The sequence below is a fragment of the Hylobates moloch genome, unplaced genomic scaffold (assembly GCF_009828535.3).
Source record: "Hylobates moloch isolate HMO894 unplaced genomic scaffold, HMol_V3 SCAFFOLD_4, whole genome shotgun sequence".
Taxonomy (NCBI): domain Eukaryota; kingdom Metazoa; phylum Chordata; class Mammalia; order Primates; family Hylobatidae; genus Hylobates; species Hylobates moloch.
Window position 1 is genome coordinate 62,532,331 of NW_026652279.1, and position 144,179 is coordinate 62,676,509.

The 144,179-nt window shown below is 36.8% G+C and overlaps 1 long non-coding RNA gene across 1 annotated transcript; it reads left to right on the forward strand.

The window, feature by feature from the left end:
• The first annotated feature begins 52,425 nt into the window (after positions 1-52,425).
• On the forward strand, positions 52,426-103,488 carry LOC131383254 (uncharacterized). The gene is made up of 4 exons (XR_009213147.1): positions 52,426-52,534; positions 65,428-65,554; positions 76,933-77,026; positions 103,364-103,488. It is a non-coding gene; the product is annotated as an uncharacterized LOC131383254 (long non-coding RNA).
• Positions 103,489-144,179: the final 40,691 nt, after the last annotated feature.

Below are 144,179 nucleotides of genomic sequence, written 5' to 3' on the forward strand. Positions count from 1 at the left end.
TGTCAGCCAGAGGCCATCCTTACCACTTAGAGTTCTCTTTAGGCTTACATGTGGGCTCTGCATCTTAGAAGCAGCAATACTTCTCACACTTGGCATCTCTCAGTGGTCATATAATAAGAATTGTACTAAAAATCATATAATCATCTCAATAGATGAAGAAAAAGCATTTGAAAACATTCAGCACCATTTCATGATAAAAACTCTTCACAGATTAGGTACAGAGGAAAGTATTTCAATGCAATAAAGTCCATATGTAACAATCCCATAGATAAAATTATTCTCAATGTGGAATGAACAGTTGAAAGCTTTTCTTGTAAGATTAGAAACAGGACAAGAATGCTCATTTTCATCACTTACTTTCAACATAGTACATCCGTAAGCCTTAACCAGAGCAATTGGAAAAAAGAATGAAATAAAAGGCATCCTATTAAGAAAGGAAGAAACAAAACTGTCTCTGTTTATTAACAACATGACCTTATACATAGAAAATCTTAAACTCCACCAAAAAACTGTTAGAACTGATAAACAAATTCAGTAAAGTTGCAGAATACAAAATCAACATACAATAATTATTAGTGATTGATTCTAGGTACTAATAACAAATTATCCTACAAAGGAAAGTAAGAAAACAATCCCATTCATAACAATAACAAAAAATATTAAATATTTAGGTGTAAATTTTACAAAGGAGGTAAAAGACCTATGCACTCTAAACTATAAAACACTGATGAATGAAACTGAAGGAAACACAAATTTGGAAAGATATCCCAGATCCATGAATTAGAAGAATTAATATTTTGAAAAGTCCATATTACCCAAATTGATCTACAGATTTAATGCAATCTCTGTCAAAATTCCAATGCCATTTTTTTACAGAAATAGAGAAAAACAATTCATGAATTTGTATGGAACCACAAAAGACCCAGAAGAACCAAAATAATCTTGAACAAAAAGAACAAAGCTGAGTGCATCACCCTCTGATTTCAAAACATATTATAAAGCAATTGTAATCATAAAACATGGTACTAGCATAAAAACAGACACTTAGACAAATGGAACAGGATAGAAAGCCCAGAAATAAACCCATGTGTTTATGGTCCATTGATTTTTGATAAAGGTGCCAACAACACACAATGCGGGATGGACAGTCTCTTGAATATAAATGGTGTTAGAAAAACTGGATATCCAGATGCAGGAGAATGAAATTAGACCCTCATATCACACCATAAACACAAATCAACTCAAAATGGATTAAAGGCTTAAATATAAGACCTGAAACTGTAAAACTACCAGATGAAAACTAGGGGGAGAGGGCTGACATTGGTCTGGGTAACAATTTTTTATATGACCCCAAAAGCAAAGGCAACAAAAGCAAAAATAGACAAATGTGATGGCAACAAACTAAAAACCTTATGCATAGCAAAGGAAACAAGAAAGTGAAGAGGCAACCTACAGGTTTGTAGAAAATATTTGAAAACCATGCATCTGATAAGGGATTAATATCCAAAATATACAAGGAACTTGAACAACTCAATAACAAGAGAACAAATCATCCAAATAAAAATGGGCATAAAAGCTGAACAATTATTTCTCAAAACAAGATGTACAAATAGCCAATAGGTACATGAAAAAATTTATCAGCATCTTTAATCTTTAGGAAAATTCAAATTAAAACCACAATGAAATATCACCTCACATCTGTTAGAATGGCTTTTATAGAAAAGGTGAAAGATAAGTGTTGGCAAGTATGTAGAGGAAAGGTAACTCTAATACATTGTGGATGGAAATGTGAATTAGTACAGCCATTATGGAAAATGATCCAGGTTCTTAAAAAAAACTAAAACCAGAACTACCCTATGATTCAGTAATCCCACTTCTGGGTACATATGCAAAGGAACTAAAATTAATTTGTTGAAGAAATAGTTGCATTTCCATGCCCAGTGAAGCCTTATTCTCAATAGCCAAGATGTGGAATTCATCTAAGTGTCTGTTGATGGATGAATGGATAAAGAAAATGTGGTATACGTTCACAGTGGAATACTCTTCTGCCTTAAAAAAGAGGGAGAATCCTGTCATTTGTGATAACATGGATGAATCTGTAAAACATTCTGCTAAGTGAAATAATCCAGGCACAGAAAGACAAAACCACATGATCTCACATATGTGGAGACTAAAAAAGTTAATCTCATAGAAGTAAAGAGTGGAACAATCGTTACCAGATGTGGGGGTTGGGGGTGGGAATGGGGTGTTGTTGATCAAAGTGTATAAAGTTTCAGACAGACAGAAGGAATTGGCTTTGAGATCTATTGCACAGCAGGGTGACTATAGTAAATAATAATGTATTGCATGTTTCAAAATAGCTAAGGAAATTTTAAATGTCTCAGCACAAAAAATTATAGATAAGTGAGGTGATGATATGTTAATTAGCTTTATTTAGTCATTCCACATTATATACATATATCAAAACCTCATTTTGTACTCCAAAAATGTGTACAATTATGATCTGCTAATTAAAATAATGATAAATAATAAATAAAAACAAAATTAATCTATAAATTCAGCACAATTCTTTTTAAAATCCAATAAAATTTATTGTATCTTGAAAAATTAGTAACTAAAATTCCTAATGAAAGTGCTATCAGCAAACGAGTCAAAAGGGTTTAAGAAGAAAGAAATGGTGTGGAAAATCACCCTACCAGATACCAAGATAAAGAAAAATACTATAGTAATACAGTAATAAAGGCAGTGTTGTATTGATGCATGAATAGAAAATCAAGTAATGGGACAGAAAAAAAAGTGCAGAAGTGGACTCACATAAATATTGAGATTGAGATTTAGTAGACAACTAAGTTATGTTTACATATCCTTGAGTATAAATTGGGCAACTCAAAAAATGTTGCTTAAACAATTGACTAAAAGGAAAAATAAAAATTTATTCCTAGTCTATACTATTCTAAAAGAATGTATATGATTAAAGACCTACTATATTCATGTAATCCCTGAATCCAAAATTTAAAAAAAAAAAAAATAAGAAGCCCTAATGTAAAAATTAACACTGAATTTTCTAGAACAAAATACTTGTCTTCATTATATCAGAGAACAAAGTATTTTTTTAAAAAAACTCAAAATTCACAAATTATAAAAGCCTGTTAAATTTGATTACAGCAACATGAAAACATGACAAATGATCTGATAAATTAATTTAAATGACACATTACAAAGTGACAACACAATGCAATGTTTAGCTGACAAGGGATTTGTATCTAAAATCTACAAATAAACCAATAAGGAAAACACAATTACATAGAATATGGGTAAAATATATGAATGGAATCTTCACAGAAAAGAGAACCTAACTGGCAAATAAATACAGATGTTCAACCTTGCTAAAATGAGAAATAGTTGGAATGGTTGGAAGAATAGGAAACAATGATGGGAAAGATCTAATACAAAGTAGATATTTCAGGGGCAAATAGCGGAAGTCAAAGGTTCCAGGAGGAGGCAAGAAAGCCTGGATGCCAGACGGAAGACATGCTTTAGGTAGGATACGCACCTGTTGTAGTTTAACAGAGGGAAGAGAAGAAGGTGCATGCAAATCCAGGTAGATTTGTGAGTTGGACAGTCAGCAATTTAGTTGATTCTTTCACATACTTTATTTTTCTCTGTGAAGTTAATGGCAAAATTATCAGCTAAAAATAGTCATACTATGAGATTGGGAAAGAAGTTGCAGTTGAGGACTTTGTTTAGACTATTATAACGAAAATGCCATAAACTGGGTAGCTTATAAACAATAGAAGTTTATTTCTCATAGTCCTTGAGTTTATGACATCTCAGATCAAGGTGCCAGCAGATGTGGGTTCTGGTAAGGGTTCACTTCTCATAAATGGTGCCTTTTAGCTATGTCCTCACATGGCTGGAAGGGCAAACAAGCTTCCTTGAGCCTCTTTTATGTAGGCACTAATCCCATTCCTGTGGGCTCCACCTTCCTGATCTAATCATCTCCCAAAGTCTCCATCTCCTAATAGCATTATTTTGGGGGACAGGTTTTAACATATGAATATGGGGAAGGGTTTATTCAGACCATAACAAGGATGGAAAAAAAAAGTTTGAAATAATCTTTGAAGAAAGTAAGAGGGCAATGTAACCAGAGAAATAGATAAGGGTTGTTATTACAAATTTATAATTGGGCCTATTTTTCAAAGCAGATAATTGAATTATCCCCCTAAACTCTAAATGGGATTAGACTATTCTGACAAAAAGAGACAAGAAAAGTTATGGTTTTATCAAATTAATTCCTGGATTGTGTAATAATACCTGAAAAGAGGACAAAGGCAGTAAAAAAGGCCAGAGGAAAATGGAAGAGTTAATGAACTGGAAAGCCTCAAAGGACACAATGATGTCCATGAATGTCAACTAGAAAGCCTAGTGATGGCAGTGAGGAACTTGAATTAGTGATGTTCAGAGTTGGAGCAATTGTGTGGTGCCATGTTCCAGGTTGTGACAGATGGAGAAAGTCACTGATTAGAAATGAAAAAATAAAGGAACTAGATAATCCAATTTGGATAACTTGTCCACATAAATACTCAATAAGTTAGGAAAGAGAACCATAAACCCAGCATCACAATATCAAAGAATACGGGGAAATGAATAGGAGATAAGTAGAATGCAGTGACAAGTAACTAGAGAGGGCTACACAAAATCTAGAATACATTCTCCTAAAATAGAGAATTGTGATATATACATGAAGGAGTCACTTCAGTGGGTCTTTGGAGTACAAATATGATCGCAAACTATATTCTGAAATATAGCCATATGTTACAAACAGTAAAACCAACAGAGCATTTAAAGTAAAATATAAAAATTCCACACAGGCATGGCTTATAAGAATGTGGCATCAGCACTATAAGGAATGAGAACAAGAATCTAATATGTTCTTCTTTTAGTTATTAAAATTACTTGACGGGTCCAATATCCGGCTGGAGCCTTCTACTGGCTTGAAGCAAGCAAGACTTCTGAATGTTTTTTGTTCAGAAGAACTTGGCTTGAGATAATTTTTGGCTGTACTTGAAGTTGAGTAACTGGGACATGAAAGTAGGGCTGCTCAAAAGAGAGCCAAAGAACCCAGCCTGCTGCCTGAGGCAATGTGTGTCCTAGTCAGAGTCCTACTCAAGAATTCATGTCATCAGAAGTAAGTGGTTTTTTCTTATTGAAGAAGACGTTGCTCCCAAAGACATGTCAAATAGTGTCTGAAGAAATGAATCAGGGTATAAAACCTGGGCGGTCTTTAGAGTTGATTTTGCATACAGGACAAAAGAAGCATTTGTGAGATGGCATGGTATCTGTGAAGGGAATTCTTTCTGCAGACTTGGGGCCACTTTGGCATAGGCAAAGAGATCATTCAGCAGTGCTAGGACTTGTGTGGCCATATTATTTTTTTGCCAGGAAATACTTACCCCATAGTCTAATACTGTGTGCTCCTCAATTAGGACAGGCAGTTACCAATTGCCATATTCCATGGTATTAAATAGACTTCTTTTGAGGAATACATGTTCTGGAGATGTACTGTAGCAGCTCGCCACTGAGCATGCTCCCCAAGGAGATAATATGGTTAGAAAACTGAGCTTGGACCTGTGAGAGTCACAGAAAGCTGGACTCCAAATTCAATCCCACCTCAAAATTGTGTCACAGATTAGCATTAGTAGCCACTCTCCCATCCCAGCTCTGGAGCCATCTTTTAGCCCCAAAAGACTGGGTGGGGTGGTTTTAAGTAAAAATCAGGCATTATGAGGGTTGTATGTGTGTGTGCGTGCAGAAATTTCTTTGATGTGATCACCATTCTTAAGCAGATGTATTTTATCAAACTACCCATTTTTTTAGCGATGAAAATACTATACTGTGCATAAAAGCCATCAGATATAAAATCTTATGGTTAAAACAAACCTACAGATGCTTTGATTCCAAGTACTCACTCTTGAGATGAAAGAATAGAGATCTGGTAACATTCAGGAATCTTCCCAGTGTCATGGAGCTAGATAGTGATAGAGCCAAAGTGAAAACCCAGGTCTCTTCATTTTCAGTCTAAAGCTTTTTCAACAACACCAACTAATCTGGGCTTTCCTCCGTGTTTTCCTCTTCTCAGCTTTTGCTCCTGGCATGGGATGCCTTCATTCAGCTCAATATCCTTACCCTAAAACCTACAGATTCTTATCGTAAAATACTTTAAAAATACAAAATGTATAGATAAGATTTTAAGGAAAATATATGTTCCTATCTAGCTTTAACAAATGTGAACATTATGCCTTGCTTGTGTGTCTTTTTCTTTTCCTCCCTGGCCTTACTTCCCAGATAGTCCATATGCCATATCTATTATGTCAGCGCAAGTTGTTATATTCTGTATCTATCTATGTATCTGTCTATCTGCCTACTAACACACACACACAATTATATAATTCTGTATCTTTATTTTGTTCAATATTATGTTTTTAAGATTTATCTCAACTCTATGCAGTTGATATAGTTTGCTGTGTCCCCACCCAAATCTCATCTTGAATTGTAGCTCCCATAATTCCCACATGTTGTGGGAGGGACCCAGTGGGAGGTAACTGAATCGCAGGGGTAGTTTCCCCCATGCTATTCTCTTGGTAGTGAATAAGTCTCATGAGATCTGATGGTTTTACAAGGAGTTTCCCTCTTTGCTTGGCTCTTATTCTCTCTTGCCTGCTGCCATGAAAAACAGGCATCTTCAGCTTGCAGAGAGTCTGTTGTGGGACGTGGTGATCATGTGAGTTAATACTACTTAATAAACTCATATGTATAATATATATCTTACTCATAAAATAACAATTCCTATTTCCTCCACCCTGGGCAACCACAATTCTGCTTTCTGTTTCCATGAATTTGAATCATTTAGACACTTCATCATCATTATTGTTGATTGCTCCATATTTATTAAATGCTTCAGATAGTGGCAGTGGAAAAAGTACATTAAAAGATATATGCTTTATGTTGGACACATGCAAATTTCACTTTCACTGCTCCCATCCCCCTTCCAAAACATACATGCATGAGAGAAACAGAGGTAAAAATTTATTGTAGAAAGCTGCAACCTAATTTAAAGCTGAAAGCAATCTTTCCTTGGGTAACAACAACAACAAAAAAGGTAACTTTCTCTTTGAAACGTAAATCACTCCTGAAAGGACCATGTGGGAATTCCTAGACTTCCTCTCTTTCTATTTTTGACTCTTTTGGAGAAGAGGTTGAAAACAGAAGCATGACTGGAATATTAGGAGCCTTTTTCTCTTAGTAATCACTAAAAAAGGAAAGCCTGAAAGAAACTTCAAATTTCCCCTATAGCTGAGTAAAGGCCAATTAAATATAAATTGTTTTGTTCTCTCTCTTGATTGTTACATTTATATTTCTTGAGGTCAAAGTGACTTTCCATAGTCATAAACAGATTCTACTTTGTAACCCCACTTTAACTATCAAAGTACTCGAAAAAGCAGCAAACTATGCATTAAGACAATATCCAGGTGGCCCAGAGAAACCATAAAAGGATTTAGGCTAGGAGTCAAAATATTATCCTTTGGGAGCCCTACATGAGACCTAGAAATAATATCCTGTTTGTTTGGGCCAAACTTTTCAAAGAATTTTAATCCTTCTAAAAATCCACATGTATTACCTTAGGATGCAACTTCAGCCATGTACGTAAAAACATAGGTGTGAAGTGTCTGTAGGGCCTTACACCTCTGGGCCCATAGTTGAAAACAACCTTCTCTAGTTTTTCCTTTATTTTTGTCATTTCTGTCTTAAATAGATTCCACGTTTTTTTTTCTTATTTACTTATTTAACATGTATTTACTAAGTGCCTTCTATGGTCGTTACCTCTATTAGGTAAGGTTGCAGCACTGTGAATTCAAAATTGAACAAGATGCACAATGTCCCTGCCTTCATGAAGCTTTGGTCAGCCTATTATTTGATCACCATAAGACTTAGGAACTTAAACATATAAGATTGAATGGGATCCTTAGAAATTATGTAGTCAATTATTTCGCTACCTAAAGAGGTAGTTCACTCAGATTTGGTTGTTATACCTGAAGAATTTCAGTCATGAAATTTCTCCAGCTTTCACATTGGAGTTGATGTTCTTGTATGTAATAAAAATACATACGTGGAATATTTCTCATGCAAGCCAAGATAGAGAGGTGATCCGTGAGAGTAGAGTTGCTAAACATAATAAAGGATGCCTAGTTATATTAAAATTTTTATATAAGTATGTCAAAATATTGCATGGGATACACTTATACTAAAATATTATTTGTCAGTTTTCTGAAATTCAAATTTGATTGCAAATCCTTTAATTTTTTTTTGTTTTGTTTTTATTTTTTGCTAAATGAGGCAATTCTATGCAGTAGGGAAAGAAGGAAGGACAGGCAAATCTCATTTGAAGTATTAGATTAATTAATTAATTACATAACAAAATAATTAAATGGAGATCTAATGCTAATGATTTTGGATTATGGTACCATTAGCAATACACGTTGGAACTTCCTCCTAGCCAATTCTCTTTGTATAGGGATGGCATTGGAATAAGCTGTGCATTGTTGGGCTTACAACACAATTTGTATTGTAGATTCTTAGATAAAAACAAATGATTTGTGCTGCTTACTTTCAGAAAAGCCATATGTTTTAAATTGGGGATGGGGATGGGGGCTTTTGGGAATCCTTATATTTCCATGGCCTCTCCTCTAAGCTGTGAGACAACATGAGAGTATAATTTATTCTACATTGTGATGACTATAATTTTTATTGTGCTGTTTCATAAGCTCTTTTGGAGTAAGATGAAACAGAGAAATTTTCCTAATATCTCTGTAGTTTATGTTGTATGTGTTAGAGTTTTTAGAGAATAGAAATAATTGTGCAGTAAACTTCACTGCAGCCGAGTCCAGGCCTATGTTTCTTACCAACCTCAACCAAGTATGCAGCACAGTGCTCTCTAAATATTGTATGATGGTATGAAAAGAATTATCTCCCAAATGCCTTATGCTCTTCATCCCAGCTAAAAAGTACAAATTCTAAGATTTTCGTAAAGGCTCCTCATAACTTCTATGTATATAAAGGAAAAGTCTGGAAAAAATATATATATAATACACATTGCTTATCTTGAGATCTTTCATTATTTCAAAGTAAGAAAATTAGGAATATTTTAAATAAATTTCCCAGAGAAATAAATATATCAAGTATTTGTTTTGCATTATCTCTCTAGATAAAAAGTATACATTTGGTTGAAAGTAATTTACTTGTTGGGTTACAGTACTTCTTGTGATAACACAAAATCCAAACTGATCATTTAATATTGTGCTTCTCAATTTAAAAATGCTTAATATTCATTATGAGGTCTATTATATTTAAAAAGGTAACTTGGTGCTATTGATCCTAAATGGATTCAATGAATATTCTACATAGAAAGTTCTAGATCCTATATACAACACTGTTACTTTTTTCAGTGAAGAAACGAGCACCCAGAGAGGTTAAGTAGCTTGTCCCAGATCACATCACTAGAATTAAAGCTTTAACCTGATTATCTTCATTCCGAGTCCTCTGCTCTGTTTATTACCTCTCCATGTTTTTCTCTCAAATTCAAGAATTTGGCTTAAATATGAAAATATGTAAATATGCCCAGAAAGGACAAAGCATATAGGTTTTTATACTAGCATTTAAACAAGCGGCTGAAAAGTTTACATTCTTTATTTGGCTTAAATATGAAAATATGTAAATATACCCAGAAAGGACAAAGCATATAGGTTTTCATACTAGCATTTAAACAAGCGGCTGAAAAGTTTACATTCTTTATTTTTTTCTTTTTAGCAGTTCACATAATGAATTTCAAGGAAGCATTTACTTTCTTACAAAGTAGAAATAGTTCCCTCATTCCTTTAAACTGTCTTGGACATTGCCTAAATGGCTTTCATGAGGTGAGAACAATGTAGTTTCTCAATTTGACATGCTGGTAGGGTTACCATCTGAGTTTCCTCTGGAAAGTCTGAGAATAAAACGTCTAGACTGATTTTCAGTGCAGAAGCTCAAACTTCAAGAAACTTGGGGCAGTCACAGCAGCCTGAGGAGATGGAATAAGCCCAGCTGGGGCATGCATAGTCACACTGTTTCCATCAGATTAAACACCAATTCCAGCTTTTTCTCTCTCCTGCCAGAAGAAGAATCAACTCACTCTTCCCATGCTACCTCCTCAGCAAGACCTCTTTCTTTTTTCAGTTTCTTTCTGGTCCTGTCATGGTTCTGCTTTCAACCAGATTTCTTCCCTTCTTCTCTCGCTGAATTTTTGGCTAAATTTTGGAATATATTCTTTTTTTTAAACCTCATTTGCTTTTTAACTCTGAATGGGTAAGCAGAGTGGATACTTATTTTTGACTTATTTATTTATTTATGCCATAAATGCTAAATACTCATTGCACATAATACATAAATCAAAAGAGGGATGAAGGTCACTCTATTGCACAACCTCAGTTAGTATCACCCACATAGTGGCCCTACTGGAAGCCGCTGGAAGAGCTTAGACATCCTGACAGGCTCCGTAGCCTAGATGTTAGGGTTGGCTTTCCTATCCCTGTTCTCTGAGTACTAATCAGGGAGCCCTGTCATATCGTAGAAGAATGGAGCATTTTTTATTTGGTGGGACTGAACTCATGATTGTACCCATTTTTTTCTCCAAATGATAGTGTTTCCTGGAGTTAAGGCATAAAACATAGCATCTTTAAGTAATCTTGGTGGTCAGGTGGCCAAGGTGGAGCATTTAAATTTTATGAGGCTAACCCTGTCTAGACAAACGCCTGCTATGGATGTGGATATTACCCCTGGTTATTACTCATCATGCCCAGGCTGACTCAATAATAAAGAGCTGGCTGGGCACGGTGGCTCACGCCTGCAATCCCAGCATTTTGGGAGGCCGAGGTGGGTGGATCACCTGAGGTCAGGAGTTTGAGACCAGCCTGGCCAACATGGTGAAACCCTGTCTCTACTAAAAATACAAAAATTTGCTGGGCATGGTGGCGGGTGCCTGTCATCCTAGCTACTCAGGAGGCTGAGGCAGGAGAATCGCTTGAACCCAGGAAGTAGAGGTTGCAGTGAGCCGACATCATGCCACTGCACTCCAGCCTGGGCGACAAGAGCGAGACTCTGTCTCAAAAAATAAATAAATAAATAAATAAATAAATAAATAAATAAATAAGATAATAATAATAAAGAGCTAAGAAAACAGCCCACAACAGGGACTATAATGCATAAACCTATTACAAAGGCAGATACATCTAGTAAGGCTGAGATCCAACCATGAGACTGAGGGGTTCCTCTGGTGGAGTCTGGGGGAACCAAGGAATATTTCTTGACCTGGGAGACGTGAATGCGTACAAAGATGGACATATGCAGCTACCAGAGGGTTCAAAGGTGATTCCCAAATATCTCCTTATTTCGTCTACTTATATTTTTACCAGTTCTGCAAGAGGCCAGGCACCATGCTCTGGACTCCAGCAGTAGAATTCTAACTGGTCTCTCTTCTCTACTTCCACTCTGTTCTCCACCTTGCAGCCAAAGTGATTCTTTAAAAAACAAAGAGCATACAAGTTTGATCATGTAATACGTATTTTTCATCATTCTTAAATGTTTTTCCATTTTAAGCTAGGGCAAACTTCCTAAGGGGTCTTCCATGGAGGGACTCTTAATTCTACATTTCAGCCTCACTTCTCACGGACTTTTCCATGTTTTAGCTAGTCTTACCACCAAACTGATCTTCTTTCAGGCCCTACCACTTACCAGACTTCCTCCTGACACAGAATATTTATATATCTGTTCCTTTTGGCTAGAATGCTCTTCCCTATATCCCTGACTGGTCAACTGCAACTCAACCACTAGCTTCAGCTCAGGTTTATCTTCCCTGGGAAAGCTTTTTCCTAATTTCTGATTAGGTCAAATCCCAATGTAGAAGTTTTCTTGCACCTCTGCTTGACAGCATTTACCACAATTATAATTTTTCTCCTCTTTATGTGATTATTTAATAAACGTCTGTCACTCCTACCAGACTACAAAGTCCATGAAGGCAGTTAGTGGCATCTTTTTCATACAAAGGGGAACATTTTGTATACCAAGCACCCAGCACAGAGCTCAAATTGGTCACTTTCCATATATCTGTTGAATGAGTAAGTGGGACTCTTAAGAAGTGGAACCCATCTGTTTCTAGCTGTTTCTTTTAATAGACATTTATTGGGCTGTTAATACTTAGCAGTCAGAAGTTCTAGGATCTTCAGGTGTCTGGGTGAGGAGTCAAGCCAAATAAGGTGAGAACTATAAATTGGAGGGCTCTGCACACTTGATGATGGTGACCTCAAACTGATGACAGAAGTAGCCAATGTTCCCACCACCATAGTTTCTTCCACAGGCTTCAGATTTGAAACAATTTCTGTGTTCCACCAAGATCACCACATATATTAAGTAAAAATTAAATTGCTGTTTTTTTCAAAATTACAAATAGTAGCCAGTTGAAGCTGTTCTTCAGCATAAGATTACTGTGTTACCGTACTATATTGATATTCTTGCAACTAAATGAAGGATGTGAATATAACTGATTAATGTGAGACTTCAAAATTTATTAGAATTAACTATTGGTGTTTATATATTTTTGCACATATGATGCTTTTTTAACTAATTGGTTGATTTCATCTTTTAATTGCCAAATAAAAATCATATATATTTGTGGTGTACATCACAGCATTTTCATACATGTATACATTGTGGAATAGCTAGATAAAAGTAATGAACATATCTGGATTTTTATTTTTGCCTTTGAGAACTGCTAGAAATTTAGGCTTCTCCACTTGGAAACCACTTCTCCAGTTGGAAACCTATGACAAAGGCAGATACATCTGAGATCCAACCATGAGACGGAGGGGTTCCTCTGTCTGTCTTTAAATCCCCAAAAAATAGGGCAATAGAATTGGGGTGTGGGGGTGACCTTCATCTCCTCTCTGCAATTTCTGTCTTCCTCTGATAAGATTGTAACCTGGAATATTTGGTCCTACAGGCTACAGTTAGTCATATTATTAGTGTAAGGCTGTAGCCTGACAGTGCTTTAGGCAAAAGCACCCAGTTGAAGTTGAAGTAGATAGTGGTCCATGCCTTCACTCAGAAGACATTTTTCAAAATCGCAATATTGCCAATTTTACCCTTTTTTTTAAAGTTGTAAACTGGTATTGCAATCTGAGGGCTACATTTAGTAATAATTCCAGACACACATGGCTGGTTTCCTAAAGCCAAATAAGTATTTAGATAATAGAAAGTACAAAAGGTCAAGTGCAGTCCTGCCAAAGCTTGATGGCAATGCATGTATTCAGAAAAAGAAACTGATTTTTTAAATTTTACTTTGAGACAGTATCTTTGAAATCTTCACTTGCAATAAAGTAATAGCATATCATCTTCATGGAATGCAAAGAATAATTAAAACCTGACCTTGACTTACATTACAGGAGTTGGGTGAAGATAAATGAAATTTTATATATAAAAGTGCTTTGAACTTTTAGGAGGAAGGCTGTATACAAAAATCTAAGGAATACTTATCCTAGGTGTTCCTATAAGTAAAAAATTATATTTAAATCACATGTAATACTTCTGTCATAAAATCTGAACTAATTCTGCCTGGAAATTGATCAGATTCAACCCAGTCAGGGAAACACTGCCATTGGTACCCTCTAAAATGCTGGTGTGACAGGTAGGCATAAAAATCTTGTGCTGACTACAGCGAAAACTGAGACAGTGGCTGAGCGGTTCACTTAAGGTGAGTCAACAGTAGAATTCCTCTGCTCAGATGCCTTTTGAATTAAGTGAAAAATAGCACAATTATACTTGTCTCCAGAACAACCTCTAATACCATTCTCCTGCATCATTCAAGCTACACCCACCATTAAATTGCTCTTTAAAACCACTAAACTGCAGTCCTGTCTGAAGGTTAATGATGCAAACCTATAACATAATATTCATAAACTGTTTCAGAAAGAGGAAGTTAAGTTTTAACTGGCAAGCAGAAATAATATTCGCAATACGGTTGTAAGTGCGTGGAGCACAAGCAACAAAGGATATCCATTCATTTTTTAGTAAGACCAGTTGATGCAAAGCTATGCTATGATTCAGGACTGGCTTTTCCTTTAATCTGATATTTAGACATTAGTGACAGTAACAGCACTTTTTATGATCAGGTTTTGTCTGCCTATAGCTTTGGATGAAGTGTACAGAAATAGCCCTTCCTGAATCTTTGAGAAGTGGAAATGGAGATGGTGAGAGGAATAAGAAACCTTCTCCCTTCAGACCACCTGGACTCCCAATACAGCATCCAATGCAGGATCTACTTCTGGCCAATGGGTTGGTGAGCCAGTAGAAAATGAGAAGCCCAAGGGAGGCCACAGCTCTGAGACCTGTGCCAACTCTCTCTGACCACAGTGTTTCCGGTGGTTAAGGGGCACCTAGACGCTGTTGCTCTGGAATGTAAAATGAGGACTTACCAGTCTACTTGCAGATCTGTGGAAATATTTTTGGTTGGATTTTCTGAATATTGATGACAGAAAAAAATCAGCTGGAGGTCCCTTATTAAAGCATGAGCCATTTTCCAAACGTGAAGTTTTAATGGCCAAAATAAAACATATTTTTCTTCTTCGTCCCTACCTAGCAAAAAGAAAGATCTCTGAGGTTCATGGGCAAGAGGCTAGGTGAACCCCTGTTTCTCCTAATTTGTATAGAAGCTCCTTATTCTGTAAGGGTGAGGATGGAAGGGAACTAAAAAATGGCAAGGTGACTTTCCTGACCATTTCATGAGAAGTCGAAACATACTCTAATAAATAAAAATGATTAGAAAAAAAGCAAAGAAAAAATGTGGTTATATTTATGATCACCTAGAATATATTTCCCAGGGCTTAAGCAGTGGTTCCTGCCCACATTTGACCTTTTAGGGTGTGTACATAAGCAGGGGTTAGTTTAGGAAGGAAACAGAAGCTTACCTGTTCCCTAGTGATTTACATGAATGAATAAACCAAAACAAACTTGCAATTTAAAAAAATAGCCAAAAGCTACATTCACATTTGTCTGGGAATTCATGTTGGGGAATGACTTTTTTGGAATTGTAACAATGAAATGGTAACATTTTGATCATTTTAATCATCATTCATAAATCTCGCACAGTTTTGCCAAAGCAAATATACTTGCTTTGAGTCAAAATGTACCAAATTTGTACTTTGAAATACTGTTTTCCTTTTTTCAAGAAGCCAGATAATCAACACTCAGGAATCTGAACACAACAAAGTGTACCCTGAGCTTCAGCTCTAAAACTATTTTATGTTTAAAAATGATGGATTTCATTTGCCTCCCAGAGTTAACAAATGTTAGCATATTGCTATATTTGCTTCTTTATTAAAATAAATAAAATGTGTAGCTGTTGCTGATGCATCTCTCCACATCTTATTCCCTTTCCTCTCTCCCTAAAGAAAACCAGAAGGCCACTGAGTCAAACACAATGCTAAGAGAGACAAGCTGTGCACTGTAGACCCCAATTCTTCAATGGGGCAGCCCAATAGCCACTATATAAAGTGTCTGCCTTTGGTTTTGACCACTCATTATGTGTATTTGTATCTTTACACAATATCATTATTGTTTTCAGTGCTTTAAAAATGTCTACAAGGACAAAAAACTGTAAATGTTCTTCTATATCTTGTATTATTTTTATTCCAGGTTAAACTAGAGTTGGTGGCTGTCTGCCCATTAACTATTTGCTCTCCATTCCTTGTTAACAGAGCTCCAATTTTCTTGAGATACAATAGGTACATCTTTTCAGGGATGAGAGCCTATTTCCATGTCAAGGGTAAATTCTAATTTGTCTAAGCAACCATGGTAATCTTACTCATTTCCTGTGAGTGAATTATGCAGGGCATGCAACATAATTATAGTCAATGAAACAGGCAGAATCTTACTGGTAGGCTTCTGAGAAAGATTTCTTATTCTTGAAAGCACACAAATAAACGGCTTCATTTTCTGCTGGATGCTGTCATATTTGAATATGAGACCTAGAATTGTGCAGCTGTCTTGCTGCATTGAGAAAATTGGCCTGAAGATAAGTCCACATAATATGGATGGCAGAGCAGAAATACAGGCAAAACAGGGAGAGGCTATCTTAACCAATCTTCAAGCCATAGCACCTCAGCCTTCTTTTTAGATGAGTTCATGCATTTCTTTTTTTGTTACTTTCAGCGAAAAAGCATCTATGGAGTTTTGTTGTTGTTGTTGTTGTTTTGATGTTGGGAAATACAGTTTTCTTTAATCACTTTAGTCACTGTAAATATTTATCCATCTTCATGCTAATGGACATCTCGATTATTTTGTTTTTTATGTTACTAACAATGTTACATCAGATATCCTAGCTCATGTCTCCTTATAAGTATTATAAAACTAGAATTGTTGTGTTGTGTTGTATATGTGAGATATACACATCTTTGCCTTACTAGATATTTCAAAATTGGTCTTCAAAGAATCTCAAGCAATTTACACTAAAAAGAACTTGAAACAATTTTTATTGCAGCAGTATACACGAGTATCTCTTTCCCAACATTGTTGCCAATATTTGGTATTTTCAGACTTACATTTTGCCTTCATGATGAAATGGTGTCTTCTTCTTGCTTTCATTTACATTTCTATATTTGCAAGTAAAATTGAGAAACTTTAAATATATTTATTAGCCATTGAGGTTTCCTTTTTAATTAATTATTTCTCTAAGTCATTCATTAGACTTAGAAACTGTTTGTTTTCTTGTTAGCTTTTAGAATTATTTAATATTCTGGATTTTAATGGTTTCTCAGTTGTATGTACTATAATGTCTTCTCCTAGTGTATTACTTACCTTTTATTTATGGTATCTTTTGTGACACAGGCATTTTATATTGAATGTAGTCAAATTTACCAGTTGTTTCACTGATAACTTGTGCTTATTTCCTCTTTAAAAATTTTTTCTTAATTCTTTCCCATGAGTATATAATAATATGAACCTAAGTTTTCTTCAAAATTATAAAGTTTTGCTTTCATATTGCATTTAGTTTTTTATATATTTAGTCATCTTTGTTTTGCTCCTGTCATTAATGAAGTGGGGACTTCATCTTTGTTTTGCTCCTGTCATTAATGAAGTGGGGACTTCTAAGACTTTTTATTGTAGAAATAAGTTGCATCAGTTAAGGTCCAGTCAGAAAAGAGATATCATGTTAGGTATTCCAGGGAAGAAATTTAACATAAAGAATTGGTTTCACAGGCATTGAAGAAGTGAAAGACAAAAGAAGAAATTTTTTTTAACCCAGAGATAATAATTTAAGGAAGTAGACACTAGCCTGAGTCTGAGAGAAAAGAAGGGAAGATTCTAAAGTTACCAGAGTCTAAAAACTCAGAGGAATCCCTTGCAGAGTTAGTGCTCAGATCTTTAAGAAAGGAGCATTGCCAGGTTCCTGCTGGGACCTGTGATGGGTAAGATGAGGCTGGCTCTGGAAGCACTGAAAGAACCCAAAAGCTGGAGTAAACTGTGGCTTCTGGGCTGAACTGCTGCTGCTCATATGAATTGTTATTGTTAAGTCAATGCTAATAAACAATCAAGAAAAAACTACAAAGTTCTCTCCTCTCTGCTTTCCAATCTACCTTTGCAATAGTGCCTCATATTGGCAGAACTCAAGAGGAAGCCAGCTAGAAAGGAATCTGGCAAATATAAATTGCAATTTCCTAACCACAGCTTTACTGAGCATAGTAAAAAGGGTGGATTTGTATCCAAGAGACAATATAGATAAATAACCAGCATAGGAATGCAAAAGGACATGCAACCTGATCCACATGGGTGAGTAAGAACATAGTAGATGTCTATTGTTTTTTAAAGAAAGAAAAAATATTCAACTTTGCTAATATTTAAAAAGATTAATTTAGAGTTTTTATACTAGTGCCCTCACTCAACCAGTATAGTGTTGAGTTTAAAGTGTTGTTGAGTTTAAAGATAAGCTAAACACTTTTGCCAAAATACACATTCTGAACTTGACCTTAGATATGAGTTAACAGTTACTGTCAACAGTATGCTACCTAGTAGATATATTTTATAATAAACACAATTAACTTGACCCTTTGCAATTAATTTGGCTCTTCCAGATAAGGCTGACATTTTAGCAGTAAGTGAGAAAGAATCAACTTTCCAACAGTAACCACTTTTATGAGGAGGATGGGGGTGGAAAGAGAAGAGGAACATTCCATTATGTGACTTTGCTAACAAAAGTAATATACACATTAAGAATATCAACTGTATACATAATAATCTTGAAATTAAAGTATTCTAGTCTGAACATTTTCCAAATGAAACATTCAGTGTATTTTGAACTTTTCATTTGGAAAATGTTTAATCTAGAATATTTTAATATAAAGATTATTATTTTTAAAAAATATAAAAATAGATCACTTTTTTTTTGGTGCCAGCCGAATTTTTTTTTTTTTTTTTTACTATAAGTTTTAGGGTACATGTTCACAACTTATATCTCCTAATGCTATTCCTCCCTGCTCATTCTACCCCACAACAGGCCCCAGTGTGTGATGTTCCCCTTCCTGTGTCCAAGTGTTCTCATTGTTCAATTCCCACCTATGAGTGAGAACATGCGGTGTTTGGTTTTTTTGTCCTTGTGTTAGTTTGCTGAGAATGATGGTTTCCAGCTTCATCCATGTCCCTACAAAAGACATGAACTCATCATTTTTTATGGCTGCATAGTATTCCATGGTGTATATGTGCCACATTTTCTTAATCCAGTCTATCATTGATGGACATTTGGATTGGTTCCAAGTCTTTTCTATTGTGAATAGTGCTGCAATAAACATACGTGTGCATGTGTCTTTATAGCAGCATGACTTATAATCCTTTGGGTATATACACAGTAATGGGATGGCTGGATCAAATGGTATTTCTAGTTCTAGGAATTGCCACACTGTCATCCACAATGGTTGAATTAGTTTACCCTCCCACCAACAATGTAAAAGTGTTCCTATTTCTCCACATCCCCCTAGCACCTGTTGTTTCCTGACTTTTGAATGATGGCCATTCTAACTGGTGTGAGATGGTATCTCATTGTGGTTTTGATTTGCATTTCTCTGATGGCCAGTGATGATGAGCATTTTTTCATGTGTCTGTTGGCTGCATAAATGTCTTCTTTTGAGAAGTGTCTGTTCACATCCTTCACCTACTTTTTGATGGGGTTGTTTGTTTTTTTTCTTGTAAATTTGTTTGAGCTCTTTGTAGATTCTGGATATTAACCCTTTGTCAGATGAGTAGGTTGCAAAAATTTTTTCCCATTCTGTAGGTTGCCTGTTCACTCTGATGGTAGTTTCTTTTGCTGTGCAGAAGCTCTTTAGTTTAATTAGATCCCATTTGTCAATTTTGGCTTTTGTTGCCATTGCTTTTGGTGTTTTAGACATGAAGTCCTTGCCCATGCCTATGTCCTGAATGGTATTGCCTAGGTTTTCTTCTAGGGTTTTTATGGTTTTAGGTCTAACGTTTAAGTCTTTAATCCATCTTGAATTAATTTTTGTATAAGGTGTAAGGAAGGGATCCAGTTTCAGCTTTCTACATATGGCTAGCTAGTTTTCCCAGCACCATTTATTAAATAGGGAATCCTTTCCTCATTTCTTGTTTTTGTCAGGTTTGTCAAAGATCAGGTAGTTGTAGATGTGTGGTATTATTTCTGAGGCCTATGTTCTGTCCCATTGGTCTATATCTCTGTTTTGGTACCAGTACCACGCTGTTTTGGTTACTGTAGCCTTGTAGCATAGTTTGAAGTCAGGTAGTGTGATGCCTCCAGCTTTGTTCTTTTGGCTTAGGATGGACTTGGCAATGCAGGCTCTTTTTTGGTTCCATATGAACTTTAAAGTAGTTTTTTCCAATTCTGTGAAGAAAGTCATTGGTAGCTTGATGGGGATGGCATTGAATCTATAAATTACCTTGGGCAGTATGGCCATTTTCACGATATTGATTCTTCCAACCCATGTGCATGGAATGTTCTTGCATTTGTTTGCGTCCTCTTTTATTTCGTTGACCAGTGGTTTGTAGTTCTCCTTGAAGAGGTCCTTCACATCCCTTGTAAGTCGGATTCCTAGGTATTTTATTCTCTTTGAAGCAATTGTGAATGGGATTTCACTCATGATTTAAACAAAGAAAAATACATCACTTTCTAATCACTTTTCAGAAACAACAGATTGACATTAGAGAAGATGAAACTTTACTCACTGAATTTTGGCAAAAATTATTCACAATTGGTGGATGACAGTAAAAAATGGATCTCAAGATATAATGGCAACCAAAGATATTCTTGTTTTCATTTGAGATCTACAGGCTGTTAGTAATCTTTTTAAAATTAAAGCAGCTATTAGTACTAAATATAAAATAAGCTGAACTAAAACCAGGTTTTGAATCACTATAACATAAACTGTAAAACTAAGATTTATTTTTACAATGAGGAATATTTACTTTCAACAAAATTTAAGTAAAAACAAAATAATTTTACATTGTTACTAATTAATATAAAATACGCATTTTAATTTGTCTTATTTTAATATTTCTTAGGTATATTTTAAATTTTTTATAGTTACATATTAGGTCAGTAGTATGTAGATGTAATTTGTGAACAAAAATTAATATAGTGGGTCTGTGTGAACAAATCTGGTTATTTTTAATCTAATGAAGTATATAGTAGGGTGTACAATCAAAAGTATCTTCATCTTTTACCTCCGTGTTAACCTTCCTAGCCTCTGGTAATCACTAATCTACTGTATCTTCACAAAATCCATTTTTTTAGCTCCCACTTATGTTTGAGAATATGCAATATTTGTTTGTCATTCTGTGTTTGGCTTATTTTACTTAACATAATGATGTCTAGCTCCACTGATGTTGCTGCAAATTATAAAATTTAATTTTTTATGGCTGATAATATTCCATTGTGTACGTATAACACATTTTTTAAATCCATTCATTTGCTGATGGACTAAGATTCCATATCTTAGCTATTGTGAATAGTGCTGCAATAAACATAGATGTGCAGATATCTCTTCAATATATTGATTTCCTTTCTTTTGGATATATACCCAGTAGTGGAACTGCTGCAGCACGTGGTAGTTCTATTTTTCGTTTTTTGAGGAACCTCTATACTGTTTTCCATTCTGTACTAGTTTATATTCTCACCAACAGTGTACAGGGGTTCCCCTTTCTCCACAAGGTTGCCAGCATTCTTTATTCTCTATCTTTTTAATAAAAGCCATTTTAACTGGGGTGAGATGATAAGAGAATATGTAACACTCTAAAATTAAACTCTAATTTATTAGCAGAGTATGGGTTAAAGTTCGTATATTTTCATGAGTTTTCTACTTTACTGCATGTTTGTTCTTAAGTGAGCAAGTCAGTCTACTTATTTAGGTGCTGAGGCTTAGGAAATGTTAGCCGAAAGTACCTTGAAGGAGATTGAGGGGGTCAAAGAATCGGGAAGGTCACTTTGACTCTCTCCTGGTTTTTGTGTGAGAGTTGACCATAAAGAAAGTTTCTGACTTATCTTGTCTGAAAGTCGATCATTCCAGAGGGATCCTGCCTCATACTCAGGAGGAAGGAATGCTACATGGACAGACCAAGAAGAATCTGAACAAACAGGCCTTGCTAAGTTACTTCCAGTTTATTACCATTAGATCATATCCCTTTTATTCAGTCATCCTTTTACATGACTATCCATTCTTTACTGAACCTAAGCATAAAAATACACAGTTTTCTTTCAGTCTTTGGGTCTTTATTTCTGAAGCCTCCTGTGGTCATGTAAAATGTTGTCAAATAAATTTGGTATGCTTTTATCTTGTTAACTTGTCTTTAATTACAGGAGTGTCCACCATGACCCTTGTGATGAGTGAGGAAAAGAAATTACCTTTTCTCCCCTACGTAGATATCAACATCCTCATTTATGCTAACCTATTTGTGGCATTTATGCCAACCCGTTTGTAGCATAAATGATATCAAAGGACCCCTTCAAACCTCAAATTTTGTATTACATAGAAAATTATTCTAAAATTAGGCATTTCAAACTCTTTCATTAAATTTTAGAGTTCCAGTGAGCTGACTTTCAGAGTTTGGTGACTGGCAGAATTCTCAGGCCTGTGATAGACATGTAGGTTTTCTCCTGGTGCAGTTGAAATGACCCTCCAAAGCAAGACTCCACCACTGCTGTGAATTCCTGGGGCCTAGAAGAGGAACTTACAGGCTAACCCCTAAGCTTTTTTTGTTGTTGTTGTTTGTGTTTTGGTAGGTCTGAGGCCTCACTATGTTACCCAGGCTGGTCTTAAACTCCTGGCCTCAAATGGTACTCCTGCCTTGGCCTCTTAAAGTGTTGGGATTACAGGTGTAAGACAGCACACCCATCATCCTGAGTTTTAATGAATCATTTCAGAGTACCCTAGAATTGCCATCTGGGGCAGGCAGCATTTAGACCTGCTCTTCATATTACAGTGTGTGCTTTCTCCCACCTACTTCATGTACAGACCACTTTGTTAGTCAGCTTCCCTCTTTCCTCCACCATCCTTGGATTATCTCTTTGGCATTAAGGTTTGCACGCTTGAAAGATATAAATGTGGTCTTCCTTCCTTCTGGCTCCTCAGACTAACTATCCCCCAAGGGTTTCTTGAAAGAATAATAATATGCCCATTTGGGTATGTTTGTTTTGTGTCTGCTCCTCCAGCAGCGAACTCTGCCCCAATCCTGCAATGAGGATTTGGAGTCTAAGATATGAAAAGCAACCCATAAGAATTTTAGAGACTCATAAAGTTTGTAAACTAATGATCTTGGCCTTTCATTTTCTTTGGAAAGGTGGCAAACCAAAGGTGCATAGAGTCAGAAGGAATTTTTAAGACACAAGAAAATGCCTTTATTTAGGCTTTCATTCCTTGAAATGCTAGACAACTTGTCATTCTCCAGTAAAAAAAAAAATCAAAAATGAAAAGGACTTCTGCATGTTGGATGAAATGACCTTCAGAGGGGCAAAAACAAGATAATCTGATCCATGATAGAGGAAGAATGATATGGCCAGGAGGCAATGGCAGACAGCAACTGCTATGAAGGGAGACAGGATTGACTGGGGACAGATCCAAGAAGACAAAAGAGAAACAATTCACCAGGGAGTGGTTAAAAGTTCTTTCCTGTGCAATGCAGTGGAAAAAGCCAGAGGCACGAATTGCTCAGAAGTCTATAAAAGAAATAAAGAAGAGCCAAGCAGAGCCAAACTCTGGGGCAGCCTGGGTGACAAATGATAGCTTGTTCCTAAATATCTCACCCTGTCAATTTAGTACTTGAAATGTCTACTATTAGTCATTTATTTGGGTGATGTTATCTCTAGAGTCAAATATCAGAAATTATATTAATTAAAGGGGAGACAGGAGGGGAAGTCATTGACAAGGAAACATTAATTATTATTTCAGATTAGTTGATACTTTGGAAATCCAAGAGTGGAGTCCTAGGAGAACCTAGTACAGGAAGGCATATCCATAGTCATTTACCGAAATACAAACTTACTTAGTTCTCCTTGTATCACTTATCACTCCGTGATAGTTTTTCTTTTCACCTTTTTATTCTTTCTCTTCCATTCTTTGACTTTTTCCACTAGTATCCACGAGCACAGAAACATACGTCTTGCTTACAGCTGCATGCCCAGTGACTGGCATGTAGTCGAGCACGTGGTAAGCTCTCAAGAAATATGTGTTAAGTGACTAGTGAATGGTTGAATGAATAAGTAAATGAATGAATAAATGAGGTAGTGGAAAAATGGTGTAGGAAAAAAATCCAGAGATGGGTTTGTGTATGTGTGCAAAAGACAGGTGTAAGTAAGGAGGTATGGTGCTGGGAACATGGCCAAGAAGAGAAAAGTGAGGAGTTTTGACAATTGGATACCTAAAGTTAGAAAATAAAGAGGATTATAAAAAATAAATTTTTCACTTTTACTCAACATTGGCCCTGGAAGTAAACATACTTACTATGCGCTAATCTAAAGGGGTAAAACAACAACCAAAAGCTGTTACTATATTTCAGAACTATTAAGAGACCTTTGGAATGACACATCAGCAACACTACTTCTGTATTTGCTTGGGCTTTGATGAAAATATCCCATTTACTTTGTAAGAAATGTTACAGAACTGGGTGCTCTGAAATGCCTGTTTTTAATTTACAGAAATAACAAGCATTTTGCTTAACTCTATGGTGGTCCTCATTAAGCAAGTTCAGACACTGAATTCCAGTGAAACCTTGTCTATGAGCTTTGGTGGTGTATTTCATGACTGACTCCAAAGTTCATGTATAGAAAATAGGCAAAAAGAACCCTTGATAAATTTAAATTTTAGTAGCTTCATTATTATTTTACTCCTTTAAGAAATGAGAACTGTTCAACATCACCAATCATCAGGGAAATGAAAATCAAAACCACAGTGAGACATCACCTCACTTCGATTAGAATGGCTATTATCAAAAAGGCAAAAGATAACAAGTGTTTCCAAGAACATGGAGAAAAGGGATCCTTTACATACTATTGGTGAAAATGTAAATTAATACAGTCATTACAGAAAACAGTATGAAGGTTCCTCAAAACACTAAAAATAGAACTACCATATGATCCAGCCATGCACCGGATGGATATATATCCAAAGGAAATTAAATCATATGTTGGAGAGATGTCTGCACTTCCACGTTTATTGCAGCACTATTCATAATAGCCAATATACGGAACCAAACTAAGTGTCCATCAGTGGATGAATGGATAAAGAAAATGTGGTATATACATACACAATGAAATACTATTAAGCCATAAAAAATTAAATTCTGTCATTTGCAAAAACAAGATTGAATTTGAGGGATATTATGTTAAATGAAATAAAGCAGACACAGAAAGACAAATACTGCATGATCTCACCCATATGTGGAATCTAAAACAGCTGATTACATAGAATCAGAGTATATAATGGCTAAGGAGAGTGGGGGGGTGGGGAGGATGGAAAGCTTTTGGTCAATGGGTATAAAGTTACAGTTAGATAGGAGAGAAATAAGTTTTGGTGGTCTGTTGCACAATAGGGTAACTGTAGTTGAAAACAATGCATTATATATTTCAAAATAGCTAGAAGAAGGAATTTTGAATATTCCCATTACAAAGAAATAATCAATTTATGAGGTGATTGATAGACTCTAGTTACCCAGATTTGACTATTTTACAATGAAGTATACATGTATAAGAGTATAGGAACATCACTGTAATCCCAGCACTTTGGGAGGCTGAGGTGAGCGGATCACCTGAGGTCAGGAGTTTGAGACCAGCCTGGCCATTATGGTGAAACACTGTCTCTACTAAAAATACAAAAATTAGCCAGGTGTAGTGGTGGGTGCCTGTAATTCTAGCTACTTGGGAGGCTGAGGCAGGAGAATCACTTGAACCTGGGAGGCAGAGGTTGCAATGAGCCAAGGTGGTGCCACTGTACTCCAGCCTGGGCGACAGAGTAAGACTCCATCTCAAAATAAATAAATAAAAAAGGAGCATCACATTGTACCCGATAAAACTGTACAGTTATTATGTGTGTCAATTAAAAATAAAATAAAACTTACAAAAAGGAAATGAGTGAAAAAAAAAAAAACTAGCTTGGGAATAATTTGACTTGCCTATTTTACCTCCACAGAAATCAAATCAAGTCAAAGGGTTAGATAGTGTAAATGGCCTTAAATGTTCCCCATCTTCTATAGCTATAAATTTGTTTGGTTCATTGCTGTGTTTTCTTGCCTTTTATTTTTCCTCTCCTCTCTTCCCTTTTTAGTTTAGTTTAGTTTAGTTTAGTTTAGTTTAGTTTAGCTTAGCTTAGCTTAGTTTAGTTCAGTTTAGTTTTGCATACTGGAAGTAAGAAAGCTGTGATTACTCAAAGGCACAATGAAGACCCTATACACAGCCTACCTGGCTGATCAACATTATTTTGAAGGGGAATTCTGTGTGCTCCCACCCATACTATTTCATCTTCAGAATTTCATTTGTGTTATTTCAGTGTTTCAAGGCTAATCAGTCACCATCGAATTGCAAGTGCCATCATCATCCAGGGCTACTGCCTAAAATCTTGTGAAAAAGTTAAGAAAGGGTAAAATAGTATTCACGTATTTGTGAAGGCAAGGTGAAGAAACCAAGGAAGACATGGTTGGCCATTGTATTTTCTACTGTAAATAAAAATGTTCGAGTGACAACTCAAAGCTAAGGGCCTACTTACAGGGCCAAATCCTCTCTTTTTTGTGTATTGTCATCACATTTACCAAGGTTATTGGAAGTGTGTTGTAATTACTACACTTTGAAAAGGCCCACATTATGTGTATGTGTATTTTACCCTATGTGAGGGAGATGTTCATTTTTAGGAATTGAGATTAGTCTTCCTTTATGGAGAGTTCACAACTGGTTTCAGTATTTCAAAAGGCACTTCACCAAAACAAGTCTTGGAAAGTAAAATGGAAAAAATTGTGTTTCTGTTTATTCATAATTCCAATTATTTATGTATACAGATGGCCCCTAACTTATGATAGTGTGACTTCTGCTTTTTTGACTTTAAGATAATGCTAAAGCTATAAGCACTCAGTACAGTATTCAATAAATGATAGGAGATATTCAACACTTTATTATAAAATAGGCTTTTTAAAGATAATTTTGTCCAACTATAGGCTAATGTAAGTGTTCTGAGAATGTTTAAGTTAGTCTAGGCTAAGTTATGATGTTCAGTAGGTTAAATGTATTAAATAAATTTCAAACTTTTGATGAATGTATCAGGATATATTTCCATTATAAATTGAGGAGCATTTATAATTAAAAGAAATATGTTTTAGTTATGCTGTGGTTTGATGTGTTCCCCAAAGTTCATGTGTTGGAAATTTAATCACAAATGCAACAATGTTGAAAGGTAGGGCCTAATAAAAGGTGATTAGATCATGAGAGTTCTGCCTTCATGAATGAATTAATATCATTACTGTGGGAGCTGGTCAGTTATTATGAGAATGAGCTCCTGATAAAATGTATGAGTTCGACATCTCTCGTACTGGGTTTGTCACAGAGTGTCTGAGTGATATTTTAAAAATCTAAGTCAAATCATGTTTTCCTTTATTCAAACCACACTAATAGCTTCCAGTCTCAGCATGAAATTCAATCACTCCTCAAGACCAGGACCATTTACAACAACAGGATCTGACTCTCTGCTATCTCTCTCTCAACTCCAATCACATCCTCTTCCCATCTTGTCTCTCCCTATCGGCACTCAAATCCTTCTCCCTCTGCTCCAAGCAGACTTGCTTCCTTGCTACTTATTTCTGGAACATATCAAGGTGATTCCACACTAAGGCATTTGTACTTGGAGTTTCCTGCAATGGAATGCTCTTCTACCAGATTTTCACATGGCTTCCTGTTTCCTTTCCTCCAAATCTCTTTTCAAATGTCACCTTATCAGAGAGGTAGTCCTTTTCACCCTAGTGAGAAGTAGCTCAAATATCCCCTATTTCTTTCATTATCTACCTCCCTTAGTTTGCTTCATTTGCTTCATTTTTTTCATTGAATTTATCATCATTTGTGCATAGATTTTTTTCTATTTGTGTTTTTTTTGTCTCCCCTCACCAGGAGACAAAAAGCCAGTACTCTAACACCATGAAATCAGGAATGATTTTCTTTGTTTTAATTGCTTTAATTTCAATGTTAAAATACAATGTGGCATATTCCTGGCACATCCCTAAAACTAAAAAAAAAATTACAATTGAGACATGAAAAGCCATTCAAAATATCAATGAATTCAGAAGTTGGTTTTTTTTGAAATATTGAAAATATTAATAAAATGGATAGGCCGCTAATTAGACTATTAAAGAAGAAAAGAGAAAAGATCCCAATAAACACAATTAGAAATGATGAAAGGAATGTTACTACTAACCCCACAGAAATAAAAACAACCATCAGAAACTATTACAAACACCTCTACACACACAAACTAGAAAACCTAGAAGAGATGAATAAATTCCTGGACACATACATCATTCCAAGACTGAGTGAGAAAGAAATTAATTCCCTGAACAGACCAAAAACCAGTTCTGAAACTGAATCAGTAATAAATAGCACACTAACCAAAAAACCCCAGGACCTGATGGATGCACAGCCAAATTCTACTAGATATACAAAGAAGAGCTGGTACCATTCCTACAGAACTATTACAAAAAATTGAGAAGGAGGGACTCATCCCTAACTCATTTTATGAGGACAGTATTATATTGATACCAAAACCTGGCAGACACACACACAAAAAGAAAACTTCAGGCCAATATCCTTGATGAACATCGATGCAATGGGTAAAAGACTCCCTATTTAATAAATAGTGCTAGGATTACTGGCTAGCCATATGCAGAAGACTGAAGCTGGACCCCTGCCTTACACCACATACAAAAATCAACTCAAGATGGATTAAACCCTTAAGTGTAAAACCCAATACTATAAAAACTCTGGAAGACAACCTAGGCAATACCATCCTGGACATAGGAACCAGCAATGATTTCATAACTAAGACACCAAAAGCAATCACAACAAAAGCAAAAATTGATAAGTTGGATCTAATTAAACTTAAGAGTGACCACACAGCAAAAGAAACTCTCAACAGAGTAAACAGATGACCTAGAGAATGGGAGAAAATATTTGCAAACTATGCATCCAAGAAAGGTCTAGTATCCAGGATCTGTAAGAAACTTAAACAAATTCACAAGAGAAAAACAAATAACCCCATTAAAAAGTGGGCAAAGGACATAGACGCTTCTTAAAAGAAGGCATACATGTGGCCAACAGGCATATGAAAAAAAGCTCAATATCAGTGATCATTAGAGAAATGCAAATCAAAACCACAATGAGATACTGTCTCACACAAGTCAGAATGACTATTATTAAAAAGTCAGAAAATAACAGATGCTGGGGGGTTGTGGAGAAAAGAGAATCCTTATACACTGTTGGTGGGAGTGTGAAATAGTTCAACCATCGTCGGAAGCAGTATGGCAATTCCTCAAAGGGCTAAAAGCAGAATTATTCAATTCAGCAATCTCATTACTGTACATACCCAGAGAAATATAAATTATTCTACCATAAAGACACATGCACGCAAATGTTCATTGCAGCACTATTCAAAGTAGCAAAGACATGGAATCAACCAAAATGCTCAACAATGACATATTGGATAAAGAAAATGTGGTACATATACATCATAGAATACTATGCAGCCATAAAAGAGAATGAGATTGTGTCTTTTGTGGGAACACGGATGGAGTTGGAGGCTCTTATCCTTAGCAAATCAACACAGAAACAACAAAAAAAAAACCAAATACTGCATGTTCTTACTTATAAGTGGGAGGAAAATGATAAAATCTTATGAACACAAAGAAGGAAACAGCAGACACAGGTCTATTTGAGGGTGGAGGGTGGGAGGAGGGAGAGGAGCAGAAAAGGTAACTATTGAGTACTGGGCTTCATATCTGTGTGATAAAATAATATGTGCAACAAACCTCCATGACATATGTTTACCTGTGCAACAAATCTTCACGTGTACCCTTAAACCTAAAATAAAAGTGAGAAAATTAAAATAAGAAATATGGCAAAGAAAAGTGTTCGGAAGTGGAAAAATATTTGATAAATTAAACTTCATGGATTATATAAGATGTATGCTTATTGTAGAGATTTCAAGTTTTAAAGAAACAGGAATTTTAAAATTCTAAGTTTATAATTAATCAAACACTGCTGGTGGTTAATAATTTATACATCAAATAGCATATGACTTCAAAGCAAGAAAGATACTAACACCCATTTTCAGCATGAAATGAACAGAGTTCAAATTTTGATTCTACATTTTATTAGCTAGTTAATACTTTTGGCAAGTTGGTTATTTTCTTAGAGCCTCACTTTTCTAATATGTTAAAACAGATGAGAATACCAACTGCGTGTTGTGAAGATTAATCACATTCATTTAAAATTGACACAGATTAAATGGTTTTAGCAACAGTAGAAGCAGCAGTGGTAGCAATTGTTTCTCCCTATGTCTCAGAATAGCAAGTGCTTCTCCTCTGGAAATAAAGTGTTATAAGATTTTCAGCAAGCCATTTAAATGGGTGTCCCCAGAATCCCTCCCTGGGCTAAGATCTGAAACAGAGGTGGTGAGAATAGCATGGTGTTGAGACCACTGAGATCACAGCCATCCTGGTACTCTCTGCAGGCATAAGTCTCCTCCAGGGTGGCCTCTATACTACTGTATACTACTCCGACTCTATACTACTATTCAGAGACTACTCAGGAGACAAGATCATTTCCACGATGATGCCAGAATTGACTAATATTAATTTGGAAGCCTTCTATTACAGAGAGAATCTAAATTTTAGGGGGAACAGGAACTGACTCAGTCCTCTATTGCTTTTCAGGAGCCTGGATTACACTCGGTGAACATTACTGACTGATCAAGCAAATGGAACATAGCACGTACAAATGTGAAATTGTTGCTTTGCCATGTATACTCAAAGTAGTCATGAAATGCATTCTTCCAGTAAATATATAATAAAAAGAGATGAGTGATTCTTCTTAAAGCTAATGCTTACTCCTTTGAGTTTATTGTCATTGCTTCCTATCTTGATCCCTGTTTCTCTTCTGTTAATTTCCCATTCCACCAACAAAGAGCAGAAGGCTACAGCTTGGTGCATGGTCAATGTGCATCTTTTAGAATGTGTGCTCTTCCTCTGTTGGATGGACATGTTGGAAGGTACTATGTCTTTAGTAAAGAAAGACAGATACCCTTAGCCGTTAGTCAAAAAGAAAATGATCGTCAATTTCTTGACCTTTTCTCTGGAAGAAAGTACCAGCCTTAGTCAGCAGTGTTGATCTGTTCTAAGGGAAAGGGCAGAGGAGTTCCAAGGTAACCTTATAAAACTCCAGCTGTTCAGGAAAAGAGGGCAGAGATGTAGGTGTGTGTGGTTTGATTCGATTTTAGATGGGGCTTGGGTGTATAAGTGGGGAACCAGTCATTGGGCACAGCTCAAAGTACCATTTCATCTAACATAAATAACTCTGGTGAGGGGCACGAGAGCTCCCTGGAAGGGCTTACCACTGCTGCTTGCCACTCCAAAGCCAAATCCTTTTTATAAATTAAAAAAAAATACACAACTCTGATTATAGAGTTATGACTTACACAGCAAGACTTCATCCAGTCATTTTACTTTCCTGAGCCAAAAATGTTCCAACTCCAAGGTAATGTGTAATACTGCTTTAGGCTTCACAGGACTGCCCAGCATCACCCTTGTACAGGAGCCAGTCCAAACTTCACCTGGCCAGAATCTCACAAGAATTAATGGTTTTAAAGAGAAGGTCACTGGCAGGACCTTAGGAAATGAGATCCCAAGACGTGGAACTAATTGTCTAACAGAAAAGATTTCACACAGGGAAAGAGGTACTTCCTTGTCTGGCTAGTAGGATATGTGGAGGGAACAGAGCCCAGGAATGCTCAAATGTTTTTGAAAGTCATTTATGTGGTTTGAGTTAGGTAAAAGAGTTTTTTGTCTCCCATCACTTAGAATTAAATAAATTTCTATAAGTTTTATTTCTTTTTTTTTCTTCAAAGAGGTTTTGTATGTTTACTAGAACTTCATACGAAGAGAAATTGAAAGAAGCACATATGGAAAATTCTCTGCAATTTTTTGGTTAACAAAAGATAACAGGGGCCTTTTTTGCTAATGGCAACATAAGTGTTTGTTTGCTTGATCATAGTACAGATATGACAAATAAAAGCCTCATTTTTAAATTAAGATATCAATATTTCTAACTAGATGGCAACCTCTTTGAAGGGAAGGCACTCACCTTTTGGTTTTCTGTAACTCTCACATTGCCTATCACAACGTGGGACATGCTAGACACTTAGTATGTCTCCCATGGAATGGAATGCCTAGTAGGTAGATTAAGCCAATGTATACAAAATCAGCATTCCCAGGGTAATGTGAACTGTTGATGTATGTAGTAGTTTGAAGAGGAGACTGGTCTCACCATCACATCATCTGTGGAAAAAAAAATGGAATTTGAATAGGGAGTAATTTTCTCATTGCTTATTTTTGTCAGCTTTGTCAAAGATCAGATCATTGTAAGTGTACATCATTATTTTTGGGCTCTCTATTCTGTTCCATTGGTCTATATGTCTGTTTTTGTATCAGTACCATGCTGTTTTGTTTACTGTGGTCCATAGAATAGTTCCTTTTGGCAGGATGGCCATTTTAACAATATTCTTCCTATCCATGAGCATGGAATATTTTTCCATTTGTTTCTGTCATCCGTGATTTCTTTGAGCAGTGTTTTGTAATGCTCCCTGTAGGAATCTTTTATGTCCCTGGTTAGCTGTATTCCTAGATATTTTATTCTTTTTGTGGCAATTGTGAGTAGGATTGCATTCTTGATTTGGCTCTTGGCTTGGATCTTTTTGTTGTATAGGAATGCTAGTGACTTTTGTATATTGATTTTGTATCCCTCAACTTTGCTGAAGTTGTATTTCGGATCAAAGAGCTCTTGGGCTAAGACTATGGCGTTTTCTAGATATAGAATAACATTGTCTGAAAACAGGGATAGTTTGACTTTTTCTCTTCCTATTTGTATGCCTTTTATTTCTTTCTCATGACTGATTGCTTTCACCAGGACTTCTATGGTGCTGGGATAACTGGCTAGCCATATGCAAAAGATTGAAATTTGACCCCTTTTTACACCATATACAAAAATCAACTCAAGATGGATTAAAAACTTAAATGTAAATTAAAACTATAAAAACCCTGGAAGGTAACCCAGGTAATATCATCCCACACATGTAACCTGGCAAATATTTCATAACAAAGATGCCAAAAGCAATTGCAACAAAACAAAAATTGACAAATAAGACCTAATTAAACTAAGGAACTTCTACACAGCAAAAGAAACTATCAATACAGTAAACAAATGACCTATAGAATGTGAAAAAAACATTTGCAAACTATGCATACAACAAAGGTCTAATATCCAGAATCAATAAAGAACTTCAACAAATTTATAAGTGAAAAACAAACAACCCTATTAAAAGGTGGGCAAAGGACACGAACAGACACTTCTCAAGAGAAAACATACATGCAGCCAATAATCATATGAAAAAAACCTCCCTATCAGTGATCATTAGAAAAATGCAAATCAAAACCACAGTGAGATGCCGTCTCACACCAGTGAGAATGGCTATCATGAAAAAGTCAAAAAATAACAGATGCTGGCAAGGTTACAGAGAAAAGAGAATGCTTATACACTGCTGGCAGGAGTGTAAATTAGCTCAGCTATTGTGACAAACAGTGTGGGGATTCTTCAAAGAACTTAAAACAGAATTACCATGTGATCCAGCAATCACAGTATTGGGTATATACCCAAAGGAACATAAATCATACCATCATAAAAACACATGACATGTGTGTTCATTCCAGCACCATTCACAATAGCAAAGACATGGAATCAACTTAAATGTCCATCAATGGTAGACTGGATAAAGAAAATGTGGTACATATACACCATGGAATCCTACACCACCATAAAAAGAGCAAGACCAGGTTCTTTGCAGCAACACAGATGGAGCTGGAGGCCATTATCCTACTCAAACTAACACTGGAACAGAAGACCAAACACCATATGTTCTCACTTATAAATGGGAGCTAAACAACAAGAACACATGGACACAAAGAAGGTAACAGCAGACACAGGGGTGTACTTGAGGACAGAGGGTGGTAGGAGGGAGGACATAAGAAAAATATACCTATTGGGTACTATGTTTATTGCCTGGGTGGCAATAAAATAATCTGTACATTTAACTTCCATGACACAAAGTTTACCTATGTAACAAACCTGCACATGTACTCCTGAATCTAAAATAACAGTTAAAAAATTGAACTTTTCAAGTTAAATTCATGTATTCACACACTCACCTACAGACACAAATAAGTTTCACTTCTAAATGTGAATACAAAGAAGTAAAGAAGTTCCAGATATTTCCCATACCATTTCCTAAAATGCCTGATTAGACAATTAAATGAACATCTGAAGGATTTGCTCCATAATGAAAAAGAAAGTTCATTTTTCACAGTTCTTGGCCTCTCTGTGTTTATATCTGGAACCTAAACACTAAGCAATTTCAAGTCGTTACCTCTAATTTCATCTTAATAAACATAGACAGAAATGAGAAGGAAGAATCTATTTTCTCAGTTTTATTATATTTCCTTCTTCATGTCCTTTCCATTACTCCTCCCTGTCTGCTGGTCCATTCACCTCAATAGAGTTCAAAGAAATTGAGATTCTATTGTTCCATTTGAGGCAGTTTTATGAAAATGACCTTGCTTTCTGAATAAGATTGCTTCCCATGGTAACAATGATTTTATTAATAAGTAATGAATTCCTCAGTGATAACTTGATACCTGTGAAGTTTCAACTTTTAAACTCTCACCATAAGCATTGCACTGAAAGTAATCCTTTAACAATAGTAAAAGATACTTTCTCACCTGCTTTTAACTCAAACATAGTTTAACACATGTGCGTCTTTTTTTCCAAAAGAAACACAATTTTGGATACAACCCAGATATACACAATTTCTGCCAAAAGGATAGCTTTCTAAAATATTTCTTACAAATTAAAATGGGGTCTGAATGATCTTGAATAAATTGTAAGTAGTCTGCATTTCCATTTACTTAAATTCCAAACTCTTAAGTTTTGCCTGCATGCTGGACATAGTCAGTGGATATTCCACAGTTTTCTCAAATTCAAGATATTCAAAATTGAACTCATCTTTATTTCCCAAAAAAAATCCACTCATAGAGCTGTATGGATCACTAGCAATTATTTAATAATTTCAACTCTATTAATTTGCAGAAGTTTAAGAGACCTAGAGGACTTAGATGACTTATCCAAAGCATCTAGAGTTAGAGACCAGTATTTCCTTTCTCCTGGTCCTTCCTTATTTTGATTCCTCTGTTTTTACTAATGGCATTATTAAAGCCCCCACTCACTGAACATGAGATCTTAAGCAGCTGTTTATGTTTTCTTGGTTTTGGTTTTACCATCAACTGGCCAATATTCTCCTCCTACATTTAACAATTAATTTCTAAGAATTTTCTCAGAGTTGTCAACGAACAGGGCAACTCTTCCTGTGTCCTGGCTTGACCTTGACCCTGCCACCCTATTTAGTGTTTCAAAGGAGTAGTTAGGTCTGTTCCACTTAATCTAATTGTCTCTTCTTACCCACCCTTAGCACAAATAGGAAGTAACAAATCACCAGTGTTTGAATCTCTTATATTTTCTCTTCAATACACAAAGAATCATTTCTTTCATTATTTTTATTTCCAAAGCCTCTAATAAACTTCTGAAGGTGAAACAATAGAAGCTGTCACATACGTATTTTTTAAGATAAAAAAGATTTTAAATATTCTTGTTGGAGGCCAAGAATTATATCTTGTCAATAGCATTTTATGGGAAGATCATCCAGCCAAGCCACAGGGAAGTCTTCTCCCATAGGTTTCACCTCATTACATCTGGATTTATTCAAAGTAGAATAAATGAAAATAAATAAACTGTCCAAAAATATCACATGAGCCTGGAAGAAGGAAAGAAAAGGCATCTACAATTAGCACCGTCTTTACTTGTGTTTTGGTGGTATGTTATATTGTTGGTCACCCTGCAGTGCTAAATATTGTGTTTGTCTTGAACTATAAGCTGAAGAATATCCTACAATGATTAGTTGCATTGTAAATACATAGCTAACTTCAGCTAGGCCTTCAACAGTGTTCAACTCCCTTTATTTTTGAGTTACCATTGTATTGAATACCTACATATAACAACTGATCCAAATGTTTTATATGCTGTCATACAACGGGCCCCACATAGTCCTCACCTCCTATACTAACAGCAAATTATCTCACCATTTATTCTTATGTGAGGCTCAAGGATATTTCATATCAATACTCTTAACTGTAACCTTAATAGAAAAATACTCCTAACTACATCCTTAATGGAAAAATACTCAAATTTTCTTTGTAAATTATTACCGTTGACAAATATTCAGTTCCCTCTCCTGCTCACGGTGGGAGTGCAATTTCCTGCCCCTTTGAAGTGAGGCATGGCTGTGAGTTGCTTTGGCCACTGAAATATGAATGTGTCACTTCCAGATGGAAGATTGAAGAGTCAGTAGATAGTCTGCCACATTCTCTTTCCATCAGCCATAGCTTTTGGCATTGTTCCAAGTTGTGACTGTTCTGTTATGCTAAGTCCTGAAGTAGCAGTAGAAATGGAGCAGAGCCTCCAGCTTACCCACTATGGTTATGAATCATTCATGGGCAAGTAAACCTTTGCAGTGTTGGTCCACTGAAATGTGGGGGTTGTTTGTTACCTTAACAAAAACCTAATCAAGAAGTGGCATCAAGGGAAAATGGTGGAGGAGAGAACTGCAAAACTTATCTCTCCACAGAAGTAGTGAATAACCTGGTAAGGATGGTCAGAATCAACTTAATCTGAACTCTGCATACTAATCAAGTATATAGCAACCAGCTATAATCAACCACGCTGAATCAAGAGAAAAACATGAGTCTCAGGAAGAAAACTTTGCGGCATTTTAACTTACTCTCATCCCATTTGCCACTCCCCAGCTCAGAGACAGCAGTGAAGACAACAGGCTACATTCCTGTTGTCTGGTTTTTAGTACCAGAGTTTGCAGAACAAAACTTATTCTCGAAGAATTGTGGTTGTTTGTTTTGACCTGTCTGGTGGTTGACTGAGGAACAAAAGGCTTGCCTTCACTTTTCCTTATTCAGAAAATTTCACGGCTGAGGTGGCCACCCAGAAGGCATTTGTCAAAACCGTTTAAAGGCAAATGCACTAGCAGCTCCTGCCCAGGAGAAGGGATAATAGGGAAAATAATAAGCAAACTGAAAAGCTTGATAGAAAAGCATAGGGAATGAGAAAACATATGGAATAAATAAATACATTCTAAATAAATGGAAAGACATTCGTGTTCATGAATGGAAAGATAATACTGTTAAGATAGCAATACTCTCAAATTGATCTACAGATTTCATGCAATCTCTATCAAAATTCTGATTTTTAAAATTTTGCTGAAATGGACAAGCTGACTGTGAAATTCATATTTTATAATTCATATGACATTGCAAGAAATCTCAAATAGCCAAAACTATCTTGAATAAGAACAAACTTTGGAGGACTCATGCTTTCTGATTTCAAAATGTATTACAGAGCTCAATAATCAAAAGTAGGGTATGGGTACAATGACAGGCAAATAGACCAATGGAATAAAGTTGAGAGTCCATAAAAAGTCTCATACATCTCTGGTAAATTAATATTTGACAACAGTGCCAAGACCATTAAACGGGAAAAAGAATAGTCATTTTGATAAACAGTGCCAGAGAAATGAGTAAGCACATGCAAAACAATAATCTTGGACCATGACATTGGATTTGACAATGGATTCTTAGATATGACACCAAAAGTACAAATGACAAAATAAAAAATAAATAAATTATATTTCATCAAAATTAAAAGTTTGTGCATCAAAGGACACTATCATGAAGTGAAAAGACAATCCACAGAAGGAAAATATTTGCAAATCATATATCTGATAAGGGTCTAGTATCCAATATTTATAAAGCACTCCTACAACTCAACAACAAAAAGACAAACAATCCAATTAAAAGTGGGTAAAAGACTTAAATAACTATTTCTCCAAAGACATGCATAAATGACTAGAAGTGCACATGAAAAGATGTTCAACGTTTTTGATCATCAAGAAAACATAAATCAAAACTGTAACTTTGCACCGACTGGGAAGGTAGTAGTAGTAATAATAATAAAATGAAAAATGACAAGTGTTGGTGAGAATGTCAAGAAATAGGAACCCTGGTGCATTTCTGGTGGGAATGTAAAATGATTCAGCCACTGTGGAAAACAGTTTAGCAGTTCTTCAACAAGCTAAACAGAGAATTTCCATATGAACCAGTAATTCCACATGTGTGGAATCTGAGAGAACCGAAAACAGGTGTTCAAACAAAAACATGAAATTTCATAGCAGAATTATTTATAATAGTTTCAAAGTGGAAACATTCTAAACGGCCATCAATTGACAAATGGTATATTGATAGATGGAATATTATTCAACCATAAAAAGAAATGAAGTACTGATACATGCTTCATGGATGAAACTAGAAAACACTATGTTAAGTGAAAGAAGCCATATGCAAAGGCCACATATTATGACCTTATTTGTATGAAATGTCCAGAATAGACAAACCCATAAAGACAGAAAGCAGATTAATAGTTTCCAGGAGCTAAAGAAGAGGGGGTTTGAGGAGTGACTGAATAATGGCCATAGGTTTTCTTTATAGGATGATGAAAATGTACCAGAATTAGACAATGATGATGCTTTTACAACATGTGGATCCTCTAAAAACCACTGGGTTGTACATTTTAAAATAGTTAAAAATGAATTTTATGCTATATAAATTTTTCTCAGTAAAAAATGTTACAAAGAATACTAGTCTATTCTGACGTATACCGTGCCCCTCTATTCTTCTTATCCTCCTGTGTCAGAAAAAATAAATTATATTTCTTTCTTTGCAAGGCTACTGTCTGTGCCAGTGCCTTTGTATCATTCCTAGCTGTCTCTCCTCTGCTCTTGTGCCATCACTCATTCCTTATTTCCAAACTCTTTTTTCAGTTATTTCCCCTAGACCTATAAGCATATCCAAATCTCCTTTAATCTAAAAATAATACAAGTCAAAACAATCCCTCTGCTTTACTTTTCTGTCATGCTATTCTTCCATTTTCTTTCTTCCCTGTACTACCAAAAATTTAAAGTTTAAGGCTACATTTTCTCTCTACTTTGTTGCCTTTTGGTTAGTCCTGAACACTTACCTAGGCCCTGATCCTTTCATTAATTTAATAAAACATTTCTAATACATTGGGAGAAGCATCCTTCTTACTTTGCATTCTCTGTTGATATAACTGCGATGTTGGACTCTACATCCTCTCCTTTTCTATATTTTCTTTTCTTAGCCTTTGCTACACTGTACTTATTTGTTTCTTGTCTCTCTTAACTGTTCTTAATCTCCCCTGCTGATCTCTGTTTCTCAACCTTTTTTATTTTTATTCCAATAGCTTTTGGGGGGTACAGGTGGTTTTTAGTTACATGGATAAGTTCTTTAGTGGTGATTTCTGAGATTTTGGTGCACCTGTCACCCAAGCGGTGCACACTATACCCAATATGTATTATTTTATCCCCCACCCCACTTCTACCTAACGTTCTTTTAAATGAAACATTCAGCCAGCTTCTGGCCTCAGCCAGGCTCATGGTCCCCAACTCCCTCTGTCAAGGTCATAACATTCTTTAAGGATTTCATCAAAATTTACCTTCTCAATGTGGTCTTTCCAAATCTCCTAAATAAGAATTAATAAATTTTGCACTTTTACGTAGTACTTTTCATGACATGTCTTGCATTATGATCATTTTTATAGATGTAATAGACCCCAGTACGCTCTGAAATTTTATTTTTAAATTTTTAATGTTTATGGGTACGTAGTAGGTGTATGTATTTATGGGGTAACTGTGATGGTTTATTGTAGGCATACAATGTGTAATAATATCAGAGTAATTGGGGTATCAATTCATGTATTTATCTTTTCTTTGTCTTAGGAACATTTTAATTTTACTCTTTTAGTTATTTTGAAATAAGCAATACATTATTGTTGACTGTAATCACCCTGTTGTATTAAACACCATATCTTGTTCACTTTTTCTAACTATATTTTTGCACATATTGAAAATCCCCACTTCCCTACCTTGTCCTCCCGCCCAACCCACTAGCCCCAGCTGCCCTTACCAGACTGTGATAAGCATTATTCTACTCCTTATCGCCATAAGTTCAATTGTATTTAATTGTTAGCTCTCACAAATGTGTGAGAATGTTCAAAATTTGTCTTCCTGCGCCTCGCTTGTTTCACTTAACAATGTCCTCCAGCTCCATTTATGTTGTTGCAAATAACAGGATTTAATTCTTGCTGTGGCTGAATTATATTCTGCTATGTATATGTGCAACATTTTCTTTATCCATTCATCTGTAGATGGATCCTGTTTAGGTTGGTTCCAAATCTTGGCTGCTGTAAATAGTGCTGTGATAAACATGGGCATTCAGATGTCTCATCAATTGAATGATTTTCTTTCTTTGGGGTATATAACTAGCAGTTGGATTGCTGTATCATATGGTAGTTATATTTTTAGTTTTTTGAGGAACTTACATACTGCTCTCCATAGTGGTTGTACTAATTTACATTCCCACCTACAGTGTATAGGGTTTCCTCTTTCTCCACATCTTTGCCACCATACATTATTGCCTGTCTTTTGGACATATGCCATTTTAACCGGGGTGACATGATAGCTCATTGAAGTTTCGCTTTGCATTTCTCTGATAATTAATGATGTTGAACTTTTTTTATATATCTTTTGATCATTTATATGTCTTCTTTTAAGAAATGTCTATTCAGATCTTTTGCCCATTTTTAAATTAGATTGATCTAATTTTCCTGTGGAGTTCTTTGAGCTCCTTATATATTCTGGTTATTAACCTCTTGTCAGATGAATAGTTTGCAAATATTTTCTCCCATTCTGTGAGTTGTCTCTTCACTTTGTTGATTGCTTCCTTTGCTGTGCAGGAGCTATTTAACTTGATGTGATCTGAGGTGTTCATTTTTGCCTTGATTGCCTGTGCTTTCAGTGTATTACTCAAGAAATTGTTGCCCAGACCAATGTCCTGGAGAGTTCCCCCAAAGTTTTCTTTAGCAGTTTTATAGTTTGAGGTCTTAGATTTAAGTCTTTAATCCATTTTGATTTGATTTTTGTACATGGTGAGAGACAGGGATCTAGTTTTATTCTTCTGATATCCAGTTTTCCCAGAATGATTTATGTCCTTTCTCCAATGTATGTTCTTGACATCTTTTCAAAGATGAGTAGAAGTATGGGCTTACTTCTGGATTTTCTATTCTGCTTCATTGGTCTGTGTGTCTGTTTTTATGCCACTACCATGTCGTTTGTAATATACTACAGCTCTGTAATATAATTTTAATTAAGGTAATGTGAGTCCTCCAGTTTTGTTTTGCTCAGGATGGATTTGGCTTTTCTGGAATTTTCATGGTTCCATATACATTTTAGAATTTTTTTCTATTATTTTGTGAAGAAAATCATTGGTATTTTAATAGGGATGCACTGAATCTGCAGATTGCTTTAGGCAATATGGACACTTTAACAATATATTTTCCAATCCGTGAACATGGAATATCTTTCCAGGTTTTTGTGCCCTCTTTAATTACTTTCATTAATGTGTTATACTCTTTATTGTAGAGATCTTTCACTACTTTGGTTAAGTTTATTCCTAGGTATTTTATTCGTAGCTATTGTAAATACATTTACTTTCTTGATTTCTCTTCCAAATTGCTTGTTGTTAGTTTATAGAAATGCTACTGAATTTTGTATGTTGATTTTCTATCCTGCAATCGAATGTATCAGTTCTAATTTTTTTTTTCATGGAGTCTTTAGGTTTTGCTATGTATAAGATTAACTTGTCTGCAAACAAGGATAGTTTGACTTCTATTTCAATTTAGATGGTCTTTATTTCTTTCTCTGGTCTAATTGCCATAGCTAGGACATCCAGTAGTGTGCTGGACACTTCTTTCCTGTTCCAGATCTTAGAGGAAAGGCTTTCTGTTTTTCCCCATTCAGAACAAACTATCTGTGGGTCTGCCATATGTAACTTTTATTGTGTTGAAGTATGTTTCTTCTCTACCCAGTTTCTTGAGTGTTTTTTTTACCATGAAGGGATTTTGAATTTTACCAAATGCTGTTTCAGCATCAATTGAAATGATTACATGATTTTTGTCCTTCATTCTGTTGATATTATGTGTCTCTTTGATTTGCATATGTTGAGTCATCCTTGCATTCCCTGGATAAATCACATGTGATCATGATTAATGATCTTTTTAATGTGTTGTTGAATTCAGTTTGCTAGTATTTTGTTGAAGACTTTTGCATCAATATTCATGAAGGATATTGACCTATAGTTTTCTTTTTTCTTTGCCTGGTTTTGGTGTTAGGGTAACACTGGTCTCATAGAAAGAGTTTGGAAGTATTCTGCCCGCCTCTACTTTTTGGAATAGCTTGACTACGATTCATATTGTTTCTTTAAATGTTTGGTAGAATTCAACAGTGAAACAATCAGGTCCCAGGGTTTTCTTGATGGAAGACTTATTATTATGGCTTCAATATTGTTGGTTGTTATTGGTCTATTCAGGTTTTGGATTTCTTTATGTTTTAATCTTGAAGGGCTGTGTCTAGGAATTTATCAGTTTCTTTCTAGATTTTCCAATTTATTGGCACATAGTTGTGCACAGTAGTCTCGAATGACCCTTTGTATTTCTGTGGTATCACTTGTAATGCCTCCTTTCATCTAATTTTATTTATTTGGGTCTTCTCTTTTTTGTTCTAATTAGTCTTGGTAGAGCTTTGTCAATTTTGTTTATTTTGTATTTTTGTCTCAAGTTTATTTCTGCTGTTATCTTTATTATTTCTTTTCTTCTGTTAATTTTGTGGTTTGCTCTTGCTCTGGGGTTCTTTAAGATACATAATCCGGTTGCTTATTTAAAGTTTTTCTAAATTTTTTTGAGGTAGCTTATTGCTCTAAGTTTTCCTTTTAGTACTGCTTTTTCTATATTCCATAGATTTTGGCATGTTGCATTTTCATTTGTTTCAAGAAACTTTTCAGTTTACTTCTTAATTTCTGTATTTGCCCACTGGTCATTCAGGAAGATATTGTTTAATTTACATGCATTTGTATAGTTTTCAAAGTTCCTCTTGTTATTGTTTTCTAGTTTCATTCCATTGTGGTCAGAGAAGATACTTGATATTATTACAACTTTTTGATTTTTTTAAAAATTATTTTGAGTCCTAACATGTGCTGTATCACTGAGAATAATGTATGTGCTGAGAAGAAAAGTGTGTATTCTGCAGCCACTGGAGAAAATGTTCTGTAACGATTTATTAGGTCCATTGGTCCTATAGTGCAGATTAAGTGTGGTGTTTATCAGTTGATTTTTTTGTCTGGATGACCTGTCTAAAGCTGAAAGTGAGTGTAGAAGTCTGCAGCTTTTATTATATTGGGGTCTACATTTTTATTTTGCTCTAGTAATATTTGATGTAAGTATTTGGGTGCTCCAGTGTTGGGTTCATATGAATTTATATTTGTTATATCCTCTTGCTTAACTGACACTTTTATCATTATATAGTAACCATCTTTGTCTTTTTTTGTAGCTTTTGTCTTGAAATCTATTTTTTCTAAGTATAGCTACTTCTGCACCTTTTTGGTTTTCTTTGCATGAAATATATTTTTCCATCTATTTTCAGCCTGTGTGTGTCTTTATATATGAAATAAATTTCTTGTAAACAGCTTATAGGTGGGTCTTATTTTTTTAATTCATTCGGCCACTGTATGTCTTTTGATTGGAAAGTTTAGTCTATTTACATTCCATGTTATTATTGAACAGTAAGGACTTACTATGTCATCTTATTCCTTGCTTTTTAAAATTATTTTGTGGTTTTTCTTTCTTTTCATTCTTCTTTCTTGTCTTCCTTCTTTTCTTTCTTCTTGTCTGCCTTCCTTTCTTCCTTCTTGCCTCTTGCCTTCCTGCTTGTTTTTCTTTGTGTAGAAGGGATGTTCTATGGTGGTATGTTTTGATTTCTTGCCTTTTATTTTATGTGGATCTCTTGTAGATGTTTTGATTTGAAGTTACTGTGAGACTTGTAAATAACATCTTATAATCAATTATTTTAAGCTTTTGCTAAATTAACTCTGATTGAAAAAAAACTACCAAAAAATAAGCAAAGAGAAAAGAAATAAAAACTCTACAATCTAACTGCATCTCTCCCATTTTTTAACTTTTTGTTGTTTCTATTTATATCTTTTTAGACTATTTCTTAAAAAGGTTTTGTAGCTATTATTTTTGATAGGCTTGTTTTTAGTCTTTCTACTCAAGGTACGAGTGGTTTACACACCGAAATTACAGTGATATTGTGTATTTGTCTCTATACTTACTGTTACTAGTGAGTGTATACCTTCAGATAATTTCTTACTGCTTATTAACATCCTCTTCTTTCAGATTGAAGAACTCTTTTTAGCATTTCTTGTAGGACAGGTCTTGTGGTGATGAAATCCCCCAGCTTTTGTCTGGGAAAGTCTTTATTTTTCCTTTACATTTCAAAGATATTTTCTCTGGATGTACTATTCTAGGATAAAAGTTTATTTCTTTCAGCACTTTATGTCATTCCACTTTCTCCTGGCTTATAAGTTTTTCATTGAGAAGTCTGCTGCCAGACATAGTGGAGTTGCCTTATATGTTATTTATGTATTTTCTCTTGCTGCTTTTAGGATTTTTGTTTTATCCTTGACCTTTTGGAATTTTACTATTAAATGTATGAAGATAGTCTTATTTAGGCAAAATTGGCTTGGTGTTCTATGACTCTCTTGTACTTGAATACTTATACCTTTCTCTAGGTTTAAAAATTTCTCTGTTATTATACCTTTGAATAAAATTTCTACCACAATATTTCCCTCTCCCTTCTTTTTCAGGCCAAATAATTCTTAGATTTGCTTTTTTGAGGCTATTTTCTTGATCTTGTAGGCATGCTTTATTCTTTTTTATTCTTTTTTCCTTTTGTTCCCTCTGACTGTGTATTTTCATATGTGCTGTCTTCACTCTCACTGTCTTTCTTCTGTTTGATGAATTCTGCTTTTGATAGACTCTGATGTATTTTTCAGTTTTTCAATTGAATTTTCAGCTCCAGAATTTCTGCTTAATTACAAAAGATTATTTCAATTTACTTGTTAAATTTATCTGATAGGATTCTGAATTTCCTCTCTTTGTTATCTTGAATTCAATTGTGCTATCTCAAAGCAGCTCTTTTGAATTTTGTGTCTGAAAGGCCACATATCTCTTTGAATCTATGATTGGTCCCTGGTGCCTTATTTAGTTTGTTTGGTGAGGTCATGCTTTCCTGGATGATCTTGGTGCTTGTGGATGTTTTTCAATGTCTTGGCATTGATGAGCTAGATGGTTATTTTAACCTTCATAGTCTGGGCTTGTTTGTACCCATCTTTCTTGAGAAGGCTTTTTGGATATTCAAAAGGAATCAGGTGTTATTATCTAATTCTTTGTTCACTGCAGCCATCTTTCACTAGTGGGCACTGCAGGCCCAGTAACACTGCAAGTCTTGCAGACTTGTAGAGTTATCACCTTGGTGGGCTTGGGTAAGATCCAGGAGTATTCCCTAGATTATCAGGCAGAGACTCTGATATTTTAGATGGTAAAACTTGGTACGAAGTACTACTACCTATCGTAGTGCCTAGAACATAATAGTGTTAGATAAATTAATTTTTTATTTCCTTCAACTGTCAGGAATGAACAAACATGTTAAAGCAATATCAGACTTTTAAGCAATAAAGCATATTCAATATGTGTAAAGTTAAATTTAAGTGATTTCTATTCACTCTTCCTCAAGATACCTTCACAGATTTCTGGACACGTGGTCATTGCCAGCACATGTGATTTAGTATCTGATTGATTAAACATAAATTCTATTCCAACACTGCTCTTTGAAGATAGGCTTATAAACATAATTAAACGTGTCACAAAATATTCACATCCTCTAAATACTTTAAAATCATGAGTACAGGAGACAAGAAAATATTACTCAGATACATCTCATACAGAGATCTAAACTTGAACACTGGGCCAACTTTTTAGCATTCAAGATTATCCATGATCCATGCTTTCAATCAACATTATTAAGCACATAATATATGCCTGGCATTGCCCCAGGCTTAGCTCTGGCCGAACCTATATTTTAGTGGGGAGAGGATTTGGAGAAAAAAATATGTGAGCAACATAATTTTGGAAAGTGACTATTGCTGTGAAAAACATAAAGTTGGGTAAAGAAATAAAGGGGTGGAATAAGAAATGCATTTTCTAATATATTAAGAAAAGTTCTGTGGATACGGCATTTAAACTGAGACTGTAAAACCTGGAAGAAGCCAGCCATGGAAAGACCTAAAACTACAGTCGTCTTGGCAGAAGAAGCAGCAAATGTGAATCCTATGGCAGAAAAACTGGGCTTGTTCTCTGCCAGGACAGGAGGCCTTGTAGCTGGAGCATAGTAGGGGTGTGGCATGGGATGAGGTAGAACTACTAGGCAGGAACAGGACTATAGGAGGTATTGTATGTTATTGTATGCCATCGGGCTTTTATTCTCTGGACAAGAGGAAGCCACTGGAGGGACTTAAAGGGTGACAAATATGATCTGATTTACCTTTTTAAAAAATCATCTTGGCTGCTATATAAAGGTGTAAAGAAAACATGAAGAAGGCAGTCAAGACAGTATTATATGGCAGGCAAGAGATGGTGGTACTGTAGATAGGCTTAGATGTAATCATGAGGATTTAGTTACTTATAACAAATCTAAGCATATTTTCTGATCCCCCTTTCATCCACTTCCCCTTTCACTTCTTTCTTGTGCTTGTCTTTCACTAGGCTAAGAAAATATAAGCTTTTGCCCTTAACAAAGGGACTGGGAGTTCATTAAACACAAATACCTAAGAAATTTAAACAAAAAGAAAGTAAGTAACAAGGGGATATTCAAAGTATTAAATTTTCTTAAGATCTGAATTCTCTGGTTTCTTTAGACACTGAGAACATGGACCAGGGTTCATTTTCATGACTGGATTATAGCCTCAAAAAATAAAGGCACACCTATGTATACAATAACTTTTATTAGCAATTACATCTTGTTTATAGCTTACAATTAAAGCCTATTCTTTAATTGTACTGTGATTATTTGACACTTAAAGCAGAAAAAGACATGAAACAACAATAAACATCAATTTGTTTCAACAGATTTGCTATTTGGCAGACTTCTAAAATCCACATATGCTAATGTTTGTGTTAATTGCTTAATACCAGAATGCTTGTCAGAATCAAATATTTTTGTCATTAATTATTTAAAACCCATCAAGCACTAAGGCATGAGTTGTTTGAGGACTTTTCTGTAAAATTATTCTCAGTTTTAAATCAGTATGCTTTTAATAATAATTAATTTGGAAAGAAAAACTAATGACACATTGAGATAGCCAACTAATGTATAAAATATTATTCACTACGACAAAGTTTAATTTACTGGTAAATTAACAAATACATTTTAAGCATTTGCCATGTATCCAAGACATTTTAATATAATTGGATGTGGGTGGGGGTAGACACAACAAATACACACAAGCCGGTTAGCTCTAAAGTGTGTAATACTTATTATTTGCAAAATAATATCTTTTCAATGTAACAACTCAGTGTTTGCTTGAAATATTTCAAAATTATAATGATTAAAATTTAATCTGAGATTCTCATGCTTTCTGCCCAGGTTCTTTTCACCCAATGCAGTAACCATTTCACATAGATCAAATAGAGAATGAGATCTCTGCACTCAGTATTAACAACATCTTTGACACTGGCAAACATGATTTTTCTGGATATGAACCCCCTCTGCCCCTGTATATGAGCTTCTCTTCATGTCATACATGTCCCTCTTGACTAAGGTAATGAAGGTGAACCTCTTCCTGCCAGGATTTTCATGTGGAAGTCTGTCAGCTTGTGATCACCCAAATACAGATACAGGAAACATGTTTTCCTCTTTTGTTGATGTCAAAGATACTATGGGCCAGTGGGAAGCATCATGGGTAATAACACTAAAAGCAAGAGGTATATCATTTCCCTGAAGTACCCTCATTGATGACATCATTATCAACTAGGGTGGCATAGAGAAAACCTGGCATCTACCTTCTACTATGCATGTTAGTGAGGTCCCCCTAAACTCCATGGCCAATACAATAGAGATGCTTCAGGTTATGTGTGAGACCTTTGTTGCTATACAGGCAGCCCTGTTACTGAATACCTTTTGTCACACCACTCTGTCGTAATGGACTCTGGTAACCGTATCACTGACAGTGTGGATTTATGGGGTTTATGCCCTACCACATGTCTGGACTTGGAAGGTTGTTACAGACTTCCTTAAGCAGAACGTGGCTATAGCTTCACTGCCACAGCTGAGAAGGAAAACAAACATAACAAAAAGAAGCTGTGTTAGATTGTTGTGGACTTTGAGCATGAGATAGCTACTGTTACTTCCTCCTTATTTAAGAAGAGTTACAGACTACCCAATGATCAGATGATCACTATCGGTAGTAAAAAGCTGGAAGCTTCCAAAGGCTTTCTGACAACTATTCTTTCTAGGTATGAGTACTGCAACATTCATGAGCCACTTTAAACTTGACCATGAAATGTGATGTTGATAAGAAACAGACTTATAGGTCAACACGGAGTTGTCTGGTGATACTGCTGTGTGTCTTGGCATTGCTTATAACACTAAAAGCAAGAGGTGTATCTTTACCCTGAAGATACACAAGAAAAAAACAGAAAAAAAATCACAGCCTTGGTACCAAACACTAAGAAAATTAAAATGATTTTCTTAATTTCTTAAAAAATTTGAAATAATTTTTTAAATTAAGAAAATTGATATCTATCTTTTTAAATTAAAAAATTGATTTAAATTTTTAATTAAAATATTAGATTAAATTAAATAAATAGCATATTAAACTAAATAATAAGTAAGCTACATAAATAAATGTTTTAAGAGGGGGATTTAAATGCATTGATAAAGAAAGAGGATCAAGATATGGTAACAGAAACAAAGCATAAAAGCATATAACATGATGCTATTTTTATAAAATCTTTATGAATACATGTATGTTTCATAAGCACAGAAAAAGCCTGTCAGAACTGGGTAAAAAGATTCACAATATACTTTCACTTTTTGCTTTATCTATACTTTAATTTTATGAATGCTTTCTCAGTATTTATTATGTGGCAATTGAATCCACAAAACATGGAGAGGATAGATTCTTATAAGGAGAAGAGGCAGAAAACTTAGATAGTCCCCTTGCAGGATGATACTTTATTCTTCCTAAGCAATCTACATATGATACACATCTCTTCTCTGAGTATAAGCATCACAAAAGAGAAAAAAAATCCTTTCACTCTATCCTAGGAAATTGATATTTGTTGATAATGTTTATTAAGTAAAGAGTACATCAATAAATAAATGAATGCATGAAATAGAATCAAGAAACTACAGGAAATAAGACCATAGTCTTTGTATTCAATTGGCTATTTATAACTTATTCCAAATTGAAAGTTAGTATAACTCACAATTTTTACTTCCTGACAAAGGTAGGAATGTTGTGTTTATCTTTATCCACGCACTACTATGGAAGAATCCTTCTGGATACAACCAGTTTCTCCTCCCTTCTCAAAACTTCCCTAGAAGGAAGTTTGAAGTCTATAAAGTTAGGCTGTCACATTTCATCTAGGTATGCTACTTTTGTAAAAGGTATAATTCCCTGAAATCCAGAAGGGCTGTATTCATAGCTATTCATAGAAAAAAATTGCTTGTAGAAATAACAGCAGAATATTTTTTTTTCAAAGCCACAAATTTGGAAATGTAACAAACAGTTGTCCAAGTATCTATTGTAAGGTCAGTTATTTCTCCAGTAGTTTTAAGACAGGTGGTATCATTTGAAGACAATAAAGTTGTTGGAACTGGTGCACCTATTATTGGTTGGTAATTTGTTCATGATCATAAACAAGTGACAACCAATTAAACTATTATACAAAATCTGAAAGTTCTTTTACACCAGAATGTTGTTTTTCATGACCCATTAAAATATTTGTGCGCTGCTTCTTTGCCTAAAAGGAATGTTTATTAAAATTCACAACCTATGAATTTGGAGGACTTGGCAAGACACTGTCTTGCTATAGTGCCCCAAATAGAAGGGCATCGTGTTAGCATGCTCTTGAATGCAGTATTACTCAAAGCACACATGACTGATTATTCCAGTTCATTTGTTGTTATATTTGACTGTTAAAATTTGCTTGTGCTTTTAAATATATACCATTGATAATGTATTTAAGCAATCAGAAGTGTAAAATGAAAATGTATTGTTTAGGATGACTAAAGCAAGGGTCAGTGTGGACTTTGGAATTGAAAAGAACTGGATTCATATCCCAGCTCAACCACTAACTAGTGTGAAACTCGGAACATCAGCTTCTCATCTGTAAACTGGAGGAAACAATGCTTGCTCCCTGGAGTGGTAAAAGAGTAAATGCAATTGTGTTTATAAATGCCTGGCATATACTAGGCACTCTGAGTATAGTAGTAATTATTATTCTGTGTCTTGCCAACTTTGCCTTTCTTTATGCTTTGCCAATATGTACAAAGACTTTGCCAGATTTTCCCATACACCCTCTTTTTTAAACCAACCCTCACTCTTCTAGGAGAAACCCAAGAAGCAAAATGAGTGAAATCAATTTGTTTGACATGTATTGAGATTTGACACCTGCAACTGCTTGTGACAGCAGTCCTGATGTTCAAAGAATACTGACTGCTGGACTGAGAAGGAGCCACTTCAGGCATGGTCAAAAGCGAAGGAAAGTAAGTTTCAGAGGTGGAGCTGGGAGGCTGTCTTCTTTTCCAGCTGGCTAGCCACGAGTAATTCTTACCTACTGGACTGCTAAATAGGGGAAAAGGTAAAATATTTAAGGTCAGCAGGGCTCAATTCCAAGGCAAAAGAGAAAGGCTAGTTTCTTTTTTAATTATTATTCTAAGAGGAAATGTAAAATACAGCTTTGTTTCTGCTTTACTGAATGCAGGCTAATGTACTGCCTGGCTCCAGCTCTGTGATGTTTTGTTTTGTTCATAGGAGCTCAGAGGGAAAGTAGGACTTATTTTCCTCCATGGGTACACCTTTCGACTAAAGGCAAAACAACTAATAATTGTGAAATAAATCAACTGTGAAATCAATTTAGGTTCAATCTATATAACTAAATTCAGCGGCTTTTTTGAGTATGTGCAATGTGTTTGTATGGGTGTGTATGTGCATTTTTGTGTTTCACATTATTTCAAATAAGTTAAAAATGAAAATGTAATTTTTCTATACTTACTCTTTTTTAGTAGTGTCTACAGAAAGACCCAATTTAGCTATTTCATTGCATAAAAAGTGTACTATGTAAGGATTATTATTAAAAGCTCTTTCTGCTAAAACTCAGAGAATATTTTTAACAAATATATAGTATAAAAAATTAACTCTAGAAAAAATACTTACAATAAATGCAAATCCTGATTTATCAAGACTTGACACCTACAACAGAGGCAAAAGTGTAAAATGTTAGTGACTAAAGGTTTTCTTTCAGAGTTGACATGGCCGTGAATCCTGGTCTAAATCACTCAGAAACCTCAGGATAGGACTGTCCTTAGCTCTGGGAAGATCTAATGAAAAAGAGGAAAGGTGAAGTTGTGATTTATCACAATTACATTCTAAGAGAAGAAAATCATATGTATCTCAGCAGCCTCAGGAAAGAAAACAAAATTCAGTATTTGTTCTTGATAAAAACTTAGCAAACTAGGTATGGACGAAAACATTCTTGACTAACACAGAACATCTGCAAAATGCTTTCTGTCAATACCACAAGTGAAAAGTTGAGAGTATGTCCTAATTCTAGGATAAACCAAGAATATCTATTGTCACCACTTCTTTCAATATTATACTGGAGATCCTTACCCATACAGTAAAATCAGTCAAAGATAAAATGCATGAAGATTCAAAAATAAAAAAAAAATCTTTATTTGCAGAGACTGTGGCTGTATTCATAGAAAGCCTCAAAGAGTCTATTAATAAATTAATATAATTAATTAGACAGTTTTTCAAAATGATGAATAAAAAATAAATATATGAAAGTGAAACAAATGACTACACACCAACGACCAAGCACTGGGACAATATGTTTATAGTTTTTTAAAGATACAATACCAAACACTATGTATTACTTATTTTGTGTTAATGATTGATGTATATACTTTATATATGTAATAGTTCCAATACTTTTAAATGTCATTAATTCATTGACATTCTTCCCCTTGCATTCACTTTTCCTCAAATGTGGGCAGACTGAATGATTCATTCTATTGAGTAGAATGGGGTAGGAGTGATGCTATGTGATTCTGAGACTAGGTCATAAAGAGGATAGCTTCTTCCTCTCTCAGATCATCTGCTCTGGAGGAAGGCTGCCACTATGTTGTAAGGACACTTAGGTATCTTTCGCAGAGATCCACAAAAAGAGGAACTGATGTCTCATGTCAATACCCAGCACCAACTTGCCAGCCAATAAGTAAGCCAGTACAGCTCCAAATTCTTGATTGCTACACCATCAGAGACCTTAAAGAGTCGGAACTTCAAGCTAAACATCTTTCATCTTCTTGACCAACAGAAACGTGAGAAATAATAAATGTTCATCATTGTTCATACTGTTTGGATGCATGTCCTTGTCAAATCTCATGCTGAATTGGAATTCCCAATATTGGAGGTGGGGCCTTGTGGGAGGTGATTGGATCATGGAGTGGATTTCTCATGAATGGTTTAGCACCATCCCCTTGGTGGTGTCCTTGAGATAGTGAGTGAGTTCTCCTGAGACCTGGTCATTTAAAAGTGTATGGCATGTCACCCCCACTCTCTCTCCTGTTCATCTTCTCACCATATGATGTGCCTGCTCCCCGTTTGCCTTCTGCCATGATTGGAAGCTTCCTGAGGGCTCCCCAGAAGCAGATGCCACTATGCTTCTTATACAGCCTGCAGAACCATGAGCCAATTAAGCTCCTTTTCTTATAAAGTACCTAATCTCAGGTATTGCTTTATAGCAGTGCAAGAATAGCCTAATACAGAAAATTGGTACTGAATACTGAGGCATTGCTATAAAGATATCTGAAAATGTGGAAGCAGCTTTGGAACTGAGTAATGGGCAGAGGCTGGAATATTTTGGAGGACTCAGAAGATGAGAAAGATGAGGGGAAGTTTGGAACTACTTAGAGACTGATTAAATGGTTGTGACCAAAATTCTGATAGTAATATGGACCCTGAAGGCCGGATTTCTGAGGTCTCAGATGGAACAAAAAGCTTATTGGAAACTGGAGCAAAGGGCACACATGTTAGGCCTTAGTAAAGAGCTTGGCTGCATTTTGTTCATGCCATAGTGATCAGCGGAAGTTTGAACTAAACAGTGATGATTTAGAGCAAGTTTGTTGAACCTATAGCCTACAGGCCACATGTGGCCCATGAAGGTTTTGAATGCAGCCCAACACAAATTTGTAAATTTTCTTAAAACATGATGAGATTTTTTTTTTTGCATTTCCTTTAGCTCATAAGCTATTGTTAGCATTAGTGTATTTTATGTGTGGCCCAAGACAATTCTTCTTCCAATGTGGCCCAGGGAAGCCAAAAGATTGAACACTCCTGATTTAGAGTATCAGGTGAAAAAAAATTATAAGTAGTAAAGCATTCAAGATGTGACCTGGCTGATTCGAATATCCTATGCTCAGATGTGGGAGCAAAGAAATGACTTAGAGTTGGAATTTATATTTAAACAGAAAGCAGAGTGTAAAGGTTTGGAAAGTTTACAACCTAGCCATGTGGCAAAGAAAGAAAAAAGCTTTTTTGGGAGCTAAATTCAAGCATGCTGTGGACCAACCTCTTGATAGAGATACTTGTATAACTAAAAAGGATCCAAGTACTGATTGCCAAGACAATGGGAAAAGGGCTTTCAGAGGCCTTTCGAAAGGCAAAGGCATTTCTGAAATGAAGACACTTCAGAGACATTTGCAGCAGCCCCTCCCACCATAGGCTCAGAGGACTAGGAGAAAAGAATAGTTTCATGGGCCAGGCCCAGGGCTCCACTGCCATACACAGCCTCAGGACACTGCTCCTCAAATTCTGCTGCTCCAGCTCCAGCCTTGGCTCAAAGGGGCACAAGTACAGCTCAGGATGCAAGGATCCAGAGGGTGCAAGCCATTAGCCTTGGTGGCTTCCATGTGGTTTTAAGCCTGCAGGCACACAGAAAGCAAGAGTGAAAGAGGCTTGACAGCCTCTACCTAGATTTCAAAGGTTGTATGAAAAAACTTGGGTGCCAGACAGAAGCTAGTTGCAAGGGCCAAGCCCTCACAGAGAACCTCTGCTAGGGCAGTGTGGTGAGGAAATGTGAAGTTGAAGACCCCACATCAAATCCCCACTGGGGCACTGCCTAGTGGAACTGTGAGAAGAGGGCCACCATACTCCTGACCCCAGAATGGTAAATCTACCAGCAGCTTAAGCTTTGCACCTAGAAAAGCTGCAGGCACTCAACAACCTGTGAGGGCAGCCATGGGGGCTGAAACCTGCAAAGCCACAGTGGTGGAGCTGCCTAAGTTCTTAGGAGACCACCCCTTGTACCAGCGTGCCCTGAATGTGGAACATGGAATCAAAGATTATTTTGGAGCTTTATGATTTAATGACTTCCCTGCTGGGTTTTGAGCTTGCATAGGGCCTGCAGCCCCTTTCTTTTGGCTGATTTCTGTGTTTTGAAATGGGAATGTTTACCCAATGCCTATACTCTTATTGTGTCCTAGAAGTAAATAACTTGTTTTGGTTTTACAGGCCTCTAGGTGGAAGGAACTTATCTCTAGACAAGACTTTAGACTTGGGACTTTTGAGTTAATGCTAGAATGAGTTAAGTCTTTGGGAGACTATTGGGAAAGCATAATTATATTTTGCAATGTGAGAAGGACATGAGACTTGGGAGGCCAGGGGCAGAATGATATAGTTTCAGTGTATGTCCCCACCAAATCTCATGTTGAATTGTAATCCCCAGTGTTGGAGATAGAGCCTGATGGGAGGTGACTGGATCAAGGGGGTGGATTTCTCATGAATAGTTTAGCACCATTCTCTTGGTGCCATCCTCTTGATAGTGAGTGAGTTATCACAAGATCTTGTCATTTAAAAGTGTGTAGGCTGGGCATGGTGGCTCACGCCTGTAATCCCAGCACTTTGGGATGCCGAGGCAGGCAGATCACAAGGTCAGGAGATCAAAACCATCCTGGCTAACACGGTGAAACCCCGTCTCTACTAAAAATACAAAAAATTAGCTGGGCGTGGTGGTGGGCGCCTGTATTCCCAGCTACTCAGGAGGCTGAGGCAGGAGAATGGCGTGAACCCGGGAGGCAGAGCTTACAGGGAGCTGAGATCGCGCCACTGCACTCCAGCCTGGGTGACGGAGCGAGCCTCCATCTCAAAAAAAAAAAAAAAGTGTGTAATACCCTTTATACTGTATTACTCTCTAACTTGTAATACTGTAATACTCTCTATCTTGCTCCTGTTCTTGCTATGTGATATACCTGCTCCCTTTACCTTCCGTCATGATTGGAATACCTCCACAGAAGTAGATGCTGCAGAACCATAAGCCAATTAAACTTTTTTTCTTATAAATTACCCAGTCTCAGTTATATTTTACAGTAGTCCAAGATCAGCCCAATACAATTGTTTTAAGCCATTAAGTTTTCTAACAGAACAATAGGTAATAAACACTGTGTGATCCTCACAACAGCTCTATAAGATAAATACTATTACTACGGTCACTTTACAGATGAGGCAAGAGAGGCAGAAAGGGGTTAAGTAACATACTCAAGGTCACACAGTGATGTATAACTGGTGGTCATTAAACTCAAACACAGTCAGCCGGTTTCCAGAGTTTGTGCTTTCAGCTGTGATTCTATATTTTAAAGTCACAATGTTTCTTTTACATATGAAAAAGAATAAATTTCCATCCAAGAAGTCAATAAATAAAAGTAAAATGAAATGGAATATATCTTCAGGAATTTATGGATTTAATCTATGTAAAAATTAAAGGTGTAAATAACATACTGCGATCTCCTCCATGACTCCCAATGGCAGAAATGGGAAAAGCCCTAACTTTTTAGGTGCAGAAAAGTCTCATAACTTCTGAAAAAATTAGGCGTATATTAAATGAGCTATTACCTATGGAAACAATATAAATTCTCCAAAGATACATGAAGAAAGTATGTTTGCCTAACACAAGCTTAGTTAACCTTTTTTTCATAATTAGATTTTAAGTATTTAGTGAGTCCTAATTATTATTCTGGAATGCCACAAAACAAAACAAAATAGAAATCTCTAGTTGCTTGAATATTGTACCTTGCATGTTGATTAATACAGGGTACAAAAGTAGATTGAAGTGTTACCATTAAAAATAATATTGAAAAAATAGATTGCATCAATAGTTTTTATTCAACTTTTATAATAAGTATAAAACAATGAACACTTTGCCAAAACTAAATGTTTTACTGCGGTGTTGCATTTACTTACTTACTATTCAATTGTATCTTTGCCAAATTTCCTTAATGATCTGGTGTGGAAATATAACTGATCCTGGAATAAATAAGACAAAACAAAACAAAAAAACCCAAACAAACAAACAAAAACTGATACTACACTACATTGAATTCCCCACCCCCAACTCTCAAACATATGTATTGCATTTCCTTCCTCTCTACTCTCAATTATTATAATTATAATGATTGAGATAAACTTTAATGGAAGATAAACTTTAATGAATTCCTTTTTGGCACTAAATATCTCTGTCCCATAGAATTCCAACCTCCTGGTTCAATAGGGCTAAGTCATGCTGTGGATGTATTAAGCCACTGCCAGCTGCAACTTCTCTTTGCTTTTGCTTGCATTCATCCTTCCTGGGCCCCGTATGATTCTATTTTGAGAATAAAATTTTCTCTTGTCCAAGATCAAGAAAAAAAAATACTGACTGTTATTTTGCCCCAAACCCAAATAATAAAGTAGAAATCTCAGAACATGTTTTAAACCTATTATTGGCAATAATGAGAGATTGATGTAAGTACTCAGGCTGCTCACGACGGCCTAATCATCAGATGCTTCACTCCAGGATACTTCTGAAAGTGAGCCAGTGCCTAAATTTCACTCTCCTCAGAAGTATGTAAAGTTTGCTCTTTGCTTTGTTCAAAGTCTGTACACTACATCTTCTGTTCTTACTTGCTAAGCAAGTAATACATTTGACTTATTTGCTTAAGATATATGTAAAGGGTGGTCTTTTCCTTTGATACTGTTTTAACGTCTTGATTTGCTGGAGTAACTTTTTAAATAACAATATGTGGAAGATAAACTTTAAGTCACTACACGTCTGAAAATCCCTTCTTCCTGACTTATTTGAATGATAGTTGGCATGGGTATAGAATTTGAGGTGGACTATCACTTTTTCCCTCCAGTTTTCAAGGGATTACATACGGTCGTCTATCATCCAGTGATTGTTGATGACAATTTCTGATGCCAATAGGATTCATATTCCTTTAGAAGTAAGTTTTTTGTTCTCTAAAAACTTTTAGAATCTTTATTTTAGTATTCTGAAATTTCATCATTTTTTAGATACCGGTCTTCTGTTTTTTTACTAACTATGCTGTCTCGTGATCTCTTGAAATCTGAGATTTGTAGTCTCCATTTAATTTTATATATCCAGTCTTTTTTTCTCTTTTGTTTACATTCTAGTTGATTTTTTAAACTTTATTCTCTAAATGTTTTCAGCAGAAATGTTTAATGTTTGTGATGGTTAATTTTATGTGTCAACTTAGCTAGGCAAGGTACCCAGATATTTGGTCAAATTCTAGTCTTGATGTTATTATGAAGATATTTTTAGATGACATTAACATTTAAATCAGTGGACTTTGAGTAAGCAAATTATCCTCCATAATGTGGAGGATCTCCAATCAGTTGAAACCCTAGAGGAAAAAAAAAGACTGACATACCCCAAGGAAAAGGGAATTCTGCCTCCAAATTGTCTTTGGACTCCAGCTATAACATCAACCCTTCCCTGAGTCTCCAGCCTGCTGGCCTATCTTATAGATTTTGAATTTTCCAGCCTCTGCAATCATGTATGTCAATTCCTTAAACTAGCTCTCTCCCTCCATTCTTTTCTCCCCACATTCTTTCATGTTGATCATGTTGCTTTTCTTTCTCTTTCATGCTACATTATTCTAATATAGTAGTGGCATTTAGTTACCCATTCGTATTGATGAAGAAAAAGCTAGATACATTAGAGTTTTATACACACACACACACACACACACACACACACATATGCACACACTTCTCCAAGGGGGCTTCACTCAAGAGGATAGGCACATCACAGCTCCCACTCAGAGGCATCCAGGTATCTAACACTGTATTCCCCTCCATATCGTCTTCTTGTCCCACTGTGCAACCCAGTGCAGTCCCTTAGAGTGAAGAGGAGGAAAAGGAGCCCTCTGACTTGTTTCTTCTGTCTTTTGCCCTCTTTTTTATGGATTTTGGCTTTTGCAATTAAAAATTTAAGAGCATGGATTTTAAATTATCTGTGCTGAAACATTTCTTTAGGGAAACAAATGCCTCATAGCCTATTTTGCATGTTAAGCACCACAGGGCCACAAATAAAAGCATTACTGAGGACAACAATAACAAAAACTCACATGGTTACTAGATCAAAATATCATTCCAACCACAAGCCTTACACACTAGAATTAAATAATGATGGTCTAGTCTCTTGGACTTCACATGGTGCCACCTAGTTCTTCCAATGCTTGTTTTAAAAAGAAGTGTATTTTCAAAATTTACTGTTGTAATCCCATTGTTTATCACTTTCTGGACAGAATAGGAACAGTATAATATAATTCAAACTTTATTTTGCCTTATTAAAAATGCAAGAACATCATCTAGTGGCAAAACTCTAACTGCAGAATGTTTAATTTACATAGACCATATACTATTTCAACATAGAGAAAAAATATATATTTTCCTAATGAGATTTCCAGACAAAATTGTAGAAAATTTAAATAGCTGCTTATTCCTCAGCTTCCTTTAAAACTCCTAGACCCAGTGCTTCCAAAGTCTCTTTAGACCTGCCTCATGAAGACTTGATATCAATAATGACTCTGTCTTATGAGGACAGGTTTTTGGTTATAACTAAATTCTGAGAATCAGGGCTATGAGAGAACCAGACCAAAACTCCTCTGAGGAACTATTATTCTTTCTTCTGAAAGTAACTTTTCAGCATATTTCCCCTATTTCCCTGGCCATCAGAACACTCAAAGTCAAATACAAAGCCATTTTAAAAGCAACATGAGGGGTAGTAAGTTTGCTGTTAAAGATTCATTTCTTTTAATTTCAAATGTGCATGTGTGTATGCATATGAATATATATGTGTTTTAAAATTCTCTACTATTATTGTTGGGATAATCATTAGTATCTTATAGATTTATCTTAATTTATAGATATAGTAGATTCTGCTAGAAAACTCCATTGATCCTGGAAAGTATAATATGCTGAAAATTCAAAAGGCCTTGGGAAGATTCATAGTTCCTCCCAAAATTTTCACTACCTCACCATAATCTAATAGTATTTTAGCCTAAACTCCATGACTTAAAAGAAATAAATGTGAGCCAAACCATCTGAAGCTCATGGTATTATCTAAGTCTCACCATAAGATTCCAACATGCTAGGAACATTTAAAATCAGTATGTACCATGCCACCACACTGGTAGAAATTTAAAGACTAGAAGCAAGATATCTTTACCAAAGACAGTCTTTCTCTGAGACTTGTCCTTTGGCTTTCCTTAGTGACTTGAGTGTAGCATGAAAGAAATCTTAGAACTGCTGTGGTTTTGTTTTGTTTTGTTTTGTTTTTTGGAGGGGGAGGGTGAAGAACATGGGTAGTAGTACAAATGTTTACTCCAGCCATTTAATTTATATAAAGATTTTTTAAAACAAAATGTGTCTACTGTTTGTAATGTTGTATGTCTAAAGTTAATGTAATTTTCCCAAGGATTCTGGAACAGTAGATTCTTGGGAAATGTCAACATGGATCTTCTCCTTCAATACCCTGATACTTACCTCTTGAACTATTCTCTGATATTTAGGCCACAAGTTAATGAACCATGTTTCAATGAACGCTTGCTTAAAAACATGCCTGCTAGGCCTTTTGTACAGTCCCATGATATAGAAAAACTCTAGTTAAATGAATTCATGAATGATATAGGAATCCTATCCTCTTCATCTGGATCTTATGTAATTCTAGTCTTTTACTTGTCTTTCCATTTTCATTCCTTTGGAAAGCACTTGAGATATTTATTTGCAAACAAAATGTCGTACTAAAACTATGAAGTTCGTGTTCACGTTTGCAATAACCCATCTCTCATTTAATTCCTGTTACTGATGAAACTCTCACTTCACCAAAAGTTACTGCCATGACTTTTTTTCTTTTATAAACTTTTAGAGGTTCAGAATACATAACGGTGTATATTGTGGAGAGAAAAGTATGTTCTGTCCTTATCAAGTAAGAAGGAAAAAGAACTTTAAATACTTTTGAACTTTTCTTAATTACAGAATCATTAAAAATATGATAGGACTGCAATGATCCCCATATCCCCCCATCCATGCTGTAATTTGGTATCGAACAGGCACATATGCTCAGTGGGATGAAGACGGAAGGGGTACTCACAAAATTTTACATGGTTCTGCTCTACATCACCATCTGTAGCCTTCCTTACCATACTGACATCTTGTTTTGTGATTAACCTGACATTTTTCCCACTTACATGAAGATTCTCCTGGCTCAACCCTTTGGATACTTCCTCACTTATAAATCCTCCTGAAAGAATATATATTCTTCACCCTATCAACTTTTCACTGTACTTTTTCTTGAAAATTTTGTTTCTTCACCAAATCCAGGCAACTTATTTGGGTGCAGTGAAGAGCAGATACCATATAATTAGGTATCTTATAATCCCATTATAAAGAGTCATGGGTAGTTCATTTTACAATAATAATCACAACAAGTAACAAGTAACAATTAATATTTCTATTTTGTTCACCTTCATGTAAATTGTTTTATTAGCATTTACTTAAAATCAGGAATATGTATGTATTAATTTAAGAAATGGTTCCCTTTGAGAGAAATTAATAAAATATAATTTAAGAGAGATGACAGCATTTTATTTTTTGTATCTTTTTCTCAAGTAGTTGAGGAACTATCTCTGTTGGTCACCTTATTGTTACCCATAGATTTGTCTTCAACTATTTACTACTACGTTTTTAATTAATCTACTATGTGCTATGCATTATCTTATTAATAAGTACTATGTAAAATGTGAAGCAAATATATGCTTTCTACGTCTAAAATTAACTAGTTGAGAGATTAAAAATTGTAGAATGAATCCTAGACAAGACAAAAGCACACAGAGCCAATTGTGTACAAAATAAAAGGAATACATAAAGAACTTCTAAATAAAAAGCAATATGGTGAATGCTGCTTCACATAAGCTGATGGAGCTTATGGGGATAAAATTTTTATATTGACAGAATTTTAATAAGGGTATTGGTTTACATAAAAATTAAAATTTCTCAGAAATTTTTCAAGGCCTGCAATTACTGGGACCACCTACTAAAAATCAGAATTCTCCTCTGCTTATTTTGGAAAGCTAACGAAGTACAGACTTTGATGAAATGTAATTGGCAATGTCAATGACATAGGCAACTTTTCAAGTTGAATTGGAGATGAATCTTTTGAAAAAAGAATGTAGCGTTTGGGCCAAGATACCAAGGCTAAGCTACCCATTTCCATGTGAAAATAGGGCAGGCACAATAGATTTCATTTTTGAAAACATTAATTGAACTGACATTGTAGAAGACCTTGCTAGCTATGTCCTATTATTAAAAAAAAAAAAAATTCAAGCCACTAAAAAATGGCAGCCAAACAAGGGGGAAATTTCTGAATAAAGGCCTACATGATTTACAGGGATATAGCTATTTATTAATAGCCTTTGTAATTGAATGATACCTAATTCTTGGTTTCAGAGTTTGTGGTCCAACATGCTGGCCATCTGCTAACAGAACTTGCACTAAAATTGTAGCCCATGAGTTCATAAACGATAGCTTTCTAAGTTAGAGATTTTATTAATATCTCGCATTGTATTTTATGCATTCTCTTTGAATTACTTCCTCAATTTTTGATATTGAAGTATCTTGTGAATTCAGTGGAGGAAATAAAATTTCAGCTCAAACCTAAAAGATAAGTAAAAGGTGGGAAATAACCAAACAAAAGAGGATAAAATGATATCTACACAAAGGGAATGACATATAAATACATAAAATATTATTTCAAGAAATTGAGATTAGTTCAATACTAATGGAAGATAGAGTTCAAAACTATGAAAGAATTACCATGGATACAGCTGAGCATTAGGCAATGGCTAGATTGTAGAGAGATTTATAAGCAAAGTTAAGGAGCTTGCACTTTAATTTTTTTTAACCATTGCTTTTCTTTTAAGTGACATGATCAAACGTGTGTGTGTGTGTATATATATATATATATATATAGAGAGAGAGAGAGAGAGAGAGAGAGAGAGACAGAGAGACAGAGTTTTGCTCTTTTCGCCCAGGCTGGACTGCAATGGGGCATTCTTGGCTCACTGCAACCTCTGCCTCCCAGGATCAAACAATTCTTCTATCTCAGCCCCCCGAGTAGCTGGGATTACAGGTGCCCACCACCATACCAAGCTAATTTTTGTATTTTTAGTAGAGATAGGGTTTCACAATGTCAGCCAGGCTGGTGTCAAACTCCTGACCTCAAGTGATCCACGTGCCTCAGCCTCCCAAAGTGTTGGGATTACAGGCGTGAGCCACCACACCTGGACAGACTTTTATCTCTAAAAGATCATCCTGGATGTTGTGTGAAAAATGGACCAAAAATTAAAATAGTAGATATGGAAATGGTAACTAGAAGAATAGAAATGGTAGATCCCTGAACTAGGGTAAAAGAAGCTGGGATATCTTCTTCATATTTTTTTCCTCCCAATTTGTGGAGAACTAGAACCTGGAACAATCCACCATTGATCATGCAGCCACGGCAATGCCCTACAGAATGGTGAAGAAGTGATTTGAAGGAAACCTGGGTCACTGGAACAAAGCCTCCCACCAGCCTAAAGTACTCATCTTGAACTGTTTCGTGAATTTTTTTAAAGGTATTTGTTCTTTAAGTAATTCAGTTTTGTAGGGTCTCATTGTCGTATTATCCTAACGTTGACCCTTCCTAATAGATGTGATTGCTCTATTTGTCAGAGTAGATGTGATTACATAGGGAGAGTATGGGTAATGAAAGGAGCAGATAATCTGGAAACATCAACATTCAAGGAATGAGTAGAAGAAAAACAACAGCAAAGGGCACTAAACTGTTAGTAAGGGAAGAAGAAAAATTAGAAGCTAAAGGAAGACTGGGTTTCAAAAATAGTGTCAAATGGTAAATAGTAAGGCAAAATAGGAACTGAAAAGTGTCCACTGGATTTGGAAATAAAAAAGTAATGAGTGACTATGCTGGTTGGACAGAGGTATGGCACGGGAGTTCAGTATATCATTAAAAGAGGGGTTGTGCAGAACTTAAAGTATAATTTAAAAAAAAAATAGCCCAAAAGAGACCAGCTAAATCGATTGGTTTTCTAGTTTACAACTTCCATAGGATGGGGTAGGCTTATAGGTTTATTTTGAAAAGAGCTTGAGCTTAAGTCCTATGGCTGGAGGAGTAAAAATAGATGATAAGTTTAGCCATTAATTAAATTAGATTTGATTTAATTTAAATTAGATGATTTTGTGATTAAAGAAAATTAAAATGTTACTCCAGATTAACTGTTAACTATAAAACCTTTTTGCAGTTTTGTGGTTTTATGCAACACATCTCTTCAATTATAGATTATCTTAAGCACTACAAAGTTGAACAAGAGACCAAAAAAAAAAAAAAAGAGGGGTTGTGGACACTGTGGAAATTGAGAAGCTACAACATATTTTTAAGCTAAAGTGTAATCCAGAGAAATGCCCTAACTCTCTTCAAATATATGAAGGCTGAGAAAGGTGAGGAAACTGAAGAAAAGTAGGAATCTAGCAGAGGTTAGTTCATGAGATTTAGTGAAAGAAGCCATCCCTATAACAAAAAAGTACAAGGTAAAGCAGCAAATGCTGATAAAGAACAAGTAGCAAATTATCCAAAAGATCTAGCTAAGATCATTGATGAAGGTGGCTACACCAAACAACAGATGTTCCACCTAGATACAACAGTCTTCTATTGGAGTAAGATGCTATCTATGAATTTCATGCTAGAGAGCAGAAGTCAATGGCTGGCTCCAAACTTCAAAAGACAGGCTGACTCTCTTGTTAAGGGCTTATGTATCTGGTTACTTTGAGTTGAAGCCAATGCTCTTTTACCATTTTGAAAAACCTAGGACCCTTAAGAATTATGCTAAATATATTTTGCCTGTGCTTTATAAATGGAACAACAAAGCCTGGATGACAGCACATCTGTTTACAGCATGGTTTACTAAATGTTTTAAGCTTGCTGTTGAGACCTACTGCTCGGGAAAAAATATTCTTTTCAAAATACTACTACTCATTGGCAGTGCTCTTAGTCACCCAAGAGCTCTCATGGAAATATAAAAAGAGATTAATGTTGTTTTCATGCCTGCTAAGACAACATCCATTCTTCAGCCTATGGATCAAAAAGTAATTTCTGGCTTTAAGTCTTATTAAGACATACATCTTGTAAGGCTATAAGAATGATTCCGGTAATGCATGTGGGCAAGGTAAATTGAAAATTTTCTGGAAAGAATTTACCATGCTAGATGCCATTAAGAACATTGTGGTTCATGGGAGAAAGTCAGAATATCAATGTTAACAGGAGTTTGGAAGAAGTTGATCCCAATGCTCATGGAGGACTTTGGGGAGTTCCAGGCTTCAGTGGAGGAAGCAACTACAGATGCAGTGGAAGCAATAAGAAAACTAGAATTAGAAGTATAGCCTGAAGATGTGACTGAATTGCTGTAATCTTATGACAAAACATGAACAGATGAAGAGTGTTTTCTTATGGATGAGCAAGAAAGTTGTTTCTTACGATATAATTTACTCCTGGTGAAGATGCTGTGAACACTGTTGAAATGACAACAAAGGATTTAGAATATTTCATAAACCCAGTTGATAAAGCAGTAGCAGGGTTTGAGAAAACGGACTCCAGTTTTGAAAGTTCTACTGTGGGCAAAATGCTATCAAACAGCTTTGCATGCTACAGAGAAATCTTTTGTGAAAAAAAGTGTTGATGTGACAAACATTATTTTTCTCTTATTTTTCTTTTTTCTACCACAGCCACTACAGCCTTCAGCAACCACCATCCTGATGTCAGCAAACAACAATATTGAGGTGAATACCCCTACCAGCAAAAAATTATCACACACTGAAGCCTCTGATGATCATTAGCATTTTTAGCAATAAGGTATTTTTTATCATTTTCTTGATTTTTAACTTTTGTGGGTACATATTAATAGGAGGTGTATATATTTATGGTGTACCTGAGGTATTTTGGTACAGGAATGCAATGTATAATAATCACATCACAGAAAATTGGATATCCACCCCCTCAAGTATTTATCCTTTGTGTAACAGTTCATTTATAATCTTTTAGTTATTTTAAAATGTACAACCAAATTCTTTTTACAATAGTCTCCCTTTTGTACTAGCGAGTACTAGGTCTTATTCTTTCTAACTATTTATTTGCACCCATTAACAAACATTCCCCACTTCCCCACCTCCCAACCTCCAATACTCTTCTCAGCCTCTGGTAATCATCCTTCTACTCCCTATCTCCATGGATTCAATTGTTTTAATTTTTAGCTTCTACAAATAAGTGAGAACATGTGATGATTGTCTTTCTATGCCTGGCTTACACTTCACATAATATAATGACCTCCAATTCTATCCATGTTGTTGCAAATGACAGAACCACATTTTTTAAAGATGCATAGTACTCTATTGTGCATATTTAAATTTACTTTCTCCATTTATCTGCTGATGGACACTTAGGTTGCTTTCAAGTCTTGGCTATTGTGAACAATGCTGCAATAAACATGGGAGTGCAGATATCTCTCTGATATACTGATTTTCTTTCTTTTGGGTATATACCCAGAAGAGGGATTGTTGAATAGTAAGGCAGCTCTATTTTTAGTTTTTTGAGGAACCTCCAAACTATTTTCCATAGTGGCTGTGAATTTCTACCAACAGCATATGAGGGTTCCCTGCTCTCACATCCTCACCAGCACATGTTATTGCCTAACTTTTAGATAAAAGCCATTTTAACTGGGGTGAGATGATATCTCATTGTCATTTTGATTTGCATTTCTCTGATTAGCAATAAAGGTGAACACCTTTTCATATACTTGTTGACCATTTGTATGTCTTCTTTTGAGAAATGTCTATTCAAACTCTTTGCCCATTTTTAAATCAGATTATTAGATTTTTTTTTCCTATAGAGTTGTTTGAGCTCCTTATATGTTCTGGTTATTAATTTCATGTCAGATAGGAACTTTTCAAATATTTTCTCCCATTCCATGAGTTGTCTCTACACTTTGTCGATTGTTTGCTGTGCAGAAGTTTTTAAACTTGATGGGACTCCCTTTGTCCATTTGTGCTTTGGTCAGCTTTGCTTTGGGGGTTTTACTCAAGAAATTGTAGCCCAGACCAACATCTGGGAGTGTTCCTCCATGTTTTCTTGAGTTAGTTTCATAGTTTGAGTTCTTAGATTGAAGTCTTCAACCCATTTTGATGTGATTTTTGTGTATGGTAAGAGATAGGTGTCTACTTTTATTCTTCTGCATATGGATATCCAGTTTTCTCAGAATCATGTATTGAAGAGATTGTCTTTTCCCCAGTTTATGTTCTTGGCACATTTGTCAGAAATGAATTCACTGTAGGTGTGTAGATTCGTTTCTGGGTTCTCTATTCTGTCCCATTGGTCTATATATCTGTTTTTATGCCAGTACCATGCTGTTTTGGTTACTATAGCTCTGTAGTATAATTTGAAGTCAAGTAATGTGATTCCTCCAGTTTTGTTCTTTTTGCTTAGGATAGCTTTGGCTATTCTGGGTCTTTTCTGGTTCCAAACAAATGCTAGGCTTGTTTTTTCTATTTGTGTGAAGAAAGTCATCGGTATTTTGATAGAAATTGCATTGAATCTGTAGATTGCTTTGGGTAGCATGAAAATTTTAACAATATTAATTCTTCCAATCCATGAAAATGGAATTTCTTCCATTTGAGGGTCCTTTTTAATTTCTGCCACCAATGTTTTATAATTTTCATTATAGCACTCTTTCTCTTCTTTGGCTAATTCTTGGGTATTTTATTCAATTTGTAACTATTGTAATGGGATTACTTTCTTGATTTCTTTTTTCAGATTGTTTGCTGTTGGCATCTAGAAATGCTACCGATTTTTGAATGCTGAGTTTGCATCCTTCATTGTTACGGAATTTGTTTATCAGTTCTAATAGTATTTTGATGGAGTCTATAGGGTTTTCCTAATATAAGATCACATAATCTGCAAAGAAGTATAATTTGACTTCTTCCTTTCCAATAAAGATGCCCATTATTTATTTTATTTTTTGCCAGATTGCTCTAACTAGACCTTCCAGTTCTGTGTTGAATAACAGTAGTGAAAGTGAGCATCCTTATCATATTGCAGAGTATACAGGAAATGCTTTCACTTTTTCTCCATATAAGATGATACTAGCTATGGGTTGGTGTATATGGCTTTTATCATGTTGAGGTATGCTCCTTCTACCCCCAGTTTTTTTAGTGTTTTTATCATGAAGGGATGTTGAATTTTATCAAATGCTTTTTCAGCATCAGTGAAAATGATCATATGGCTTTTGTCCTTCGTTCAGTTGATACGATGTATTACACTAGTTGATTTGCGTATGTTGAGCCATCCTTGCATCCTTGGGATAAATCCCACTGGGTCACAATAAATGATATTTTTAATGTGTTGTTGAATTCAGTTTGCTAGTATTTTCTGGAGAATTTTTGCACCAATATTCATCAGAGATATTGGCCAGTAGTTTTTTTTTTAATGTGTCTTTGTTTGATTTTGGTATCAGGGTAATACTGGCCTTGTAGAATGAACTTGGAAGTATGCTCTTCTCTATTTTTCAGAATAGCTTGAGTAGCACTGATACTTGTTTTTCTTTAAATGTTTGGTAGAATTCAGCAGTGAAGTCATTGGGTCCCAGGCCTTTTTTGCTGAGAGACTTTTTATTATGGCTTTGATCTCATTACTTGTTATTGATCTGTTCAGGTTTTGAACTTCCTCCTGCTTCAACCTGAGTAGGTTGTATGTGCCTGGGAATTTATCCATGTATTCTAGACTTTTCAATTTATTGACATAAAGTTGCTCATAGTAGTCACTAATTATCCTTAGAATTTCTGCACTATCAGAAGTAATATCTACTTTTTCGTCTCTGATTTTATTTATTACTGTTTTCTTTTTTTCTTAGTGTAGGTAAAGGTTTGTCGATTTTATCTTTTCAAAAAGCCAACTTTGTTTCACTGATATTTAATATTGTTTTCTTCATTTCATATTCATTTATTTCAACTCTAATCTTATTTCTTTTCATCTACTAATTTTGGGTTTGGTTTGCTCTTGCTTTTCTAGTTTTTAGATGCATCCTTAGGTGGAGTTTTTCCTTTTTTGATGTAGGCACTTATGGCCATAAACTTCCATCTTAGTCCTGCTTTTGCTAAATTTCATAAGCTTTGTTATGTTGTGTCTCCATTATTATTTGTTTCAAGAATTTTTTCAATTTCCTTCTTGATTTTTTCAATGGCCCACTGGTCATATATTGTTTAATTTTTATGTGTTTGTATAGTTTCCAAAATTCCTCCTGCTATTGATTTGTATTTTTATTCCATTGTGTCAGAGAAGATGCTTGATAATATTTCAAGTTTTTGGAATGTTTTAAGGCTTGTTTTGTGAACTACCATATAATCTATGCTTGAGAATGATTCACGTGTTGAGGAAAAATAATGCATAGTCTGTAGCCATTGAATGAAATGTTCTGTAAATATCTATCATGTCTATTTATTCTATACTGCATTTTAAGTCCCATGTTCCTTTGTTGATTTTCTGCCTGGGAGATCTGTCCAATGCTAAAAGTGAGGTGTGGAAATCTCCAGCTATTATTTTACTGAAGTCTCTGTCCTTAGCTCTAATAATATTTGCTTTATTTCTCTGGGTGTTTCTGTGTTGGGTGCATATATATTTATAATCATTATATTCTGTTGCTAGTTTGGCCCTTTTCTTATTATATAATGACCTCTTTGTCTCATGATTTTTGTCTTGGAAGCTATTTGTCTGATATAAGAATAGCTGCTCTTGCTCCTTTTTGGTTTCCATTGGCATGGAACATCTTTTTCCATTCCCTTATTTTCAGTTGATGTGTATTTTTATAGATTAAGTGTATTTCTTCTAGAAAACAGATTATTGGGTCTTATTTTGTTATCCATTCAGCCACTATATGTCTTTTGATTGGAGGGTGTCATCCATTTACATTCAATGTTATTATTGAGAAGTAAGGACTTACTCTTGCTATTTTGTTATTTGTTTTCTGGTTGTTTTGTGGTCTTTCTTTCCTTCCTTCATGTCTTCTTTTTAGTGAAGACAATTTTCTCTGGTGGTATAATACTCTGTGTTTTTCCGTGCATACTTACTATTAGTTGTGATTTTTGCACCTTCAGATGATTTTATGCTTGTTAATGTCTTTTTCTTTCTGATTGAAGTACTTTCTTTAGCATTTCCGTAGAAGTCTGATGTTGATAAAATCCCTCAGCTTTTATTTGTCTAGGAAAGTCTTTATTTCCCCCTTTACATGTCAAGGATATTTTCACCAGATATACTATTCTACAGTAAAAAACAAAAATTCCTTCAGTACTTTAAATACATCATGCCACTTTCTTTTGGACTGTAGGGTTTCCACTGAAAAGTCTGCTGCCAGGCTTATTGAAAGTCTTTGTATGTTATTTTTTCTTTTCTCTTGCTGCTTTTAGGATCCTTTCTTTATTGTTGACCTTTGGGAGTTTGATTATTTAATGCTCTGAGGTGTGTTCTTTGGATTACATCTTTTGGTGTTCTATAACCTTTTTGTAGTTGAATGTTGATATTTTTCTCTAGATTTGAGAAGTTCTCATTATTATCCCTGTGAATAAACTTTCTATCCCTATCTCTTTCTCTACCTTGTCTTTAAGGCCACTAACTCTTAAATTTGTCCTTTTGAGGCTATTTTCAAGATCTTGTAGGCATCCTTCACTGTTTTTTATTCTTTTTTCTTTTGTCTCATCTGTGTATTTTCAAATGGCCTGTCTTCAAGCTCACTAATTCTCTCTTCTGCCTGATCAATTCTGCTATTAAAAAACTCTGGTGCATTCCTCAGTATGTCAATTTCATTTTTCAACTCTAGAATTTCTGCTTGATTCTTTTTAATTATTTTAATGTCTGTTAAATTTATATTACAGAATTTTGATTTCCTTCTCTGTGTTCTCTTTAATTACTTTGAGTTTCCTCAACACAGCTATTTTGAATTCTCTACCTGAATGGTTGCACATCTCTGTTTCTCCAGGATTGGTCCCTGGTATCTCATTTAGTTTGTTTGCTAAAGCCATGTTTTCCTGAATTGTCTTGATTCTTATTAGATGTTTGTCATGTCTGGGCATTGAAAAGTTAATTATTTATTGTAATTTTTGCCATCTGGTATTCTTTGAACTCATCCTTCCTAAGAGGGCTTTCCAAGTATGCAAAAGGACTTGTGTGTTGTGATCTAAGCCATATCTGTGTTAGAGTTCATCACAAGCACAGTAATACTGTGGTTCTTCCAACTTACAGAGGTATTGCCTTAATAGTCTTGGACAAGATCCAGAATTCTCTGGATTATCAGGAAGAGACTTTTGTTACCTTCCCTTAGTTTTTCCCAAATGAAATCTCTCTGTGTGTTCTGAGCCACCTCGAGCTGGGGTTGGGGTAACACAAGTACCACTATGGCCACTACCACTAGGCCTGCACTGAGTCTGACTTGAAGCCAGCACAGCACTGGATCTTGCCCAAAGACCAGTGTAACCACTACCTGGATACCGCCTATGTTTGCTGGGGGTCTACAATCAGCAGGTTGTGAAGCCAACCAGGCTTCTGTCCTTTCCTTCAGGGCAGTGAGTTCCCTCAGACCCCAGGTGGGTACAGTGGTACCATCTGGGATCCAGGAACTGGAGGCAAAAATTTAAGAAGTCTATCTGGTATTGTGTTGTACTGTGGCTGAGACTATACTCAAACGACAAAACATAGTCCTTCCAACTCTTCTGTCCCTTTTCCACAGGCAGATGAGCCTTATCCTGTGACCATCGCCTCCACAGGCCCATGGGGAGTACTGCCAGGATACCACTGATGTTCCCTTAAGGCCCAAGGGCTCTGCAGTCAGCTTGTGGTTAATGCTGCCTGGCCTGGGACTTGCCCTTCAGGGCAGGGGTAACCTATCTGGCTGAGGGCAGGTCCAGAAATGCCATCCAAGAGTCTTGGTCTAGAATCAAGCATCTGAAGAGTCTGCTTGATGCTCTTTCTCCCTGTGGCCAAGCTAATATCTAAGGTGCAAGGCACTGTCCACTTTACTTTTCCCTCTGCTTTTCTCATGCAGAAGATGTTTCTCCCTGTAGGTAGCCACCACAGCTGGGAATGTGCTGAGTCTCACCTTAAGCCAGCCAATCTCAGAGTCTCTCTCAAGGCCCACAGTGTAGTATCTGGGTATCACTGCTGATTATTTAGGGGGAAGGGCTCTTTAATCAGCACATGATGTGTCCTAGCAGGACTGGCTCCTTCCCTTCAAGGCAGCGGGTCCCCTTCTGGCCCATTCTAGAAATGTCATCCAGGAGCTGGGGCCTGGAAAGGGGGCCTCAAGACTCTGAATACTGCCTTATCCAAGTGTGACTGAGCTGGTAACCAAGATGCAAAATAAAGTCTTTTTTTTTTTTTATTTTTCCCTCTTATCTCCTCAAGTAGATGGAAGAAGTCTCATTTGGAGTTGCAAGCTGTGGAGACAGGCATTGGGGGAGGGGTGGCACAAGCACTCCCTTAGCCAACCCAGCTGGTGTCTCAGTAAGCTGCATGCCCCACAAGTCCATTGGCACTGAACCCTATTCAGCCCTGGGACTTGCTCAGGATTTACAGTTCTTGTGGCTTAGACTGCCTTTCGAATTTATTTAGGGTCCCAGAGCATTTGAGCCTATGGTGATGAGGCTTGTCAGAACTCAGGTTCCCACTGCTGGGGCAAGCAATTGTCCTTTGGCTAGGATGGTTTAAATACTCCATCCATAGGTGGGAGTCAGCTGAGTTCAGTCTGGTTTTGCTTTCTGCTATGACAGGGCAGCACTGAGTTCAATGCAATGTCTCACAATTGCTACACTTTTCTCCCAAACACTCAGATTCTTTTTCCATACCATGTGGCCACTGCCATGGGAGGAGAAAGGGATGACGTGGGTGATTCAGGACTCTTTCCTACCCTCTTCAATGGCTCTTTCAGTGACACAAAGTTGAAACCAGGTACTGTGAGCACCTGAATTTTGGTTCTTATAAAGGTGCTTTTTAAGTGTATATAGTTGTTAAATTGATATCTTTGCAGGGGTGTAATCAGTGGAGCATTCTATTCAACAGTTGTGCTCTTCTCCTCCACCCTATTTTTTATTTTATTGGGAACTTCCATACTGTTCTCCATAGTGGCTATACTAATTTACATTTCTACCAACAGTATATGAGGGTTCCCTTCTTTCACCTCATCACCAACATATGTTATTGCCTGACTTTTAGATAAAAGCCACTTAGCTGGGGGGAGACTATATCTAATTTTGCAGAAATAATGCAGTTTTGAATTGCATTATTTCTGATGATTTTTTAAAAGTTTGATCATTAGGTTTTCTTCCTGTTGAGTTGTTTGAGCTTCTTACATATTCTTGTTATTAATCCCATGTCAGATTGAAAGTTTGTAAATATTTTCTCCCATTCTGTGGGTTGTCTTTCACTTTGCTGATTGTTTGCTTTGCTTTGCAGAAATGTGTTAACTTGATGTGATCCCATTTGTCTATTTTTGCTTTGGTTGCTTTTCTGTTTGGAGTATTACTCAAGAAATTGTTGCCCAGACCAATATCCTGGAGTTATTCCCCAGTATTTTCTTTTTATAGTTTCATACTTTGAGGTCTGAGATTTAAGTCTTTAATCCATTTTTATTGTTTTTTGTATATGATGAGAGATAGGTGTCTAGTTTCATTCTTTTGCTATGGATATCCAGTTTTCCTAGCACCATTTATTGAAAAGACTGTGCTTTCACCAATGAATGTTTTTGGAGGCTTTGTCAAAAATGAGTTCACCATAGATTGTAGATTTATTTCTGGGTTCACTAATTGGTTCTATGTATCTTTTTATGCCAGTACTATGCTGTTTGGGTTACTATAGCTATGCAGTATAATATAAAGTCAGGTAATGTGATTCCTCCAGTTTTGTTCTCTTTGCTTAAGATAGCTTTAGCTATTCTGGTTCTTCTGCAGTTCCATATAAATTCTAGAATAATTTTTCTACTTCTATGAAGAAAGTCATTGGTATTTTTATAGGAATTGCATTGAATCTGTATATTGCTTTGTTGAGTATGAACATTTTAACTATTTTGATTCTTCCAATTCATAAACATAATTTTGTTTATTATTTTGTGTCCACTTCAGTTTCTCTCATCAATGTTTTACGATTTTCACTGTGAGATCTTTCACTTTGGTTATGTTTATTCCTAGGTATTTTATTTTATTTTAAGCTACCATATATGGAATTACTTTCTTAATTTCTTTTCCACGTTGTTTGTTATTGCTGTATACAAATGCCCCTAATTTTTGAACGTTGATTTGTACATTGCAACTCTGTTGAATTTGTTTATCATTTCTAGGCATTTTTAGGCTGTTTTTTGGTTTTTAGCAGTTTTTAGTTTATATTTTGGTGATCTAGTGTTTGCTGTGTATATATTCATAATTGTTACATTATCTTGCTGAATTGACCTCTTTATTATTTTATAACGACCTTATCTCTTTCATGTCTTTTTTCTCAAAATCTATTTTGTAGTATAGCTGCTCCTGCTCTTTTTCAGTTTCCATTTTCATGGAGTATCTTTTTCCATCCCCATATTTTTCAGTCTGTGTTTTTTTTTTCGTAGGTAAAGTGTGTTTCTTCTAGGCAAGAGATCATTGTTTCTTCTTTTTATATCTAATTAGATCCTTTATGTCTTCTGATTGGAGAGTATAATTCATTTACATTCAAAGTTATTGTTGATAAGTAAGGACTTACTATTGCAATTTTCTTATTTGTTTTCTGGTTGTATTGTCTTCCTTCCTTCCTTCCTTCCTTCCTTTCTTCCTTCCTTCCTTCCTGTCTTCCCTTTCATAAAGGTCATTTTCTCTCTGGTGGTATGTTTTAATTTCTTGTCTTTTATTTTTCATGTATCTGTTGTGGTTTTCTTGGTTTGAAGTTACTATGTGCCTTGCAAATATCATCTTATAACTCATTATTTTAAACTGATGACATCTTAACACTAATTACAAGAACAACAAACAAACTAACAAGCCAGATAAAACCAATATAAACTCTACACTTCAACCCCAGAACTATTTAACTTTTTGTTTTTTCCTATTTACATTTAATTTATTGTCTATGTCTTGAAAAGGTGTTGTAATTATTGTTTTTGATGGGCTCATTTTTTAGTCTTTCTACTGAAGATGTGAGTAGTTTACATATACAATTACAATGTTTAATATTCTATATTTATCTGTGTGCTTACTAGTTTCAATGGGTTTTGTACCTTCAGATGATTTCTTGTTGCTATTAGTGTTCTTTTCTTTCAGATTGAAGAAGCCCATTTAGCATTTCTTATAGGACAGGTCTGGTTTTGATGAAATCCCCCAGCTTCTGTTTGTCTAGGAAAGTCTTTATTTATCCTTCGTGTTTGAGGGTACTTTCACTGGATATACTATTCTGGGATAAAATACTTTTTCTTCAGCAGTTTAAATATGTCATGTCACTCTTCCTTGGTCTGTAAGGTTTCCATGGGAAAGTCTGCTGCCAGATGTGTGGAAGCTCATTTTTTTGTTATATGTTTATTTTCTCTTGCTGTTTTTAGGATCATTTTAAAATCCTTGATATTTAAGAGTTTGATTATTAAATATGTTGAGGTAGTGTTCTTTGGGTTAAATCTTCTTGGTATTCTATAACCTTCTTGAACTTGACTATTAGTATCTTTCTCTAGGTTTGGAAAGTTATCTATTATTATCCCTTTAAATAAACTTTCTATCCTGATTTGTTTTTTTGCTTTCTCTTTAAGTCCAGTAATTCTTAGATTTGCCTTTCTGAGGCTATTTTTAAATCTTGTAGGTGTTCTTCATTTTAAAAAATTCTTTTTCTTTTCATTTCTCTGTGTATTTTTACATAGCCTATCTTCAAGCTAATTCTTTCTTCTGCTTAATCAATTATCCTATTGATTCTGATGCATTCTTCACTATGTCAATTGAATTTTTCAGCTCCAGAATTTCTGCTTCATTTTTAAAAATTAATTTGATTTCCTTGTTACATTTCTCTGATAGGATTCTGAATTTATTTTCACTGTTATCTTGAATTTCATTGAGCTTCCTAAAAACAGCTATTTTGAATTCTGTCTGAAAAGTCACATATCTCTGTCACTCCAAGACTTATCACTGGTGCTTTATTTCGTTTTGGTTAGATCAAGTTTTCCTGGTTGGTTTTGATGTTTGTGGACGTTCATCGATGTGTGGACACTGAAGAATTAGGTATTTATTGTAATCTTTACAGTCTGGGATTGTTTGTACCCATGCTTCTTGGACAGGCTTTCCAAGTATTCAAAGGGAATTGAGTGTTGTCATATAAGTTTTTGTTCACTGCAGCCAAATCTGCATTAGGGTCCACCCCTAGATCAGTAATTATGGACTTTTGCAGACTCATAGAGGTACTGCCTTGTTGGACTTGGGTAAGATCTCAGAGAATTCCCTTGAATACCAAGAAGAGGCTCTTGTTCTTTTCTCTTATTTTTCCCCAAACAAATGGAGCCTCTCTCTCCATGCTAAGCTGCCTACAGTTGGGGGATCAGGGACACAAGTAGCCTTGTGGCCACTACCACTGCAACTGCACTGGGTCAGCCCTGAACCAGCACAACACTGGGTCTCACCCAATGCTCATGGCAACCACTACCTAGCTACAGCCAATGTTCATTCAAGGCCCAGGGGCTCTTCAGTCAGCAGGTGTCAAATCTAGCCAGGCTGGTGTCCTTCCATTGAGGGTGGCAAGATCCTCTCCTTCATCCAGGGTCAGTTCAGAAATGCCATTTGGGAGCCAGGGCCTAAAGTTGGGAACCTTAGGAACCTACTTTGTGCTCTAGTCTATTGCCTGTGAGCTAACACCCAATCTACAAGACAATGTTCTTCCCAATATTCCCTGTCTTTTCCTCAACAAGGAGTCTTTCCTTGTGGACATCACTGCCCCAGGCCCATAGCAAGTGCTACCTAGCTATCACACATGTTCAGTCAAGGTCTCTTCAATCAGCCTGTGGCAAATGCTGCATGCCAATGTCTCTCTCTCAGGGCAGTGGGCTCCCCTCTAGCCCAGGGTGGATCAAAAAATGCTGTCCCAGTGCCAAGGCCTGAATTCAGGGACCCTAGGAGTCCACTTGGTGCTTTATCTTACTGTGGCTGGACTGTACCCAAGCTTCAAGACAAATTTCCCTTTACATTTCTCTTTTATTTCATTAGGCCAAAGGAGTCTCTTCCCATAGCCACTGCAGCTGGAAGTGTGGTGGATCACCCTTGAAGCTAACACGGTACTAAGTCTCTCCCAAGTACTACGGTGATTACCGCTACAGTGGATGTTTATTCAAGGCCCAAGGGATCTCTAGTAATCAAGTGATATATTCTGCCAGGACTGGGTCCTTCTTTCAAGGCAGTATGTTCCCTTCTGGCCTAAGATGTGTTTAGGAATGTATCTGGGAGCTAGGGCCTAGAATAGGAGCCTCACAACTCTGCCTGGTATTCTATTCTACTGTGGCTGAGCTGGTACCCAAGTTGCAAGACAAAGTCCTCTTTCCACTCCCCTCTCCTCTTTTCAAATAGAAGAGTCTCTCTCAGAGCTTCAAGCTCTGCTGCCTGGGGTTGGGGTGGGAGTCTTACAAGCATTCCCTTGGCCAACATGGCTGGTAGACGTTTCCATAGGTCACATGCACCCCATGTGTGCTGGCTCCAATCCCAGATGGCTCCTGTACTTGTCCAGGAATATCAGTCCTTGTGGCCTAGACAGCTTTTCAAGTTTATTTAGACCCCCAGAACACTTTAGCTGGTGGTGGTGGGGCTAGCTGGAACTCAGGTTCTGCCACTGGCAGAACGTTTACCCTCTGGCTGGGGCTGGTCTAAATGCTCCCTCCACAGGCACTATCTGAATTCTTCCCTGTATTGCTTTCCACTATGGAAGGGCCAGTACTGGATTCCAATACAAAGTTCCACAATCACTGCAATCTTCCTCCCTCAAGCACACAGATTCTTTCTCTATGCAATGTGGCTGCTCCTGGGGGATGGGGGAGGGGTGGTGTTAGCAATTTAAGACTGTCTTTTCTACTATTTGCAGTGCCTCTTTCCATGATTTGATGTTAAAAAAAGGTACTGTGATCATTTACCTGATTTTTTTTTACGAAGGTGCTTTCTTGCGTGGATAGTTGTAAAATGTGGTGTTCCTGCAGGAAGTGTCAAACACTGGAGGGTTCTATTTAGCCACCTTACTCCACTTCCCTCTCTAGAGTTGATATATATATATATATAGAGAGAGAGAGATATATAATATATATATATAGAGAGATATTTTATATATATATATATAGAGAGAGAGAGAGAGACATTAGAAGTACAAAATGGGAAAACATACATAAAGGATAATAAATTCATCAAAAAGATATTTATGAACTCTATAATGGAATTCAAAATATGTGAAGCAATAGCTAATAAAATTAAAAGGAGAAATAGATCCACAATTCAAGATTTTAGTATTCATCTCTCAGTAACAAATAGATAACATATCAACATATCAACAGGAATATAGTGGACTTGATAAACATTGTCAAACAAATTGGCCTTATTGACTTTATAGAACACACCTAAAATCTATATCAAAATAAAAACGAACTTGAATAGTCAAAAATACCTTAAAACTATGAACCTACAGTATTCAAGGTGGTGTGGCATTAATGTAAAATTAAACATATAGATCAATGAAATAGAATAAAGTCCAAAAATAAATCTATCTATCTATCTATCTATCTATCTATCTATCATCTATCTATCTATCTATCTATCTATCTATCTATCTATCTAATCTATCATCTATCATCTATCTATCTATCTATATCTATCTATCTAGGTTCAATTATTTTCAACAGAGATACCAAGGTAATTTATGGGGAAGGAATATTCTTTCCAATAAATTCTGCTGGAAAAATTGGATACCAAATTGGATACCAATTGGGTAAAATAAATTTTAATCTTTATCTGACACTATCTACAAAAACTAATTCAAAGTGAATCATGAACATAACTGTAGAAGTTAAATCTATAAAATGTCTAGAAGAAATCAAAAGATAATCCTCATGACCTTGAGATATGCAAGGATTTACAAATTAGGGCACAAAAAATACATGCTATAAGAAAGGAAATTGATAAGTTGGGCTTCACCAAATAAAAAGAAACAGTAACTTTTGATCTTTGAAGTATATTGTTAAGGTAACAAAAAGTCAAGTGACAGCCTTGGGGGGATGTATTAAGTAAAGCTATACACAAATGACAGGTATAGATACTATATGTATGTTTATTTACATATATGTGAAATAAACATGACTATTTGGAAAATTAGTATTCCTTAAAAAGCATTTGAACAATTCAAAACCTATTCATAATAAAAGTGCTCTGCAAACTAGGTTTTGTCAACCTAATAAAAAGAATTTGGAAAAGCCACAGTTAACATTATTCTTACATACTTAATGGTGAGGAAATATTTTTCTGCTAAGATTGGTAACAGATATGTATATCAACAAACCTGTTAAGGAACAATTTTGTACAGCCATTTCACAAAAGAAGACATACAAATTAGCAATAATCACATGAAAATATGTTCAACATGATTAGTCATCAGGAAAGTGCAAATTAAAAGCACAATAGCATTTTACAATATATTTGACAATAGCTACAATATGACTGACAATAGCAAGTGTTATCAAGGATATGGAGCAACAACTGGAAGTGTTCTACATTGTTGGTGAGACAATGAATAACACAAATGCTTTACAAAAATAGTTTCATAGCTTCTTAAATAAACATTTACTATATAACTCAGTAATCCCACTCTTAGGTATGGGCTCCCAAATTGAAAATGTCCATACACAGGGTCATACAGAAAAAATGACAGCAGTTTTGTTCATTACAACCCCAAAATGAACATGACCAAAATGTTTATCAACAAGAGCACTGACAAGGCCAGGCGCAGTGGTTCATGTCTGTAATCCCAGCACTTTGGGAGGCCGAGCCGGGCAGATCACGAGGTCAGGAGATCGAGACCATCCTGGCTAACACGGTGAAACCCTGTCTCTACTAAAAATACAAAAAAAAAAAAAAATTAGCCGGGCGTGGTAGTGGGCGCCTGTAGTCCCAGGTGCACAGGAGACTGAGGTAGGAGACTGGCGTGAACCCGGCAGGCGGAGCTTGCGGTGAGCGGAGATCGTGCTACTGAACTCCAGCTTGGGAGACAGAGCAAGACTCTGTCTCGAAAAAAAAAAAAAAAAGAAAGAAAAATGTGGGAACATCAGGAGAACAGCAGAGTGGATTTTTCTGCACTCTGTTGAATGCCTTTCTGTTATGACCATGGGATCAAAGAATGACAGCAAGTGTTGCAAAGATTGCATCTTTAGCTTGGGAAAGAGTTCAATGCTTTTAAAAGAAAAATAGGCACTCTGGCACGCATTTTTTTTTTTTTTACTTTTAAGTGACATAAAAATCATTACCTTGCAATTTATGTAATCATGTAAATAGACACTTCTCTTTCATCCAAATGAATGCCATGAATATGTTACCTAGAATGTTTGTGCAAAGAGTCTGTTATGGGATTTATATGGCCGGATGTGAGCTCCCTCAACTATCATTTATAATAATCATTTATATGGTCTTTTTTCTAAATCGTGATATCTTCATACTAGAGTTTATAAATTCCTCATGTGACCTAGTCTGTATTTCTCTTTTTGCTATTTTAAATATTTTTTTTACATGAAGGGCATACTGGGGCTAGAGAACAGCTGGTCAACATCCTTCAAATAATAATATCATGTTTAAATAATCACGATCAGTCACTTTCCAACTATGCTTTCTCCAAACCAAATAATCCTAATTCCTTTAATCTTGCATGCATCCAGTTGCTTAGGTCTTTTCTTAAACCCCAACAGCTAGATATCAGATAGTTCCAGCAATGTGTTTAGACCAGAGTTTTCAATTTTCCTTTAATTTTGATTAGAACCATTTTCTCCAGGAATACAAATTCATTTCCCATGCCTCATGACATAAGATAAATTCTTCTAAAGTGTACAGAGGGATGCTCCATCAGGCACCCAGCTGTCCCTCTTTTATTACCTAGATTCTAGCCAGTTAATGAATTAAACATTGTCTATCATGTGTTGTGTATGCAAGCATCCTTTATTGAGGATGGATTAATCATCTTCAATCTCAGCTTTCCCTTGGAAAAGGTTAGATTAAAAGGTTACTAAACTAGTTAGTATAAGGAGGTGTATTATAGGAATATAATTTTCTTCCTAATGAATTTCATTTGTACCCTTGGATGGAGAAGAGTGTCTTTCAAGATATATAAAATCAAGTCATTATTAACCCTTTACCTAAAAAAAATCACTTTGCTACTAAAATGAGAGGGTAAATACTAATTAGCAAATATGATACATGTTCTATACAATCTTTGTTCTTCATTTGAGGAAAACTCTCCAGGTTCTCCTGAATTAAATAGAGATCATATTTTGGCTAAAAATCAAGAGTCCCAAGAACAAGGTTGATTCTCACGAGCCTAGATAAACTCAACTGAAACTCCCCCGCTCTGTCCAAAGATGTTCGCCTTTATGGAAAGTCTTTAGTGTCTTATTTTGTTTTGTCTTGTTCTTTACTTTTGCAAAACTAACTATATACATGAGCATTAATTACTTTGGCTTTAAAATATATTTTGCTACTCTCACAAAATTGGCTAACTTGGAAACAACTCTGGTTTTAATAACAATAAGAGCTGATATTTGGTAACAATTAGAACAAAATGAGTCTTAGTAATATAAATAAAATATATAGTAAAGTTTTGAAATGTAATTAGAACCAGTTACTATACAAGTCATTCTATCTAGACGATGTGGTGTTGAACAAGCCCAAACAAGTAAATATGGGAACAGCTATACATCTAGAAAACAGTATTCAAAAAATTTTAGCTGAAATGGTTGCTTAGAATATCAAGTTTGTGACTCACATGAAACCAGCATATAAGTGAATGCTTCATAAGTGGTATATATGCTTGACCATTTTTCGTAATTTAGCTCAAGAATGATGGTTTTACTATATACAGTTCCTAATAATTGAAATAAATCTCTAAACAACTGAAGTAATTTCTAGGATTTTAGATATCCTTGGTATTGTGAAGGTAAATTATGTAACTGAGTAAATGGAGCTCATTAGCTGTCTTTAGGTAAAGGTCAATGGTGCCAGTCTTTATAGTAAAAATTAATGTTAGTACTCTTTAGGCCTGGCTTTAGGCCAGGTGCATTGACTCACCCCTGTAATCTCAGCACTTTGGGAGGCCAAAGGGGTGGACTGCTTGATCTCAGAAGTTCCAGATCATCTGGGCAACATGGTGAAATCCTGTCTCTACAAAAAAATACAAAAATTAGCCAGGTGAGGAGGCATGTAGTTCCAACTATTCTGGAGGCTGAGGTGGGAGAATTGCTTGAGACCAGGAGGCAGCAGTTGCTGTGAGCCATGATCCCACCACTGCACTCCAGCCTGAGCAACAGAGACACTTTCTCAGTAACAACAAAAAAGAAAATAGGCCTGGTGCTGTGGCTCACACCTGTAATCCCAGCACCTTGGGAGGCCGAGGTGGGTGGATGACCCAAGGTCAGGAGTTCGAGACCAGCCTGGCCAACATGGTAAAACCTAAGGTCAGGAGTTAGAGACTAGCCTGACCAACATGGTAAAACCCTGTCTCTACTAAAAATACAAAAATAAATAAATAAATAAATTAGCCATGTGTGGTGTCATGTGCCTGTAATCCCAGCTACTCAGGAGGCTGAGACAGGAGAATCGCTTGAACCCAGGAGGCTGAGGCTGCAGTGAACCGAGACTGTGCCACTGAACTCTAGCCTGGGCGACAGAGTGAGACTCTCAAAAAAAATTTATAAAATAAATAAATAAATAAATTGCTTTCAGCTGACTGTTTCAGAATACAATTTTTCCTCTTATTTTTTAATATGGTAGAATTTGACCTATCTGTAACTCAGCTATGTGGAAATCTTAGGCTTTTAGATGAAATGAATTAAAATGAAAGTTCATATTGCTGCTGTCTACTAATCCTCAGAGGAGATTCTGTCAAGACTAACATTTCTATTTTATTTGAAAAGTTTAAACAGTAGAGAAAGGTAAAGATGTCACTAAACAAATACGAATTCTCAAGCCAGCATTTTCACCATATTCACGATTTGTTCTTCAGACATTGTGATTATGAAAAATAAGGCTTGACCGATGAGATATAAATTTCCTTTATTCTTCTTACCAGTACCCTTCCCTTTCTCCCTGCTCAGAAGCAAACAATGTCATTAATTTGGTGGATATGCATCCAGTGTCATTTTGTATTTTTATTACCTTTCATTTATATAAATTTTCAAAAAACATTTGTTAGTGCATGAATTACTGTTGTTATGTTGAGAACTATTTTAATTATAAATTAATTTGGATAAAATAACATCTTTATTATACCAATTCTTCCAATCCATAAACAGTAGTTTTTGGTCCAATTTAGTCAGGTTTCCTTTTATGTTCTTCAGTTTTCTCCATAACATTCTGTAACTATTTTACTAGATTTATTCATTGTAGCTTTAGAGTTTATTTTTCTTAAATACAAGATTATGTTATTGCTACATTTTTTACATATTTTAATACAGGTAGGAACAATAGTGACTTCTGTTTGTTGATCTTGTATCAGCAGGCCTGCAAAAGTCTTTCCTAGCTTGTAGATTCTCTGAGATTATTTTAAAATAATGTTAATTTTACCTTATCTTTTATAGTTTTTAAAACCCTAACTTTTTATCTTCATTAATTGGCTATAATACCTACTATGTTGGAAACTAGTGGGCTTAGTGGTTTTGTCTTAATTGAAGATGTTTCTAATAAAGTTTTTATTATTAAATGTAGTATTTGTGATAAGGTTTGGCTCTGGGACTCCACCCAAATCTCACCTTGAATTGTAATCCTCATAATCCGCAAATGTCAAGGGTGGGACCAGGTGGATGTAATCGAATCATGGAGGCAATTTCCCCCATGCTGTTCTCGTGATAATCAGTGAGTCTCACAAGATCTGATGGTTTTGTAAGTGTCTGGTATTTCCCCTGTTTGCACTCATTCTCTCCCTGCCGCCCTGTGAAGAGGGGCCTTCCACCACGATTGTAAGTTTCCTGAGGCCTCCCCAGTTATGTGGAACTGTGAGTCAATTAAACCTCTTTTCTTTATAAATACCCAGTCTCAAGTATTTCTTCATAGCAGCATGAGAATGGACTAATACAATTTGATGCAAGTTTTGGTTTTATCAATTTAAAGGAGTTTCTTTTTAAAATTTTTAATTTTTATGGCCACCTACTAGCTATATATATTTATGGGGTACATGGGATGTTTTGATACAGACATGCAATGTGAAATAAGCATGTCATGGAGAATGGGGTATCCATCCCCTCAAGCATTTATCCTTTGAGTTATGTACAATGCATTTACACTTTTTAAGTTGTTTTAAAATGTATAATTCAGTTATTATTGACTATAGTCACCCTATTGTGCTATCAAATAGTAGGTCTTCTTCATTCTTTCCATTTTTTTCCTTTTAAAAATTTTTAGAATTATTTTTTAAAAATTTGAGGGTATATAGTAGGTGTATATATTTATGTGGTACATGAGATGTTTTGATACAGGCATGCAATGTGAAATAAGCACATCATGGACAATGAGGTATTTATCCCCTCAAGCTTTTATCCTTTGAGTTACAACCAATCCAAATACATTCTTTAAGTTATTTTAAAATATACAGTTAAGTTATTATTGACAATAGTCACCCTATTGTGCTATCAAATGGTAAGTCTTATTCATTCTTTCTGTTGTTTTTGTACCCATTAATCATCCCCACTCCCCCCCACCCAACACCCCACTACCCTTCCCAGCCTCTGGTAACCATCCTTCTATTCTCCATGTCCATGAGTTCAACTGTTTTGATTTTTAGATCCCACAAATAAGTGAGAACATGTGACTTTCTGTAGTTGGCTTATTTCACTTAACGTAATGATCTCCAGTTTCATCCATATGGTTGCAAATGACTAGATCTCATCCTTTTTTATGGCTAAATAGTACTCCGTTGTGTATATGTACCACATTTTTCAAATCCATTCATCTGTTTGATGGACATATAGGTATGAAGAACCATTTGGAGGTTTCTCATAAAACTAAAAGATGAGCTACCATATGATCCAGCAATCCCACTACTGGTTATATACCCAAAAGAAAGTAAATTAGTGTATTGAAGAGATAGTAACACTCCTACGTTTGTTGTAGCACTGTTTACAATAGATAAGATTTAAGGGTGTTTCTTTCAATTCCTAGTTTTTTAAGATTTTTGTAAATAATGAATTATTACATTTTTCCAATATTACTGCATATATTGAAATTATCTACAACTTTTCTTCAGTCTGTTAATGTGATGGATCACATAAATATTTTTGATGTTATGCTATCCTTAAATTCCTGGCATAAACCCAAATTAGTCAAAATTTATAAATGTACTTTTAGGCACCATAAAATTGTTTTCTTTTAAATGTAGAATCATCTTGGACAATAATTTTTCTTTGATATTCTCCTAATTCATTATGTTAAAGTATCTGCATTTAAATCTCCATGTTCCTTTTACAAGTGTCTTTTATAAAGTGTAGCTATTACGGCTTTATCCAATCCTATAATCTATATATTTTACTGGATGTACTGAATCAAAGACATTTTATTGTGATTACTAATACATTTAGATTTATTTCTGCAATCTTATAATGAAACATATTTTACTTATCTCTTTTCCTGACTTCTTGTTGTATTGATAAGGTAGTTTTCCTTTTTTTCTCCTGAATTAGAAGGGATAGCATTTATTTCCATGCATTTAGTGCTCTCCCTTGAAGTTTTAAAACCTAATTAGCTTTATATTTTTCTGAAAAAGTAAAGAAATTAGTTAACATTTTGGTTCTTTTCCTAAACAAGAATGATAACTTGCTGTTTAAGTATCTCCAAAAACTATGTGAAACTTACTTTTCTAAATACATTTTTAGGTAAATATTTTTAAGTATCTTTGCTTCCTATTCCTTCTTGCAACTCACTTTTTCCTCAGGGTTAATATTTTATCTTACTGAAAGGCCTTTTTAAGGGCAATCTTTAAGAAAGACATTTAGAAAACTATTTTTTAATTATTTAATGGATTTATTTTTTATACATAAAACAATATGTACTCAATTTCATATGTGTGTTATAGCTATTCTCAGCATAGTGACACACAGTAGAGAATATTTGATAAATTTATTACTGAAGATAACCACAAAGGTTATGGAGGAAACATAAACAGAGGATAACTGCATTGAATGTGATACTGAACTAGTAATCTGTAATTTACCTTTAAACTAAGAATATTTGATTCCATAAATAGGCAAAAGCCAAGATTCTCAAGCTAATATGTAAACACTAAAAGATCAAATACAAAGACATTAAGGGTTTACATAAAAATAGTAAGTTAAACTCTGCCAGTTCGCACTATAAAAAGTTTAACAACTCAATCAAGTTATAACAAGTTAAAAGTGTGTTTATATAACAAGTAAATCATTTCTTATGACTTGGTTTATAGTGAACACATGTAAAATGCTTCCAAATTATTTGGAACATTAGGTAATATTGCACAATTTTTGCTAAGGTTCAAACTGTTTATTCTACTGAATGCATATTATGCCATGAGGTAAGAGAGATGAGAGGTATCAATGTGAGTAGTAAGTAGAGTTTGAACTTAGGAGGCACACTAATCAGAGTATAAATTGTGATCCCACTTTTTGCCATCATCTGTGAGACCTTTAGAAAAACACTTTACCTGCTGATGCCCTGGTTTCCCTATCTATAAAATGGAAGTTAACAACACAACATTTTCATAAAAGGTTATGATGAGGATTAATAGAAATACTGCTGACAGAGCACTTATCAAATAGCTGAGCATAAGACCTTAATAAAAATAATTTATTATTAAAGTTAGAAAAAAGCTTAAATTATTAATATTATAAACTGTGAACTTTTCCCATTAGTCTTTCCAGCAAAAGCCAATAACTGGTAGGAGAGGTATCCATATTAAAATTAGAGTCTATCTGGGGAGATAAAACATTTCAGAGTTTTACTCTATTAGGTGCATTCTGAGTAAGCTGATTAATAGGGGGAAATAGTATTATGGTATCTAGGAAATGTCTGAGTTATCAATTTACAATCAGGGTTATGTTGATATGCATATGATAGAATAAATTTTTCTAATCACTTTCAATTCACATTTGATATAGTAAAAATTATATTGAAGTCAGATTCTGTTTTACGTCAATTATAAATAAGCACAGCTTGATCCTCTACTATTATTTATAATGTTTTTACTTGCAACCTCTGATTATTCATCAACATAAACCTATGTTGTTTAAGAACATTTTTTAGAAATTGTAGTTGTCAAAGATCTAGCGTATATTTCTCCTAAAAACTCCCAGTTTTTAATATGAAAGAAATATGTTACATTTGCTCTAAATTAGCCATGCACATACATTTTCCTAGAGTTTTGCATATTATTATGTCTATATAGCATCTCCAGTGGTTGTTAATGTCCTTCCTAGGGTTATGTGGCATTTAATCAGTGTACCCACCTGGCAGGACTGTGGTTGATGTTCCACAGCAAGGAAGCAAATGAGCCCATTAATGAAATTTATAGCACTTTATTACATCATTTCTGGTGGAGAGGGGAATTAGAAGTCACTTCTGTTATGGTTTAACTTCTTGTGAAATTCCAGATGAATTCATTGTCATAAATATTCAGGTTCATGCCAGAGAAAATGAACAAGCTGCTTGGGCCCTGTCCTCATTTGCTGTCGTAACTGTTACAATTAGCTACGATGAGGCAGTTTTACTTCCCATGTAACTGAGTCATTCACTTTGATTTCCAGCTTCTTACTTATAAATTGCATACTTTAATAATCACTAAATAATTGAAGCTTTCAATAATCTAACCAAATATACATTGTTCCTTTTATGTTTTATTTTTATTTTTTAACTTTTAGGTTCAGGGGTACATGTGCAGGTTTGTTGTATAGGCAAACTACATGTCATGGAGGTTTGTTGTACAGGTAACTTTGTTACCCGGGTAATAAGCACAGTACCTGGTATTATGCTTATTAGGTATTTTTTCCGATCTTCTCCTTTTCCCCACCCCCTACCTTCAAGTATGTTCCAGTATCCATGTATCATTATTGTTTAGCTCCCATTTGTAAATCTGAACATGCAGTATTTGATTTTCTGTTCCTGTGTTAATTTGATTAGTATAATGGCCTTTAGCTCCATCCATGCTGCTGCAAAGGACATGATTGCATTCTTTTTATGGCTGCATAATATTCTATGATGTATATGTATCACACTTTCTTCATCCATTCTACCATTGATGGGCATTTAGGTTGATTCCATGTCTTTGCTATTGTGAAAATTGCTGCATGGAACATACAAGTGCATGTGTCTTTATGGTAGAATAATTTATGTTCCTTTGGATATATACCCACTAATGAGATTGCTAGGTCTAATGGTAGTTCTGTTTTAAGTTCTTTGAGAAATCTCCAAACTGCTCTCTGCAGGGGCTGAACTAATTTACGCTCCCACCAGCAGTGTATAAACATTCTCTTTTCTCTAAAACCTCACCAGCATCTGTTATTTTTGTGAGTTCTTAATCATAGTCATTCTGACTGGTGTGAGATGGTATCTCATTGTAGTTTTGATTTGCATTTCTCTAATGTTTTGTGATTGAATTTTTTTTTTCTTTAAGAATGTTTAATATAGACCCCCAATCTCTTCTGGCTTATAGGGTTTCTGCTGAAAGTACTGCTGTTAGCCTGCTGGGGTTCCTTTTGCAGGTGACATACCTCTTTTCTCAAACTGTCTTTACCAGTCTTTCTTTCATTTTGACCTTGATGAATCTGATAATTTTGTATCTTGGGGATAGTATGTTTATGTAATATCTCACAGAAGTTCTCTGCACTTCCTCAATTTTAATGTTGTTCTCTTCAGGAAAGTTTGAGAACTTTTCATGGATGATTCCTGAAATATTTTCTCCAAGTAGCTTGCTTTTTCCCTATTTCTTTCAGGGACACCAACAAGTCATAAATTTGGTCTCTTTACATATTCCCATATTTCTTGTGGGTTTTATTCATTATTTTTTATTTTTTTCTGACTGATTTATTTCAGACAGCCAGTCTCTGAGCTCTGAGATTCTTTCCTGAGCTTGGTCTATTCTGCTGTTAATACTTGCTCTTGCATTATGCAATTTTTGTAGTGTGTTTTCCAGCTCTATCAGATCAGTTTGGTTGGTGTTTATAATGGCTATTTCATTTATCAGCTCTTGTATCATTTTATTGTAATGCTCAGCTTCCTTGGAATGGGTTTCAACATTCTTCTGAATCTTAATGATCTTCATTCTTATCCATATTCTGAATTATATATCTGTCATTTCAGCCTGGTTAAGAACCCTTGCTGGGGAACTAATGTGATATTTTGGAGGAAAGAAGGTGCTCTGGCTTTTTGAGTTGCCAGAATTCTTGCACTGGTTCTTTCTCATCTGTGTGGGCTAGTATTCCTTTAACTGCAGTGCAAATTGAGTAGTCAGTAGACTATTTCTGGATGTTTTCAGCGGGCCAAGGCTTTGTGCAGGGTCTTTATTTGTAGCTGAATTCATGTCCTTAGTTTCACAGGGGAGTATATTAGCCAAGTATTTCTTGTGTTAGTGTTTTGGGCTGTGATCCACTAGGTGGCGCTTAAGTGTAATGGCCAGTAGGAAGGCTCTTTTTTGCCAGTCAGAAGGCTCCTTTGTATTTCCTCATGATTGTAGCTGTGCTCCCGCTCAGTGATCTGAAGGTATGGGCTCCTCTCCTATCCTAAGATCTCGGCTTGGCACTCCCAGGCTGCACACTGCAGTTCTGGGACAATCTCAGGCCTTATGTTTCCTCTTCAGCTTGGAGGCAGCAGGGGAAGGAATCTTAGCATTGGTTTTGGTAGTGGGTTTTTCACCTATCTCTTGGGGCTGACTCTAGAGAGATGCAGAGCCACTGTCAATCAGTGTGATTTGCACGGGATGGGTTGGCTGAGCTGTGAGCCCAAGCCAGGGAGGCGCTGCCTGGTGAGATACAGCAGCGGGTGGGAGCTGGGGAAGAGAGACTGGCGTCTCCTCCTTAGGGCAACTGCAGCTTGCTGGAGGTGTGGTTAAAGCACTGAGGGTCTTTGCTCCTCCCTGATCTGAGGGCAGCAAATGCACTACTACTGCAATGGCAGTGGCAGGGAGTTTTCTATTGCCTCTGGAAGTTTGACCTCAGAGAAACATAAAGCCATTGCTACTGGGAATGTTCAGCCATGGGTTTGGGGTGGCTGCTCTGCTGGCCCAAGATGGTGGCTCTCTTTGTTGAAGAACGGGGACTCAAGGGCTCACAGTGATGAGTAACTGTACTCCTCTCTCTATGGTGACTGTGGTGTGATGGAAGCTCAGGTGAAGACCTCAGGCTCTTTGTTTCTTCCCCAGACCAAAGGCATTAGGGGCAGAACCATTGCTGTGGCAGTGGCAGGAGAGTCCAGTTGCCTCTGGGAGCCCCTCTCCAGGGAAATACAGAGCCACTACCAGTGGGCATGCTCTTCCCTTCCTGGTGAATAGTTGGGGGTAGGGGCTCACAGTGAAAAGTCACTGGACTCCTGTCTGTATGATGGCTGTGGTATGCTGCAGGTGACAGACTAGGCCTTTGTTCCTTCCTCTGCCAAGGGCAGTTAGGATGGTACCACTGTAGGTGCAATGGCAGAAAGGTTGTGAGTTGTCTCTGGGATTTCCTCCTCAGAGAAATGCAGAACTGCCTCTGATAACAGTATTCAAGTGAGGGCAGGGTAGTGGTGCTGGAGTCCCAGGTTGGGAGGTCCTGCCCAGTGAGGAAAAGCAGCGACAGGCACCTGTGTGGAGAACAGTCTGGCCACTTTTCCATGGTATGGCTGTGCTATGGTGGGGAACCACACCACTTCCTAATCACAATGCAGACTCCACAGCCTGAAGGCTATAGCAGTGGGGACTGTGAGACAGCAAAAATGGCAGCTGGCATCTCGCTCTGGGAGTTCTGTCCACTGCAGAGCTGCTAATGGCTCAAGAACCCCAGTGGTGGGTGGCTGAAGGCCCAGTGAGGAGAAGCAGGATCGGGGATCTGTATAAAAAACAATCTGTATGCTTTTGCATGGGTTGGCTGCACTGTGCAGGGGACTGAAAACATTCCCTAATCACCACTTGCTCTCCAGAGCCTGAAGGCTATAGCAGTGGAGGCTGTGAGACAGCAAAAATGGCAGCCAGCCTCGCCCTCTGGGAGCTCCATCCCGGGCAAGTGCAGAGCTCCTGATGGTCTGGGAATCCTGGTCAGGGGGTGGCTGGAGTCCCAAGTTGGGGTGTCCTGCCCAGTGAGGAAAAGTGGAATCAGGGACCCACCCAGAAAAATAGTCTAGCCACCATTTCTGTGGGATGACTATATTGTGTTGGAAATCCATGCCACTCTCTAATCACCACTAGAGCCTGAAGGCTATAGCAGTAGGGGCTGTGAGACAGCAGAAATGGTGGCTGGCCTCTCTCACTGGGAACTCCATCCAGGGAAGTGCAGAGCTGCTACTCGCCCAAGACCCCAGATGGGGAGTGGCTGAAGACCTAGGCCAGTGGGCCTTATCCTGTGAAACAGTAGAGACGAGGCCTGCAGTCTGTAACTGCTCAGCCCCCTGTACTTGGCCCCTTTCCTGGGGAAGTGTGAGGGAACTTGACCTCCTCAATGACCAGAGCTGCAGCTGCTAACTCCAGGATGCCTGAGGAATCAAGGCTCCAAGAGTTAGGACTTCATGTGTGCCTGAGCTACCGCTCTACTCAGACTCCACATGGGTCTCTGTCAGTCTGCAGGCCCTGGTGAGGTGGGCTCACAGGGGGATCACCTTGAGCCCAGGGTTGCAAAGGTCCATGGCAGAAGTGTTGGTCACAAGGAATTCTCACACACTCACCATTTCACCAGGATAAGGAAGCCTCCCCTGGCTCCATGCCACTCTTGAGGGAATGAAATCACTTGTTCTTCTCTATTCTCTGAGTTGTTTCCTTGATGAATCCCAATGTGACCTCAATGTTCCAGCTGAAGATCTAGTAATTACACACCACTCTTTTTTTCGTTTCATGAGAGCAGCACACACTAGCTGCTTCTAGTCTGCTGAATTTATTTTTAATTGATTCACTATTACATATTAAATGTACATATTCTAAGTATAGAGTTGGATAAATTTTAGCAAATGTGTAACCAACTTTGCAATCAACTTATATTAGAACGTTGCCCTTGCCACCCTGGAAAGTTTCCTGTCACTATTTTCTTCCTTTTTAAAAAAAAATTTTGTCTTAGGTTGAGGAGTTCACTTGCAGGTTTGTTATATAGGTAAATTGCATGTCACAGGAGTTTGGTGTACCGATTAATTCACCACTCAGGTAATAAGCGTTGTACAGGATAGGAAGTTTTTCAATCCTCACCCACCGCCCTCCCACCATCAAGTAGGTCCTGTGTCTGTTGCACTCTTTTTTGTGTGTCCGTATGTATTCAATGTTTAGCTCTCACTTATAAGTAAGAACATGCAGTAGTTGGTTTTCTGTTCCTGTGTTAGTTCACGTAAGATAATGGCCTCCAGTTCCATCCATGTTGCTGCAAAGGACATGATCTCATCCTTTTTTTATAGCTCTGCAGTATTCCATGGTGTATATATGCCACATTCTCTGTATCCATTTGTCTGCTGGTGAACACTTAGATTGCTTCCAAGTCTTAGCTATTACGAATAGTGTTGCAATAAGCATGGAGTGCAAGTATCATTTCAATACACTAATTTTCTTACCTTTGGATATATATACCCGGCAGTGGGATTGCTGCATCATATGGTAGTTCTATTTTTAGTTTTTTGAGAAACTTCCAAACTGTTCTTCATACACTTAGATTCCCAGAAAACAGTGTACGAGGGCTCTTTTCTCCACATCCTCACCAGCATGTTATTGCCTGACATGTGGATAAAAGCCATTTTAACTGGGTGAGGTGATATCTTATTGTAGTTTTGATCTGCATTTCTCTGATGATAAATGATGTTGGGCAACTTTTCATATACCTGCTTGCCATTTTTATGCCTCCTTTTGAGAAATGTCTATTTGGATTGTTTGCCCATTTTTAATTGAATTTTTAGATTTTTTTCTACTTTTTAAGGTTCACATATTTTCTAGTTATTAATTCCTTGTCAGATAGATAGTGACAAAGATTTCATGATTAGAATACCAAAAGCAATTGCAACAAAAGCAAAAATTAACAAATGGGATCTAATTAAACTAAAGAGCTTCTGCACAACAAAATAAACTATCGTTAGACTGAACAGACAACCTACAAAATAGGAGAAAATTTTTCCAATCTATCCATCTGACAAAAGTCTACTATTCAGTATTTACAAGGAACTTAAACAAATTTACAAAAAACACACAGCCCCATCAAAAAGTGGGCAAAGGACATGAACAGACACTTCTCAAAAAAGACATTCATGCAGCCAACAAACATGAAAAAACGTTCAACATCGTTGATCATTAGAGAAATGCAAATCAAAACTACAAGTGAGATACCATCTCACACCAGTGAGAATAGCAATTATTAAAAAGTCAAGAAACAACAGATGGTGGTGAGGTTGTGGAGAAAAAGGAACACTTCTACATGTTGATGAGAATGTAAATTGGTACAACCATTGTGGAAGACAGTGTGACAATTCCTCAAAGATCTAGAAGCAGAAGTACCACTTGATCTGGCAATTCCATTACTGGGTATATACCCAAAGGAATAGAAATCATTCTGTTATAAAGATCCATGCACCATATGTTCATTAAAGCACTATTTACAATAGCAAAGGCAAGGAATCAACCCAAATGTCCATCAGCAGTAGACTGGATAAAGAAAATGTAGTATACATACACTATGGAATACTATGCAGCCATAAAAAGGAATGAGATCGTGTCTTTCGCAGGGACATGGATATAGCTGGAAGCTGTTATTTTCAGCAAACTAATGTAGGAACAGAAAACCAAACACCACCTGTTCTCCCTTATCAGTGGGAGTTGAATGATGAGAACACATGAACACATTGTGGGGAACACCACACACTTGGACCTGTTGGGCATGCTGGGGAGGGACAGCATCAGGAAGAATGGCTAATGGGTGCTGGGCTTAATAACTGGATGGATGATGGGTTGATCTGTGCAGCAAACCACCATAGCACATGTTCACCTATGTAACAAACCTGCACATTCTGCACATGTACTTCAGAACTTAAAATAAAAGTTAGTAAAATAATTAGAAAAAAAATGTTTTCTCCCATTCTGTGGGTTGTCTCTTCATTTTTAAAAATTGTTTCTTTTGCTGTGAAGAAGCTATTTAACTTGATGTGATCCCATTTTTGCTTTGGTATCCTGCGCTTTTGAGGTATTACTAAAGAAATGTTTGCCCAGACCAATGACCTAAAAAGTTTCATTAGTTTTCTTTTAGTAGTTTCATGGCTTCAGGTCTTAGATTTAAGTCTTCAATCCATTTTAGTTTGACTTTTTTATATGGTGAGAGATTGGGGTCTAGTTTCAATCTTCTGCATATGGATATCCAGTTTTCACAGCACCTTTTTGAAGAGATTGTCATTTCTCCAATGTCTGTTCTTGGCACCTATGTCAAAAATGAGTTCACTATAGATGTATGGTTTACTTCTACATTCTCTATTCTGTTCCATCTGTCTAAGTGTCTGTTTAAATGCCATTTCATGCTGTTTGGGTTACTATATCTCTGTAGTATAATTTGAAGTCACATAATGTGTCTCATCTTGTTTTGTCCTGTTTGTTCAGGTTGGTTTTAGTTATCCTGTTTTGTTTTGTTTTGTTTACAGTTCCACATAAATTTTAGGATAATTTGTCTCTATTTCTCTGAAGAATGTATTGATATTTTGATAGGAATTGCTTGAATCTGTAGTGTTTCAGGTAGTATGGATATTTTAATAATATTAATTTTTCCAATCCATGAACATAAAATATCTTTTCATTTTTGTGTTCTCTTCAATTTCTTAAATCAATGTTTTATAATTTTCATTGTGGAGATTTTTCACTACTTTGGCTCTGTTTATTCCTAGGTATTTTATTTGTCACTATTGTAAATGGGATTACATTTTTTATTTCTTTTTCAGATTGTTTGCTGTTGGCATATAGATATGCCACTGATTTTGTATGTTGATTTTGTACCCTGCACTATTAATGAATTTGTTTATCAGTTCTAATAGCTTTTAGTTGGAGTCTTAAGATTTTACCGAATATAAAATTACACAATCTGCAAAGAAGGATATTTTAACTTCTTTCTTTCCAATTTTGATGTCATTTCTTTCTTTCTCTTGTCTGATTGATATAGATAGGACTTCCAGCCCTATGTTGAAAAGTAGTGGTCAAAGTGACCATTTCCATATTGTTCCAGATATTAGAGGATAGGCTTTCAGTTTTTCTCTGTTCAATATGATACAATCTGTGGGTCTGTCACATATGGCTTTTATTATGTTGAGGTATGTTCCTTCTATACCCAATATTTTAGGGTTGTTTTTAAGAAGGGGTGTTGAATTTTACCAAATGTTTTTTCAGCATCAGTTGAAATGATCATATGGTTTTTGTCCTTTATTCTCTTGATATGATGTATCACACTGATTGATTTGCATATGTGGACTCATTCTTGCATTACTGGAATAAATTCCACTTGGTCATAATGAATAATCTTTTTAATGTGTTGGTGAATTCAGTTTGCTAGTATTTTTGAGGATTTCTGCATCAATGTTTATCAGAGATGTTGGCCTGCAGATTTGTTTTCTTTATGTTTTTGGTTTTGGCATCAGAGCAATACTGGTCTCATAGAATGAGTTTAGACGTATTCCCTTTTTCTGTATTTTTTAGAATAGTTTAAGGACGATTGGTGTTATTTTTCCTCTAAATGTTTGACAAAATTCAGCGGTGAATTTTTTGATTCTTGAGATTTTCTTTAATGGAAAATTTTTTATTATAGTTTTATCTCATTATTTGTTGTTGATCTATTCAAGTTTTGGATTTTCTCATGGTTCAATCTTGGTAGATTTTATGTCTCTAGGAATTTATCAATTTCTTCTAAGTTTTTCCAATTTATAGACCTGTAGTTGCTCACATTAGTTGCTAATGATTCTTTACATTTCTGCAGTATCAGTTGTAATGTCACCTCTTTCACCTCTGATTTTATTTACTTGTGTCTTCTCTCTTTTTTAGTTAGTCTGATTAAGAATGTGTTAGCTTTCCAATGAGAACACATGGACACAGGGAGGGGAACATCACACACTGGGGCCTGCAGGGGGTGGGGAGCTAGGGGAGGGATAACATTAGGAGAAATACCTAATGTAGGTGACAGGTTGATGGGTGCAGCAAACCACCATGGCATGTGTATACTTATGTAACAAAACTGAACATTCTGCACATGTAACCCAGAACTTAAAGTATAATAATAATAAAAAGAATTTGTTCGCTTGCTTTCTTTCTTTCTTCAAAAAACTCAACTTTGTTTCATTTAGCTTTTGTATTGTTTTCTTGGTTCAATTTCATTTATTTCTGCTTGGATCTTTACTGTTTATTTTCCTCTACTAATTTTGGGTTTGGTTTCCTCTTGCTTTTCTAATTCTTTAAGATGCATTGGGGGTGGAGCCATGATGGCCCAATAGGAACAGCTCCAGTCTACAGCTCCCAGCATGAGGGATGCAGAAGATGGGTGATTTCTGCATTTCCAACTGAGGTACTGGGTTCATCTCACTGGGGAGTGTTGGAAAGTGGGTGTAGGACAGTGGATGCAGCACACCAAGCATGAGCCGAAGCAGGGCGAGGCATTGCCTCGCCCAGGAAGCACAAGGGGTTGGGGAATTCCCTTTCCTAGTCAAAGAAAGGGGTAACAGACGGCGCCTGGAAAATTGGGTCACTCCCACCCTAATACTGCGCTTTTCCAACAGTCTTAGCAAATGGCACACCAAGAGATTATATCCCACGCCTGGCTCGGAGGGTCCTATGCCCACAGAGCCTCGCTCATTGCTAGCACAGCAGTCTGAGATCAAACTGCAAGGCAGCAGCGAGGCTGGGGGAGGGGTGCCCACCATTGCCGAGGCTTGAGTAGGTAAACAAAGCCACCCAGGAAGCTTGAACTGGGTGGAGCCCACCGCAGCTCAAGGAGGCCTGCCTGCCTCTGTAGACTCCACCTCGAGGGGCAGGGCACAACCAAACAAAAGGCAGCAGAAACCTCTGCAGACTTAAATGTCCCTGTCTGACAGCTTTGAAGAGAGTAGTGGTTCTCCCAGCATGCAGCTGGAGATCTGAGAACAGACAGACTGCCTCCTCAAGTGGGTCCCTGACCCCAGCATAGCCTAACTGGGAGGCACCCAGTCTGGGAGCAGACTGACACCTCACACGGCCAGGTACTCCTCTAAGACAAAACTTCCAGAGGAACGATCAGGCAGCAACATTTTCTGTTCACCAATATCTGCTGTTCTACAGCCTCCGCTGCTGATACCCAGGCAAACAGGGTCTGGAGTGGACCTCCAGTAAACTCCAACAGACCTGCAACTGAGGGTCTTGACTGTTAGAAGGAAAACTAACAAACAGAAAGGACATCCACACCAAAACCCCATCTGTACGTCACCATCATCAAAGACCAAAGGTAGATAAAACCACAAAGATGGTGAAAAAACAGAGCAGAAAAACTGGAAACTCTAAAAATCAGACCACCTCTCCTCCTCCAAAGGAACACAGCTCCTCACCAGCAATGGAACAAAGATGGACAGAGAATGACTTTGACGAATTGAGAGAAGAAGCCTTCAGATGATTAAACCACTCCGAGCTAAAAGAGGAAGTTCGAACCCATGGCAAAGAAGTTAAAAACCTTGAAAAAAAATTAGACGAATGGCTAACTAGAATAAACAATGCAGAGAAGTCCTTAAGGGACCTGATGGAGCTGAAAACCACAGCACGAGAACTACGTGAGGAATACACAAGCCTCCATAGCCAATTCGATCAACTGGAAGAAAGGGTATCAGTGATGGAAGACCAAATGAATGAAATGAAGTGAGAAGAGAAGTTTAGAGAAAAAAGAATAAAAAGAAACGAACAAAGCATCCAAGAAACATGGGACTATGTGAAAAGACCAAATCTACATCTGATTGGTGTACCTGAAAGTGACTGGGAGAATGGAACCAAGTTGGAAAACACTCTGCAGGATATTATCCAAGAGAACTTCCCCAATCTAGCAAGGCAGGCCAACATTCAAATTCAGGAAATACAGAGAACACCACAAAGATACTCCTTGAGAAGAGCAACTCCAAGACACATAATTGTCAGATTCACCAAAGTTGAAATGAAGGAAAAAATGTTAAGGGCAGCCAGAGAGAAAGGTCGGGTTACCCACAAAGGGAAGCCCATCAGAATAACAGCTGATCTCTCGGCAGAAACTCTACAAGCCAGAAGAGAGTGGGGGCCAATATTCAACATTCTTAAAGAAAAGAATTTTCAACCCAGAATTTCATATCCAGCAAAATTAAGCCTCATAAGTGAAGGAGAAATAAAAGCCTTTACAGACAAGCAAATGCTGAGCAATTTTGTCACCACCAGGCCTGCCCTAAAAGAGCTCCTGAAGGAAGCACTAAACATGGAAAGGAACAACTGGTACCAGCCACTGCAAAAACATGCCAAATTGTAAAGACCATTGGGGCTAGGAAGAAACTGCATCAACTAATGAGCAAAATAACCAGCTAACATCATAATGACAGGATCAAATTCACACATAACAATATTAACCTTAAATGTAAATGGACTAAATGCTCCAATTAAAAGACACAGACTGGCAAAGTGGATCAAGAGTCAAAACCCATCAGTGTGTTGTATTCAGGAAACCCATCTCACATGCAGAGACACACATAGGCTCAAAATAAAGAGATGGAGGAAGATCTACCAAGCAAATGGAAAACAAAAAAAGGCAGGGGTTGCAATCCTAGTCTCTGATAAAACAGACTTTAAACCAACAAAGATCAAAAGAGACAAAGAAGGCCATTACATAATGGCAAAGGGATCAATTCAACAAGAAGAGCTAACTATCCTAAATATATATGCACCCAATACAGGAGCACCCAGATTCATAAAGCAAGTCCTTAGAGACCTAAAAAGAGACTTAGACTCCCACACAATAACATTAGAGAGATCAATGAGACAGAAAGTTAACATGGATATCCAGGAACTGAACTCAGCTCTGCACCAAGCAGACCTAATAGACATCTACAGAATTCTGCACCCCAAATCAAAAGAATATATTATTTTCAGCACCACACCACACCTATTCCAAAATTGACCACATAGTTGGAAGTAAAGCACTCCTCAGAAAATGTAAAAGAACAGAAATTATAACAAACTGTCTCTCAGACCACAGTGCAATCAATCTAGAACTCAGAATTTAGAAACTCACTCAAAACCGCTCAACTACATGGAAACTGAACAACCAGCTCCTGAATGACTACTGGTTACATAACAAAATGAAGGCAGAAATAAAGATGTACTTTGAAACCAACGAGAACAAAGACACAACATACCAGAATCTCTGGGACACATTCAAAGCAGTGTGTAGAGGGAAATTTATAGCACTAAATGCCCACAAGAGAAAGCAGGAAAGATCTAAAATTGACACCCTAACATCACAATTAAAAGAATTAGAGAAGCAAGAGCAAACACCTTCAAAAGCTAGCAGAAGGCAAGAAATAACTAAGAGCAGAGCAGAACTGAAGGAAATAGAGACACAAAAAAACCCTTAAAAAAATCAATGAATCCAGGAGCTGGTTTTTTTGAAAAGATCAACAAAATTGATAGACCACTAGCAAGACTAATAAAGAAGAAAAGAGAGAAGAATCAAATAGATGCAATAAAAAATTATAAAGGGGATATCACCACTGATCTCACAGAAATACAAACTACCAGTCAGAGAATACTATAAACACCTCTATGCAAATAAACTAGAAAATCTAGAAGAAATGGATAAATTCCTCGACACATACACCCTCCCAAGACTAAACCAGGAAGAAGTTAAATCTCTGAATAGACCAATAACAGGATCTGAAATTGAGGCAAAAATTAATAACTTACCAAACAAAAAAAGTCCAGGATCAGATGGATTCACAGCCAAATTCTACCAGAGGTACAAGGAGGAGCTGGTACCATTCCTTCTGAAACTATTCCAATCAATAGAAAAAGAGGGAATCCTCTCTAACTCATTTTATGAGGCCAGCATCACCCTGATACCAAAGGCTAGCAGAGACACAACAAAAAAGAGAATTTTAGACCAATATCCCTGATGAACATCGATGCAAAAATCCTCAATAAAATACTGGCAAACCGAATCCAGCAGCACATCAAAAAGCTTATACACCATGATCAAGTGGGCTTCATCCCTGGGATGCAAGACTGGTTCAACATACGCAAATCAATAAACGTAATCCAGCATATAAACAGAACTAATGACAAAAACCACATGATTATCTCAATAGATGCAGAAAAGGCCTTTGACAAAATTCAACAACCCTTCATGCTAAAAACTCTCAATAAATTAGGTATTGATGGGATGTATCTCAAAATAATAAGAGCTATCTATGACAAACCCACAGTCAATATCATACTGAATGGGCAAAAACTGGAAGCATTCCCTTTGAAAACTGGCACAAGACAGGGATGCCCTCTCTCACCACTCCTATTCAACATAGTGTTGGAAGTTCTGGCCAGGGCAATCAGGCAGGAGAAGGAAATAAACGGTATTCAATTAGGAAAAGAGGAAGTCAAATTGTCCCTGTTTGCAGATAACATGATTGTAAATCTAGAAAACCCCATCGTCTCAGCCCAAAATCTCCTTAAGCTGATAAGCAACTTCAGCAAAGTCTTAGGATACAAAATCAGTGTGCAAAAATCACAAGCATTCTTATACACCAATAACAGACAGAGAGCCAAATCATGAGTGAACTCCCATTCACAATTGCTTCAAAGAGAATAAAATACCTAGGAATGCAACTTACAAGAGATGTGAAGGAACTCTTCAAGGAGAACTACAAATCACTGCTCAATGAAATAAAAGAGGATTCAAACAAATGGAAAAACATTCCCTGCTCATGGGTAGGAAGAATCAATATTGTGAAAATGGCCATACTGCCCAAGGTAATTTATAGATTCAATGCCATCCCCATCAAGCTACCAATGACTTTCTTCACAGAATTGGAAAAAACCACTTTAAAGTTCATATGGAACCAAAAAAGAGCCTGCATTGCCAAGTCAATACTAAGCCAAAAGAACAAAGCTGGAGGTATCACGCTACCTGACTTCAAACTATACTACAAGGCTACAGTAACCAAAACAGCATGGTACTGGTACCAAAACAGAGATATAGACCAATGGAACAGAACCTACCTAATTGTGAATATGATCCTAAATTTAATTTTACAAGAAAACATTACAATGCTTCCTGGTTCTTAATACTTCTCAAAAATATACCCTTTAATATTAACATCTTAATGGCTAGAGGCTCAAATTTGTCATTCAATGTATTAGGCAATCTAAATTAGAAGCACTGCTGCTGGAAAGAAGGTTTCATTTATGGTGGGACAAAAGTAGTCTGCTAGAAATTATACATTCTTGATTTTCAATGTATAATTATAATTTTATTATGTAAATGCCATTAGTTTGCATAGAAGATTGGAACCACTCACAATTTCATTATCTAAATTGTTCAACCAAAATTCTTTCTTTCAATAGGAAGATAAAATCAAAAATCATGGACATAAACAAAAGTATAAAAGGAACATAACTCGACCTCCTCTAGTGTATAATCAATTGCCCTTAGAATCAAGAATGTCTTCTTTAAATTTAACTTTCTAATCATTAATACAAGTCCACTTGCTAATACCTGCACAGTGAAAGGTAACAGACAAGAATGTTGTTTAAAATAGCTTTTTCTTTCTGTCTTAGTCTGTTTTGTGCTGCCATAATGCTACACACTGGTAACTTATAAAGAACAAAAATGTATTTCTCACAGTTCTAAAGTCTGGGAAGCCCAAGATCAAGTCACCAGCATTTGGTGTCTAGTGAGGGCTACATCCTCCAGAGAGGAGGAACACTGTGTCCTCACATTGTGGAAGGCAACGGCAAAGGCCCAAATGCTGCAGGAAGCCATTTTTATGAGGGCCTTAACGCCATTCACTAAGGGGTAGCTTTCTTGGCCTAATCACCTCTTAGAGGTCCCACCTTTAATGCTATCACACTGGCAACACCTTAATTGTGGAGGAGACACATTCAACTAATAGCCATATTCTTGAAACAGAGTATAGGTATAACCCTATTTGAATGGCCCCTGCTTTGCCTAAAATCCTTACTGATACTGAAGAGACTCTTTGTAAACATTGTTTGAGAACTCCAAATGAAACTCCGCCAATGAATGATTAATAATCTATTAGTAAACCAACCCTGGGACTCATTTTTCTGGCACAAAAAAAATCCATAATTCTATGACTCTTATTCATCTGACCTAGTCATCATCCTATTAATTATTCTTTTTGCTAATTTCTAAGTATTATCTGTACCTTTTTCGATGGAATTCTTCTGAAATTATTTCTCTGTGTTACTACCATGGCTCAGCTATTGATAAGACTTTGTATGACTGAAATTCTTAGACCTCCTGGGTCTTGCTAAGGCTTAAAGTTGCCGTCTTTCAAATACATTCACATTTTGTTTGACTGTTTTTAAACTGTTCACTTTATCTGGAGAACATTGGAGATGGGAGAGAGGGGAGATGCATATTTTCACAGTACAGAAGAAATAATAAAGGCTGAATTAGAGGAAATCAGTCTTCCAGCATAATGTTGATTTGGGCCCTGGTGTCAAGATTATATCTAGGAATATGAACATCTGGGCCTAAGGCGATATGAGCATGCATTTGAATCATGCATAAACAGTGTTTCTTCAACCTGGTAATTGCTGGCTGCATCAATAAAGGTTCTGTCAGTGATTAGAAAACTTACTCTCTGACACCTGCTGGCCAGCCATGTACTCTAGAAAGGACAGATTTAATCACTATGGAAATTCTACAATTCTATTCATGGGTTATCATAAAGATGAAATAGAAAGCCAATTTCTGGCATGTTTTTCCCAGAAGACAGTCCCACACACTCTCTCTTTCACACACACACACACACACACACACACACACAGAGCTATCTTTTGTGTGTGGAGAGACAGGTTGCTTCTTTGCCTACCCATGATCCTCACATGTAATGACACACGAGGGGTTCTGGAAAGACCTCACAAGACTAACTGAAAATTCCGTCAAATCAAGGTGCTTACTCCTATTGGAGGCAGCTTTTAAAATGCAAATGTTATTCAAGGTGAGAAATGTATTCTACTCTTAACACACATTTTCTTCTTGATTTACTCTGGTTACTTTAGGCAGAGCCCAGAAAACACATGCTTTTTGAAGAGAGGAGGAAGAGAAATGATCAGACTTATGGTGTGTTGCTGCCACAGAGCATAAAACTGGGGGAGCCCTAGGAACCACAGAAGAGGGAAGGAGAAAGAGAGGAATGGTGGCAAGACTCTACCAGCTTCCCAGCCCAAGTCTGATTTGATATAAAAATGTCTGCTAGTAGTCTCAATTGATTCCTATTTTTCTGTCAATAACTTTGTATTTATGGAGTTTTGAGGTGAATACTTCCCGTTTTCTGTAATTGGTAGTTAACTTGAGAAAAATAATAAATCTAGCCTTTGTTTCAAATTTTTTAAGGAATATCAGGAAATTCATTGAACAAGATATGCTTAAAATTATTCACATTTAAATCAAACAGGTACGGAATGCAGAAGACAAGTAAAATTACACAAGATTAAAAGCATTGAAAATCATCCTGAAACCTGCAAATGACATTTCCTGTTACCCATAAAAAATTATCAGGTGAGGATTGGGTATGAGGTGCTGCAAAGTTCCTTCTAACTCTGAGGTTCTAAAACTTTCTCGCCCGTATTTGTATGGCATAACGAATACATACAGAACAAAGTACTTTCACATGTATCTCTAATTTCAGTTTTATGATAAACTTAAGTCAGAGCACATGAGCCCCACAGAGAAAGAAACTGAGGCTGAGGGATTTGGGATGATTTCCCCAGAGTCATCAGTTTCTTGTCATAGTTGAATCATGGTTGAATTCTGATTACGATCAAGGTTTCCTGACTCTCCATCCAGTGTTTTACTGCCCTCGGTTCACATAATACTCATGAAAAGATTTGAGATTGGTTATACCAATCTTGGAACTTTGGAACACCTCTCTGCTTAAATATGGTTGTAAGTTAAGCAAATTTGTACAGATAAACTTACTAAAGCTGTTTTTATTCTGTTGCCATATTCATGTGGCAAAATGTGGTAGACATACGGTTCCTACCTCAAGAATTTTAGCTGTTATAAACAAAAGAATTGTAAGTTAGTTTCCTTTCCACACATATTCTTTAGGCTCTTTCAGCATGCAGAGAGCGCATATGCTCAAGTTTCCTCTGAAAAGTGGTGTTTATAGTTGGAATACAAGAGAAGTAAGAAAGGACCAAACAGAGTCTCCTAAGGCCTTAAAGAGAACAGGGACATGCGTCATTATAGCTCAGGATTGACAAAAGCCTTGAGAAGTCAGAGGAATCTTCTCCGAGAAGCCATGGTGCATGCTTATTTTCCATGCTTAGGACTCCAGCCTTAACTCCGTGGGTTCTTTCTCTAGGTGTTTCTTTTTATTAAATCAACTGTCTGTACACTCCTTTCCTGTCTCATATTCTTCATTGATTAGAGATGCTTATTATGTTAACTTCTTAATTTTTAATTTTTCTGACCTATTTTACTTTTGACTTACCTTCTTCTGAGAGTATCAGTTTGAGTGTGCTAGTCACCCGGACAGGCCTGCTAGGACCCTGAAGACCTTTATAGGCATTGCCTATGTTTTGGGTCATGTCCCTTACCCCTTTCCTGATCCAATAAGCTTTCACAAGGGTTGTGGGCCTTGTGATATAAACATGGTGACCACAAGCAAGACTCTGTCCCAAGAAAGGTGGGGAGGGCTGGTAGCCAAAGACCTCTGACTGCTTTTTAATATTTTATTTTACTTTGAGCAGTTGGATTTATTGCTTTCTATCCATTTATTTGGTCAGATTTTTAAATAATATAAGCATTTTAGTAACACCAGTCAGTAAGAAAATCAGATAGTATTAATAATAAAATCAAATAAGATAGAGATTATGAGAATCAGTGATTTAAACAGAAGTCATTTAATACGAGGAATTTTAAAATATATTGTTTAAAAATAATGTTTTTTAACTTAAACATGTAAATACCTTTTTTGCTTTTTTTGAGATTGGGTCTTGCTTTGTTGCCCTGGCTTGGCTGGGGCAAGTGGTATGATCATGGCTCCCTGCAGCCTCAAATTCCTGGGCTCAAGAGATCCTCCTGCCTCAGCTTCCTGAGTAGCTGGGACTACAGGTACACATCACCATGCATGGCTAATTAAAAAAAAAAAAAATTTGTAGAGATGAGGTCTCACTTTCTGACCCAGGCTGGTCTCGAACTCCTGATTTCAAGCAATCCTCCCACCTCAGCCTCCCAAAAGGCTGGGATTACAAGTATAAGCCACTGTGCCCAGCCCTAGATGTCTTTTGATTGGAATGTCCTATGGTAGTCTGTGCTGCATAAAGACCATCATTCCTAATGTGACATCTATAATTTACAACTTTGCTTCTTTAAAGTAAGAATTTTAAAACATTTGTAAATAATATTAGTGCCTAATTCTTAACATTTTGAGGTTATTTTTCCAATCCTTTATAATTTTCTTAACTACACCAAAGTTAAAATGAAAAATTATATTTAAAAACACAAATTTATAATGCCTTATCAGAAAACTGACTTAGTTTTGGTAGAAATCATTTTTATACAGATTTCATTTATATAATATTTTAATGAATTAAAAATTTTAATAACAAAATATTAAAATAAATTGTTTAAATAATGGTATAAAACAACAATAAAACAGACTATAAGTCTATAACACAACTGATGTAAACAGAAGTGCCAATGTGGTTCAGGGAATAAAATTGTCTCTAGGTCATGAGTATTTGGTATGTATAAGCATAAGTCACTATGATTTACAGTGGGAAAAATACAGAATCCACTAGTCCAGCAAGTAAGCAAAGGAATTTTCTTGTACATTTACCCAATGTAATTCATAATTTCTCTTAAATTAAAATAATAAGTTAAGTTTTAAAAGGAATCAAAATGGAGATAAAATCCCAATGGTGAATTTTAAGTAAAGGGAATTTGTGTTGGAAAAATATAAAATAGCATAGAATTAAGACTGGCTGTAAATACACAAGAGGCAAAAATGGTCACCTCCTGAGAATATACACAAAAATAAATTCCAAGTGATTGAAGTAGAGGTAGACTTCTGTTTTCCAAGAATATAGGGAGCAAAGAACATAAAGGTGCCTCTTAGGCATCTTTAAAGTCATCGGCAAACCAGAAATGACAGGGAACATAGAGATAAGTCGGTAATAAGAATATGAGCTGCGACTCTACTCTTGGGGATGTGCTAAATCTTGGGTTTTAATGCACTGAAAGATGAGCAGAGAATGTAAGACTCAGAATGGAGTTGGTATGAGACCACCAATATAAAGTTGGGAACTCAAGAGCCTGCACTCAACCAAAAGGTTAAAAACAGAAAATAAAAACATAAGGAAAGGGAGAGGGAGACTACAAGGACATTTATTGGCATACAGAGAATACAAGGACATTTATTTTAGCATGGATTTTGAGTGGTTAAAAAAAGAAAAACAAAATCTCTGTATTGGGCCTGTACATTGTCTAGTTTGAAAGAGAAATTGCTGCTGGGTGGAGCCAAGATGGCCGAATAGGAACACCTCCGGTCTCCAGCTCCCAGCCCCAGCGACACAGAAGACGGGTGATTTCTGCATTTCTGCTTGAGGTACTGGTTTCATCTCAGTAGGGAGTGCCTAACAGCGGGTGCAGGACAGTCGGTGAAGCGCACTGTGCGCGAGGTGAAGCAGGGCCAGGCATTGCCTCACTCGGGAAGCGCAAGGGGTCAGGGAGTTCCCTTTCCTAGTCAAAGAAAGGGGAAACAGACGGCACCTGGAATATCGGGTCAGTCCCATCCTAATACTGCGCTTTTCCAATGGGCCTGGAAAACGGCACACTAGGAGATTGTATCCCGGACCTGGCTCGGAGGGTCCTATGCCCACGGAGTCTCGCTGATTGCTAGCACAGCAGTCTGAGATCAAGCTGCAAGGCGGCAGCGAGGCTGGGGGAGGGGCGCCCGCCATTGCCCAGGCTTGCTTAGGTAAACAAAGCAGCCAGGAAGCTCCAACTGGGTGGAGCCCACCACAGCTCAAGGAGGCCTGCCTGCCTCTGTAGGCTCCACCTCTGGGGGCAGGGCACAGACAAACAAAAACTCAGCAAGATCCTCCACAGACTTAAATGTCCCTGTCTGACTGACAGCTTTGAAGAGAGTAGTGGTTCTCCCAGCACGCAGCTGGAGATCTGAGAACAGACAGACTGCCTCCTAAAGTGGGTCCCTCACCCCTGAGCAGCCTAACTGGGAGGCACCCCCCCAGTAGGGTCAGACTGACACCTCATTCAACCGGGTACTCCTCTGAGACAAAACTTTCAGAGGAACTATCAGACAGCTGAATTTGTGGTCTCACGAAAATCCGCTGTTCTGCCGCTGCTGACACCCAGCCAAACAGGGTCTGGAGTGGACCTCTAGTAAACTCCAACAGACCTGCAGCTGAGGGTCCTGTCTGGTAGAAGGAAAACTAACAAACAGAAAGGACATCAACACCAAAAACCCATCTATACACCACCATCATCAAAGACAAAAAGTAGATAAAACCACAAAGATGGGTAAAAAACAGAGCAGAAAAACTGGAAACTCTAAAAAACAGAGCACCTCTCCTCCTCCAAAGGAACGCAGTTCCTCACCAGCAACGGAACAAAGCTGGATGGAGGATGACTTTGATGAGTTGAGAGAAGAAGGCTTCAGACGATCAAACTACTCTGAGCTACGAGAGGAAATTCAAAACAATAGCAAAGAAGTTAAAAACTTTGAAAAAAAATTAGAAGGATGGATAACTAGAATAACCAATGGAGAGAAGGGCTTAAAGGAGCTGATGGAGCTGAAAGCCAAGTTTCGAGAACTACGCGAAGATTGCAGAAGCCTCAGTAGCAGATGTGATCAACTGGAAGAAAGGGTATCGCTGATGGAAGATGAAATGAATGAAATGAAGAGAGAAGGGAAGTTTAGAGAAAAAAGAATAAAAAGAAATGAACAAAGCCTCCAAGAAATTTGGGACTATGTGAAAAGACCAAACCTACATCTGATTGGTGTACCTGAAAATGATGGGGAGAATGGAACCAAGTTGGAAAACACTCTGCAAGATATTATCCAGGAGAACTTCCCCAATCTAGCAAGGCAGGCCAGCATTCAGATTCAGGAAATACAGAGAACGCCACAAAGATACTCCTCGAGAAGGGCAACTCCAAGACACATAATTGTCAGATTCACCAAAGTTGAAATGAAGGAAAAAATGTTAAGGGCAGCCAGAGAGAAAGGTCAGGTTACCCACAAAGGGAAGCCCATCAGACTAACAGCTGATCTCTCAGCAGAAACTCTACAAGCCAGAAGAGAGTGGGGGCCGATATTCAACATTCTTAAAGAAAAGAATTTTCAACCCAGAATTTCCTATCCCGCCAAACTAAGCTTCGTAAGTGAAGGAGAAATAAAATACTTTACAGACAAGCAAATGCTGAGTGATTTTGTCACCACCAGGCCTGCCCTAAAAGAGCTCCTGAAGGAAGCACTAAACGTGGAAAGGAACAACCGGTTCCAGCCACTGCAAAAACATGCCAAATTGTAAAGACCATCGAGGCTAGGAAGAAACTATAGCAACTAATGAGCAAAATAAACAACTAACATCATAATGACAGGATCAGATTCACACATAACAATATTAACGTTAAATGTAAATGGGCTAAATGCTCCAATCAAAAGACACAGACTGGCAAACTGGATAAGGAGTCAGGACCCATCAGTGTGCTGTATTCAGGAAACCCATCTCACGTGCAGAGACACACATAGACTCAAAATAAAGGGATGGAGGAAGATCTATCAAGCAACTGGAAAACAAAAAAAGGCAGGGGTTGCAATCCTAGTCTCTGATAAAATAGACTTTAAACCAACAAAGATCAAAAGAGACAAAGAAGGCCATTACATAATGGTAAAGGGATCAATTCAACAAGAAGAGCTAACTATCCTAAATATATATGCACCCAACACAGGAGCACCCAGATTCATAAAGCAAGTCCTCAGTGACCTACAAAGGGACTTAAACTCCCACACAATAATAATGGGAGATTTTAACACCCCACTGTCAACATTAGACAGATCAATGAGACAGAAAGTTAACAAGGATATCCAGGAATTGAACTCAGCTCTACATAAAGTGGACCTAATAGACATCTACAGAACTCTCCACCCCAAGTCAACAGAATATACATTTTTTTCAGCACCACACCACACCTATTCCAAAATTGACCACATAGTTGGAAGTAAAGCTCTCCTCAGCAAATGTAAAACAACAGAAATTATAACAAACTGTCTCTCAGACCACAGTGCAATCAAACTAGAACTCAGGATTAAGAAACTCACTCAAAACCGCTCAACTACATGGAAACTGAACAACCTGCTCCTGAATGACTATTGGGTACATAATGAAATGAAGGCAGAAATAAAGATGTTCTTTGAAACCAACGAGAACAAAGACACAACATACCAGAATCTCTGGGACACATTCAAAGCAGTGTGTAGAGGGAAATTTATAGCACTAAATGCCCACAAGAGAAAGCAGGAAAGATCCAAAATTGACACCCTAACATCACAATTAAAAGAACTAGAAAAGCAAGAGCAAACACATTCAAAAGCTAGCAGAAGGCTAGAAATAACTAAAATCAGAGCAGAACTGAAGGAAATAGAGACACAGAAAACCCTTCAAAAAATTAATGAATCCAGGAGCTGGTTTTTTGAAAAGATCAACAAAATTGATGGACCACTAGCAAGACTAATAAAGAAGAAAAGAGAGAAGAATCAAATAGATGCAATAAAAAAAGAAAAAGGGGATATCACCACCGATCCCACAGAAATACAATCTACCATCAGAGAATACTACAAACACCTCTATGCAAATAAACTAGAAAATCTAGAAGAAATGGATAAATTCCTCGACAAATACACCCTCCCAAGACTAAACCAGGAAGAAGTTGAATCTCTGAATAGACCAATAACAGGTTCTGAAATTGCGGCAATAATCAGTAGCTTACCAACCAAAAAGAGTCCAGGACCTGATGGATTCACAGCTGAATTCTACCAGAGGTACAAGGAGGAACTGGTACCATTCCTTCTGAAACTATTCCAATCAATAGAAAGAGAGGGAATCCTCCCTAACACATTTTATGAAGCTAGCATCCTCCTGATACCAAAACCTGGCAGAGACATAACCAAAAAAGAGAATTTCAGACCAATATCCTTGATGAACATTGATGCAAAAATCCTCAATAAAATACTGGCAAACCGAATCCAGCAGCACATCAAAAAGCTTATCCACCATGATCAAGTGGGCTTCATCCCTGGGATGCAAGGCTGGTTCAACATATGCAAATCAATAAATGTAATCCAGCATATAAACAGAACCAAAGACAAAAACCACATGATTATCTCAATAGATGCAGAAAAGGCCTTTGACAAAATTCAACAACCCTTCATGCTAAAAACTCTCAATAAATTAGGTATTGATGGGACGTATCTCAAAATAATAAGAGCTATCTATGACAAACCCACAGCCAATATCATACTGAATGGGCAAAAACTGGAAGCATTCCCTCTGAAAACTGGCACAAGACAGGGATGCCCTCTCTCACCGCTCCTTTTCAACATAGTGCTGGAAGTTCTGGCCAGAGCAATCAGGCAGGAGAAGGAAATAAAGGGTATTCAATTAGGAAAAGAGGAAGTCAAATTGTCCCTGTTTGCAGATGACATGATTGTATATCTAGAAAACCCCATTGTCTCAGCCCAAAATCTCCTTAAGCTGATTAGCAACTTCAGCAAAGTCTCAGCATACAAAATTAATGTACAAAAATCACAAGCATTCTTGTACACCAATAACAGACAAACAGAGAGCCAAATCATGAGTGAACTCCCATTCACAATTGCTTCAAAGAGAATAAAATACCTAGGAATCCAACTTACAAGGGATGTGAAGGACCTCTTCAAGGAGAACTACAAACCACTGCTCAATGAAATCAAAGAGGATACAAACAAATGGAAGAACATTCCATGCTCATGGGTTGGAAGAATCAATATCGTGAAAATGGCCATACTGCCCAAGGTAATTTATAGATTCAATGCCATCCCCATCAAGCTACCAATGACTTTCTTCACAGAATTGGAAAAAACTACTTTAAAGTTCATATGGAACCAAAAAAGAGCCCGCATCGCCAAGTCAATCCTAAGCCAAAAGAACAAAGCTGGAGGCATCACGCTACCTGACTTTAAACTATACTACAAGGCTACAGTAACCAAAACAGCATGGTACTGGTACCACAACAGAGACATAGATCAATGGAACAGAACAGAGCCCTCAGAAATAATGCTGCATATCTACAACTATCTGATCTTTGACAAACCTGACAAAAACAAGCAATGGGGAAAGGATTCCCTATTTAATAAATGGTGCTGGGAAAACTGGCTAGCCATATGTAGAAAGCTGAAACTGGATCCCTTCCTTACACCTTATACAAAAATTAATTCAAGATGGATTAAAGACTTATATGTTAGAACTAAAACCATTAAAATCCTACAAGAAAACCTAGGCAATACCATTCAGGACATAGGCGTGGGCAAGGACTTCATGTCTAAAACACCAAAAGCAATGGCAACAAAAGCCAAAATCGACAAATGGGATCTCATTAAACTAAAGAGCTTCTGCACAGCAAAAGAAACTATCATCAGAGTGAACAGGCAACCTACAGAATGGGAGAAAATTTTTGCAACCTACTCATCTGACAAAGGGCTAATATCCACAATCTACAATGAACTCAAACAAATTTACAAGAAAAAAACAAACAACCCCATCAAAAAGTGGGCAGAGGACATGAACAGACACTTCTCAAAAGAAGACATTTATGCAGCCAAAAAACACATGAAGAAATGCTCATCATCACTGGCCATCAGAGAAATGCAAATCAAAACCACAGTGAGATACCATCTCACACCAGTTAGAATGGCCATCATTAAAAAATCAGGAAACAACAGGTGCTGGAGAGGATGTGGAGAAATAGGAACACTTTAATACTGTTGGTGGGACTGTAAACTAGTTCAACCATTGTGGAAGTCAGTGTGGCGATTCCTCAGGGATCTAGAACTAGAAATACCATTTGACCCAGCCATCCCATTACTGGGTATATACCCAAAGGACTATAAATCATGCTGCTATAAAGACACATGCACACGTATGTTTATTGCGGCACTATTCACAATAGCAAAGAGTTGGAACCAACCCAAATGTCCAACAACGATAGACTGGATTAAGAAAATGTGGCACATATACACCATGGAATACCATGCAGCCATAAAAAATGATGAGTTCATGTCCTTTGTAGGGACATGGATGAAACTGGAAAACATCATTCTCAGTAAACTATCGCAAGGACAAAAGACCAAACACCGCATGTTCTCACTCATAGGTGGGAATTGAACAATGAGAACTCATGGACACAGGAAGGGGAACATCACACTCCGGGGACTGTTGTGGGGTGGGGGGAGGGGGGAGGGACAGCATTAGGAGATACACCTAATGCTAAATGACGAGTTAATGGGTGCAGGAAATCAACATGGCACATGGATACATATGTAACAAACCTGCACATTGTGCATATGTACCCTAAAACCCTAAAGTATAATTAAAAAAAAAAAAAGAAAGAGAAATTGCTGTAAAAATTGATCTTGTAACAGTTATACTCTTGAGAATCATGGAATAAGAAAACACAAAATTAATATAAGAACAGAAAACCAAATACCGTGAATTCTACTTGAGGGTGGAGGGTAGGAGTGCAGTAAAGATAAAGAAAACCCTACCTATTAAGTATCTGGTGATAAAATAAGCTGTATACCAAGCCCCAGCAACACACAGTTTACCTATGTTAACAAATCTGTAAATATACCCCTGAAACGAAAATAAAAGTTAAAAAAGACTTACCATAATTAAAACATATGGTCTTGATGCAAGAAATGACAAAAAGAACAATGATGATAATGCAGAGCCTAGAATCTTCTCTTTGTACACACATTTCTTGCAAGACATTGATGGGGCAGTACTAACTGTTGGGAAGGGAATAGGGTAACCAATGTAAGTGTGAGACATTTGGCTGCCCGTGTAGTAAAAAGACAATATTACTTCTCTACCTCACATAATACCACATATAAAAATAAACTAAAAGTAGATGTACCATTTGATCCAGCAATCCCACTACTGGGTATCTACCCAGAGGAAAAGAAGTCATTATACGAAAAAGATATTTGCACATGCATGTTCATAGCAGCACAATTTGCAATTGCAAAAATATGGAACCAGCCCAAATGCCCATCAATAAATGAGTGGATAAAGAAAATGTGATATACATATATACCATGGAATACTACTGAGCCATAAAAAGGAACAAAATAATGGCATTTGCAGCAACCTGGATGGAATTGGAGACCATTATTCTAAGTGAAGTAACTCGGGAATGGAAAACCAAGCATCGTATGTTCTCACTCATATGTGGGAGCTCAGCTATGAGGATGCAAAGGCATAAGAATGATACATTGGACTTTGGAGACTCAGGGGAAAGGGTTAGGGGTAGTGAGGGATAAAAGACTTTACATCGGATACAGTGTACACTGCTCGGGTGATGGGTACACCAAAATCTCAGAAATCACCACTAAAGAAATTGTTCATGTAACCAAACACCACATGATCCCCAAAAACCTACTGAAATAAAAAATTGAAAAATCAAAAAGAAAATAAATGATAGATAAATAGATAGAACTAAATGTGAAACCCGAATTTAAAACCTAAATGTGAAAGCCAAATTTTTAAATTGTTTAAAGAAAATATGGAAAATATGTTTATGACATCTAGCAGTAAAGGATTACTTAAGACACACAGGACAAAAACATGAAGGAAATTATGGATAGGTTTGACTGCTAAGTTTAATTCCTTCATTTGACAAAAGACTTCATAAATAAATACCAAACCCATGGGTCGGGATAAAATATTTATAATGGCTAAAACCAGCAAAGAATTCATATGTAAAATATAATTTATATATGAAATCATAAATTAATAAGAAAAATATAAGCAATAGAAGAGTGGATGAAGGCTGTGAACAATTTACAAAAGATAATCCTGAATAACTTGAAATTTATAGAAGTAAAAAATGAGACATGTTTTCACAGATTTTCTATTCTTTCAGTTGAATATGAGGACTGTATAGGAAGACAATAAATAAGTATTGTCAACCTGCCATTTTTAACTTAGAACCTGTTATTTTGCATCAATAATCTGAATATTTTTGCAAAGAATAGGATCATAGCACTGTCTACCTATCCAAGTATGAAGGAGGCATACTTGGGTTGAATATATACTCAAGCTGCTTTTACTTTCCATCTACTCCTAAGAAAAGATATTTATTGACTGTTTTAGCAATGTAATTTCTATAGAACTCATTGAAATGTGAATGTTTCTCTCCTCACCATACCCTACATCAGAAGCAGCTAAGAATTGGGAAAAGCCAGAAGGATATTTTTAAATGTGTCTTTTGTGTGTCTTGCAATTAAGGCTCATTCTCTGGGGACATTAAAAATTTGGATATAGAAAAAAAACATGTAAAAGTTTTTATACCTGAAGAAGCTGTGGAAGCAATGGAGCTGAGAACATTCTAAATTAGGAGATTAGGTTATATCCAAAGGAAGTGTTTTATGGAGGCCAACAACAAATCTGAAAATTAAGTGAATGTTGATAAAAGCTAAGGACAGGAAAGTAACTCACTGAAACTTCATTTTTACAAACTGGCTTTTCAGGACTCATATACCATTTATTGTTGAAGTATAGCAATTTTAATAAAGAATATTTTCTATTTAAAAATTTACTGAGTGGAAAGCTGTTCAAATTTCTCTTTCAGAGAATGGTTAGCAAGTTGGCTTAGAAATCAGACTATATGGCTTTAAATGCTATATTTGCTGTATGCCTATGGGCAAATTATATGACTGCCTGTTTGGATCTCCAATTTTTAATTAATGTACTAATTTTTAATTAAATCACCTGCTGCTAATTTTAATGCATGTGAAATACTAAATAGTCTCTTTTTAAGGGTTGGAATTAAAATGTGAAGAGAATGATATGAAACATCAAAGAAGATAACATGTGCTACCAATTTCATAGTTAATATGTCTGGACGCTGAGCACATGTGTATTTCTGGGTGAATACACAGATTAGATTAAATCTGACCACTGATACTAACCACACACACACACACACACACACACACACACACACACACACAATCCTGGGTACACATTATTTGCATTCCTAAATACCAGGGAATAAAACCACTATGCTAAAATTGACATTCTATTAACCCGAAATAAACATATTTTCCAACATAATTAAAGCATGACCAGAACTACAAAATGTGGGGTATACATTTAAAAATCATTTTAGACTAAAACATTCTAAGACAAAGCTTTTCAATTTACAGATGAAAAAACTGAGTATCACAGGTGTTAGTGACAAAACAGGGCTAAAACATTAGTGTCAACTCTGTGTCCAATATTTTTCTCAACCCATAATTTAGTAATGACTTTTCCAGTTGTGTTTAGTGTATTTAAAATCACATTCATACGGCTAGTTAAAAGAAACAGCTTTTAATTATGGAGGAAATTACTGAAAGTACGTATCGGGCATAAACTTTGTGCCCAACACTCAGCTAGAGATTATGGCGAGATGTGTAGTGTTTAAGCATGGCAATTTTAATTAAGAGAGCTGGGAGTGGTTTTGCAAAAGATGACTAAGTAGAAAACAATGCGTGATATTTCACATTTTCAAATAGTGTTGTCATTAAGAGTAAAGGGTCTGAACTCAAGCTGATTGAGTTCCAATATAGGTTCTACTAATTCCCAGCTATGAAACTTTGGTCAAGTTATTTTACCTCCCTTAGCCTCAGTTTTCTCATGTTCTAAAACAAAGTTTTCACCTTCCTCCAAAGGTTGTTATGAGGATAGAATTGCATAAAGTAGTCAAAGCACTTGTGGGCCAGAGCCTAACAGAAAGTAAGTGGTTAATAAATATGTTATCATCATTACTATTATCCTTCAAATGTTATTAAAGTCCAGCAGTTCTTCCTGAAATGTGAAAAACTCCGGACATCTTTTCTCCTTGGCTATTAGTTTATGGTCACAAATAACGTCTTTAGATTTTCTCTATCTTGTTCATCAAGTTAGGCAAAAACATATCATGGGATTATTATGTGATTAAAATAAGATAGTCTATGTACAGTGCCTAGCAAAGTGCCGTGTGTTTGATAAATCTTAGGCCCCACCCTTTCTCCCTCACAAAGAATAGGTTCTAGATATTTCTGTCAACAGGTAAAGATAGGAATATTTTCCCCAAATAAAGTGCTTAAAACAGATGCTTGCAATTTCTCCTAGGTACAGTGGACATTAGAGACAAGTCAAAGAGAAAAATTATAGTAACTTTTGACAAGTTGGATACTGGAGATGAAGGGAGAGAAGACTTAAGAAGGCTAAGGTTTTCTGAGACCAGAATAAAAGAACTAGTCACAGAAATGAGGAGCTGGCTAAAATGGTTACCTTGTTCATGACGAAAGTGAAGAGGATGGTTTGAACTGAAATATAGAGAGATAATTTTTAAAATTTAACATCTCGTAATTCTGTAAGCATGTCAGATAGAGCTACCAGCTAAGAAGTTAAATAGACTCCAAAATTCTGTCATGATTAGCAAGAGAGATCAGAGATGTTCCCTAAATCGACAAAGGCTGTGGCAGAAGTTTAATTATAAATTACATATCTGTTCTGAAGGGCAGGTAACACAAAAGAATTAAGGGTAGCAGACACACCAAGAGCAAAAGGACCCAGAAAGAGACAGCAGAATAACAGCAAACTCATTGGTTCTGCATAATTTAGCCAAGAGTCTTCCATAGAAATGTATTATTAAAGCAACTGAGCTCTGAAACTTTGATCGACTGAGCTCTGAAACCAATTTCATTAATGGGATTCTCCCCACACTAAGAATATTGGAAGCCATATGCAATAGGTTGAATTGCATTCCCCTAAAATGTGACCCTATTTGCAAGTAGAATTGTTGTAGATATTAATTAGTTAAGGTAAGATGCAGTCATACTGGACTAGGGTAGCCCCTCATCCAGTATGACTGGTTTCCTTATAAAAAGGGGAAAGTAGGACACAGATACGCAAATGTGGAAGCCACCATGTGAAGATGACATCAGAGATTGAAGTGATACTTCTACAAATCAAGGAATGCCAGATTGTTAACAAACCACCAAATGCTAGGAAAGAGGCATGAAACAGATTCTCCCTCACAGCCCTCAGAAGGAACTGACCCTGCTGACACCTTGGTCTCAAACTTCCATCCTCCAGAACATTGAGACAACACAGTTCTGTTGTCTAAGCTACCCAATTTGGTTATTGCAGCACCAGAAAACTAATACACATTACCTTTCTCTGGCACTATCCCAGTGTTGACTATCATTGCTACATGCTACAGAGAACTTTGTCTTTTCTTAAAAAGAAGAATTATTTGATGCAATGAGAAGAATTCAAAGAATACTTAAGAATAGATTTTGGGGGTTTTAAGGGAGGCCTATTAAAGCTGAGAAGCAAGTGATGCTGATATGGATCTGCATCGCTACCAAATCTCACATCAAATTGTAATCTCTAATGTTGAAGGTGGGGCCTAGTGGGTGGCTGGATCATGGCGACAGTTTCTCCTGAATGGTTTAACACCATCCCCCTTGGTGCTGTCATCAAAATAGTCAGTTCTCATGAGATCTGGTTGTTTAAGGTGTGTGGCACCTTCCCCCTCTCTCTTCCTCCTGCTCTGTTATGTGAAGTGCTGGCTTCCCTTTTGCCTTCTGCCATTATTGTAAGTTTCCTGAGGCCTCTTTGGAAGCTGGGCAGAAGCCACTATGCCTCCTACACAGCCTGCAGAACTGTGAGCCAATTAAACCTCCTTTATTTATAAATTATCCAGTCTCAGGTATTTCTTTATTTCAGTGTGAGAACAGACTCATACAGATACACAAATGAACTGCCTATGTCCAGTGAACATGACGTAAAAGAACAGGAGGAATCCAAAGATGTCAGGCTAATTAATTTCACACAAGTAAAAGAACATTGTCAGTTTGTTGTATGTCACAATAAAAATGAATGCATATAGTTAAATTTGCAGAGTACACATGTAGAGAATAGGAGTTGACTATTTTGTTTTATTGTAGAGTCCAAATATTTTACATCTTCTAAAGAGCCCATAAAAATAACAGAACAGTAAATGACTTTAGACAGCATCTCATTTTGTAAACGTGGAACTGAGAGCAAGAAAGAGTAAGTGGCAGTCACAGCGCTAGCCCAAGCCAGAGGCCTTGTGTCATACAGACTGAGAAGAGGTTGAAGCCCTTGGATTGAGTCAGAATCTCTGTCCCTAGACCTTGCTTGGTGTCCATAGGTTGCTTTTTCAAAGCATGGTCCCTGAAGCCATTCATGCCAAGAATGTTTATGAAGCTAGCTATTCCCAAGAAACTCTGATTTGGCCTCATAAGCTACTGAGTCATTATGACTCGAGAAATTAGCTAGTTTGTGCCATTCTTTTTGGTTCCTGACCTGATTATGGAAATGCTGAGCTTGAGCAGTGAGAGCTTCTTGTGCTAATAAAAATAGATTCACAGACATGGTGAATTCACAGACTTTGGGAAGGAGCAAAATCTGGGAAGTCATCTCATTATTCATTGTATTTGCCCCCTTCCCACTTTCCTCTTGTCACCCCCTGAAGATCAAAAAGTGCAGATTGAAAGTATCTTAGAAAGAGTCAGACTCCTTTGATTTACAAAAAGGAGACTGAGACTCACAGTAATTGTGCCTTGCCTATGGTTACACAATGAGTTTATTAAAAAACTGGGCCAGACCAAGTTTCCCAGATTCCAAGTTCAGCTTTCTTGAAATAACACTACTCTGCCATCCCAGGGAAGACTCTATTCCATATATACTGTGTGTGCATTTGTGTGTGTGTGTGTGTGCGTGTGTGTGTGTATTCAACATTAAGTGAAACAAGCATTCCTGCCTTGCTATTGATTTAATTGATATTGATAACTCTTACATGTGAAGTATAGATGATAAACAATGGACAAGTCATGCTACAAGTTTGTCCAACCCCTGACCCTTTTATGCATTTTATTATTATAGCCCTAGTATACAGAGGAAATTGATTCTTTTCCAATCACTTTCATTCAAGGATATTATATTTCTGTATAAAAGCTTTGGTGGACTGATAGTTTCCATGAAAACATACAAATGAATATAATAGATAAACCTGTGCCAAACACACATTTATGGCGTTCTCAAAGTACTCTAAAAGTAAAATAATTCTTTTGGGACTAGCCGAAGCATATTTTTAAATACTTTGTGCCAAGATCTCTGCAATTCAGCTACTAACTGACAGTAGTTGGCAGTCTTGAGTTCATTCAATCCATGCGTACAAGAGCCCCACTTTCAATATACTGGCTGGCTCAATCCTATGGTATAGTACTAGCGAGAATTACTGTGAAGTTAATAGGTCATAGTCTTCTCAGCACGGAGTGAAATACGAACAATCAACAGAGTTTACTGAACTCTTAAATGGCTGATGTGGGCTGGGCACAGTGGCTCATGCCTGTAATCCCAGTACTTTGGGAGGCCAAGGCAGGTAGATCACTTGAGGCCAGGAGTCTGAGACCAGCCTGGCCAATATGGTAGAACCCCATCTCTACTAAAAATACAAAAATTAGCCATGTGTGGTGGTGCATACCTGTAATGCCAGCTACTCAGGGGATTGAGGCATGAGAATCACTTGAGCCTGGGAGGTAGAGGTTGAAGTCAGCTGAGATCGGACCACTGCACTCCAGCCTGGGCGACAGAGCAAGATTCTGTCTCAAATAATAATAATAAATAAATAATAAAATTAAATGGCTTCAAATTTATTTTTCAGATGAGTCTAGTCTAAATTACTCAATGTGTAGATCATAAACTTTGAGTCATAAGGCGGAGTCCTATAGTTTTATTAACTCCTTTTATTCTAATTGTTGTTCTGTCACAAGTCTGCACTTCAATTAGCTTGTAAAGGATTAATTGATAACTTCACAAAGTGCAGACATCAAAAGAAAAAAAGAAAACCAAATTCTGCATGGTAGTTTAGGCTATAACATAATCAAGTTAAAAGTACTATCATTTATAAAATCTGATCCTAGTTTAAATGAAACCAATACATTTTCATTAATAATAAGTTTCTTTCTTAGCATCTTCTTTTTTCCAATATGCCTATCAAGAAAAACATTAATTTCAGTTGGTACATAGGATTTGCTGTTCTTCACGGTTAGACCTATTTCTGTTCTTCATTTTTAGATTTCTCCAACTACTTTCAGATGCCTGAAAATTTTAGAGAAACAAAACTTTTCACTTTGTAAGTAGAGACTAAGAAGGAAAAATACACAAGAACATGCTAGGCAATTTCATAAGTGTTAAACGTATGAATGGTACCTCTAAAGGAAATCAGTTCCACACAAATAGTTGCAACTTATTTGCTAAACCTATTCCATTTTACTGAATTTGAATTCAAATGGAACCATCTGAATATTCCTCACTAAAAGTCTGAGAACACATATTGTCTTGTCACTATGTTTTTAGGGATGCTTTTCAGGTATAGTGATTAGAAGCTTAACGCTTGACATAGAGTACAACGGTGTGAAACCCTCCATTCACACAGGGAAGGATCCTGCTATCACAGGAACAGACCATGTGGAAATCTGGTTCCAAAATCCACCTGACAACCAGCATAAGAGCAACAGAGCTACAGCTTCCAGAAAGAATCATTTCTATTTCCAACATTAACAGTTTTTGAGCTGAATTCTTCTCTACCACATTTAAATAAGACAGTTCCTCAATAAAGGAGCAGCAGATAACCTAGAAGAAAGAATATATTTGAAAAATATTCTGGCCTTTAAAATGTCCAATAAAAAAATATTTCTTTCCCTCTAAAACATCAAATAACAATACTCAAAATTATTCATGGTATTTCTGTATGTCTGATTTCACTACACACATTTTTTTTACCTAACTGTGTCTTGCCTAAAATTCTAGAAGCCAGACCCTGTCTAGAATGGACAATTCCAATCTCAGCAGGATTCTCTTTCCTGAGAGGGAAAAAATATTCCTTGTCATTCTTGTCTCAGATTGGAGGAAAGTGGCCAGGAATTTTCATAGGTAGACTTCTTTGGTCAACTTGCTAAATTTCTGGAATCAAAATAGGCCTTCACTGGGATGGGTTGTGAAAGTGATGTTTGTTCAGTTCTTACATTTGGGGGTAAGTAGATGCCCTGAGTAGAAAATGTGAGTGTCTGTCCAAGAGATGTGGGAGTGCCTGTTACCACTTCCTTTCCACAGCATTTCTCTCACTGGCTTGCCACATCTGGAATTCCTCGGCTTCTTTATGAAAATGTTGATGTTTATTCAGACTTTCTGAGCCTTCACAATGATAGTCAGATGTCTGTGGCCACCTAGGTCACTGAATGGGAGGTTGGCAGCTCTGGAGACCGCTGACGCTGGCACCTGCAACACATCTCCACAGATGTAAAAGCAGACTGGTCAAAGTCAAGTCCAGAGAGATGATGTGTGAATGTTTAGTCTGAGGCATTTTTTATCCGAGTGTCTTTCTTTTGACAACTTAAACTCACCCTTCTAAGTTCGTTGGTCCGATTTAGTTCTTACAAAATGAAGTATAAACTATTTTTCTTTCTTGACCTGGCAAAAAAAGTAAGACTGTTTTCCGATACGAATATGAAGGGAAGTTGTGAGAAACTTAGGACAGCTGAAATTAGTGAAGTGATTGGACCTTTTAGGAAGACAAACAATTCATTCAAAATGCACTGCAAGTTATAGAACTGCAATTAAATATGCATCACATTTACACATTTTATTCTAATATCCGAGGGCACTCCAATCCCAACCTTCTCACCATGATTCCTGAACAAAGGGGACAACTGTGTGGTAAAGGATAAATGGAGAAAGAAACACCTGCAATTGGTCTGAGGATTGCTATGGCTTATCCCACTGTACCTGGATGAGTTTCTCATTAAACTGCAGTTTATTTTGTTGCAGAATTAGGTAAGGTGAAAATGAAGATGAAAATCCATCAAGTATTTTTTTTCACACCTGTGCTTCTACAACTACAGTAGAGTTGAAAAATATAGAGATGTAGGCATTTCAACATAACGATTCAGTATGACCCTCTGTGAGCACAGGAACAGCCACAGAGACTAGTTCATCTTTTCAAAGCAAGGGGAAAGGACAGTCTCTGAAAGGGAAAGTCTACCATGGAATTCATTTTGCAATTCAGGGAGTATTTGGGGAATCAAAGATGTAAAACGACATTTTGACTTATTCAACCTTTTGGTATTCCATTAAAGTTAAAACATAAAATCTGTTTGCTGAAAGATATTTGTAACTTATTGAATATCAGCCCATCAAGGAAGAATATGGCAGGAAACGTCTTACAGTTGCTTACAATGGGCAGCAGCCAAGACTAAACATTCATTATTATGGGGTAAACCTTTGTATATCTAAGCACACAATTTTTCAGATAGAATGCATATATAGACTTAGCATCTGGAAAATTTCTAATAATCTCCAATCTGGGTTCATTTTTTAATGGTAGACTAACCACATCTATGGAAATGCTTGGACTGCACTTCCACAAGGATATTTTGGGCCAAGTAAGGTTGGCGGTATAGGGACTTCATTTCAGAACTTGGCAGTGCTTCTCCTAACTAGCAGGTGTTGGAACCAATAACAGAAACAAGTGGGTAGGCAATGAAGGCAACAGAGCTCCACTGTTCTCATTGTGTGCCTGATAAAATGCATAGTCCCTGGATACATAAATTTCTGCCTATGTTTTATTTGCTTGGAAAAATGTTTGATATGTGAAGACATGTTTACAAGATTTTATCTGTTCTCAAAATAATATCAATATAATTTACTCAATTACTTTGAGAAAAAAAGAAAATCTCAACTTATCTGTACTACGCTTCTCCAGAGAAACAGAACCAATAGAATGTACACACACACACACACACACACACACACACACGGAGAGAGAGAGAGGGAGAGAGAGGCAAGCATGCATAAAGAGAGAGAGACTGTGGCAAGTCTGAAATCTGCACAGCAGAATGGCAGCCTGGAAATTTCAGCAGGAGTTGATGTTATACTCTTGATTCTTATGACAGTCTTGAAGGAGAATCCTTCTTCTTTGTGAGACCTCAGTCTTTTCTCTTGAGACCTTTAACTGATTGGATGAGGCCCACCCATAGTGCAAAAGGTAATATACTTTTCTCTAAGTCTACTTGTTGATTTAAATGTTAGTAACATATAAAGCGTATCTTCACAGCAACATCTAAGCTAATGTTTGACCAAACAAGTGGGCAACATGGTCTAGCCAAGTCGACACATAAAATTAGCTGACTGTGAGCAGAACATCCTATCCCAAAATATGGCACCTTGGAGGTCACTTTCTGTGTGACTTCTCCTACCTTTCTGTGTGAGAGCTGTTCATAAAAATTCTCTGACCTTACTCCCCTAAAAGTAGGTCATAAGAATTTCATGTGACAGATGTCCTGCCCTACACCTGTGGGGGAAGAAATGTCGTACAACTAAACAGAAAATAATCTTAACAAATAGAACTTGCTGAATCTCCCCTTCCCCTAGTTTATTACTGTTAGATCATCCTCTTTTTTTGTCCATTCGTATTTCTCCACAATTACCCACTTCTTTCATCAGACTTAGCCTAAAATTACAGTTTTTCCCGGGTCTTTGGGTCTTCATTTCTGAAGCCTCCTATATCACACTTACTTTGGTCAAATAAATATGGTACCTTTTTCTCTTGTCAATCTGTCTTTTGTTATAGGTGTGTGTGATGGTTAATACTGCATGTCAACTTGATTGGATTGAAGGTTACACAATACTGATCCTAGGCGTGTCTGTGAGGGTGTTGCCAAAAGAGATGAACATTTGAGTCAGTGGGCTGGGAAAGGCCGACCCACCCTTAATCTGGATGGGCACAATCTAATCAGTTGCCAGCTCGGCTAGAATATAAACAGGAAGAAAAATATGAAAAGAGAGACTGGCCTAGCCTCCCAGCCTACATCTTTATCCCATGCTGGATTCTTCCTGCCCTCGAACATCGGAATCCCAGTTCTTCAGTTTTGGAACTCGGACTGACTCTCCTTGTTCCTCAGCCTGCAGATGGCTTATTGTGGGACCTTGTGATCATGTGAGTCAATACTTAATTTTATATATATATCCTATTAGTTCTGTCTCTCTAGAGAACCCTGACTAATACAGGGTGTCAGGCATGAATCTTTCAACTGGTGAGAAAAAGAAGTCACTTATTTCCCTACATCACAGTATCTTATGCATAATTCACATTTTTATCACTTAAATATGCTCAAATGGGTTTGTGGAAAACGATAAACCTACAAAACTATAAAGTATGAACTATAAATTTATCATAAATTATTTCAATCTCATGCTTCTAGTTTTCATTTGCCCCTTTATCTAAATTTTGCCCATGAAAAATGTTATTTGGAAATTATTATACTTAAGCCTGTAGAGATCTGCCAATGTATGGCAAAGCTACTTGAAATCTAAATCAACATTGTGTATAAATTTTGTAATATAGTGAGGAAATAAAGAATTAAAATTTTTCATTGAAATGATGTGCAGTGTGGAAATAGTATTGTTACTCAGCACAAATTCAATTAAGATTTTTAGGTTATACTTGACTATCTCTCTCTGAAAAGTCAGACTTTGATGGATGAGAAGTTTATGGAGAAAGTAATAATTTCTGGAGGAAGAGGTAACATCCCTGAGTGAGCAGAATCTGCCAATTTAATCATGAAAATTAATAATAAGCAAATACTGCAACCAGAAGACAACCTGGTAGTTTATTTAAATATAATCTCTAGTTATGACATAACCCCCAGGAGGTTTCTGACCAGAAAGAGATTCACATTATGTAGTCATTCACATATATAGAATATTAAAATATCATACTAAACTCTATTTCTAACCTTTTCCCAATGACTCAACATTAATTGAGAACCCGCTTCAGATAATCACCTAGCAGTTTACCAAGGCTCTGGTTTTTCACCTGTGCTTTTCACTCTCAGCCCAGTTCTCTTGATCACTTCTCTCGATCCCACTCCTTCCCAGGATCCTGGCTTTACCTTCATAGAAGAGCATCTATAAGACAGGCCTTTCCCTTGCCAATTAGTTACACTTTTCATACATAGAATTATACCAAAAATCTCTGTCTCTAGACTTTTTAAATGAAATACTCCCACTCTCATCCCAATTGGAAAGCAAAAGAGAAAACCCTACCCTTTTGCATAAGCTGAAAATTCCGTCTTCTAGGAGCCTAAAGATGAACAACATATCAAGATGAATCTGTTGCTACTCAACTGATGGATATTAGTATAATCATTAGGCTGTAGCAAGACCCAGGTTTCTCAATGTTTGGAGCAAGATGTTTTCTGTCTTCTGTATTGTTTTCCAACAATTTCAAATAAGAAAAAAAGAAGCAGCAGAGATTGCTTAGCATTAGCAATCCAAAGGCCTTTCTTTCTTTTTTTTCTGGGACTGATTAGGAATGAGTCAAGTGGACATCCAAAGACCATTGAATTAAAAAAAAAAAAAAAAAGCAGCAAAGTACATCCTCCTGGCACTTGTTTCACAGGAAGGTTTTATTTCATACCTGATGTTTTAGGTATTCTATGATCAGTCATTCATGACCAAAAGTCTTTGGTCTAGAAAGGTAATCAAATAAAAAATACTATTGAGTTCCACTGTGTTTCCAGCTTCATAAAGCTCACCTCATTAAGAAAGAAGTAAAAATTTCAAGAAAGCACAAAGAAAATGGGATAAAAAAGTAAAGCATCTTTAAGATTAGGACATACCTGTTTCTGCTATTTTATTTTTAGTTTGCCAAAACATTTGCTTTCATGTGGCTGACTCTGTGATGCCTATTGGCTTTTAGGAGGATGAATATCTTGCATCTTTGATACTTTAGCACTGTGGCCTCAAACTTTTTGATTGCATAGCCCTATCAATAAAATTTTTGAGAATATACCCTCAGTGTATGTATATTTATTTATAAATTATACAACTGTAGCATTTTCATATTATCTATATTATAAAACTACATAAAAATATAATTCACAAAAGATAAAATATATAAGTAGAAGTTCTAATATCTCTTCCTGCATCCTTGTGAATCATTTTGTACTGACAGAGTACACAGCACCCCATACCTTCTACTTTGCAAACCATTGCTTCAGCAAAGACTTCTTTTCTACTGGCTCTTTATACCTAGGGAATGTTACTTATTTTTAATTTTAAGAAAACCCTGCACCTAAAATCTGCACCTTTGCATTTTTCTCTCCCTCACTCTTCTCTGCAGGAGAGACATGTGATTTCAATTTCATTCTTCCAGCTACCACATAAATCTTTGCCACTACCAAAATTCAGAATATATTCTTGTTTCTACACAAAATGGATAGATATACTTCTGTCTGTCTCCTTAACCATGTTGCAGCACTAGATACTATTAACTACAATCTCCTTGAAACACTCTTTTTTTTCTTGATTTCTGCCTCAGTGCAAGGTTACCAGCTGCTGGTGATCCAAACCACTCAAAGTAGTTCAAGGAATAGAACCCAGAGGTAGAGATCTCTCTGGACCTTTGAAGGACTGGAACCAAAAGTGATAACCTGAAATCTGTTTCTTTTATTAAGCACCCTATACCTGTTGAATCTGTCATCACTTCTCAGAACAGTTTCAGTCGTCTGTCTGGAAATGGATTTTCTCTGCTTTTGCACTGCATGGCTGCCCTGACCCTGTCCTGATTTACATGGCTTCCAGTTCCAAAACTCAGTAAAAGAAGTGAAGTCTCCCTTTACAGTTACACCCATCAAGAAGAGGGAATCTGATTGTCTCAGATTGCATCTTGTGTCAAGTTCTGGCCTCTGGTCAGCTGTAGCCAGTAGTTTGGGAGTTTTTCAAGGGAACTGACTTGAATCGTGTGTTCCCTAACACGATGACAGGGAGAACATGATTTGCATCTCTGGAGCAGCTTCTGTGGCTCCCGTCCCTATGGTTGCCTCCCCTTCATGCCTTTTCTTCTTAGACTCTTCCACATGTTCCTCTTCTTCTAACTAGTCCTTAGTAGGGGTATTTCCCTCAAGGTTCCATTCCTGGCCCTTTCTCCACTCTGCATACTCATTCCAAACACCTGACTTCTGCAACTACCCAACACGGACAACTTCCGTACTTGTGTCTTCAGCTCTGCAATCTGTCCTGAGCTCAAGTCACATGCTACACCTGCCTGCTCTCTCTCTGCCTGATGTCCTCATCCACCACAAGCCCAGCAAGTCCAGGCTGATTTCACCATATTCATCCCCACCACTGGTCTTCCCACTTACCCTTGGCTTACCACTAAGCAGACCCAAAACCTGGTAGGCATCTAATTACACTGCTGCTTTTGTCTGTGTTACATTTTGGCTCTTACTTGAAATTTCATTTGAAATGCAAATCTCAGTTGCTTAAAAAACATGTTAAAACATCACATATTTAAAATCTTTCTGCTTAAATAACAATCAATAATATTGATTGTTAACTCTTTATCATAAATGACTTTAGCTTATGTCTTTCCAAATAACAAATGGCTGTGGTCAGGGCACCAGGTCATTGTGGAAAGTGATGCTGGAGAATGCCTTGGAAAGCCATGGAACATTATCTCTCCTTTATTATTCACCCCCACCATAGGAAGTAAGCACTATAATTATGCTAATTTTACAGGTAAAGAAAGATGCTGATATGTACAGTTAGAATAACCTGTGCAATGTTATAGATGTAGAAAGAGGCCAAGCCAGGCTTTTATCCCATATTGCAGAGCCCAACCTCCTAATGATTACAATATGCTTCCTCTTTCTGTGCTACAGAAGTTAGCATTTGATTAAGAAAACAGGCTTTGAAGTCAAACAATACTGGTATGAGTCACTGCTCATCTACTTGGGCTACTCACAAAACATCTCCGTGTTTCCTCATTTGTGAAATGGGAGGATAATAGAGCTCTTGGAGGGCTTCATGAGTAAAAAAGCATGATGGAAATTGAGTGGAGAACACAGCCTTCCACACAGTTAATTTTCAATAAATGTCCCCTTTTACTCTAAATGTTGACATGTGGTAGATGGATGAATAGCATGAGTCACAACCTCTGCTCAGCCACTGTATTAGCCAGGGTTCTCCAGAGAAATAGACTCAAAAGGATATATAGAGATAGATAAAAAGAGGCTTATTTTGAGGGATTGGCTCACATAATTATAGGGGCTGAGAAGTCCCATGACCTGCCATCTGCAAGCTGAAACCCCTGGAAAGCTGATGGTGTAGTTTCAGTCCAAGGCTGAGGCCTGAGCACAAGAAAGTCACTGATATAAGTCTTAGTCTGAGTTCAAAATCCTGAAAACCAGGAGCACCAATGTCTAATGAGAGAAGATGATGAATGTCCGTGCTAAAGGAGAAGGAGCATTTGCCTTTGTTCTGCCATTTTGTTCTATTTGGGCTGTCAGTGAATTGCATGATGCCTACCTGCATGGGTGAGACTGACCTTCTGTACTCAGTCTACTAATACAAAGACTAATCTCTCTTGGAAACACCCTCATAGTCATGCTCAGAAGTAATTTTTTACCAGCTATCTGGGTATCTCTTAGCCCAGTCAAGTTGACACATAAAACTAATGATCACAACCACTAACACTTTGGATTACTTTGGGCAACGTTCTTTAACCTCCAGGTAATTACATTCTAAAAGAAGATGCCAATCCTATAAAATAAAGTTTCTAGTGAGGAAATATCAGTCAATGTGACAGGCAGAAGAGTCTTCAACCTAGATATGATACAAAACAGGCATTGATGGATGTTATTTCCTTTTCCCATTCAGATGGCAATGTAAAAAACAGTAGAAGCTATTCATAGGACCATTATGAGACCCCAAAATTCAATTGGGCAACATGTGGAATTGAATTTATTAAATAACTGTGATACTGCTACAAGCATAATGAAATGACAGTAAGCCAGCTGGGAATACCAGGAAAATGAGTTACTCAATTCAAACCCATTCAGATCCCCCTAAAAAGTGATGGTTAGCCATGCCAATTTAAACATAGAAAGCACTCAGAATATTTGTGGTTAATTAGAAATTTCAGGATAGTGACAGCATTTCAAGAATCTCCCAATTGGTTGGTCACAGTTTTGTGGGCTCAAACCCAGGACACTACTACAGGAGAATATTGGAGTGCAGATGTCCATCTTCCACCTCTTCAGTTCTTAAGATTGATTTCCCCTGAAACTGCAGAACCAGTCTGGTCCTCTCCTAATATTCATTCCTTCTCCCCTCAAATTTGATTAAGTAAATCAAATTGGGCTATAGAATGCTGATCTCCAAGTAAGGTGGATTAAATCTGATTAGTGTAGCATAACCAACTCTTCTGAAGTGATAAGTCCAGAATAGGCTCTCAATTTTATAGGAATATTTAATTCAGATTTTCCTTGCCGGGAGAAAAAGAGAACATGAACATCCTCTCAAAACTCATTCCAGGAATGTTATAAAATATTGTACTGTCCAACTTTTTAATCAAATGATAGTAGCATTCAAAACATCCTGTACTTCAACATTTTTGTCTAGATCCTTGCCTATGTTACCCAAATGACACCCTTTTTACAAATTCAGTGCGGTGTAGGGGACCACCCTATAGAGCCAGGACACAGACTTTCCATCCAAAAGCCACAGCTAGCGGGGTGGGGGGGCAGGGCAGGCATGAAGACATTTCTGACCAGAACTACTAAGTGCTGACCTAATAGCCTTTTTCCCCATCTTCCTCACAAACAGAAGCTTGATTGTATCCCTGGCAACGTATCCAGCTTAAACACTACATTTTCCAGGCTTCTTTGAAGCCAGGGGTGAACAAGGTACTTAAGTGAATATCTGAGAAATTTTGAAGGAGCACTGACTCAGTTAGGAGAGGGAACTTCTCACCCTTTTTCCTTCTCCTCCTTCTTCCTTCCTATTGCCCAAAACTCAGATGTAATCACCGATACTCCAGCAGCCATTTTAGACCAGAAGGAGATCTTGAAGTTAAGACTAATGTCTTAGCTCAGGCTGCCTTAATAAGATGCCATAGACAGGGTGGCTTAAACAACAGATATTTATTTTCTCACAGTCCTGGAGGCTCAAAGTCTGAGATCAGGTGTCAGCATGGTTAGTTGCTGGTGAGGCATCTCTTCCTGGCTTGTAGGCATCTGCTACCACACTGTTTGCTCACGTCTTTTTCTTCGTGAACTCAAGAATTCAGGGCAGAGATGTGTAAGAGAGGGTTTTCTGATGCCTCTCTTCTGATAAAAACAATAAAGTAATCTTAGCATATCAGGGCCTATCTTGGTCAGTTTGAGCTATTATAACAAGATACCACAGAGTAGATGGTTTAAACAACATAAAATTATTTCTCACAGTTCTGGAGGCTGGAAGTTCAGGAGCAAGATACTGGCAGATCCAATGTCTGTTTAGGGCCCTCTTCCTGGTTTCCTAACATGAGAGTAGGGGAAGCAAACTCTCTCCTGTCTCTTCTTATAAGGGCATTAATCCCATTCACATAGGGTTCCACTCTCATAACTAGTTACCTCCCAAAGGTCCTGTCTCTAAATATTATCACATTAAGAATTAGACTTTCAACATACAAATGCAGTAGTGGGGACAGGCATTTAGTTCATGGCATGACCTCACCCTTATGACCTAATTTAACTGCCTCCACAAAGTTTCTATCTCCAGATATAGTCACAACAGGGGGTTAGGACTCTGGGCACATAATTCAGTCTATAGAAGATGGGTAGCAGAGGTTCTCTTGTGACACTGATGCCAACATTGAGCCAATATACAACCTTAGATTGCCTGTCTCTAAATATCATTTATATGAGGAAAAAGAAAAATTCTTCTATCTTGCTGAGTCATAGAGTTTCTATAGATTCAAACCTAATCCTATATAATACAATATATATTCATTTATTCATTCAACAAAAATATTTGAGAATGTACTATGTCCTGGATACCATGCTGAGTACTAAGAACTGAGAATAACAAGACAAATCAGATTGATCCCTTGGCTCTAATGAGCTCATGGTTTTATGAAGGAGACAAACATGAATAGGTACTTCACATTTTTAGTGTTCTATAATGATCAGAAAGAAAAAGTGAACAAAGTTCTCAAATAAAGCCTAGCCTGGAAGTTTGGGAAAACCTACTCAAAAGTAGGATTTGAACCTATTCTTGAAGGATGCATGGAATTTCAGCAATTTGGAGGTTGAGTGTTCTAGACATAGAAAACAGTAAAAGCCAAGGAATGGAGGCATGGAAGAGTAAGGAATGTGCATTGGAGAGTGGGATGTTTCTGTAATTAGAGAAAGATGATGGGGGTGAGAGAGGTACCTAACAAAGAAGCTGGAAAAGTAATTAGTGGCAATTTTCTTATTATACCATATTTAGATTTTGGGGATTTACCCTATGGTGATAAAACACATTGTAGATTTTCTATGCAGTGATGTTAAGGAGCAATATTATTAGATTTACATTTTAAGAGGATGATTATGCAGGTAGACTGGGGTCAGGGAGACTGGGTAGATGATTATAATAATACTGACGAGAGATCATGAGGATATAAACAAGGCTAAGGGACAATAGTTAACTCTCATTCATTTCAGTTCTAACCCACCTTGTCAAATGAGATGCTAATCATCTTCAGATTAGCTTGCATGGGCCAGTAGACTCCAACCCAGAAATGTAGCATAAGTTCTTACCCCATTAAATAGCAGCTCTTGAAAAATGGTCTCAGCTGCTATCATTTAAGTGTCATTAAGTGCATGTAGAAAGAGGACATCACTAAGATGGTAAAATAGAAGGTAACCCACTTATATCCCACCACCACAAGAATTTGTACCCATCCACAGTCAAAAGTTTCTCTGACGAGCCTCAGGATTGAGGTGGGAGTTTGTGAAGCCCCATTGGAGCCCCAGACCAGACCTTGAAGGGTCATTTTGATAGTGTAGACCAACACCCAGGTGGCTGATCCACTAAATCTGTTCCTGGGTTCAAGCTCAAAAACAGCCCAGTCTTCTAAGTCAGTTGGCCACATTTCCATTTGTCTATGAGCCTGCAACCAAAACCATTTGCCAAGGAGTCCAGAGGAATTCCCTCACACTAGTGCCTTGGTAGAGAGGCTCTTCTGCACACTGACAATGGTCTCGACCATGCTTCTGAAAGTTGCCTTCCATGGATCTGCTTCAGTCCCTGCTTCATTGAGTTTCCAGTTCAGAGCTGCTTTTATAAGGACTCAGAGAGATACTTGCCCATATCTCACAGCCTGGCAGTCTGAGGCTCCCTAATGGGCTCACCAATCTCTATCCCACAGCAGATCCCAAGGGGACTCCGTTTCGGCTCTGGCCCTTCCCTTAGCTTCAGGGAACTATCCAGTTTTGCTAGAAGACATGCGGTCCTCTGAGCAAATCAGATCAGGCTCTCCAGCCTCTGCCACACAGCAGATTCTGAGAAGCCGACTGTTAGCTCCAGCCCACCTTGCTGCAGTCAGGAAACTATTCCATCTGTGCAGGGACCTCTTGGGAGACACACACCCTTCTGAGCCAATGAGACTGGGTTCTCCAGCCTATATTCCACAACAGATCCCAAGCCAGGGCCATCTTAGCTCCAGCCCCTCTGGCTCCAGTCAGGAAAATATCCTACCTGTGCAGAAACTTGCTGGGAGGCACACCTCTCTGGGTCATCAGAACAGTGTCCTGTACTCAGGTCCCTGGCCACCATTTCTACACAGCTCTAGTATCCTCCTTGGGTCTTCCCTAGGTCCATCTGGCCCCAAAAGCCGTATCAGCCTCAGAGTCCTCCTGATACTCTCAGCAAGCCTGGTCTTAGACTGTCCCGTAGTGCTGAGAGAGCTGCAGTGGTCACAGGCTCAGGGAACATAATGGTCAGTCTGCTTAGAAGCCCTGAAAGGACCTCTGAAAAAGGACAGGAACAAAGCAAGACTTTGAAGACTAAAATAAGTATCTAATCCCTCGATACACAGACATTGTGGCACATCCATAAGCATCTGTGCAAGGAGAATTAAGAACATTCAGGGAAATATGATCTCACTAAATGAACAAAATAAAGTGCCAGAGACCAACCCTAAAGTGGGATGGAGATGTGTTATCTCCCAGACAAAAAATTCAAAATAGTTGTTTTAAGGAAGCTGAACAAACTTTAGGAAAACACAAAGAATCAATTCAGAAATTTATCAGAGAAATTTAACAGACAGATTGAAATAATTAAAAGTGTATGTAGAAAGAAATTTAGTGAAGTGATCAGGGGCAGACATAGTGAACATGCCAGTGCACATGCAGTCCTCCTACTTGCTGCCTATTTTCCTTGAGTGCTTGGGTTTGCTCCATACTGACATTCCCCTACCTAGACAAGAAGACCCCAGGTGTGCTGCTCTGTATCCCTGGCCGCTAACTTGGTGCCGTACTCCTACCTTCTGTTTGCTCATCACACGCCTTTATTTTCAAAAAGATCTCCCTATATGTGATACCACTCAAAATAATATTATTGCCAGCTTTGTGTTACATTTCTAAAGCACATATGAATTATCCCTGTGTTCCTAGAAGAGAGTTCTAATTAGATCTCGATACCTGTTTAATTCTGAACTATGAAAACTTTATTCTCGTGATCAGTACTTCCCTGAGGTGCCCTTTCTATGGGAGTCTCTTTTTTCCCTTAACATGGTTTCTCTTTCTTGCCCACATGCACTCCTCGGGCATTGGATGGAAGCATACACTAATTCCTTCCTTGGAAGTGATACTGATAAATGAGTATGTATCAGGGGCAGAATGGTGACCAGTTAGCTACAAAATCAACTTGCAGCAAAAGCACAAAAAGTTTAACTTTTCTTTGACATCAATAATGAGGACAAAATTTCTTATGATAGTTCCTTAGAAATTGCAAAGTGCAGAGTGAAAATACAATGTATTTTTAGTTCTCTGCCTTTCCTCATCCATTGAAAAAGCAAGCAACTTTTTTCTTAAATTTAAAGCTCATTAATCACTTCTGGATTACAGATTAATTTTATCTGAACATTTCCATAATGTCTGAATCCACACATCAATTATGTATACACACACACATGTGTATGTGATTTTATTCAAAACCAGGCCATCTAAAAAATTAAAATGGAAGGCTCAAAATAAAAATGGGAGGCTCCAAATAAAACATGATTACTTTCCAAGATTTCTACTGTGTTCTGATTTCAAATACTGAATTTTTTTTTTTCTGGGATCTCTTGTTGTTTAAATTGTCTGTTCACCAAGCCATGTTCTCAGCTAGAGCACTCAAAACCAGGGACATATTTCTGTATATATTTTTAAGGTTCATTCACATTATGTTTGAAAGTTGCAATAAATCAACTTAATTTGAATCAATCCATAAGTTTATATGCCTGTCTAAACTTTCTGTTTGAATATAAACCATAAGTGTATACTTTCCCTTTAATCATTTTTTTTCTGTTTAAATGTGGTTTCAAGACTTCAATATGTGTTTATTTGCATTGTCGATTTATTCATTCATTCACCCATTCAGCAGATATATACTATGCTTCTCCTATGTGACAGATCCTATATTGGTAAGTGTGGAGATATAAAGACAAATAAGACATGATCCCTATGTTAAAGGGCTCTCAGTCTGGCAGTGAAGTGGGGCTTTGTAGTTCACATAGCATTTTCAAATACTTATTCACCCTCAATGACCATTACAGTGGGTTTCAACTGGAATGCAATGAGAATCACCTGGGAAACTTTAAAAAATTACCAGTGCCTGCACCGCACCTCTGGAAATTCAGATTTTATTTCTCTTGGGTCAGGCCTGGTCATGGGCATTTTTTAAAAGTTCATGAGATGATTCTACTATGCAGCCAAGATTAAGGACAGCCGTTCTAGTGTTATTTAATTGCTGTGGTTCCCCTTGGACACCATACTGTTTCCCATGTCTGAGTTTTTGCTCCTCTATCCCTGTACTTAACTACTTTACATTGGAATCCTTTTTCTGGTTTTCAACAACCCTCTCACCCCCTGACACACACACACAGTTTTGAACTCCATCTTATCCATCTTGTAGGCCTGAGTGCCTAGCACAGTACCTTACCCACAGTAGGAGCTCATTGTTTGTTGAACCATCTTCAACTTGATCACAAAATATACTACTTTGTGTTATCTCTTCTACTTCAGCACAAAAGATGAAATCTTCCATCTGATTAGATCTACTAGTTCATTTTTGTCTCCTTCTTGCTAAGGAACCAGGGCAATTGTCCTGGGGCAAGGCAGGAGGACAGGAAATGTGGTGCTGTGATGTTCTACACTCAAAATCATCCCTTCTCACTAATTCCTGTTGTTTCATACCTCAACTCCCTCTCTCTCTGCTACATTTGGTAGGAAAGTAAGGAATGTGGCCATTGACCTAAAGCAACCCAGCTCATCCAGCCAAGGGCGCTGTCGGGAACCTCAACAGATCTTCATTAAAACACAATTTTTCCTACTGATCCTTAAAGATATATCCAGCTGGGTAAAAATTCAAAATGTGCACCAAGTTTAGACCTTAACTGTAAAATCTACAGCATTAAATACTTACGAAATTTCTTTCTTGATAATAGATCTTTACAGTGTATTTTTCTAATAGAATGAATGTTGTTCAAATGTGTTAGGGCCATCCCAAGAAATCCAAACCAAGTACTTTAATTCTTCAAACAAGTTAAACTATTAATATTACCAAAATAATTTGTAAAAAGTAATAATACAGTAAAAATAAAATATAAAATGCTTTATACTAGATTCTGGGCTTAAAACTGACTATTTTGTTGCATATATGAATTTTTGTAAACATGAGTAGCATAAAGTTGTTTAACATCATAATGTGTAATACCTTTATTTTATTGGTGTTTACAAAAATTAACATATGCTAGACACATATATATGTAGTATATGCCTATATGTATGTATATGTAGTGTATGTCATAAATACTAACAGAAAACATGCTCTCGTAGAGCATTTTAGCTCCAGTTTCCCCACCAGAAGCATTTTAGCTCCAGTTCTGCTACCAGCATAAGGACCAGTTATTCATTTGGGCATGCAATGGGGTTTGTATAACAGGAGAAGAAACCTGAAATTATGACTCAGAATTTACATAGCGTGGCACATCTGCCCCTCCTCCTCTCCATAGAGAGAGAAACATTTATCCTGAAACGCAATCAAATTTTCTCTGATTATATTTTTTTTAGCTTTGTGTGCACACTCAAATCTCATCTTGAATTGCAATGCCATAATCCCCTCATGTCATGAGAGGGACCCCGTGGAAGGTATTTGAATCATGGGGACAGTTTCCCCCATGCTGTTCTCATGATAGTGAGTGAGTTCTCAGGAGATCTGATGGTTTTATAAGTGTCTGGCATTTCCCCTGCTGGTATTCATTCTCTCTCCTGCCACCCTGTGAAAAGGTGCCTTCTGCCATGATTGTAAGTTTTCTGAGGCCTCCCCAGCCATGCAGAACTGTAAGTCGATTAAACTTATTTTATTTGTAAATTACCCTCTCTTGGGTATTTCTTCATAGTAGTGTGAGAACAGACTAATACATCTGGGAATTGGAGGGGAAGGGCTTGACCATGGAACATAAGAAAATGGTTCTGGAGAGATGAGTCTCTAAATCTTTCTGGAGCAATGCACAATCTCTACTTTCCAGCACATATTTGCTATTGAAACCTGAACTATACAAAAATATAATAATATTCATGGAGAACTGCCTCCCAATAAAAAATATGGAGATATTTTCTGTAAATAATTTGTAACACTAACCCAATGTTCTTTCCTTTTTGTAGACCATAGTATTTCAAGAATTTCCACACATTCTGGACACTAAGCTAGAAGTAGCCACGTAACTACTCAATAGTGACAGAAACAACACCATATGAAGCAAAGCTGGGTTTCTTACATTTAAAATTCTGGGTCAAAGCATTAGAATATTATAATTTGGCTGCCAGATTGTTGAACATTCTGGATTTAATGGAATACAAAAGAAAATGGTTTTTGGCTTTTTTTTTTAACGCGACTATCACTATGCCAGGAAGGCTCTTCATTTACCACCTGTTTGTAAAATCTCAGTCAATTTCCATAGTTTTCCAGCCACTTCCAGTTATCAAAAAGTTCAATCCAATGTGTCATATCAAACTTTACTCTTTTATCCACCCTTCCTCTAGTTCAAGTTAGCTTTGCCCTGAAGAACATGGAATAAGAAAGGGGCATGGAGTGTTCCATTAACTCATCTTTGTTCCCTTGCTGAGTCTCTTTCTCTTGTGGCATGTGGGAAACAGACAGGAGAAATGAAAGATTGGAAGCAAATATTTCTTACTTATCTATAGCTACAGCAGTCCTCCCTGTGAGATGATCTTGATATGATGGCCCTCGAATGGACACATAAATGGGATCTTTAGATGACCGTTGTTAGGACTTCTAACTAGAATTTCTGCCTGAGGATATTTGGTCTAGCTTGACATTTTCAATCTCCATAAGTGTCTTCCTATACTCATTCAACCCACAGCCTCTTGCTTCTAGGTTGCCTTTGCCTGGAAGATACTTTGCCCATGAGTATTGCATCTGTCCTGCCATGACAGGGGGAGTGAGGTGTACCCCTGCTCCATTTTTATCATTTATGCCATATTTATGCCATATTTCTCCAGTTCCTTTTCTTTTGCTTAATTCCACACAGAGAGCAGTTTGGCAAGGTCTCCACCTGGGCATACATCCCACAGAGAACGAGATGCCAGTGGCTGTCTCCTCTAATCTCTAGGAATGGCTCCTTTGGATGCCTTGACTCAGGGAAGGAAGTGATTCCTCAAGGAACCACTATCTATTGCTTCTGTAGAGGAAGTAAAAGTGTTTCAGTTATCTCTGCTTAGACTCCAGTTCTTCTCAAATTTCTGTAGTCTGTATAGTTTCTGCTCATATAGATAGGTAGTCAGGATACAGTGATGTTTGAAGTAAAAGAGCCAACTTGGTCATCTTTTAATAAGATCTGAAAAGGTCTGGCCCCAATAGTACTCATTAAGTAACCTTATTAGAACATGGGGATTCTATGTGTCTTTCTGCTTCCAATTCTGGAACAATAGCAAGTCTCACTTGACAATGTGTTAGGTAGGTAACAAGTCCCTTAGTTTCTTAGTTAAGGGACAACTAATTAGAATTGTTCTTATTGGAATTATTCTATATATTAGAATTTCTAGTCTTAGACTTTGCTTCTGATACATACAAATGCATTCTTTTTATTTACATCACCAAATAATCTGCCTTCTGCTATTCAAAATTTTCTTAAACACTTTGCTTTTCCTAAGCTAAGTAATTAATCAGGCTAATGTAATTTAATGCTAAAAGTGATTTGCAGTAAAGAATGTTCTGGCAAGAAAGAACCATTATAAACTCAGTGAAATTCTATTAAGCAGTAATAATAGTGGATTTTAAAAGATAAAATAGTTTTTCCAAGGTTATCAAATTAATTAGTGGAAAAGATAGAACCAGAATCTCGACCTCCTGACTTCTGAGAGAGGAAATTTTCCCAAATACATCATGATTTTTGGTTTTTTGCACAAATCAGCATGACCCAACAACAAAACTCACGTGAACCAAAAACATTCAGCTAGTTATACTTATTTGATGGCATATCTCTGGGCACCATGACCTTAAAGGGCCATGAAACAATTATGACATAACATAAATGATCAAATAATTCCTTTCTGTATTGTATAATCTGTTATGAGACTGAGCCATGTGTTTTGTGAAGACAGGCAAGTTCAGTACTCATGCTGAGTCATACTTAAAAATTGGCACATGTATTTGGAATGCACTTGGGAAAGACATCATTGCACAAAAGTGTGTATTCAGAAGAGATAGCAAGTTTGGCTTAAAACCATAGAAACCAAGTTTCCGGGCAAAGTATGTCATTTTGCAGCTGTTTCCTGCATCTGTAACAATCTTACTACAGTTAACCAGATTAAGCTGGAGGTGTCAGGATATAACCTGGGAGCATGTCTCTTGATGACTCCTCTGGGGTGTTGGGGAATTTTAGTATAAGCAATTACTAATATATCTATAATAAGCTATTGTAAGATGTACTAAGATCAGTGAATAAGAATAATTATAACTCTAAACCATCTTTTCCACAAACTTCAAGAAGTTGAACTAACTTTGCTAAAACATCTACGGGAAATATACTTCCCTTAGGGAAATTGAGGTGGGCATATCTTTCAGGAATGTCTTTGGAAATATTTATAGGAGGGTAAGCTGACATCCAGAATAAGGACTACAGCCCAAGAAAACTAATTTAGTTCCATAAAGTGGACATTTCAAAGTCCAAAAGCTAGGAGACACAGGAGGAACAAGGGAGCCATATATATAAACCAAAAGATTTGTAGAATGTTTATATGTGTAGTGATAATTGTTCCTCAGCCCAGCTTCCTTATTTGGGCTCATTCATATAACTAATCTTTACTGAGCTCTTAACTTCTGCCAATAATGGGAATATAAGAATATTAGACAAGACATGGTCTCTACCATTCAGGAATTTATTACTTCTATGGGAAATAAATGAGTACAGCAATAATTACAATGAGAAATGACACTAATGGTATCACTTCCTGCATCTTGCTTTGCATCTCTCTTATGTCTTGATTAACAGTTCGTTGGGTATGCTCATATTACTCCTACTACACGGTGAGCTCTTTGAGAATAGTGATTATGTCTTTGAGGCTTTTGCAGTGCTTGGAAATGCCAAATATTTTACAAGCAAAAGGGATTACTTTGACTATGAGCAAAGCTTTAAAATTTATGAACAACTTTTAAGTCCACAAAGTCACTTGGCTAAGGGCCACTATAACCCTATGAAATGGTTAGGGCCTGTATGATTATCCCTATTTCTTAGTCAGTGAAAATGAGGTTTGGAAATCTCAAATTGATTTCCCAATGTAAGTGGTAGAAGAGGCACTAGGCTCTATTTTCCATTCCCTCTGTTATTCCTGTGATTATGTGCTGCCTCCTTAGAACATGATGAATGATCCACAGGTGTGATCCATGTTTGAAAGAGAGATAGATCATGTGAGTAATCAAAAAAAGTCACAAAAATATGGCATTGAGCTTAAAGTATTGCTTCAAGACCTCTCTAATATTAACCATATTTCAGTTAATAATTTTTTTGCTATTTTATTAATTTGTATTCCAATTTGCTCTTCTGATTAATATTGAAGATGCTATTTTAAGTTGAAAACTTCTAGAGAACAAGGCAATATTCTTATATGTGAGGAATAGTATTCTGAATACCTGTTGGTAATAAGTACTTGATTTTCAACGACTGGGTAATTTATCTTGAAATTATAAGACTTAGACACACACAATTATAGAGCTAGAAATGATTCTAGAAATAAAGTAGTAAAATTGTCCTAAATGTTTTTGCCATGTAGTGGCCTTTTTATGAGCCTCCTCCCCCCATAGTTCTCCCCTACTTATTTTTAAATATTTTGCCACTATTATTTAGTCCAAAAATAAAGAAAACATGTCACAAGTCTGTAAGGAATGCACAGACTAATGTGAGATGTAAATCTGTAATTAAATAAGTGTACAATAAACATATTATCCTCTGTCTTATGCCCTTTTAATCTGCTTCATCTCAGGAAATGGTGCCACTCTTCACTCAGCTGCCCATGTCTCCAGCCTAGACTTCATCATTCATTCCTGTTTCCCTCATAGCCCAAATCCAATCCATTTGAAGTTTACCAGCATGGCTAATGCTCTTAATTCAGCTCAATTATCACTTCCTTAGAAAGACCATCCCTGACCTCTTGATTTAATGCAGCCAGCCTCCCTGCTGTGGTTTGAATGTCTTCCCTCAAAAATTCAGGTGTTGCCAATGTGACAGTGTTAAGAGGGAGGGCCTTTGAAAAGTGATTAGGTCATAAGGGATCTTCCCTCATGAATGGAATTAACGCCCTTATAAAAGAGGTTTCCAGCAGCATTTGGCTAGCTTGCCCTTCTGCCTTCTGCCATGTGTGCCACAGCATTCCTCTCCTCCCAGAGGATGCATCAACAAGGTGCCCTCTTGGAAGCAGAGAGTAGGTCTCACTGGAAAACCAAACCTGCCAATGTCTTAATCTTGGACTCTAGAACTGTGGGCAATACATTTCTGTTCTTTATAAATTACAGTCTGTGTTATTTTGTTATAGTAACACTCCCCAACTTCTGCTGCCCTCTATACTCTTAAACTGCTTTATTTTTATTAATGGCACTGATTACTACCTGAAGTAATATTATTTCAACATTTATTTGCTTATTATTTATTTCATACTAGAATGTATAAAAATCATGAGGTTAAGTACTTTGTATTATTCTCTGCTGTAACATCAGTTACTAGAACACATAGTGGAAAGTCAACAAATATTTGGGTGGATGACTAGAGGGATGAATATATGGACAAATGAATGGATAGACATATCAACCAATGGATTATTAAATGGATGAATACATTAATAGAATGATATAGTGGGAGTACAATGAAAAGAAATGAGGAATCATGGCTGAAGGAAAAGCTAAAGATAGATGATAATCAGTTGGGTCTTGAAAAAAAAGGTAGAAGTTAATAAGACAAATTAGGTAGAGGGGAGCAGTGCCAGCTAAGGAAGCTGACACAGACATGAGAGTGGGTATAGATCTTTCAGTGAGTGTGGAATACAAGGTATGGATCAGAAGCCACAGGAAAAGAGCAGTTTATTAGACTGAGGCTATATATCTAAAGACCTTGTATCCTTGCTAAGGACTTTGGATTTACTCTTTGAGTAATATGGAACAGATTTTATAAATAAAAGTACCGTGATCAGATCTGTGGTGAACATGGGTTGAACACACTTTACAGGGAAGAGCCAGGAGTCAGGAACACAATTTAGGGCATACTTACAACATTACCAACTATACTATCGACTATGAACTGAGGACCTAGGCCAAGGACGTGGCATGAACATGAACTCAGAGAAACATAAACAGGACATATTTCTGAAATAAAATAAAGTGACAGAATTATATGGTTGCGTTTAAGAAAAGGGGAGATGAAAAACTAAGGGTGATTCCATAATGCCCTGCTTGGGACCTGACAAGAGGGTGATGGGTTAATGAAAGTAGGGAAGCCGGAGGAAGGGTCAGGAAGTAAGAGGAAAAATAAGAGTTCAGTTCAAAGGAACAATAAAACATACGGGGGTTGATTTGATTTGTTGGGTAGTTGGATATTTGGTTTGGGAACTGACAGAGAGATTGATCTTAAGAATACAATGTTTATGAGCATGAAACTATCGGTGGTAGTTTAAGCTATGAGAGTGTCCATCAAACAAACTTTGTGTATTAATAATTATTTTTACACCTTTAACTTATAAAAATAAAACTTCTAATCAGAGCTACTGATTAGGACCCATGCTAACACAAATATTATGTTGATGCTTTGAATATAAAACAAAGAAACTTGAATTTTTAGTTGTCTTTTGTTGAATGTATGATTTCTGAGTTTTTTTTTTAACATCCTGTCAATAACAGTCCTTATCCTTTGCAAATATCTGGTAGGGAGGAAGTCTGGGGCCTTCAAGTTAGGAACCAATGACCTAGTCAAACCCTTTAGGGAAAAAATCCTTAAACCCAAGGCATTATATCAGTTTAACATTAATTAATTCTTACCTTGAACTTGAATATGGAGGCTCTGCAGCCATGGAAGCTCCTTGTGTCATCTTTAGGATTTCCCTCAGCTCATTTGATACAGCAGTAAAAGAATATGGGTTGAGCAATATATTGACCCAAAGGCCACTAAGTTCTGACCAGCTCTCATTTTACCTTTACCTATGCCCTTATCCAGGGAAGTGGGGAAATGTGCACAGGACAAGCAGAAGAATGACAGTGGTAAAAGGACATGAGAGAGAAACATACAAATTTTGCCAGCCTTGTCCTTAATAAGGAACAAAAGCAATATTAAGAAGTTTTGTGTCTAGTTTCTAGAAATATATAAGTAGATTGTCAATTTACTGGAGGTATGATAGAAGAAAGCCAGGTCAAGAATATGAAAATAGAATCTGCTTAAAAGCAGAAATTGTTTAATTTAACTACAGGGAAAATGCTAACACTCTTAAAAATTAAAAAAAAAATCGAGAATGATTAGGAAAACAAAAGTATATATTTGCATAATGCCTATGTCTGTAGTTAATTTTTAAATTTCCAGTCCAATTATTATTACTGCTTGTTATTTAAAATTAATTTTCCTTTTAAATTTCCCAGAGGCACTAAACATACCCCCATAACATCACCCTATGGAAATTTACCATGGAAAAGATGACTTTGGTGGCACACGGCATGTAGGCAACCTTATAATTCTAGTCACAACTGCAAAACGGGCAGTTTGTTATTGGAAGTGAAAAGAATTCTCTCTCAATTCTTAGAAACTCAAGGTGTTCAGAATTAATTTTTCAAGATTTCTAACTTCATTCTACCTTCCTTCTCACATCCCAGTAAAAATGATTTATCCTCAATTATAACCACTGTAGGCTATTTGAGAAGAGGTATGGCCCAAATTCTAGTTAGAAATTCCATTCTAGCA